General features: G+C 44.8%; 2 protein-coding genes across 3 annotated transcripts in view; both read right to left on the reverse strand.

Annotated features, from left to right (window-relative positions):
- The window catches only part of KIAA1614 (KIAA1614 ortholog), an 8,185-nt gene extending 3,515 nt beyond the window's left edge, over positions 1-4,670 (reverse strand). Inside the window, exons 1-5 of the mRNA XM_053985104.1 lie at positions 4,641-4,670; positions 3,276-3,887; positions 2,660-2,723; positions 1,389-1,538; positions 1-744 (exon numbers count right to left, since the gene is read on the reverse strand). The exon at positions 1-744 is cut by the window's left edge and continues 485 nt beyond it. Of these exons, the coding sequence (XP_053841079.1) occupies positions 1-744; positions 1,389-1,538; positions 2,660-2,723; positions 3,276-3,882 (1,565 nt within the window). The 5' untranslated portion in view covers positions 3,883-3,887; positions 4,641-4,670. The remainder of the gene's footprint in view (positions 745-1,388; positions 1,539-2,659; positions 2,724-3,275; positions 3,888-4,640) is intronic.
- A 6,711-nt stretch (positions 4,671-11,381) lies between these two features.
- Positions 11,382-121,032, reverse strand: XPR1 (xenotropic and polytropic retrovirus receptor 1). 2 transcript variants are annotated; one of them, XM_053984981.1, is made up of 15 exons: positions 120,720-121,025; positions 113,789-113,840; positions 50,404-50,505; positions 43,973-44,196; positions 39,804-39,953; positions 39,194-39,277; positions 38,633-38,714; positions 35,554-35,741; positions 35,132-35,311; positions 30,853-31,018; positions 28,356-28,547; positions 15,123-15,289; positions 14,712-14,851; positions 13,785-14,006; positions 11,382-12,143 (listed from the first exon to the last, which is right to left on the reverse strand). In XM_053984981.1, the coding sequence occupies exons 1-15, from the start codon at positions 120,786-120,788 to the stop codon at positions 12,083-12,085; spliced, it is 2,079 nt and encodes a 692-aa protein (XP_053840956.1). In that variant the 5' UTR covers positions 120,789-121,025; the 3' UTR covers positions 11,382-12,082. The 2 variants fall into 2 exon arrangements, with proteins under 2 accessions (XP_053840956.1, XP_053840957.1); XM_053984982.1 differs by lacking the exons at positions 13,785-14,006; positions 14,712-14,851; positions 15,123-15,289 and having other exon boundaries at positions 120,720-121,032.
- Between the last annotated feature and the right edge of the window lie 864 nt (positions 121,033-121,896).

Raw genomic sequence — 121,896 nt, forward strand, 5'->3', positions numbered from 1 at the left:
CTGGCCACACACGTCCCCTTTCTGGCCCTCGCCTCTGGCTGCGAGGCAGCGCGGGGAGTTCTGTGCCCTCGAGTGCGGGGGTCCCGGTGCCCCCGCAGGTGGGGGCTGCGGGGTCCTGCCTCCTCGCTGTCCGTCCGGCAGCCGTCGGAGGTGTCGGTGCTCTCCAGGGCCGAGTCCACCTCGTCGATGTAGGTGACATCCCCGATGTAAGTCTCCTTGATCTTCTCGGTGTGGATGCGCTGCCGGGAGGGCAGGATCCACAGCGGGGACCCTCCGGGGCCCAGAGGCCTGATTTTAGGCTCTGTCTGGGCAGCGCTCGGCCCTCTGCTATCCCCTGGGACGCTTCTTTGTGCCGCAGGGCTACTTTTGGCCAGGTCGGAGGCAGCTCGCGTGTCCGTGCCCCGGCCGGAGGCAGCACCAAGGAAGGAGCCGCAGGCGCTGCACTTGCCGCCGGCCACGAGGTCGCCACTGCGGGCTTTGGGCTGGCCAGCGCCATCCCCCGGCTGCCTGCTGCCGGCCGGCTCCGGCGAGGTGATCGCCGAGCCCAGCGTCCGCCGGTGCCGCAGCTGCAGCCGCTCCAGGTACCGCACCTCGGCGTCCCGGGCCGACTCGTCCTCGAAGCGGACGCGGGACGGGGACGGTCCCCGCGACCGTCGCGGCCGCCCGCAGCTCGACTCCCCGCTGGACGAGTCGCTCAGGCTCCCGCCGTCCCGCTGGGCGACGCTCGGCCTCCCGCTGGGCTCCCTGCCATGGGGACAGACAGACGGACGCCCTGCAGGCGAGCTGCAGGGGCTGCTCGGCAACCCTGGGAAAGCAGGGCGGGAGGGGGAAAACCCAGTGCAAAAGACGGAGCGAGGAGGAAAGTCCGCCCGGTGCTCCCTGGCTGTGCACAGCCCTGCTTCCCTCCAGCCTGAAGCTGAAATCCGGAGAGGCTGCGGCACCCCCCTGCTGCCACGGCTCGACCTCCATCGCCCCTTCCGTGCCCGAGTGTGTGGTTAATCATTCCAGGAACGCCACATCGCACATATGACCTGGCGAGACGCCGCTGTGGTCCAGCCTCCAGCAGCGAGTCTTGCCCGGGAAAACACTCCCCATCAGCTGGGAAACGCCATCCTCCCACCACTGCTATTTCCGTGTGACCATACACCACAATTAACTAAACGCCCCCAGCCACTTCGAAAGAGGTCGGAATTAACTAAACGCCTCCCAAGCACTGGGAAAGAGGTCAGGCACACCCAGGGTACGAGGCCGCACCGTGCGCGCAGCGGTCGGATCGCGGCTCCGCACGCGTGCTTGCACACGTGTGCCCGCTCCAAACACGGTGTGGATGTGCCCCAAACGCGGCTGCGGGCCTGGGAACACCGTGGGGACACGGAGGTGGCACTGACCTGGGCTGTGGGACGGCGGTGGGGACGAGGAGGATGTCGTGGCTGGCGCGCAGCGGGTTCGTCCGAGCCTTCATGCGGGCGCGCTGCAGCAGCTGCTTGGCCTGCTCGTGCCGCGGGCTCAGCTCGAGCTCCTGCCCGGCGACAAAGGCCCTGCGGCCCCGCAGCGGGCAGGGGGATTAGGAAAAAATAACAGGGATTAGGCGTGCTTTAACAGTGACGACGAGGCTGCTCTGCCCAGGGAAAACGGGGCTTGGCCGCCATTCACGGGCGGGCTGGCGGCCACGCTGGGGGATGGTGGCGCCAGGTGAGACTCTGGGGGCGGGCTCAGCACCCACACAGCTCGGGCACAGGCTCAACCGAGCCAGTGCTTTGTGCCATGGGCATCCCCGAGGTGGACAGGGAAATGGGGGTAGGCACCAACTCCCATCCCTGCCAGCGTAAATCCTGTGGCAGTGGGGAGGCAGGGAGGTTTGGGGTGACCTCCTGACCTGATTGTCTTGCTGCCTTCCCTTCCTTGCAGGGGGTCTTTCCCTGCACCCCCAGCCCGCTCTGACTGCAGGGTGAGGGACCTGACAGCTCTCCCTGCTGCACCACTGCCTTCCTGGTTGGCCATGGCCCTAATCCTCCTGATTAAAATAATCAGCTCAGGCAGTCTCCTCGGGAAGCCTGGCCTTAACCTCTTCAGTGCAGCATGGTGGGCACACACTGCCCCCCCAGCAGCATTATGGGTGGCCTGAGCTTCCCCCAGGCTTTGGCTGCCCTGCTCACAGGAGGTGCTGCATCCCCAGCTCTGCCTTGCACCCCCGTCACTGATCCGGCTGCCAGAGCAGAGCAGAGGCAGTGACCATAAGACTGGGAGGGTCTTTCCCCTCTCACGGTTCTGCCCTTTGCAGCCCCCAGCCTCTCACCTGCCTATGCCACCTCCTTATTTTTAGTCCATACCTCTTAAGGTTTTTCATTAGTCCAACAAGATTACACACTCCTGCTGCCTCGATCCTCTTAAGCACCTGGAGCAAATTTCTTTCCCATCCTCTTCCCCAGTTCCCTTCCTGCTCTGGCATCCTGGCAGGGATGTCCTGAGCTCAGACACCAGGGGGACACCCAGCTCCCGTCCCTTGTCCCACCCAAGCATGCTGGAGCCCAGCCACACTCCTTCACCAGCTGCCCCACAGCCCTTCCTTGGAGCTGCTTCAAAATGTGCATTTAAAATACAAGACTGGGGAGTGGGAAAGAGGGAAATGTCCATTTCTGCCACACTGGAACTGACCTACCTGCAGCTCTCAGCGTCCTGCAGCGAAACCCCCGAGTCCCAGTCCCCATCGCTCGCTGGCATCTCTGAAACGCAGGACAGGACAAGGCATTAGCCTGGCTGGATGGCACCCCCATCCTCTTGATAGCACCCCCCATATATCCCATCCCAACACCCTCCGCAGGGCTCTCCCAGATATTTGGCTCTGGGAGATCCCAAAGGAGTGGAATGTGGGGCAACAGCACCTGGCTGTAGGTGTGGGACTGTGGGGATGGGGACATGGGGTCATCGGGGCAGATGCTATGAAAGGAGAAATGTATTCTCTTTTCTGGTGGCAGCTTGCAAAGGGACAGTGATGCCCACAGACCTGTTGTGTCCCCGAAATTTTCTTGCTCTCACTTCGGCAGTGAAATTCCTCACTAGGACACCAGAGAGGACTGACGGGTATCACCCAGAGCATCTCGTGAGCATCTCCTACATCCCGGTGAAGGGGATGGGGCAGCCCTGGGGCGTGAGGCAGCAGGGAGCTGCACCTGCAGCGTGGGAGGCTGGAAGCTGGTCATAAGGAATACCGCCATCCCAGAGATTTTCCCTCCCACTTCCCCCCGAGCGAGCCACCACCTTCCCAAAACACCCACCGGGAGCAGCAAGGCCCAGCACCTCCTGCAGCAGCCGCCGGTTCCTCTCCACCCGCTCAGCCAGCGAGAGCCTCTCCCAGCTCTCCGCCGCGGGGGCGGGAACAGAGGGACGCCCCCGGTCCCGCAGCGGGGTTCGAGCCTCTTCATCCAGGGAGGGTCTCTCATGGAGGGAGGCACAGTGCCAAGACCTGCTGCCCTTGTCCGGGGGGAGCTCGGCGCCTCCCGGCACATCTCCCCTGGGCCCCGGGACCCTCCAGAGCTCCGGAGTGCCGGCGGGGGGTGCTGGGGCGCTGCCGGGCGCGCCCCCGTCCAGCAGCCTGTCCGTCAGGTAGGTGCGGAGCTGCGCCCGCGGCTCCACCGCCTCTGCCCCCGGCTTCCCCCGCCGGGGCCGCGGCTTCTTTGACGAGGGACGCTCGGGGGCAGCCGCGGGGGTCCCCGGCCGGCCGCCCCGCTTCTCCTTCAGCGCCTTCACCTTGCCCTCCAGGACGGCGTGGGGGCCGCGGGCGGCCTCGGGGCGCTCCAGCGCGGCAGGGCTGCGGCCGCCCTGGGTCTGCTGCTTGGGGGGCCGCGGCAGGCGCCGCGCCTCAGCGGGAGGGCTCCTCTCCATGAGTCCTGCAGGGATAAAACCCAGGGCATGACGCCTGCACTGCCCTCGCCCTCCCCAGCGCCCACCCACCCACAAAGGGCATCACCCCACCTGCCCTGGGGGGTTAAAGCACGCAATGCCACCGGCGTGTGCCTGGAGAGGAAGGGGACGCGGAGGTGACACAGAGGCCACCCATGCACCCAGAGCACCGACACTCTGCCAGCATCACTGGGGAGCAGGAAGAATGGGGCATCAGTGCTGCGGCAGGGGGGAATGGGGCAGCAATAAGGGATCGGTGGTTCCCCAAAAAGGGTGGCCAGGGGCTGGGCAGCAGCGCGAGTGCCCACCCACACTGTTCCAGGTGCCCTGGGGCACCCAGCAAGAAGACCCGGAGGGAACTGACACTTCCTGAGCTAAACCAGGGCCCCAAACCTCCGCAGAACACAAATCCTCCCGGCGACAACTCGCCGAAGGTGCCACCAGACAGACGCCGGCCCCTGCTCCGCCCCTGCCCCCGGGGCCACACGTGGCACTCGTCCTGCGCCCGCCTCGCCGTCCCGGTGGTACCGAGGTGCCGCTGCCCTCCTGCACCCCGCCGGCAGCATCCCGTCCCATCCTGTCCCCGCTGGTAGCCCTGGAGGAGCCGCCCCCGCGGCCGGGGCTCAGGAGCATCCCCGTGGCACCCCCCGGGCCCCATCGCCGCCCGGCTCCCCGCAGCCCCCCACTGCCCCAGGCTGAGCGGGACGGGGCCACGGGCGGGATGCGAGGGCTGTCCTTACCCCCGGAGCAGCATCGGGAGAGGGCTGGGAAGAAGGAGCAGAAAGCGGAAGAAGGGAAGGAAGCAGGGGAGGGAAAAAAAGAAATTAAAAAAAAAAAAAAAAAAAAAAACGGCCAAACCAGCAAATCCCAGCCCCTCCAGCCGAGCCCGAGCTCAGCCGCTTGGCTGGGCTGTGGGGCCGTGGCTGGCCCTGCCTCCCGCCCCGGCCTCCTCCTCCTCCTCCTCCGCTCCGCGCACCCGGCCAAAGCCGACCCGGGACCGCCCGGTCCCTGCAGGGCCAGGCCACCGCGGCCACCGCCACGCTGGGGACAGCGGTGACCCCGCGCTGCACCCAGGGAACTGCACAGGAGGGGAAGCCAGCAGGACGGAGGGGTCCCGGCTGCCCTGGCCCTCCCTCAGGAGTGCCCTTTGTCAGGGCTGCGAGCGAAGCCGGGCCTCGGTGCCGGGGGGCTGTTCCGCATCTGCGGGATGGGGACGGAGCTCCCGGCGCCGGGGGCATTTCTCCAGCAGCAAAGCCCGCCGGCTCTCGGCACCTTCCTGCGAGCATCACACGTTTGCAGTTGTGCTAAATTCTCCTCCTTTCCGGAGGCCAAATCCTGCTTTGGACCCATGGCGAGCCAGGGCTGTGGCATTTCCAGGCAGGAGGGCGGTGGGAGCCGAGCTGGGTGCATCCATACACATCCCTGCCCCCAACCCCTGCATGCCACATGTGCCTGCCCACCACACACCAACACCCCCACCCTGACCCCCCGAGGCCCCACCATGCAGGACGAGGGTCCCAGGTGGGCAGCGCTTACCTGGAGGTGCCAGGGCTGTTGTCCCTGGGGGCACCGGGGATCTGAGGGGGCCCAGGGTGTCCCAGCCCCACTCCGGCTGCTGCTTTAAGCTGTGGCTTTTGATATTCGTGATTGGTTTCATAATCCCGATCAAAAGGAAATCACCAGGATTATGAAATTGTTTTAATCCTCCTGGCTCTGGCCACACTAGGCCCTGCCAGCACGAGCAGCAAGAAATTACTTTTATCTTCTTAAAATACCCCCGGCCACCCTTGGTGGCCCTGGGGCCCTTATCACAGCCAAACCTGAGCCCAAGGGCCTCCTTCTCCACGGGGGCTGACAACAGGGGTGCCTCTATGGGGGACAGAACGAGCATCTTCACTTGGCTGCTTCCAGGCAGGAAGGGCCAGCTGAGAGCTCTGTGTGGAAGAGCCCAGGGCAGAGGAACCACCCTTGTCCTGTCCCCCAGCACTGGGGTCCAACATCCCCTGTGACGCCAGGACACATCCTTACCTGCAGGCCATCCCAGAAAGGGATCCCGGCTCCTTTGCCTGGGCTGCGGAGGTGACACAGCTCCATGGGGAGTCATCCCCATGGAGCTGGGGTGAGGTGCCAAAGCAAGGGCAGCAGGAGGGCTCCTGCCACCAGCCAGGCTCCTGCCACCAGCCAGGAATGCCAGCAGGGAGCTGTGGCTGGGATTAAACCTCTGGGAAGCGGCTGCTGTGAGCAGCAACAGGCTTAGAGTGATTTCAAGGCTCTGGGCTCTCTTCTAGAGGGAGACTGATTGCAAGAGGCAATGAAGAGATTTAAAGAGCAAAATAAAAGCACAGACCCCAAACAACCCAGGGCTGGGCTGTTGAGCCTCTGGTCACGCATTGTGCTGGCAGGATGCCACCTTGGACTGGAGATCAGCTGGAGAGGGGCAACCAAAGGCTCCCAAAAGGACCACGAGCCTTTGGCCAGCACAGCACAGTCTGGGCAGGAGGTTTCCTCCAGCACCAGCCCCTGGCATGTTGGGTGTGAGCTGGGCTGGTGCTGGAGGAAACCCGGGCTGCTTCCTGTGAGCCCCTCCAACCCCTCGTCAGGTATCTCCCTCCTCCAAGCACCTCCACCTCCTCCCAGGACATGGATGTCTTCCACCTCCAGCCACCAGCGACATCCCACAGCTCCCAAAAGAGCAAGAGCAGCAGGAGCCAATGCTCCATGGGTGGATGCAGCACAGGGGTGAGATTTGGGAAGACACACACACAGACCAGGGACAAAAGAGCCATCAGATCATTGGAAAACAAAGAGCTTGTAATAATGAAAAAAGGACAGATTTCGTAACCAATCACTTTTTCCTTTGAAAAAACACAATCACAGTAACTTTGCTGTATACAACCACCTAGAAACTATGAAACAGTATCACATTGTGCAGTATTTTTTTTTTAAACCTACTTATCAAGAAGGGAATTCCACACTTCAAAAATTATATCCATTTGGGGAGGAAGGAGGAGACAGCTAATAGCGCAGTCACAGATACATCATGAGTCCAAGCAAGCAGCAATTCTTTGTCCTCACCTTTTCCACTGAGCCAAAACAGAAGAGTGGAGAAGGGGATAGCAAAAGAGAAAGGAGGGGGGAAGAAAGAAAGCACCCACAGAGGACTAATCACACTCCATAATTACTTTTGACATCTACAGGGCTTCATAGAAAGATCATTTAGACCAACACAGCGGGGAGGGGGAGAGGAAGGCAGCAGCGGGGCCCAGGGGGAATGTCGGCATTTCCACTCTGGGCCCCTTCCGAGCGCCAATCCTTCGCCACGAGGACCTACGGGATGGAGAGGTCATGGCAAGTTCTACCAGGATGCCCAATTTCTCCTCTGGAGTGAAGAGTTTGCAATTTGGTTTACAGAGCTTGAGGGACTGTCAGGCCGGGGCAGTGCCTCTTGCCCATTTTGCAAGGGCTGTGCCTGGGCCAGGGCAGCCTTTGGCTCCCACCGGGAACAGGGCTGGGGTGTCAGCATAGGGGAACTTCCCATGTTGTGTCCCTTCCCTCTCCTTTTCCAGGGTGTTGCAACAGGGATCGAGGTCCCTAGGGATGGTGACATACCAGTTTAGCCCACGGTGGCAGCAGGGGCCACTCGCCCCAAGGTGCAGAGTTTGGGATTGGGGTCATGTAAAGGAGGCAAGGTTTGATGAGGTGACAGCCACTGAGCCCAGCCGTGACTGCTGCAGAGGGATTTCCCACTCTTCCCCCAGGAGCCCCAGCCCCTCTTTTCCAAGGAGACAAAACAATCCGATTGCCTTCTGGAATAAAAACGTAAATTAAAACAAAAAAGAAAGTTTAAGGCAGAAGATCACCTTCCCCCTGCGAGTGCAAAGCAGAAGGGCAGAGGAGAGAACGGAGGACATGGAGCCGGGATGCAGCACGTGAGCGAAGTGGCATTTGTGTCCCCAGCTCGCCAAGCCATGTCCCAGCCCCAGGACACTTCCCAACACGTGGCCTGATGCTGGGGACACTGCCCTGAAGCCCAGCGAGCAGAGCAGGTCAGCATCCCTGGAGGACAAGGCCAAACCCACTCGGCCCTTCAAAACACAGCAAAGGCTTCACACTGTCTCCACTGCTCGTTGGAAGTAAAATCCCCAGGGATTGTTATTTCCTGAACCAGGAACGGGCTTTCCCTCCCTGTCTGCCACACTGGCCTTGCAGCTGAGCACCAGAACAAGCAGCACAAGAGGCAGAACGAGCAGCACAAGAGTTTTTAGGGAAGTAGGAGCAGCAGGATCCAGCTCTGCTGAGATTTCCACCAGAGATCTCGGCCATTCCAAGGTGTTCATGCTGAAGGCTGCTGCCAGTTGACCCCTTTCATTGGAATCAAACAGCAAAGACACTGAGAGAATGAGGAGGGCCAGGAGCAGGGTTGGGAAAGGCGTAGGATGAACACCAGCTGGCTTTGGGAATGCACCTGGATGAGAGAGGTAGGAGCTTACTGGATACATACAGACTGCAGCCAGGAGTGCTGCAAATGCATTTCTTTTAAAATGTGATGGGAGAGCATCAATTTTCATTGGAGAGCCCCCACTCCTGCTTGCAGAGTCCAAAGATCCCAATCCTGCCCTGCCGTCCTGTCAGGAACACAGCCATGGCACATGGCATTGCCCTGCCCATGCACAGGGACCTGGTGTTTCTGGTGACACCGTCCCAAAGCCACATGGGGAACCCCAGCCAGCAAATAAACTCTGGATGCTGCAACAGCTCACCCCCTGCAACCACAAGATCCCCAGAGGAGCAGCAGGATGGCAAGCAGGAGGGAATCAGCACGGAGAAGCAAGTTCACAGGGAATCTCCAAAAGTCACAAATGCCACAGGGTGGCATCTCCTCTCCTTAGACTGCACCATCCTGACAGGTTTCACCAGCCCAAAGCAGCTCCATACCACCCTGAGAGCTGTACAATCCAACCTCCACTGAATCACAAGGCACAGCCCAACACTTGAAATCCACAGCTTAAAGACCTTCCCCAGCTTCCACCTCCCATCCAGCTGCATCCCAACAATTAAAGCAGTGGATAAACCCCTCACCCCCAGCTCCTTTTAATGCTGCTCTGTCCTTCTGGACTGCCACCCTGCTGCTCTCCCTCCAGGAGTGTTCTCAAGCACCCATGAGCAAAGCTCAGCTCAGGAAATGCAGCCACCCTGGGAATGTCCCCACTGCCCTGGCTCCTGCTGCTCCCAAGGAGTGACAGGGCTATTTTCTCACCATCTGTTCTGCTTCATTAGGTCTCCCTTTATTGGCCAGATGTTCTCCTAGACGTGGAGCCATCCTGGCTTTAGTGCTCGCTCTCAGGAGGAATCTGCACACCTGATTTCTCAGAAATCTCTGGGAGGGAGGGAACAGGCAGATGCAGGGCTGGGAGCTAGGAGCCTTTAAAAGCCACACTTCTGGGAATTCAGGCTGCTTTCCCCCGAGACAGCATCTTCACTGCCAAAAGGGACCATGTTTTATTTTAGGAGATAATGTTTGCTCATCATTTGCCACCTCCCTTTTTTTTTTTGTTTTCCTTACTTCTCCTGCCAGCAAAGACAGAAAAAGGGAAGAGAAAGAGCAGAGCAAGGAGCAGAGCAGATGGACACACTGAATTCCTGCTTCCCATAAGGATTTGGGTAAACTACAGAATAAGGATTTAATCACTTGCAACCCGACCCACCCCGTCACGTTAGGAAGCAGAGGGTGGGATGGTGCAGCAGCGGGATGGACAGATGGACATAGCCCACCCAGCCCTGCCCTCCCCAGCCCAGCTGAGGAAGGCAGAGTGCTGTCAGGGGACTGGCATCACTTCCAAATCACAGAACCATGGGATGGTTTGGGTTGGAAGTGACCTTAAGGACCATATAGTTCCAGCCGCCTGCCAAGGGCAGGGACATCCTCCACTAGACCAGGTTGCTCACAATGTCTCTCTGTGTTTTTGATTTCCTTCTGAAAGGAAGATAATTACCAGTAAAGCTCAGATTCTTTGTATAAAAGCCCCCACTTGCTTAAGTAACACCCCGTGGTGCTACTTGATTTGAATGAATCCAAATAATTTTGGATTGCCTCCCTCCCAGTGCAGCTGCCCTCCCCTAAGCTCCCCAGGCAGGGATGGCTCCATTCCCCACTGCTGGAAGTGCCTACACATAGTTTGGACATGGCACCAATGCAAATTAGGAACCTGAAATATTTTAAGGGGCTGAAATATTGTAAGGGGCTTTATCCCAGACTCCACTTCCATGGGAATGGGAATGCTCTGTTTTAAGTATGAGCTGGCCTAAGGGAGGTAAGGACAGGAATCCAGGGGAGATTGACAGCACAGCCATGGCTCATCCAGCTCTGCTCCCACCAGAGCAGCCCCACAGTGAGGGAGATGAGAGGAGCAGCACCACAACAGGGCTTTAATCTATTTAAAGTGTGTTAATCTATTTCCAACTAAATGAAGAGAACCAAGTTTCCTTCTTCACTTCCTCTGGACAAGAGGCGCAGCAAGCAAACCGAGGAAATGCAACATAGCAGCTGTGGGGGATACGGTGCTGATTCAGGGAAACAACCACCAAACAGCAACTGAGGAGAGATTCCTGCCATTCCATTGCCCAAACTGCCACCAACCAGGTGAGGATCCTCCTTCGGGAGTTTCACCCTTCCCCTGCAGACCCAGGGAGAACAAGGCATGCCAAGGGAAGGATGACAGGACTCTGGCTCCATGGCTCCCTCCCAGGAGGAGGGGAGACCAACGAGACCATTGAATTCACATCTCTCTTCCAACATGATTTGCTCAGCTGTCTACTACCCAGGTCTGCTCAAGTATCCCACTTCCCAAACTGGGAGAATGAGATGAGTCAAGGGGCAGATCACCAGGCCAAGTGCCCAACAGAGGCTTTTTGCTAAACCAGATGCCACAGAAGAGCTGTTTTCCATCTCACCTTCCCCATCAGGTGGGCACACCACAGTTCTTTCCATGCTCCCTGAAACGTACCATCACTCCTTAGCCCCAGCCTGATGAACCCCCTCTGTCCCATGAGAACTGTCGCCTCCTTGCCTTGTCCCTCTTTACTGGGCTGCTGGAGAACTGAAAAGCTCCCTGCTCGGACTGAGATGCCCTCATGACACACCTAAGGCTTGGAAAAGTACTTTTTGACCTGGAGAATGAGGTTCCAAAGCCTTTGTTCACCCAGTGTTTTGTGCTGTTGGTGGGAACCAACTCTCCTTTCCTTAGGACCATCTGCACTACTTTCACACATGGAGAAGTTGGCTTTGAACTGGCACGAGAGACATGGCCAGAAGCAGTAGCAGCAACTAAAAAAATATCACAAAGAGAAACTTTGGTTTAAAATAAAATTGAAAAGAAATAAAAGAGAGAGAAAGTACACACAGGTGCAAGTTGTCTCACTAAAGGGGCATTTGCAGGGGCATCACCCCACGACCCTGGAGATGGAGATCTACATTCCCCACTTTGTTTTACCGTTACAACCTTCATTGCACAGGACTCAAAATCACTCTCATATGGTCGTTAAGTTTCATAAATAATGTGAAAACTATACGCAACAGATACATCATATTTCAAAAAAATTATAAGAAAAGTTACATCAAATTAAAAAGTAGCTTCATGAATGAAGATACTGCTCTAAGTGCACTTTCCCTGCAAGTGCAGCCAGTGCCTCAGCGCTGGATATGAAGGAAAAAAACAATCAACTGGAAAAAAAAACCAACAACAACAAAAAAAATCAGATTTAAAAAGTCCGGTTTCAACCAGTCAAAACCGGGCCAAGCAGAAACTGAGTGTGCTCTTGGCACTGTCCCGTGAGGGAGTCCCTATGATGCTTCGTTATCCAGATAAGGTTTGTATGTCCTTGTTGAGACTGTAAACAATCCTTCTTTCCTGAACTGTCCTCTTTATTGGCAAAACAAAGTAAAATATTTTATTTTTTGTTTGTTTGTTTGTTTAAAATAGAACATTAAAATTAACCCAGAAGAAAAGAAACGAAACACAGTGAGCTTGTTGGAGTCCATAGGATCTGGTCTGGAAGAGCTCAGAAAACGTGTTCAGTGTTTTCTCCTGTTTTCAGCTGGATCTGTACCAGAGCTCGGGTTACTTGGGGAAGAGGGAAACAGAACGAGAAAACAAAGGATGTGGAATAAGAGAACGTGGCCATCTCATGTGTTCACTTCGTTTGCTAGGTCCTCTATCAATACCTTTGTGTCAGAAGCCTTGGACCTGTTAAAAAAACAAAACACAAAACACTCACTGGGGAGAAGGAATTCCTGGAATGACAAGCAGACAGCAAACCCACAGTGCACTTGGGGGAATAAAAAAAGGGAAAAATATGTCTTTCTTACACAGAGGGGAAATAAACAATCTACTGTTTCACTGCTTCACACCCTCCCACTCACCCTGGGAATAGCAGAGCCTTGTAAAGATGCCCCAGCTGTCCCTCAGCATCCTCCTCCTGTGCCACTGCCCACTCCACACCTTGCTGGGCACACTCTGCCCATGGCCAGTGTCACCTGCCAGGCTGTGACGTGGCTGGGGACACAGCACTGCTGGATGTGGGCACCTGCCCAGCCCTCCCCACAGAACTCCACCAAACCCTCGCAGGATCCAGAGGAGTGTTCCTGCTCCATCTCCTGCTGGGCTGCAGGAAGGAGCAGGAAGTTCTTTAGGGATGTGCCTGGCACATCTTCACTCACTGCATGTTTGAGGGATAAATGGGCATGGCTGGAGGGAATTCCACAGGCTTTGGCTCACATTCCCTTTGCATAACATTTTTTCAGTCTCTAGCAGCCACCCAAAGGCTGTTGGTATTGGTCCCATCCGTGCAGGGATAAGAGCCCAGCACAGCCCTGAGGCCAGAGCACACCCTCCTCCTTCTCCCACCCCTCCCAGGCAGTGCTGCAGGGATTGCACAACACTCCTGACCCGCTGTGCCTCAGCATCCCTGAGGAGCCTGGGCTTGTTCCCTGGCCAAAGGGCGGGGCTGCACAGCTGTGCTGCCAGAGCAGGAGGGACACAGGACACTGGAACAACACTGCAGAGAAAACACACAGTGGACACGTTCAGGGGCTGGGGTGCAGGGTGGGGAAACGTTTGGGGCACAAGAATGATGGGTGTGAAGAAAAAATGTATGGGTTTGGATTTGAGAGAGGAAGGAGTCTGAGATCTTACATATGAACCTTAAACCAAGGAATAACTGGAATCATACAGAGTCATGGAATGGTTTGGGTTGGAAGGGACCTTAAAGATCGTCTGGTTCCAGCTTTCCTGCCAGGGACAGGGATGTGAGTGACATCCATAGACCATATTGCTCAGGGCCCAATCCAGCCTGGCCTTGGACACTTCCAAGGATGGGGCATCCACAGCTTCTCTGGGCACCCTGTGCCAGGGCCTCACCACCCTCACAGAGAAGAATTTCTTCTTAATATCTAATCTAACCCTGCCCTCTGTCAGTTTAAAACCATTGCTCCTTCTGTCACTATGAGGTATACAGAGTCCCTCTCCCTCTTTTCAGAAATGTCTGGTTGAGGAGAACCTCTCCTCCAGTTTGCATTTATAACCTCTGTCAGACTATTTCTGCAAGGGAGGAGCCTTGTAGAAAGGGAACTCCCTTTCCTGATGGTTTACCAGAACCCCAAATGCGTAAAGGATGGATTAGTTCCCTGGCAGAGAGAGGCACGCTCGTTTAACTAATTGGACCTGCCCTCCCTTTGACGACTTTGAAAATCTTTGCGCGACTTGGAAACCTTCACGCAATTCCCAGTCCAGGACTCCCAGTCCAGGACTCCCGGTGCATAAACACCCAGCAGGCATTAAGAACAGTTCCAGGGCAGGATTTTGTGGCAGTGCAGAGGCCCAACGTACTGTGAGGCGAGGCGAGGCCTGCGCAGGGACACGCTCAGGCTGCGCTTCCACTGCTTGTTCTTGCGGCGGTTCCGGACACCGTCCTCCTGGTCCATCATCTGGTCCAGGAGCGTCAGGTCGTCGGCGTTGAGCGGTGCCACCGAGATGTCCCTCACGGCACGGAACTCGCCACAGTTGTTCAGGTGCTCATTCTCCAGACGGAAGAAGTTCCACACAAACCGCCTGCATGGATGGATGGATGGATGGATGGATGGAGAGAAAAAGGAGAATTACCAACTGAGTTCCCCTTTTACAGGTGTTTACTGCATTTGGCAAAGCACTGGAGAAACATCCAGTGGCTCACAGCAACATCTTTCCTCTGGAGAACAACAGAACCTGTTGGGCTTATTCCCTATCCTAATATGGACAGCATGGAGGTACCAAGCATTACAAGCCAAAGGCCACCTCCAGCATCTACATGAGTGAGGGTCAGCTTTAAGTACTTCCCAAGAAGCTGTAAGGCTGGGTTTCCAGCTACAGTAAAAGGTGTCTAAAAGTCCTGGAAGCTTGCAGGATACAAATTGATGACACAGAATACAAAGAGGTTTGAAAATTGGAAACTTGAGAATCAAGAGAAATTTCAATTAGAAATTTCAAGGAGAAATTTGGTAAAAGCTAACCCCTCAAGATTATGTCACAGTTCAGAAGAAACTGCAAACACAGTGTGAAGGATTCAGCTCTACACTGTGGCAGAGCTCTCTACCCTTTTCTTCACTCAGCACCCTGTTTGGATTAAATATTCCTGTTAATCCTGGTCTCCTTGAAATAAAACCCAGTATACTCCACATCCAAGGATCCAGGTGCTTCCCCCCTGCAGTGCTGACGTTACAGAACAAAAAAGTGAAAATAAAAACAAGAGAAATGAGCTGCTCAGCCCAGCAGCCTTACCGGAACACCTCAAGCGGGGCAAATACAGTAGAAATTATGTCTGCAGCGTAGGGAAAGATTTGCATGGAAGTGAGGGAGATCTGGATGGTCCACGCAAAACGCAGGATGATGTCTTCTACAATGGCACAATAGTAGTATGCCTGAGGAGCAACAAGAACAAAACAGCTCAACAAACACCTTCTGCATCCAAAAGACCTCACCAGGTCTTTGGGAAGCTACAGAATCTGCTGCTCAAACTCAAGCAAAACGAACAGAAATGATCTCTTGGAAACAAATCAGCTCTGCTGCTGGAAAATCCCAGCCTGTAGCATTGAAATGCTTCAGTGGGCAAATGCAACATGCTCTAAACTCAGCAAGTTTGGTTAAAATGTTAAAAGCCAGTCCTAAGGTAAGAGCAGGCTGCATACGCACTTTCTGTGGATAGACGATTCCTTCTCGGAGAAAGGTATTTTCACCAGCATTTTTGTCAAAGAGACCCCAGTCCATCTTCAGGTCCCAAATGAGGGTATAGCAAGAGCTGATGAAACAGAAGATAATCCACAGGTAGAAGAACACTTGGGTGTCACTGTGGTTTTTAGCTGGAAAAGAGAAGAACAACACACTTCTGTAGAACTGAGAGCACATTCCTTAAAACAGCTACAAACTGCCTCGTTTGAGCAGTGGAAATCATCTCTTCTATCCAAGTTTTGGGAAAATACACCAAATACTAATCTGAGCCAAACCAATAGCCTTAGCAGGACCTGCTTTATATTGTTATTCGAATTCCACTTTCATCTCATTTAACTTTCAGCATTGGGATTGAAATTTACATTAATATTTGGAACAGGCTCCCAGGGAAGTGGTCACAGTCCCAAGCCTGCCAGAGTTCAGGAAGCGTTTGGGACACATGGTGGGATTCTTGGGGATGGTCCTATGCAGGGCCAGGAGCTGGACTCGAGGATCCTTGTGGGTTCCAGCTCAGGATATTTATTAATCCATTATTTTTATTTGCCTGGATTCATGGCAGAGCTGCCGTTCTGGCTCTGAACAGCAGGTGGAAGCTGAGGGCCACGCTTCGCAAAGGACACGGGCTCGTACAAAGGATACAGCACTGACGCAGAGCTCAGTTAGGAGGGCTTGGTGAGAAAATATTTGAGTTTGTACTAACATCAACAACTGTGAATTGGTGCACTAAAAGCCTGAAGAGCATGGGCAGTACAGGAATTACCCCCAGCCATTTCAGAGCTTGTGGTGGCAAGGGAAAATGCAGCAGTGCATTAAAATGTACAAATCCTAAGGTAGGCTCTGTATGGAGTTTTAAATACCCATATAGAGCTCCTCTTCAGAAACAGGAGACTGTGGGCCCACCATCTGCTCAGCTGGAGATAGATTTTTCCAGTGTTGTTTCCCACTCCCCCCTGAAAAGGTTACATTGCTCTCAGTTTGGCTACAATTCCCTACATCAGCTAGCTGGGGAAAACCAAAACAGAGCTGGTATTTCTGTTAGCTTTTGGAAAGCTGGCTCAAAAAATTCATGCAAATAAACCCCATTATGATGCTTCAGAAGGCAGAGACATTTTGCACCTGGCTGCTAGCAGGAATCTCTCCTTTCTATGCAGCCTCAGCAATTGCTCATTCACCAATTCCCTCTAACAAAACAAATAACATTTCCAGTACAAAAAAGATGTTTTCAGCGCAAGCCCAATGCCACACTAAACGACAGCACCTTTTTCTATTTATGTGGCTTTAAAACAACAGAATCCCTGCAGCTGATCAGCCAGGGAGCAACAGGACAGTTTTCCCTCTCTTTCCCTCAGTATTTCCAGCAATTACGATTAGATGTAATGCGGTGATCCGATAAAATTAATGGAGGTGAAAATGAGAGCACATTCCTCCCATTACGCCTTTCAGGCTTCCTGGACATGATGTCCAGGATATAGGTCAAACCCACACGCTCCTTCCCCTCTCAAAACAACTCCCCTAAGGCAAACCTCTGAATGGCATTGATGCAGCAAAGCCCGTTTTGCACAGGAAAAGGGCATGGGAGTGCTGCAGCTCCCAGCTCTGAGCAGCTTCCCCGCTCTGGGGCAAGGCTGGGAGCCTTTAAGCACTCCCCACATCCTCAGCCTGGCCAAGGCACGGGTCCAGCATCGCATTCCTGGTCCCTGCTGAGCGGTGACGTCAGCCGGGAGCAGCGCTCACGGATGCCCAGGTACCTCAAACACTGCTGCTGCTGCTGCCTGGAAACAGCCTCTCCCAGGCTATTTTTAACGTGCAGCTGCCCACAGAAAGGGACACAGGTGAGGATTTTGGAGCTTAGCAATGAGGGCTGCACTGCCAGGCTTCATTCCTCCCCACCTCAACTCCTCCAAAGCCTCCACAACATTATTTCAGGAAGAAAAGGCAGATGCTGACATTCGGTGACTCATGAGACACTAAGCCTGTTCTTTCCAGAATTATTTTTAGCTCATTAGATCTCCACGTTTAGTTCCCATTACCAGACCCTAAAGGATAATTCAGAGGCAGTTCATCGGTTGTATGTGCTTTCAAAGCACCTAAATGCTCCAAAACACCCTGTGAAGCTGCAGTGCTTCCTCTCACCTGAGGCTTGAAAGTTACATCACACTGCTTTGGGTTGGATTCTTTTTTTTGGGTTTTGTTTGTTTTTTGGTTTTTTTTTTTTTCCCCTTAAGGACAGAATTCAAATAAACTTGAGTCTTATTCCACTCCTTGATGGAGCAGCCATGGAGAAGGCAGTGCAGCCAGGACCATCCTGAGCCCTGCCCTGCAGGAGCAGGCAGAAGAGCAGGGAAGCATAGCTGGGCAGCTCTTTTGGAGCTCTGTGGTCATGGAGGGGCCACTCTGCCCCCTGATTCCCCCTGATTCTCATCTCCAAGCACACAAGGGGCGAACAAAACTCTATCCTAAGTTGGCAATTACAGAGGAAGGGGATTTCAAAGGTTCTCACTGCTTAAACCTAAATCCCAGAATGGCTCAGGTTGGAGGGGACAGTGGGTCGGTCATCTGGTCCAACCTGTCTGCTCAAGCAGGGTCATCCCAGAGCATGTGGCACAGGCTCTTGTGAGCAATTACAGAGAGGAGAACTGAGAAGGAAAAGGCCCAAGTGAGAAATGTAATCTCACCAATCTCAAAAGGATGTGCTTGCTTTCAGTGAAGTTATCCCGGGCTCAGTTCCCCTCTCCCTGCGTCTTTGCAGCACCCTTTTCAGTGGCACCTGGGGTCACATTGCTTGGCCCCTTGCTCCCTTTTCTCACCAACCAGCTCTGCAATGCATTCAGCTCTTGAAAAAACTCATTAAAAACCCAAATCACTCCCTGGTAAAATGCCCTAATCAGAACTAGCTTATTGTCTTCAATCTTGGCCTCCAAGTCCTTCCTTTAATCACTTATCCTCCTTTTCCTCCTGCTTGCAGTTCTGTTTGATACCTTCCTTCCTTCTGTCCTCATTGGTATTCAGCTGGTGTGCAGAAATATGTTACTGCTCCAGGCAAGCAATTATAGCTGGGTCTCTGCTGGCTGGTCCTAGCAGCCCTCTTCACTGCTGCTCAGGGGGAGAGAAAATCAAGGCATTCATATTCTGCCCAGAGGCTCCATCAACTCCTGGCCTGCCGGTTTTCCAGGAGCAATACAGAGCTCTGCATATTTATGATGATGTCAGGGTCTATTTAAGCAGGAACTGTTTCATCCTGTGTGTTTTTTCTTTGTTTAATGAGGTGCTAGAAAACACCAAGAACCATGAGAGAGAGGCTCTGGTTGAGACAAGTACTCTGGCAGATCTAAGCCTCTCCAGGAAGGCAAAAAGGGGAAGTTTTCAATAGCCCATGGCACCAGTGACATCCCCCCGAGGGAGGCACGAAGGACCTTCCTGCTCCATGCTCCAAAGGGCACCACCATGGAGCAACTTCCTGAGCTGCTGTTTTTCAAAGCAGCATGTGCAGGACAAAATAGCAGCAGCACAAAACCTCTGAAGCTGCAGGTGCAGCTCTAAGCCTGAAGATGGAATGATTTCAGTGCTCACCTTGCCATGTCTGCATCTTGGAGGTGTGCAGTAATATCAGAGGCTGAGTCCACAATGCTCCTCCACTCACCACAAAGCCTGTGGGAAGCAGCGTGCCATGGGAGCTGTTTGCAGCCTTCACCACAGAATTTCCATTAGCATCCTCAGTTTACCCTGTAACATGCAATTCCAGCAGATCCTCTGCACAAATACACCTCAAATTGCTCCAGAAGGTCAACTAGATAAATAATGGATGGCTTCCACCTTTGAACTGAAGCTGTGAATGGCCACAGTCCCAGAAAACAGCCAAAGGCACTTGCAGCAGCAGAATTTACTGCCCACAAAAACTGCTGATAGGCAATATCCTGGATCCCCAGACCAGCCCCAGGGGCCACAGTATCTGACTGGCATTCTGAGGGAGCACTGCTCTGCAGAAATTACAGCCCCTTCGAAGCACAGGCAAGAGAAAAGGTTGCTTTCCATCAAAGAGAGACAGCGAGTGCTCTCCCGAACGCTGTTAATATTGACTTTACCTCCAAAGAATTCAGCTGTTTACCCTGCTGAATTATTCTGGGGAATGTAAACACTATATAGTATTCAACACAGCAAAAATCAATGCCATGTATTATTGAAGGGCTGGATAAGAGCACAATGGCCCTTGATAAGCATTCCTGGCATGTCACCCACCGTGGGTTGTGCTGATGGGGAGCACTCTGATAAAAGCTGGAGGTTATCGGGGAACACAGCCAGGTAAGCCCTGCTACACAGAACACCAGCCCAGCCACAGCAACTCTGCCAACTAAACAACTCTCAGTCCAGGCTCGCCAAAGCCAGCCTCAATCGCAGATTTAAGCAGAAGCAAAGCACAAATGTATTCAGTGTGCAAGGCAAGCGCAGCTCTGAGCAGGCTTAGGGATGGTGTGTGCCCATTAACTCCATCCCAGCACACCACAGAGCAGGGTGACAGCCAGAAGTGACTTATCTACATAAGAACTGCCATCGGAGTGACATCCCCAAGCATTTGTCTAACATCTCGGTGCTCAGAGCACAGCATTACCTCTCCCCTCAGTAATTAGATATCTTAATGAGCGGGTAGCGCTGCCTTTTTGCCCAGCCAGCACGTCCCGCTGTTTAGCACTGATCAATGGCAGAACCAGGACATGACAGGAGAATTGATGCGGTTAAAAGGCAAAAATAACCCACAGGAGCACACGCAGGACTGTGGAGCGCTGACAGGCCCTGCCAAACACCGACTCTTCCCTAAGAACCTTCCCTTGAATTGTGCAAAGCTCTGCAGTCGCCTCCGGGCACCATTTAAACAAAGCAGCAGTGAAGAACTGTCAAGAGGCAACATCTCATATCTTCTTTTAGCCCAGAGTCTACATTTGCAGAGTAGGGAAATCCCAAAATCGTGTTTGGATTAAAAGCCCTCTGCAGGTTTGCGTTGGTTTGTGTCTAATTTCAAGACAAGGCAGCAAACTCCTGGCTTGTACCTCACCAAGTGACAAGTGTGATTTAAGTGCAAACAGGAGGAAGGATATCAGTCGTGGCTGAGATTTGAGCCGGTTCTCTTCTGGTGCCTTCTGTAGCTTTTGAGAAGTGCTCTTAGGGAAATTTTAATCTCTGCCTTGAGAACGATGGGGTTTCCAATCAAAGCATTTGCCAGAAGTCTCACTAATAAGAATATCTGGATTCACGAGCAGAAATTAATAGCATGGGATGGGGACATAATGTCATCTGCTACCTCTATAGTGCTTTGACATCCAACAGCAAATTTCAAATTTTACTTCTTTTAAAAGCAAAAGAGAAAAATTGTTAGATGACTGCATCTCTAACATTTCTGCACCACCACAGACTCCAGACCTGTGTGTATCTGACAGGAAGATTGCTTGTAATGCAGCCACTTGCTTTTCTTAAAATGCTCTATTAAAAAAAGGGTCAGGCTTCCCACCTTAAGTGCCTGTGAAATTAAGTATCAGTAGGTCACCCTTTTTACTTACACCTCATTCATTAGCATTCCCATTTCCCCAGCCACCTTTAACACAAAGGCATAATAAGTGACATTTGCCTTATTCTAAAAAAACACAAAAGCTATCAGAGAGCTATAAAAATTTTAGTAACAACCAGTTGTAAACAGCAAAAAAGTAATAAAGTATTTAAATTATTAAAAAAGAAAGTTTCAATTAATTTAAGAAACCCAACAAAAAACGGAGTGTTTTTTATACTCCAAGACTTTTAAATTAAAGCAAAAAGTCAAAATAAGGTAAAAAAAATAGAGACTAAGAAAACAAAATTTTAGTAGACATGGCAGCAACATACTCAATATTAAATAAAACCTTAATACCTGTAACAAATAATTATGTTATAGTGAGGGCAACTAACCAATCTAAAAAACCATATTTTTCCAAACCATCAAAATATAAACTTAGAAAACAAGTGAAGATTCATAAGTTTTTGTATATACCCAACTCCCCAAAGGCACTGTTGGGTAAGAATTCATTAAAACAACTAAAAGCAAAGATCACATTTAAAAATAAAGAAATTATTTGAAAAGTACAAAACCAACAATATGTAAGACATATTAAACTTAATATTAACCATTAGTAAAACCAAAATGAAAAATATAATGTGGCTGCTTCTGCTGCAGCATTCCAGGGATGCTCCTGCAGCATTCCAGGGATGCTCCTGGCTCCTCCCAGCTCCACCCCAAGCACCATCACTGGGATGGGTGTCAGCAATCAGCTGAGCTAACAGGAAACCAGGAGAAACCAGGGTGCCACAGAGCCCTGAGGATGTCAGAGGCCAGGATAAGAAATGTTTGCCCACGGCAGCGCCTCCCAATTCCTCACTAATGACACTGCCGCTGCTCTGATGGAAAGGATCAGAAAGACTGCCTAATGAACACAACTCATTACTGGAGGCCTCCTGGGCACGGCATGACAGGGTTTCAGACAAAAACTCATCCTAGCTCCCAGCAATGTGACAGACGGTGCATGTTTTGGTTCCAAATAATCATCCTGCTGGAGCTGCCAGTGTGCTGTGCTAAGGGAAGGCGTGTGAAAATGGCAAGTATTAACAAAGAAGCCAGTTAATCCCATTACAAAGTTTGTTTACTTCAAGAGGTCAATCCAAGCACTCTATAAGGCTCTTGTGACACCTAAATCAAATGCTGACAGCTCTGAGGAAGAGATGGAGAGATGGGAGGTCTTGTACCAACACAAGTGAGGGAACAGGATCTCACAAATGCTACTTGCTTCATTCTTTTGTGATTTTTTTTTTTTTAAGTTTTGTGCTTACAAAAATTCTACATGTTCACCTATTTTGCCCTGCCCCACCCCCTAAAAATGAATTTATCTGTCTCAGTTGGGGGACTATACACTGTTGCACTGATGTCATTTCAGTCCCAGTTCTCACATCACCTCACTGTCTCCTGCTGTAAGCATGTAGGATGACAGTGCTTTATTGTCTCACCTACCAGCAGCCTCACTCCACGAGGGCTGCAACCTGCAGCTTCTAACACAGCAATGACAAGGGCTAAGTGACACAACCAACCACCCACAGAGCTCAGGTGCAGCCAGGTACCTCCTGCAGCCCCCAGTGGCACAGCTGGATGTCACCCCAGCCTGTGCCCCTTCCTGCTGTGCATCACCATCAGATGATGGTGATCAGAAACCTCTGCAGTCGCCTCCAGGCACAATTTAGCAAAGCAGCAGTGAAGAACTGTCAAGCTGTTGTCAAGAGGCAACATCTCCTATCTTTTTCTAGCCAAGAGTCTACATTTTTAGAGAAGTCAGAGCCCTCCTCAGGGCCCTGCATGGGAACAGAGCGTGGCAGAAGCAGAGGCCTGTGCCAGCGTGACGCGGTGTCGCTGCTGGGAACGGCCAAAGCCGTCATGATTAATGAAGAGTGGGCAGCAGGGAGAGACCTGGGAACCTTCCACTGCATTTTCCAAAAGCTGCACATTTCCCATTCATCTTCCTCTGGTCAGAGCTGCTTGAAGCTCTCTATTAATAAGGGACGGTCCAATACCTTCCATTAATCTCAGGATAGCTTTCGCCTTGACACTCCGTATCTCTATTCCTTGGCCCTTTTCTCTTAGGGCTGCCTTTAAAAATCATAAATTAGACATCACTGCAGAGAAGCCTCTTTCTGAAGTGTTGGGGAGAGCACAGACAGAAGTGCTGCCCTTCAGAGACAGCCCTATTTAGTTAACTTCCGTATTTTTAATTACTACCCATTTCCTGGGCTGTTTAATGAGAAAGTGCATGGCAGTTCCATTATCTTAGACTGAGCTAGGGCTCTCCAGGGCACCCCAAGCCAATGGCAGCTGGTGCTCAGCAGGCTCATTTGGAGTACCTGGAAAAACCATGGGAGCAGGATGGAAGAAGAGATGCTTACTCAAGTTTCCAGGCCACGTGGATTAACTTTGGAATAATTCAGAGGTTAATAAATAGCAGGATTCTACTTAGACCATAAGGATTTCATTGAATAAGGTGTGTAAATCAAACTGACGATGTCTATAACCCATCCTGCCTTTCAGTTAAAGGATAAAATCCCACACAGCCAATAGCAAGGTAAACAAAAAATGGTCACACTGAACCAGCAAATCCCACAAAACAAGAAAATTATGAAAGAGAGTCACTCAAGAAGCTCAGTTCTTCAAGCACAGAAGCCAAACCTATATTTTGGTATTTCCAATGACACCATGTGAGCAAGCTGCATCAAGGTGAGAAAACTGTCAGCAGAAAAACCACGATGTCTCATTTTAAAAGGAATAAAGCTGAGCAAAAATCATGACTGAAGCTTCATAAGTGACCAGCACTCCTTGAGTAGTACAACACAACTGTTTCTTAGAAGAGCTGAATGCCTAAATATAGCAACCCTATCCTACACAACCTGAGTCAGGTCTGAGTGAGGAGTGAAACCAAAGCTGGCTATTCCAAATACATCAGTGTGCCTTCTTTAATGCAAGCACAATTTATACAAGAAGGGATGTCCATGGATTTCCCTCTCTAGGATCCCCTCAGTATAAGGAGGACCTGCTGGAGTGAGTCCAGAGGTGGCCATGAAGATGCTCAGAGGGATGAAGCACGTCTGATGTGGGGCACATACTGGGAGAGCTGGGAGTGTTCAGCCTGAAGAGGTGACCAGATGGCTCTGGTGAAACCTTAGAACTCCTTCCAGTGCCTAAAGGGGCTCAAAGAGAGCTGGAGAGGGACTTTGGACAAGGGTGTGGAGTGACAGGACAGAGAGGAACAGCTACAAACTGACAGAGGGCAGGGTCAGATTAGATGTTATGAAGAAATTCTTCCCTGTGAGGGTAGTGAGGCCCCGGAACATGTTGTCCACAGAAGCTGTGGAACACATCCCTAGAAGTGTTCAAGGCCAGGTTGGACGGGCCTTGGAGCAACCTCGGAGAGTGTAAAGTATGGGGGTTGAAACTCCATGATCTTTAAGGACCCTTCCAAGCCAAACCTCTCTATGATTCTACAAATGCTGTGATAATGTGGACTGAAGTGGGAGCCTCTTTACTGGTGCACTTGTCAAGCAGAGCACATCTGCTTTTGGCAGAGTGAAAACACAGCAGAAAGCAGTTGAGTGTCAAAACAACTCCGTGCTCGGGGTGAATATTCTGCTGCAGGCTTGGGCTTAATCATCTGCCTCCCCAGCAGCACGTAGGTTTCTGTAGGGATTAAATAAGGCAATGTATACCCTGTTGGCTGGCTCTGGGGAAAGCTACGCAGCACTGGCAGGGAACTTAATGCCAGCCCTGATCTCCTTAGTGCAAAGCAAGTCTGAGGAAGAAGGGGACAGCGTGGGCAGGGACGGCAGCTACCCGGTTGCCAGGTGGCTTCGAGTTACAGCCATGCCTCATTTGCCTGAACAAACACACCCTGCAGTGTTATATTTACAGAACACGGCCTTTGCTTCCCGTTCCTTTGGGAATGTTAAAAATACTGAGAATTCCTCCTCTGGGAACTCAGCAACAGTTGTCCTCGTGTTGTTGCTGTCGTCCCTGAAATGTGGCTGTGCTTGCGAGCCATGCTGGAGTCTGCACTTGTCTACACCACCACTGCTTGCTCCAGTATTATGTTCTGGGGTAGCTCCTCTCCCGTTTGCTTCACTAATCCCAGTGATACCTTAATATCAAGATAATTTGGAGTCATCTTGGAGTTACCCCTGTAAAGCTGGTCTGGTCCCAGACCAACAGCATTGCAAGTTTCGGGGCAAAAACCTAACAGAATTCACTTTGCTCTCTTAGCGGTCTGACATCCAAACTGCAATTAGCAGAGAAAATTGCACCCTGCATCTGAATCCAAGGGAAGGACAGTAAGAAATGGCTTCTCCCAGGGAAGAAAGAATTGGAATTATGCACTGCCTGAGCAATATGAATTATTAAACAGGGATATTCTGGAGAAACAGATACTTGTCAAGAGCCCACAGTACATGGTGCTACTGGGGGGGATCCTTCACCAGAGGAGGTTTGGAGTAGGCAATACAACGCAGGACTAGAACAGAAACATCACTTAATAAGGTGACATTTGTACATTTGTTAAGTTCGAGTTGTTTTCCAGCAGCAAGCCCAGGAAAAGACAGAATGCTGTCAGTGCACTGTGTATGAATTAGCTGCTCTCCACACCAGCAAACCCTCCCAAACACACAGTCCATTTTTCACATGGCTGGCAGGCACTGACCAAAACCCACAGAGCAGCTACAAACTATCCAGTGTTCAAATGAAGGGAGGAAGATGAGACTTCTCAGAGGGCTGTGAGGTCCCCAGGCCTCCAAAGTGGAGAACAGACACTGGTGTCCATTACCTGACCTCCCAAGGAAAGGGCAGGGATTGCCCTCTTCTCCTGGCAGACAAAAGCTGTCATTCCAGAAGTGTAAGTCACAGGCTTGCAAGCAGAAGCACAGAAGACTGTTTAAATAAAACCCTTGATACCACTGCAATTAATAGGTTTGTTACTGAAATTTAGAGCTGGTCTGAGGAGCAAGGATCTTCACCAATTTGACACCTGATTTAGGTAGCACTTTCTTCAGAACACACAGCTCCCCCCAACAGATGTTTAGGAGGTAAGAGAGGGGTGTTTGCCATCCTTGAGCAGACACAGAGAAGGTGTGGGTGAGCAGCACATCTATTTTCAACAGTAGCATCATAACAACTTGATAACAGACCATCTGATTCCAAGTTCCAAACACACTGGCAATCTATGTAAAGCACTTTGATTAAACTGGCTTCTTAACAGGTACAGCACACTAGAAAGTGTGCTTATGGCAGGATGGGAACTGAGGGAACATGCCCAGGGCTTTAGGCAGGCCTCTGAAAAGCCCAGCACAGTGACATTTACAAATCTCTGCTAACGTGTAATTTCGAAAAGCCACGAAGCTTCCAAATTTTTTTTCGTATGACACCAACAACTACGTGCCACTGACAAAACTAGACAGACAAAAGCTGGGAGTCAGGAACATCTCACAGCAACTGGAACAAGGCTCATAAACACCTTATTACAGCCCACTCCCTGCCAGACTGGGAAAGGGGACACCAGTCATGTGTGGCAGCGACCAGAACCGGGGTAGCAGTACGGGCACGGATGAACAACTTCAAGGGTGGCAGAAAGAATTTCTTTAACAGGACCTTTAGACAGAGGCTGATTTTCCTCTTGGTTCTAACCTTTCCTGGGTTGTAGGATATATGTGTATTCAATTCCCATCTGTCAGAGGTGGGGCAGTTCTCTCCTGTTCATTGGGCAGTTTTCTTTATCTCTCCCACAGCCAATCCTCCCTCCAGGAGATCTCTTCTGTTCATGGCCACTGAGTGTCCCTGCATGGCTGAGAAAATTCCATCATCCCATGGGGAGAGGCTCTGCCCAGGGGAGGAGCCAAGCATTCCTACCTGGATACAATCTGAGATCTTGGGAACACCACAGCAGCCTTTGCCCTCTGCATTCCCAGAGGAGCAGCTTTCTTCTCCACTGCATTCCCAGAGGAAGCCCAGGCCCATCTCCAGCAGCCCTGGAGCTTCAGAGGAAAACTCCAGCCTTGTCCAGGATCCCTGCTCCAGCAGAAGCACAGCTGGCACTGCAGGAGGGCTGAGCCACCATGGGATGGGACTGCTGCCACCACCCTGACCCACAGGCTGCAGGGCATGTTCTGACTGTCATGAGTTTTTTTTTGTTTGTTTATTGCATTTGTATTTTCATTTTCCTAGTAAAGAACTGTTATTCCTGCTCCCATACCTTTGCCTGCAAACCTTTTAATTTCAAAATCATAATAATTCGGGGGGGGGGGGTGGTTTACATTTCCCATTTCAAGGAAGGCTCCTGCCTTCCTTAGCAGACACCTGTCTGTTCAAACCAAGACACAACCCTACCTCAGCTGAAGGCTCTGGCAATGTGTACCCCCCAAGGGAGGCAGAAGCATTAGTCAGCCTCCCCAGAGTAGCTCTGGCTACAGAATATGTAAGCAGTGATTCTGGAGCCAGGGAATCTGCCCGTGCCTCATCCCAGGCTCTGGCAGTGGTGACTAACTGGACTGCAGGGCTGCAGGATGTCACTGAGCAAACAAGTTAAAACAGGAACGAGCTTCAGGGACATAGCAGCAGAGAGGAGATGCACAGGGGATGCTCCCAGAGGATGCTCCCACACCAGCTCTCCTGGACACAGAGCCCAACCCCCAGCCTTCAGCCAGCTTGGGCCACTGCCCCTCCCTGCCATTAAAACACACTGACAAACATCATCAGCGTGAGTCTGGGCCCAGCTATGTCAAAACAGACATTTCTTGGCCACGGGAAGGCTTCTAACAACCCCTCCAAAACCACCCCTCAAAAAAACTCAGCATGTTAACTAGAATCATGCCTTCAACACTTCTCTCTGCCTTACCACAGGAATATTCCAGGCTAAGTAATTGCTCACAACTGTGTGTGGTTGCTAATTTCTGGGTATATGGAAGGGAGATATTCTCAAATGGAAGAATATAGCTTTTAGGGCTTCAGAACAATGAAAGGCAGGGCAGGGCGACTGCCTGAAGTGCAGAAACTAAAAGCTTTTTCCTTCAGAACAAGAGTAGAATCGAGTAATTGTCGTTTCCAGGGAGATGAGGAACTTCAGGGATCAGAGCTCAATCTGCAGTTAAATGGATTGGAAAGAACTCCTTACCAGCTGCTGAAAAAACATGGACAGAATCACACAGGAAAATCAGAGAGAGCATTTTTTCCTGGCACCGTGCACATGCCTTCACATTTAGGAATGATGGACCGATTATTTTGATGATCCAGGTTAAATATTCATGAATGTTAAGAGAGAAGTATTTGCTGTGCTATCCCTTTCCTCATATATATCACTCCCATTCACCTCCCTTCAAGCAAAACCTGACAGGTATTTCAGCTTTCAAAAGACAAACCTAAAAATGCCCTTCCCCACTCCCTAAGTGCAATTCTAAGCAAACCAGGGATGTGAAAAACACCTAAAATAAGATCTTAAAACACTCTTTACAAGCTGGGCAGGCCCCTGCCTTTCCCCAGAGATGTTTCACAGGTGCCAAAACACAAAAATCTCACGTTTCAATGGGATGCCAGATTCTGAGCTTCTCTCATGTAAAAAAAGCAAACCCCAAGGGCTGCACAGGATTCTCCAAAATCACCAATACCTTTGTGAGTGCTGTAGAGGGCTGCAAATGTCACCACGAAGAAGGTGGTGGAATATTTTCCAGCGTTAACCAGATGAAAGGCCCGTTTGTTATCGCGGTAACGGCGCAGGCACTGGATGAATCGCAACCAAGCAGGGATGCACTGGACAACTGCTCTCACTCCGTAGGAGTAGCTGTTACAAATCTGATTATCTGCAAGAAAAACAGGAGTTGAAGCTGTTAAAGCAAAGAGTTTGTAAGTTTAAGAGCTGCTATTGTCTTCCTGTCTGCAATATCACTTTATGGCCACAATTCCCCATCAACAGGTGGTACCGAGGCACACAAACAGCAAGAAGCCCAAAGTAGCTCAATGTTCTATCCTGGAGGTTTTCAGATTACATGATATCAATAACACATCCAGACAGATCACCATCTAACTCCCTCAGTCCTGCCAGTATGACCAACATGCTAGATTAGAAATTATCTATTTTTAAATGTGCTCAGCACTGTTGGCGGGACTGTGAATAATCAAATTAAGGATGGAATTACAAAAGGCCTTCGACACTGGATTTTTATGCATAAATGGGAGAGCACTTAGAAACTCTACAGGACAGCTCTAAAAGGCTACTTTGCCCAAGATGTCCTTGACCCATTTTCCTCGTGCATTGTAATAGGAAAAAGCATATTTCAGTATGGGACTGCGTTTGGTGTTCTTCACTTTGTGTTTAAAAAAGCAAAGCCAAGGCATAGTCTGTTTTCAAAAACTGAGATGAGAAGCAACCACACCACAATGCCATTGTGTCCTCTCCTCCATGTTCGAAAGCCTTCTTTTTATTAAGGCAGTGACCAGGAAACCCTCAGCTTTTCCTGGAACTCCTCAAGAACTCCATATTCTTCTGCTGTCTCAGCACATCTAAACCAAACACACTGCTGCCTAACATTCATTTGTTTCTTATTCACACTAAGGGAGACACACTATTAGCTGATATTTATCCCAAAACACCGTGCTGTCATTCCACCGCTCAGATTAGAAGAGGACAAATTGTTATGCACACTGTCGCTTATGTATGTGGAAACCCAGGGCACTGGGAATATTCCTCTGTCTGCTCTGGGGTGCCCTGACCCCCAGGGGAGCACTGACTCTGACCCTCATTCATGGATAAAACTTCCAAAGCCTCAAGGTAAACCAGAAACTACAAAAGTGTGAAATAGATTGTAGAGAGTAGTGTAGTATGTCACATGGGTGAGAAATTTAGATTTTAGGATTTTTAGTATGTTATAGATGGGTTCAAGATGGAGGATACAGGGTGTTGTCTTGAGTTCTTCTTCCTCCTTCTTCTTGGGTTTGGGTGGTATCTTGTAATTGGGTAGAAAAATCCGCATTGTGGGTCTTTAGGGGTCAGTTATTGGGTTAGAAAGGGAAATAATCTAGGTGCCACTTCTTAATTGGGTAGTTTAGTTTTTGATGAGGCTTAAAAGACCTTGCAACATGAGGTTGTGAGCCATTTTTGTGCTGTTTTTCCTGCACGCAGAGTCTGGTGCAGACAGTGTGCTGAAGTTTTGATAAGATAACAATAAACAGAAGCTGAAGACTGAAAAAGTCCAATGCATCTCTCGTTCCCACAGAACTGCTCCAGGAGGGTCTCCCCTGCCAAGGGAGCCCCCAGGGAGTTGCCCAACTTGGAGCCAGCAAACTCATAATGTATTTAAATTTTGTTTTTAATAAGGAAATATTTATCTGCTCACAGCACTATCTTTTAAAATGAAAGGAAAGATCAGACAGATTGGAAGAACAAAGGGAACACTGATGCTTATTGAAGCATACAGCAAATTCTCTCAGCAAGTGTCAAAACCATCAGACAATACCATTTGCCAGCAGTCACTGCTTAAAATGGAAAGTCAACAGTGAGGAGACAGGTACTGTTTTGCCACTGGGAAGGCCAAAGTCAAAATTCACATTCCAGCTCTGTGTTCCTTCTGGCTAGAAAATAAGCGAAGACAGAGCATGGACAACCCTGGCAGAGCAGCATCAACTCAAATCAAGTAAGAGGTGGCACTAAGGAGCTTCTCCATCCTCTCTTGCTTCAGAATGGAGTCCGTAAGAACCAGGCTACAGCACAGAAAGCTGTGCTCAACAAGCTCAGGATTCTCATGATGAGCAACAGGAAGAGGCTAATGGCAAATGCATGGTTAAACTCCTATGAAATAAAACAACAGTGCCAGGAAAATGGATTTCTCTTTCCAATCAGGAGCGCTGTGTCTAAATTCTTTGATGGATATAGACATTGGGCCAAATGACTGGATTAGGAAATGAACACTGATGTGAAATTCCATTTCTTGGGATGGAAGAAGGAAAGGGGAGAATCTCACTAATGCCACATTTACAAGAAATGCCAATTATTTTGGTTTCCTGTACTATTACTAATCCTGTTTAAAACAGACAATTAGGAAGTTGCCTGGCTCAGTGTTTCTCAGGTCATTTTGACCCCATTCCCAGGGCTTATCAGCATTACTCTACCTGTATCTGCCAGAAGTCCAGCGTTGTCCTCCCACTGAACCTCAAAGCTGTAGAAGCAGATCATGTATTCCAAATCCATAAGTATCACGACCAGGCTGTTGAGCTGATCAGCCAGCCAGAAATCTGCAAAGCCTACCTTGTGGAAGGGAGCAGTGAATACTCGAAACTGTCAGGAAAAACAAAGCAGGAATAATTCATGGCTGTGTCAAAGGCATCCAAATGCAGTGGCAGGACATCACAGAACTGAACAAATATGGAAATAACAGAAACGCTTGAAGATTTATTGCTGACCTTTTGCTCCTGCTGACAAAAAAAGGATAATTGTCTCCTCACTTTTAGTACAAAGAACATTCCTGCTTTCCTCCTCCTGTGTGCATCTATTCCTGTGCCCCCCCAGCCTTTTGTTTTTTACTGGCACAATAGCCCAGTCTCCTCTAACCAAGCTCTTTCCCAGAAACTCCCAGTCTCCATTTAAGAGCTCTACACAGCTCCATTTCTCTCATTGCCCCTCACTTTGATCAGCACTTTCATTGTGCCCACTGACATCTTCCACACTTACCTTCCCCCTCACACTTTATGTCAGTTGGATTTAGACCCTCAGCACAGCCATTAGTCTGGTCATGCCTTGGTTTATTTAACTCATGAGTTGTTCTTTGGTGTTAGAAGTTGTGACAGTGAGGATTGTTACTGGGTCTGCCAATGCCTCAGGGAAAGGGTTAAAGAAAAGGCAGAGGAAATCCTATTGCCTGTCAGTTGGACTCCCCCTCAATCCCAGTCCACTTTCCCTTAAGCCTGAAGAGAGTTTTGCTCCTTCCCAAGCAGGCAGTTTTCTGCTCCATTACCTTTGATTACCCCTCTCCCTACCCAGTTAGTTGTAGTTACTAATGGCCAATTTCTCACAGAGATGGCACCAGCACCATCCGGTCATTCTGGGATTTATGAACCTTTAAATTAATGAAAGCACAGGCTAACACTGATCTTTTATACTGCTCTCCTTATTAACCTGAAGGGTGCACAGCTTCAGAAAGCCAGGAAAGGACTGGCACATCCCCATCAGCCTGTAATGCAGATTTAAGGCTCTGCTCCTAAAATTTCAAAGCCAAATAGGGCATTAAGAGTTAGTGGCATAAAGGAGATATGGATCTTGACCCAGAAAGCTCAGTGCTCATGTTGGATGGCACCTATTCCCAAGGGTCAAACATGGCCAGCCTTTAGGGAGGACTGTCTTCAAAGGTGCCCAGCTGCAGAACAGAGGTCAAAAACTCCACCAACCTTCCCTTACAAAAACTCTTTCCTCCCTTTTCCCAACACTCCCTGATACTATCTTTATCTGTTTCATCGTAGACCATTGTTTTGTCTGTGAACAAAGACTAGCTAAGCAAATGAAATGTGAAAATAGCTTTACAGACAGATGTCCCTGAGAAAAAAAAAAACAAACAAGAAAAAAGACATAATAATATTTTTGTTAATTTAGGGAGAAGTACTTCAGCACAGCCAGGTGACAGCATAAAACTTTAAAGAGAGTAGAAGTTTTCCACCTACAGCTTACAGCTGAGGAGGAGTCAACAGATAGATCCACAACATATCTGGCACTGGCATCTGAGTCAACCCTCCTGCAGAACCTGAGCTGCCACCTGAACCCTCCCAATGCCATGTGCCAGGCACTGTGGCTTCTGCCTGCTGACCAGGCACAGCTGGAGCTGCAGCCCCAATTCCAGTGGAGGTACCACAGCCAGCTCCTTGCTTCCCAGCTGAGAAGTGTCTGCAACATCCTCCAGATAAGGATAAAGCCATAAAACACCAGAGCAGCACCTCGGTTTCAATAGTTGCAATTCTCTATCAACAATCCCACAGCCTGAGCAGGGACTTCCTGCTGCCGATCCCTGCACTTTTGATTGGTGCTGAGATGCCAGATACCTGAGCTGAGCTGAACTCCTGCTAGCTTTTCACCTGTCACAGACAGGCTCCCTGCACTGGTGTGGCCACTGAGCTCCTGCAGAGAGCGTGGGCACGGGGACATTCCCTGCGCTCACATCCAATTCCTCCCTGCAAGCTGCTCTCCCCAGCCCACACAAGGGCACTCAGGGGCTTCTCATCTGGCAGCAAAGGCACAAATAATGCTCACCTAAGCACTTGGGCAAGAAAGAAGAGCCTGGCAGGGGAATTAGACTTTACTACAGGCTAAATAACTTTTTTTCACTCAGAGGAAGATCAATTCTGATGTTTTGCCATCCCTCAGGGATTAGCACAAGCAATCCCACCCTCAACCAGCAGTTGATGTTGGTCTCAGGTGGAGACAGGAAGCCTCCTAGATCCATGAGGAAATGCTACAACACACCCAATTATACCCCTCATTTGGTTACAGAAAAATTGAAAGTGCCAGTAATGCTCTGCTACACCTGATATGTCAGATTTTGTTTTGGCTGGAAATGAAACATATGATGCATGTGAAGAAAAATGCTCACCAAACATAATTTTGTGTCAGCAGCACAGTTCTAATACTTGCACTATTTAAACCTCCTTTCACCCAGAGAGCTGCTGGCAGCTGCATGGAGAAATAAAATACACCCAGCTGGTCAAGTACACACAATAAAAGCTGCTCTTTATGTGGTCTGGCCTCTTCTTTCCCCTTCCTCCTTCCACATAATGCACACAAGTACCATGTCATTTCCCACCATTAAGGTCATCTTGCATTTTGATGAAGACTTTTTCCCCTAGGAGACCTTGGGATGAACTGGCCTCTGCACACTCAAGGTACTCAATGAACCTTGTGGATCCCTTCCAACTCCAGATATTCCATGGTTCAGGTTTGCTGTAGAGAGACTGTTTACAAGGGCATTTAGTGACAGGACAAGGGGGAATGGCTTAAAACTGACAGAGTGTTAAGGTTTAGATTAGATACAAGGAAGAAATTCTTCCCTGTGAGGGCGGTGAGGCCCTGGCACAGATTGCCCAAAGAAGCTGCCCTATCCCTGGAAGTGTCCAAGGCCAGGTTGGACAGGGCTCAGAGATCGTGGAAAATGTCCCTGCCTGTGGCAGAGGGGTTGGAACTCAATGATCTTTAAGGCCCCTTCCAACTCAGGCTATTCCATGACCCTACAACTCTATCTCAGACTGCAGCACAGTCTGGAGATCACTGGGACAGGGCAGGAGCTGCAAACAGCCTAAGAGCTCTGTGGAGACTGAGAATCTCACCCTGGTAAGATATTAAGGTAAATTAGCACAGATATTGCTCATGTGGTTCCCCTCACACCAGGGGACAGCAGCCAGGCTAATGAGGCTTGGGACTAAAGGTACCTCTGTGAGGGATGGCTGAGTGCTGGAAGGCACAAAGGAAGAAGCTGCGATAGCAGCAAGCCAGCAAATCAAATAACACAGGTGAGCACACAGAGGTTAATTCACTGTGTGTATACCTGCATGCACGTCCTCAAAGCATGATGCTGTGTCTCATCTTTGCCATGTTCCAGATAAAGTTAATTGTTTTAATTGGCACTGGAATGATTCTATGAAGAAAACCAGCCAGCCAAACCCTCTTCTGCCCAAAGCTCTCAGAGCAGTGCCAGCAAGAAGAAGGTGTCAGGGGAACCAGCTTGATTAAAGCCAATTTAAAAGAGTGCACAGGGTGGGGAAGAGCATATGAAACAGCCATTTAGGAAGAAACTCATGAGTCACCCAGCAAGTCTAAAAACTTCTTACAGAGCTCCCACCTATAACTGGAACAGCACACATATTTACATTGAATTACAGACTTATAGGAAAATAAAGAGCTTGGTCTCAAACAAAGAGTTTGTTTAAGAGCGCAAACAGAAAAAACTCCACTCATGAACATAATTTTATAGGCAGTAACTTTTCCAAAGATTCTCTCTCCATCAGTGAACCCTTTCAATGTTGGCACTATGCCAGTTTGGGCTGAGGAGCATCCATTCAGCCTTGCCTTAGAGCACTGAACGTCTAATCAATCTGTTTCACTAGGTTAAGGAACAAACAAGCAGAGACATCCAAGGGTTTCCATACATGCAAAAGTTTGTAAGCAGCTGTCTATAGGAAAGTTAACAAGTCAACTGGTACAGGAAGCAGAATATGCTTCTGCAAACTCCTCCTCAAAAACTATCTGCAGTCAACACCTGATCAGGTCTGCTCTATAAATCACAGTGGTATAAGCATCCCCCAGCATCCCTCTTTCCTGAGGCTTAGTGACACTTGTATACACTTCACAGCTACTGCTCAGCCACAGCATTTAAACAAAAAGTTACTTATTTCAACCACCTTTGACACTTACCAATAGTTTGAGCAGCCAAAAACGTGACTTGTAATATAAGGTTTTGGTAGGGTTGATGAGAAAAAGCAACATGAAGCCGTACAAGATGAGTGGGTTCACCTGCATGGGGATGTAGGTGAATTTACCATATATACATGCCAGCAGGCTCAGGCACCACAAAACGCCCAGGAAACCAGCAATCTGCAGGAAAAAAAAAAAAAAAAAAAAAAAAAAAGCCAGACACCTCATGAAAACACAGCCCTGAAACCTGCAATGTGTTCTCATTAAGAGAAAAGGGAGAGCAGTGCTCAATCCTGTAATCTAATCAGACTTCAGCAACTTCCTCTTCTAATTGTATTAGGAGTCCTTGCCAGGAAACGGCACAGGATTTATCCTGCTGATCCTCAGCATGGCTCAGTCACTCTAAAATCCCTCCTGTTCACCTCAAAGAGATGTTGATGGGACAAGTTGCTGCGGGGGTTGAGTTCGAAGATGAGCACGTGGTTGACTCCAGCCTGTCTCCAGCCATATGTGTTGATACCCAGGAGAAAGAGGAATTCTATCAGGAGAAAGCCACCTCGATAGATTCTCACCAGTGGCCACACATTTGGTCCATCTATAAAAGCCACACCTGACAAAGACAAAAAAAAAAAAAAAAAAAAAAAAAAAAAAAAAAAAAAAGGATTTTAGGGATAACAAACAGAGTTCGTATCACAAAGCAAGTCTTTATCCTGGATCTCAGATGTTTGGCTTTACCCGGAGAAAACAGGGTACACGTGTACACAATTGCATGTTCCAGCAAGTGAAGGATTTTTGCCTAGCCTGTCAGAGGATTTAGGGGTATTCTGGGGAAAATTCCCTTTCCAGTTGCTGTAATCGAGTCATTAGCAGCGTCCCTGCCTCACACTACAGACACAAGGGATAGCACCAGCATAAATCTGACTAGAGACACTTAAATATTCTGGTTTAATAGAGATGAAATCCCAACAGACATACACAAACACTTCAGCTCCCCACCAAACCAAGAGGAACCATTTACAGCATTTAAAACAATGCTAAACCCGCCTCATCACCGGACTCAGTACAATGGTAATGCGATACATATTCATGGCCAGCCCCATTACAACACCCAGCCCCACCCAAACAGAAATGCCAGCACAAGGCAGCAGTACTGGAAAGCCTGTTGCTTCCTTTGTTCAGTTTTCAGGGGTTTGGAAACAAATGTGCTTCACTTCAAACAATGATCAGCCTTATACAGCAGCAGCTTTCTCCAGCACAGACCTCTTTGCAAAGGACTGGTCACTAGGCACAGGTTTGATGAGAAAAGCATAAATAAAATACAGTTATTCAAAATCCTCAGTTTTAGTTTCACTGAGAGTTACTCACCCACATGCTTTCTAAGAGGGGTAAAAGAAAGAACCTGCACTTTACAGAACTGAGCCTGAGAATTTAGTCCCACAGACCTGGCTCAATTACAGCCCCAAGTTTTTCACACTTTTTCTCAGAGAAAGCAAATCCATAGGAAATTTCATGTGTTCAGCATCTACACTTTATACTTCATAACTTACAGAGAAAAAGCCGTGCAAGAAAAAGTGACTCCAGAACTGCTGCTTTAAATGTAAAACTTTAGACTCTTGGATTCAGGCAAAACAAAGTCAATTTTTGGACAGAAATCACACACCCCCAAAAAAGCTGAAAGAAATTAGTCTTAAATGTGGAATTGTAAAGAAAGGGTTTCAAATTTTTACCTGAAAACCAAGGGAAATTACAAAATGCGTATGGTTGGAAGGAACCACAATGGGTCATCTGGTCAACACTCCAAACAGGACAGAGTAGCCCTAAAAATACTGACTAAGAAGTGAAAATATCCCTGGTGACAAGACTAATGGCAGCCCAATTCTCAAACAAGAGCAGGACCGAAGTAAGGGTGTGAAATTTTGCATGAAACCCTGCAGCTTTCTGGCTAATAAAATGAATGCACATTTCTGTGAAATTCCAACCTCACACACTAGCTTGGCACCTAGGGAAGCCCAAACAGAAACAGTGAAGCCTCAGAATTTGTCCTCTTTAAGGTGACACCCTCCTGGGATCCACTTGTAGCTTTGCAGCCTTTAACCCCAAGTGATGATGAACTCATCTCTGTAAAATGCTGCTGCTGCTGTAGTTTTCAAATCAGGCAGTACAGCACTGGGTTACCGACAGAAGCCATGTTCTGATGCTGTTTCACAAATTCTCCACATAGAACACTAAAATCCTATCTTAGCTGATCGAATCACAGAAACAATTTGGCAAAAGCAGCTGAGAGGTTAGCAAAGTATGAGCCACTTAAAAACACCCACTCTGCACTTGGAATCCAGGTTTTTGCCCAATTTCTGCAGTAATGTTCAGCTATCAGATCATGCCTGCTGATACAACACACCTATTACCCACACTGGGTTAGTAACACCTGCTCTAGAGATATAATCATTTTTATTAATTCCTTCTCACAACTGCCTCACTTTTTCATTCTCAGCACCGAGAGGGAAAACAAACACAACCGGCTTCAATCATTTTGCATCTCACACAGAGATCAAACGTTTAAGTAACAGAAATTATGACTAAAGAACAGTTTCTACACATTAAACAGTGCCTTCATGCAGATGGGTCAACTTCATGCCTCTACCACGAGAAGACCAAACGAGAAGCACTGCAAACAGCTCCTCAAACAGAGGCATTTTTTCCCAAGAGATGGCTGGATCCAATTACAGAAGCATCCGATTAAAAATTCTTTTAAGTCATAAAAACACAGACATGGGCTTTCCCTAATGCAAGAGCTCGTAAGTTGATTTGTTAAGCCTTTTCCTTTGTACTGCTTAAGCAAGTTACAACACTCCAGAAATCACACACACAATTAGTAAAGCCGCTTGTGATTAAGCTCTGTGTCTGGATCTGCAGCACTAACATGGCTCTTACTCTAATCAGGGGCCAAACTCAGAAGGCACAAAGTAGAATAAAGCCAGGGCCTGAGAGATGCACCCATTAATTGTAGCTTTTAAACAATCTAACAGTCTAACAACTGCCAATAAGAAAAAGTCAATTAATTCCATTAGCAGACTCCAGGCATTGAAATCCCAGGAATTTCCACATGAATTCCAGATTTTCATCTCGAGTGGCATCTGGTCACATGGCTCTGTGTCTGGTGGTCTCTTCTTTAGGGAGAGACCATGCAAAGCTCAGGTTCTACAATCATCTGTCTCATGGTGGGCACAGGCTGTGTGCTCCCAGAATGATAACAAAAATCCGTTTTTACATATAGATGTTGCACCCTCAGAATATCCCTCCAAAAATAAGGAGGAAACCAGAAGAAAAGGATTTTTGTCTTCAACATTGACATATACAACATGAGAAAAACCACAACCTACTGCTGAGCAGAACTAGTAGCTCACACCAATGTGATATGGCTCTGATCACCAGAACATCCAGGTCCAGGTGCTCCCTAAGTTAGGAGAATACACCCAAACCCAGTCAGGGCAGGACACCTACCTGAAAGTATGACAGTGACGTTCAGTGCAATGAACAACCCACAGAACAATCCAACCCTGAATGTAGTCCAGGCTGGTACAGGCTGTGAATAAAGCCACAGCAGAATTAAGGTGAGGTGAACTGGTTATCAGCACAGTCAGATTAGTTTGCAGAGCAAACTTAAAATCGCAAACACAAGCTCCCGATCCCTGATTGCACTCCTGCTCTTGAAGTGAGGTTTTTTTAAGCTGAAAATGCTGTGTAATATTCTTGTCACGTTGAAACAGAGCTTGGGAGTCTCAGTGGCCCCTGAAAAATATTCCACACCACACAAACACTAAGCATATGCTTTTATTAGCACAAATTTCCTTTTACCATTTATCTCCTCCCTTCATTACCTTGTCTGCATGCGTTAGGAGCACTAACCTATTTCCAAACCATCCAGAACTAAAGCAGATTATCTGGCCCTGCCCCATGCATGCTCACATCAATTATTTCCACTGTTTCCTTCAGATGTTGAATCTGATTTGGCACCTTGACAAGTTGGAGGAGCAGCTTCGCTCCACAACACCCATCTCTCACCTGAGCTGCTCCTAAGGGTGGAACACGCAGACGTTTCATTGCCTTCTGTCTGTCTCCATCTTCCAACTCGTTGGTCACCACTTCCTAGGTAGACAAAGACACACACCACTGAAGGTCATCTGGATGATGAGCACATGGTCAAACCAAACCTAAAGGTTGGTTTCCATGTTAGAAGTGAGCCCTGGCCAAGTATTCTTTTAATACAAAGACATGAAAAGCTCAGCATGCTGCGCCAAGCTCCTTCACAGCAGAAGTTAAGGCTGCACTAGGCTTTGCCAAGGGGAAAGTTCTCAGCGGAAGGGAACATACCCATACTTATGTAAGCAGTGCCAGAAGTCAGTTCAAAATCAATTATTAGCCATCTTGGTGGTAAATACAAGCTATAAAGAGGACAAAACACTATGGGAATTACAGTGTCATAGAACAGTTTGTGTTGGAAGGGACCTAAAGATCTTGGTCCAATCCACTGCCATGGGCAGGGCAGCTTTCTACTAGAACAAGTTTGCTCAGAGCTCCACCCTACCGACGCCTGAACACTTCCAGAAACCACTAGTGACCAAAAACCCCGTTTTTGGTGGATTTTTGGCAGTGCCCAGAGCAGCCTCTTCACCTCTGTTTCGGAGATAAGCTGGTTGATCTTCTTGCAGGTGTAGAAGGGAGCCACCTCCACCTCGGCCACCCTCCACTCCGCCCCCCGCGCCGTCTCCAGGTTCTTGTCATGCTTCTTCAGGATCTTGCGGAAGCCGGTGAAGTTCAGGTTCTGCAGGCAAGGGAAAGAACATGCTGGCTTTTAAACCCCAGCCATGTCCCAAGAAAAAGAAATGGTTCTCTCCCCAGTGCTAGTGAGAAAGGAATCGTTAATAAGAATCAAAACGATTGCATTCCTTGTCAGGAAGTTTCTGAGTTCTTACTTTATTATAAGGAAGACATAATCCTAGCAAATAAAGTAAAAAATGTGGCGTAAAAAAAGGAGCTACCTGAAGCTTTTTATTTCCTGAAAAGCCAGATCACTTCCACCTTCCTCCTTTATGCAAGAAGTGACCTGATGCTACGTTGAAGACAAATAACCCTTAAGGGGTTTTCCCAGCTGAAAAATCTGAGCTACTGACTTCTTTAAACTTGACACTGGTTTCAAATCAAGTTCTCCAGTTAAATTCATTACAGAAGGGAAATCTTGGTATGAAAGTTGTCAGTGCTGCAGATTAAATCCAGACAAGTGCATCCCCACAGCAGCATGTTTTTCCACAGAGTATGTTGCACAATGACTGCAAAACCAGCTTAGGCTTGCAGATGTGGGAGATGTAACCCTCCAGTCTGTAGAGACAAGCACACAATGCTTAAAACAAGAAGCAACTGTTGATTTCCAAGTTATAGATGATCCCTGATTCAACACCCATGCACAGTACCTAAAACAGGCAGAGCTCATCACACAGCAGCAATTGCTGTGGCACGATGTATTTGCAATCCTGCATTTCATTGTGCAGGAAGTGCTGCCTAAAAAACTCAATGCTTCATTCAAACAACAGCAGAAACACAGAGACCATGGCAAGACTCACTTCTTAAAAAAGCTTAGAGAGCAGGTTGGAAAGAAAACCAGAGAAAAAAGCAAAATCTAATGCCCTGGGGAAAGGCACCAACTACTCAGTGAAATTATTTTCAATTTAATTATGCTTAGAGTGATTTAATGCCAGACCCTCCCATCTAGGTGGGAAATGAGGCTGGGGAGACAGAAGCAGGAAGCCAAAGCATTAATGACCTGCCTTATTGCAGACAAGATACTTTAATTACTTTCTATTGGAAAAACCAGCATTTCACCCCAAGGAGAACAGAAATTTCACATGAAAAACTGCAACAAAAGGATGATTTTGGTCAGGGACCTTTCTGTGGCCTGAAATAACATCCCTTCATCTGCCATGGGTACAAGCCCAGCTTAAATCTGGGGTGCCCTGGTTGGCTGGGATATGTTTATACCAGACACCCTAAAACCTCTGCAGCGGCATTTCATCCTCTGGCTGCAAAAATTCTGCAACCTCAAGGTGCATGATAAAAGCACTGCTGGTCACAGTGATGTTTCTGACAAGGATCACATAGTGATGGTACCGTGGAACAGAACAAACATAATTTATGCGCTCTGATATTTTGCTATTCTCGCTGCTTTTATTTGGCAAGAGGCCTTCTCCAAGCCCAACCTCCATTTCTGCTGCATTTTGTGAAAACAAAAACAAAACCAACAAAAACCAGAAACAAACAAACAAACAAACAAAACCCCTCCACAAACAACAAACAGTGCAACTTAGGCAATATTATAACACAACATCAAGTAGAATCAAACAGAGGACTCAAAAATCTTTGCTCATATACATTAGGAAATGCACCAGCAAGGTAATTTAATAAAACTGGTTCAGCGTCTATTATTCACCCAATAAATGCACTATATTATATAAAGAATAAGTAACTAAATCTTATATGCTTAATTTCTCAGCATTTGTTTGTCCTAAAAAACAGTATTGCAAATAGATAGATTTTTTAAATGTATGTACACACTCCAGAATAATACATTGCTGGTAATGATAAATTAATTTTATCAGAAGTTTAATCATTTAAACATGCAAGGGCTGCCCTGGAGACTGCTTATAATTTCATTTGACGTGTGGTTTGTGTACCTCAGGAATGAATGCATTTGTTCACCCCTAAGAGACTGAGGAATTTGCTTCAGGTGGATTTTCCTTCCTCAGTAACCCAACTCAAGGCATCAGCATTTCATCAAAGCCAGTTTGATATTTATAATGCTGCTGCTGATTTCATTTTTTATCTCCTACATGAAGGCCTCAGGTACATCATCCTCCCACCAGGTTTGTTTTTTTTTTTTTTTGTTCTCTCCAAAACTGCAAGAGCTTGACTATTCCTCATTGTTATATTCTAAGCTCAAGAGTGATTATCAACAGTAGTACTCTGGGATTTAGTTTTATGTCTGTTTTCATGTTTGTATTCCTTGTCCCCAACTTCAATACCAATTTGAAGGAATTCTTCTCATTCTCTCTCTGGAGTTATGTTGGAGAAAGCAGCTCTGCTGCCCCTGCAAAGTGTGAAAGCTTACCAGATGGGGTTTAGATCAATATTTAGTAGACTTACAGTGGGTCTGGACTCATGGTAACAAAAGGCAAAAATATCAGGGTGCAACCTTCCTTTCTTCACTGAGGAATAGTAGGAAAAGATTTCCCAAAAGAATGACCCACATCAGCCCCTATTTAAATTCCTCATCAAGCCTCAGAACGGATTTTTTTGTAATTAAAAGTATAGCTGTCTTCTGTTAAAAGAGAAAATAAATGTAAGGGAAGAAATCGCAGCAGGTGATGCTGCTTCACTCCATTCCTAAAAAGCTACAGATACTCCACCTTTCCAAGGAATTTGCACTAGGAACTACCACTAATAGTTAAAGTGACTTATTAAAAAACTCAGAGCTTCCAGACACATGCTCAAAGGTAACATGACTCTAGGAGACGTACAAATACTCAGAATTTTGGGAGATTAAGTTCTGTCCATACAGCAGAGTGGTATTCAATTCATTCTGACTGAGTTTTGTTTAGTAAAATTCTGCAGTAAAGATCTGTCAAAGATCTAAGTACAGATGTAGTCAATTTAAGCTCCAACATTCTTATTTAACAAGCTAAAACCCCTCACAGTAAAATACTTAGCAGCATTTCAAAGCATTTAAGTCCAGAAGAGGTAGCCCAGCCAAAAATATATGAACAGTTTCAGATTTTTATTTCCAGATTTTTGGAACAAGATCAGCATCTGCAACCAAGCCAAAAATCCAAGTACAACTAAAGATACGTTTGTTTTCATGCCTCAAGGCAAATGAGCCTGTATCCTGCAGAAATCAAAAAATATATATATTTTAAATGGATGTTTTAGCAAGAAATTCTGATACAGCAAGGTCACAGCCACTACCATGGTAACACCAAGAGGAAACAGTACATTGGGATTTCAAGTTCCAGGACAAATATAAGATAAAAGAGCTTCTTCTCCAACCTGCCCTGCATAGAACAACACACTACAGAAGAAAGAAGTCCTGCCTGGACAAAGGTGCTGGGGTCAGTCAGCCCAGAAAAGGAAGAAGGAAAAGTCCTTCAGCAAGTCAGCTTAGCACTTCTAGCTCACTTAAAAGCAACCAGGTGTACACTGCTACCTGCCTTTCCTTTATAAGTATTTAGGGACCCCTTAAAAAGGAAGAAATAAAAGAAAAACTGAGTGAGGCAACTCAAGGTGATGCCTTGTGAAGGCTGAGCTAGAACAGAGCCTAGACACAGTTAAAGAATAAAGTAGGGATTTATTAAAGGCCTCAATGGATCCACCATTTGGCAGCACAAGAGCCCAGCCAGGGCTACACCCAAGATGAACCAAAATGGTCACAAAATGGACAGCCAGTCACGGGGTCTGACACTTTTCATTTGCATATTGGAGCTAATTGTCCAATTCCAGCTTTAGCCCATGCAGTCCCATCCTGCTTGTTTTTCTCTCTCCAGCCCATGTTGTTTGTGCTCTTGGGCCCAAGATTAGGATCATTTGTCCTTGGTCCCCAGCTGGAGAAGGAATTGTTTTGTCTCCCTACTCTGTGCAGAGAGCTCACCATCCCCTCATATGAAGCCCAGACCCACACACTAAAGCAGCACAGAATGTGAAAAATATAAAAGCTCAAACCTGAGGCACCAAAGGACATGCAAAGCACAGAGACGTTCACGGGCAGGGCTCTGCGGCAGCACCGCTCTTGGCGGGTACCTGATAGTTCTGCAGCAGGATGAGGCTGAGGTAGAGCTCGCTGAAGGCCAGTTTCAGGTCTCGGATGTTCCTGTGCTGGACACGCTCCTCGTGGGACAGGTGGAAGACGGGCTTTCGGCGCCGCTGCAGCGTGGAGGCCCCGCTGGCCTCCTTCTGCGCGTCCAAGGTAGACTGCAGCTCGGTGCGGAGCGTGGTGAACCTGCGCTGCGCTTCCGCAAGCTTCTCTGTGGGCAGGGAGAGGGAAATGTCACCTGGGAGGGTCACACACGGCCCAGCCAGCTCTGAAAACACCCCAAAAATCAGGTAACGTGCCTGGGGGTGAAGTGCGCTGTACTGCATGGCCTCCCCGCATTGCACGTTAAACTCAAGCACTCCACGTATTTCTCTTTTCACAGGATGCAATCACAGACTGGCTTGCGTTAAAAACCATCTCATTTCAACTCCCTACCATTGCCAGGGACACCTCCCACTTGTTCCTTGTCCAACCTGCCCTTGAACACCTCGAGGGATGGGGCAGCCATGGCTTCTCTGGGCAGACCTGTGCCAGGGTCTCAGCACCCTCACAGGGAAGAATTTCTTCTTAATGTCTAATTCAAACCTGCCCTCTGTCACTGTGAAGCCATTCCCCCTTGTCCTGGCACACCAAGCCCTTGCCCAAAGTCCCTCTCCAGCTCTCTTGGACCCTTTAGGCACAGGAAGGGGCTGTAGGGGATTCCTGGAGCCTTCTCTTCTCCAGCTGAACACCCCCAGCTCTCCCCGCCTGTCTCTGAGCAGAGGTGCTCCAGTCCTCGGGACCACTCTAATGGGTCTTTGTCCTTCTTGTGCTGTGAGCCCTGGACCTGGATGCAGAACTCCAGATGTAGTCTCACAGGGGCAGAGAAGAAGAGGAAGCTTTCCTCATTAAACTTACATAAAACACGCTAGTTCTTAAGGAAAAAAAAAAAAAATTATATATATATATATATATAATCAAAAGCAAGGGTCTGTCCCTTCAGCACACGCTAAAGCAGCCAGGAACTGAGACCTCTCAGCTTCCATCCCAGCTTTGATTTCTAGAAGATGTTCAGTCCAGCACCACACAAACACCTGTTAGGGATGGAAGAGGCCCAGCCTGTACCTGGGGACTGCAAACCAGCACAAGGACAGTGGGGCAGGCGTCCCCACACTGCCTGGACCCTAAATTAATTCTGCTTAATTTAGGGTCTCATCCAAATACCAAAGCACTGACCACACATCTACTCTGAGTGCAGCAGAAAAGCTGCTCCTCATTCCCACATAAATCAAGTGCACCAGGAGCATTAGAGAAAAATCCTGTTAGACAACATTATGAAACATGACAGTGAGTAAGCAAAGCATTTTTCAGATCTGTGCACCCACTACTGACTATGTGTTTACTATCTTTTCATGTGACAGTAGGGAAATCAAAGAAGACAAACCCCACACTTCAAATGTGACACTGAATTTTGTTGCTCAGAGAGCAGCACAGCCCCTCTGCCAAGCTCCCAGCGACAGACAAGCACAGCTCTGCTTTGATCAGGAGTTACAACACTGCTGGCTGCTGTACATGATCCACTGGAATCATTTATCCCTCTTTTCCTCACTTTAGAAGCACTGCCTCATTATTTACTGGTTAGAGAGGCCATCAGCTTGCACTTAAATGCCATTTTGATGTGTTTTCAGAACGAGCCTCTCTCTCTTCCTCACACCTCAAGTATGAAGAAGGTGTTCCTTTAAACATACTGCTTTATGTACTCTCAGAAAACAATTTTTTTTTTTTGCTAAATAACAACCTTTTAAAGCTAAAACCAGCATAGTTAAGACCGTTATCGTTCTCTTTGTTCTGTATAACTGGTTCCTTCCAGGCTTTTTTATCCCCTGCTAAGCTTCAGTTGCAGCTTTGGCATCTCTGTTGATAAGCAGGGTCACAGACCGTGGGCGCTGGTGCTGGCCAGGAAGATGCTGACCAGGCTCACAGTGTTGAGGCTACCTCCACTCAGCACTGCACAAGAAACCTCAAGGTCCCCCTGCTACACAAAGCTCTGCCCCAACAGTCTCCTGGATGTCAATATAATTCTCCTCATTTGTATCTTACATAACTCAGTGATAATTCTCAATTGCTCCCCGCTCATATTTACTCTGATTTACTCTTCCTTTTCCTTTGTCTAACTCAATTCTGCTTAATTTTAAGAGTAAAACTACTCTATAAATAATTTTACAGTGCATAAGGTATTTGCCAGAAGAATGCCTTTCCAAACAGAAAATGGGGATCAATATAGGAAATCAAGTACAGAGGAGCCTGAAACTCTAAACTTCCTGCTTATAAACTTTAATAAAGGAAGAAGATCTAAAATGCAGGAAAGGGCAACTCCTCTCTGACTGAACTTCCAGAGCTGCAAGGACTCCAGCAAACAGAGGCAATGCAGCCCACAATGAGAATTGTCTGCCCACAGCCTACAACCTAAACATAATATTTATCACAACAAGATCAGACTGCCAAAACAATAATCCCTCCCCACTTTGGGAACTCCCTTGGGAAGAAGGAACAGATATCTGTTCAAATCAAAAGCCTTCATATAAATAAAGCTCACAAGTTCACTCTCTATATTGAAAACATTTATTAAACCATCTGTGATACACTGAGATTTCCTTTAAATCAAATCAGTAGAAATTAATATTTTCAATTGAAAGCCCTGTTCCATTGTCCCTATGTCCAGAAAAATCCTAACATCCATCTGCCTAATAACACAATATTTTAAAAAATACGATGCCTTGAAATATTTATGACTGCAGCGATCCATAAAAAATGCTCTCCTGAGAAAGAGCCATCCTGTCACCACCTTCTCTCTCCTGCACTGACTCCCATCCACAAACCATTTCATCTTATTAAAGTATGATTTTTTTTTACCATCCAGACTCAATGCAGAAGCAAAACAAAACAAAGTGTGCTGCTGTTCTGAAAACCTCTAGGGAATTGCCCAGGGAAACAGCAAAGCAGAATAGAAATTAATTTCTCAGTTTGCAGTGTACTCTAAAATCACTGAAGTGTCATATACTACTATCACTAATTTAGCACTGTCTATCACTAATTTAACATTCTGAAAAGTGACTTTAAAAAATATGTTGCTCAAAAGAGCTAAAAAAAAAAAAAAGCTTAGAAACTGGAACCACTCTTGTGTTGCAGCATTTTGCATGACCTGATGCCCACAAGCCCTCAGCTCAAGTGTAATTTCATGGCAAAGACTAACAAGAAATCCAAAACCAATAGTGGCAGACTTCAACAAAATGCTTGCCATAAAGCAGCAGCTTGGCCCAAAAAATGCTGCTAGATACTGCTGAAAGTGTTATCACCTCAACTATGCAGTTCCAAGTTGGTTTTTGACTTCATTTTCCAAGTTTAAATAAAAGTTCACACATAAAGATGATGGAAAAAATACTCTTGCACCAAAGAACCAGGAAAATTTCCCCCCAAATTTCAATTTACTTATGGGTGTGATCAAAGCCTGTTCCACCAGACAGGAGGTGATCAACAGCCTGAACCTCCTGCCAGCTACACATTTTAGTTTTAGCATTCCTTCCCTTCCCTACTTGTTCAATATTTTGCTTCCCAATTTAAAGCCAGGGTTTCCTACAAATAAGAATTTCCTAAATTAACCAGGAAATGTTGCTGGCTACTGTTTAGCCAAGTCCTGATGATGGTGCTTTAAAACATAACAAACCTGTAATCTAGAAAATCCCAAACACAAACCAAAACTGGCCACAGATAAAACATTAGCACTTGAATAGTGTTCTGTTTTCGGGTAAATTTGGGAGAGAACCTCTGAAGGTGTTTTTTTAAAAAGTAGATTTAATTGGTTTTTTTTCTTAATTGGTTCAGGAAAAATACTTCTCTGGAGAAAAGTGGGAAAAACCTGTTTATTTTATAGGTAAAGTATTTACTAGTCTGAAAAAATAATAATATTAAACAATAAAACCTCTTTTGTTCTAAAAGAGATGATAAACTTAGAAAGTCTTTTTTTGTGGGTTGTAGCTTGGCTTATTTAGTCTCTTATCAGTCTCTTCAGTGCTGGAAATGTTGTGGCTCAGGCCAGCTTTGTAACTTTTTTAACCTGTTGTGTAGGGTTTTATATGGCTGTTTTCTACTTTTGTTTTATTTCTATAACATGGTAAGAACTATTCATAAAAAGAGTGTAGGCATTTACTAGGCATCCCTCTGCTGGAACCATCTGAAAATTTTACTGCAATTCTTCTGTCTTTCAGATGGGGATGGTTCTTCTTGAGCACAGTCCAAAAAATTGCCAACTGTTTATTAAATCTGATTTAGTTAATGGCAGTTTTCCTTCCCACTGGGCTGGGGAATTAAGGGAATGTTTGAGGGGAGCACACAAGGAAGGGCAAAGAAAGGCTTTGGCAGGAGCCACTCCAGCTCTGAGTGCTCCATGGAGGAATTGGGGTTCAGGACCAGGCCACCCCAAGAGGATGAGGTTGTTTGTGCTGTGGCTGATGCTCACTAAGGAGCCTTCAGCCTAGGGAATGACGATGAGGAAATGAAGCAGAGATCAACAGAAAATTTAAGTTTCTTGAAAAATGAGCAATATTTACTGTAGTAAAGACAGGGGGGTAATAAGCTGTGTAACAAACCTATAGTAAATAGGATGTGCCAGGTCAAAATCTAAGGCAACACATGCCTGGAGTTACAATAGGGTCCAACATGACAAATTTCTGACAGGATCAAGGGTAGGAACCACTGATGGAACATTTTTTGCTGCAGCTCAATGCTAATAACTCTAATAACAGGTTTCCATTCTTTCTATGAAAGTCACGTCGCTCTTCTGCAAATAAAAGACTTATTTTAATCTTATCACAGGAGATTTTCAAATTACATGTATTCTCTCCTGGAACTTTTTGAAATGACAGCTAGCTGAGGAAAAAAACCCTACCCTATGCTATTAATGCCATTTTAAACAATGCTGGAATGGGTGCATGTATGTGGCTGCACGTGTGGCAGCAGGTCCTCATTAGGGGAAATTATAATCTGTATTGTGCATCTAAATTGACAGAACTTCCTGCACAGAGTCTAGCTCCCAGTTTACAGGATCTGATACAGCTCAGAAAGGAAGTTTCTGAGCACAAAAACCTCAGATGTGGGATAGAAGCACAAGATGTCCCAGGGAAACAACACAGAGCAGTGCTCTGAGTTAGGTACATGCAGAAAAATACCTATAAAGTGTAAAATCCAGCTGACCCAATAAAAAATACCAGCTTTACCTAAAAAACTGCCTCTTGTCCTGACACCCACACTGCTCCAGGGAGCTGGGAGAGCAGGCACAGCCAGCCCCAAGGAGATTTACTTCCCTAGATGGAAGCTCAACAGAGGGAAGCGACAGTGCTCAGCCACAGCATCCATCATGCTTTCAGCTACCCTTAAGTTCACAACCCAGATCCTGGCTGGCAGTAAAAGAGCCAGCAATAAAGTCATCACCCAATGGTTATGAAAATATTTTTGCATAATTCAGCTGCGCCTTTGTTATCAGATTAAAATCAGAACTAGAAAAGGCTACCATATTGTGGTGCAAATCCTGTTTATAGCACTAAGTTAATAAATCAACATGTTAAGAGGAAGCCAGTGCACTGCTGTATCCACATTTAAATGCTTTTCTGGTTGAAACCCCATTTTAAACCTCACCAAAAGAGGCTGAAAATCATCTGAAGCGTAATGGCAGGAGGAGCCAGAGCACACCAAGCTTTTTGCAGCAATTTTACAGGGTGAATTTCCAATTAACCCGTTCCAAAGTTGTTTTCAAAACACAGGATGGGAAGGCAACTTTTTCAGAAGAAACAACAAAAAACAGCACTTGGTATGTGACACCTAGAAATCCCCACTCTTGCCATCACAACATTTTTACTCAAAATATACAGCCCATGGCAATTGCTGCTGGATTTTGTACTCCAGACAGCTGCAGGGGTTTCAGTGAGAGCTCAGTGTTTAAAAACTTGTTGGACCCATCAAGATGATCAATCTACCAATACACAGGCCAGCCCACGAGAGCTGCTCCTGCAGAAGCTCAGGAAACACCAGCTAGGAGGCTCAGCACACCTAAAACGTGTGCCAGGAGATTGTCAGCATGGATAAACTGAAAGACTGTGCCCTTTAGTTTGAAGAGCATCTCCATAAAGTTCAGCAGGATACCTTGGAAGTTCAAAGAAATGAAATCACCTGCCACTCATTCTCCCTCCAGCCAGGGTTAGCCAAGTTAATGCCAGGGTTTAGCTCCAGATCTGTGATTAAACCAGAGCAGTTTTCCAAACAAACCCGCCCTCTAATTACCTGATGGTAGACCTGCATCACCACTGTGGTTATCCTGAAAGTTTGGGACCTTCAGGCCCTTTCTCTGTTGAGTTTTCCACAAATACACACAAAATAAATGCCTTACCTGAATAGAAAATGTTGATTTTGGCAAGTTCTTTCTCACAGGTTTGGAAGAATTTCTCTTCAAACGTGGCAAAACATCTTTTCACCGTGTCCTCATCTGTGTCTACAAAACAAAATAGATACACAAAGAAGTTGTAACAGAAGGACATAGGGACAATTTTACAAGTGGCTGCCATGGAAATAGCTCTTCAGAGTAAATCCACCATCTTTGTCATGCAGAGGAAGAAGAACAACCAAGTCCAAAGGGCTGGAGGGAACACATATTTGCTTGTAAAAGGAATTGCACCAAGACAGAGAGGGACACACTCGTAACAGCACCCTGACCAAAGTTCCCATCATCTTTTTTGATCCTCCAAGTGCTATTTCAGACCTCACAACTCCATTTTTGCTCTGAAGACCGAAGCTGACCCTAAGTGTTCGCTCCAGCTTAGCAAACATTTGTGTTCAGAAAGAAAATACCCAGTTTTTAACTGAAACCTTCTCCTGATCTTCCAGGAGGACTCACTGGCTTCAGCCACCATTCCCACCTTCTCACCAGGGTAATCCTTCAAATACAAACAGCATCACAGCATCCTAAAAATCCATACAGAAAACTGTGTGGAAGCCTCCCTCTTGGAAAGTAAAAGCTTTTCTCATAAGCAAAGCTGAAAGGAAAAGGCCCAAATTATGGTGACTGTGATCAGATCCACAAGTCTCCTTCACCCCACTGCTCTGGAACAGCTTTAATTTTTTTGCAAGAACTACATACAATTCCATAATTAAAGTCAAAACTTGAAATGAAGGCAGCGATAGTCACCTTGTTGTAAAAAAATATAGTGCAGAATCTCAAAGACAGAATGCATTTTCTGGTAATTAAGAAATTAGTTTAATGAGTAAAAAAAAAAAAAAATCAAGACAGGCTATAATTACCAATTTCAGTACTGTCAAAAACCAAATGTTCCTAATGCTGAAGCAAAGCAGACTCTTCATACCCTCCCATAGATACAACCCCTGAATCTTCATGCACTTTCACAGATTGCAAGGGTTAGTGTTAACACAAACAGGAAAATTAAGATTTTATTATGGTCTCCACAACACTGAGAAGTAGACTAGAGAACCACAGAATTGCTTCAGGTTGGATTAAGATGAGTGAATCCAATCATTGTCAAAGCCCACCACTAAACCATGTCTCCAAGTGACACAGCCACATGTTTTTGGAACACTTCCAGGGATGCTGATTCTACCAGATTCAAACAGATGTTGAAATAAACATTATGAAATTGAGAAGACAAATTACTACACAGAAGTTTCATTCACTATCACATACACACATTGGACTGTCACAACCAAGAAATCTTTTGCTTTTAGCATTAATTTCTAGGTAAAACCAAACTCAAGAGAATATTTAAATACAAAATTTCAACATTTAGATTTTTCTGCTTTGGTAAGATTTTTTTTTTGGTAGATTTTTCTGCTCTGTGCTGATATTAAGCACCACAAACCTACACACGTGCCAGTACCATTTCTACGGGATGGTATGGAAAGAGCAAAGAACACAACACAAAACTGCAGTGCAGGGGCAACCTTGGAAGAAGTCTGTCTTCTTTTGGAGTCTGATGATGCTTTAAAGAGTAAACAGAGAGAAAATAACCAGTTCTGCCTGGTGTTTACAGCTCCACCGCCCAAGGGCTTGTAGAAAAGAATTCTCAAGGGCCCCGAAGCCTGTTCCAAAGTCCAGGCTTTGGCTCCCAGGGTTCCTTTCTTATCCAATCATTTTACTTGCAGCTCAGTGGCTACTCCTGAGAATGAGGACTCCCTCCCTGGAGCAAACCAACCCTGGGATGACAGGGTTCCCCTTGGGCTCCTCTATGCTGAAGGAGAACTGCTGGAGTGTCACTCCAGCCCTGCTCGAGGGCTCTGGACCAAGGATGAGCAATCCCATTCCACATGGATCCCTCCTCGTGGGCAGCCTGAGCACCACAGGGACAGAAAATTAAAAAAATAACTCTGCTTCAGGGCTGCTGACTCATAACAGCAGAGTCACAGCAGTCGCAACACCCCAGCCTGGGGCCCTCCCAGTAAGGCTGATCTGAACTTGCCTCCAAGACTTCCAAATCTTTGACCTGACAGCAAAGCACAAACAGGGGAGGGGGGGTGAAGCAGAAGAAATTACTATGTAATATTAAAAATGCAGAGATTTTATTCACTAGATACCTGAAACTTTGCAAATAATAGTAATCAGGAGGTACCAAACCAGAGCTGACTCTTAAGGATGGACCTGAAAGGCAAATTCTCCAGCAAAAAGAGTTTACCCATGTCTAGCAGAAAAGTTTATCCAGAAGTGCTTTCTGACATGGGGGAACCATCATTTCCTGCACTTAAAAATAAGTCATAAAGAAATAAAAGCACACAGGCTTACTGCTTTCCTTCTGTGGAAACACCAGATCTCTTCTGCCATTGCTTGGTTTTATGTTTCAGTACATTCACTAAATAACAGTAAGACTAAGCAAGTTTTTAAACTTCTTTGCACTGGAACTACCAAAGGATTAAAAAAAAAAAAAAAAGTCTTTAAGCATGGAATGTACTTTTTGCCCATAAAGTCAAGCATGAATATTTCTGTGCAAACAAAACAGCACCTTCTAAGAGACCAAGAAGTTCAGTAAAAGCAACATAGAGGTAAACTACCATAATTAATGCCAAATAACAAAATTTATATCTTGTTTTGTAAATTATTGACCAGTTCAAGAAATTGCAAATAAGCGTGTTGAACAGTTTGACCGTAATCTAAAGTTTAGAATAGAAAAATGGGCTTTGAACACAAATCAACTCCTACTGGAAGCCCTTCCAAAACCCTTGAGATTAGGAATTCAGGTCTCTATCTCAACCTCAAAACACTGCTGACTCAGAGAAAAGCAAGTTCTACATAAACTATTCAAAATCCTTCTCCAAATGTCAAATGCTGCCTTATAAAAGATATTTTGCAGAGCAGGGTAGATGTTAGACTTAAAAAAAAAAAAAAAATTAAAAAATCAGGAATCTCTGTGAAGAAAAGGTTTCCCTTTGGTACTGGTCCCAGTGCAGTTCAGTCACTGAGCTGCACTAACAGAGAAGTGCTGCCAAGGCTACTGCCTTTATTTATTTGTTTGTTTGTTTATTTCCCCCCAAGGCTGTTTTGCCATGAGAAAATCACAGTGCCAGACCCTGGCCTTGGCTTCAGGAGCTCCATGACAACAGGGGCTGTTTCTAAAAGGCATCCAGCTCTAGCTGCCAAGGAGGGCTGGCCTAACCTTCCTTTTGTTCTTTTTCTATAGCCTTCATACTCCATTTACCCTCAGCTCCACTGAGCAGAGCCAAGCAGACTGTCTGATCAATACTGCACCTTCCAGACCTCACCCTCCTATGGATTCCCTGTCCTGAATTAAAAAAGCACCCACAGGAAGGCTGCAAATCTTTTGCTTTTGCTTGCAAAGCCCAAAGCAGCAGCAATCTAGATGTACTCCCCCTGCCACATTTTCAGGATTGCAGAGTGCTCAGATGTTGGCACACCTAAAATAGAACCTCAAGTTGAAAAATTAACATCCAGATTACATCCCTAAGTGTCCCAAGCACTCATTTCTCAGTGTTCGCTCAACTTTTAATTTAATTTCTCATTTTCTGCAGCTGTAGTATATAAACAAATGATCAGCAGCTCTGCTCACTCCCTTGCAAGAACACACCAGTAGAAGTTTTCTCTGTTAGAGCAGTGCCCTTTAAAAGTAATAGGTTTTAATAAGCCCTCTACTCTTTATCATGCTGAATTTTAAAGAGCATTTAATTTAAAAAGATTAATTAGCTTTGTTATGAGATCAGCACAGGTGTACTTCTCTGAATCACCTTCTGTTTGCCAAAAAACAGCTCCATCTGAGTAATATTATTTCAACACTTTAGCTACAGAGGAGGCAATTTGATTTATGAGGAGGGATCTGAAATCTAGTCAGTGAAATAAAAATCAAGCTCAACGTTGGCATTAAACACATAAAAAAATACTGAACAGGTGATCACAAGTTTAACATCAGCACTACTTTGAATACACTAATTTTTTAAAATTTTCCACACCCTGCACCCAGCACTCAACTAGGACTACAGCAGCATATCTGTGTTATGAAAAATTAACAAGATTTAAAAGATAGTTTTCTTGTTTCCATAAAGACAGTATCTGCTTATACTTCTAGGCCCAGTGACACACTAGGGAAAAAAAGAAGAAAAAGCCACTTTTATTGCTACTCAAAACGCTAAGAAGTGGGTCACTATAATGAAAACATGTATCTGTCTCCAAAATCCCATCAGCTTTGTCTGTCTACTCAACCATCACAATTCTCTCATACCCTTGAACAGATCTGCAGCACCAAAATTCTCATTTCCCCAACCTTTTTACACAGCACAGTGAAATTCTGCAGGTAAAAAAATCAGACTGTGAAGTCCCTTAATGCAAGGACAGAGATTATTATCTTTACACTCCTGGTGTTTATTGGGGTATTTTTCCAAAGGAAAAGTTTTTCCACAAGGCAACTCCCTTTCTCACTCGGGTCAGCTGCAAATTGGATTATTTACTGAAACTTTCAGTAAATTAACTACTCACCATGAACTTTTATGTCCCATCTTGGGGCAAATAAAAGTTTGCTTGTACAGACTTTACATTCCTTAAGTAGAGCTACAGAAATTTCTTCCTGGGACTTATTCTTGCTGTAGGAAGAAGGAGGAAGCCAACTCTGCTTGCAAATAAAGGAACATTTGTGTTCACGTTATTCCACCCTAATATCTGAGCTGCAAACTGCATATGTAATGGTGTGCAGCTCTTCTGGAATTTATTCCATCCACCAAAAGTGGACCTCGAATCAAAATACTGTCAAGTCATCAGGGAAGAAGCTTCATGAGCTAGTTGATATTCAAAATAATGTCAAGAAAATTCAAAGCAGGCTATACCTGCTTTTCTGAGCCAGCACAGATGAGCTGGGTCAGCTCTCCACTTAATGAATCTTTAGCCCAAATTATTATGGCTATTGAATTATTGTCTTAAACCTAGCAATAAAAATGACCACTGAGGTAGCAAATGAAGCTGTCATTGCCTGCACATGCAGGGTTTATGTGTGAGATGGGGAAGGAGGGCACAAGAACTGCTGCCAGTCACCAACACAACTTCTCTCAGGTTTTGCTTCACCATTTTGTTGTTTTTACCAATTAACCCAGAGTGAATAAAACCTATTCCAAAATACCTTTAGAAACGGCAATTTTCAGATTGATAAAAAATCCTGCTGCTTTAGTTTTTAGACTCCATCACTGAAATCTTACAAGGAAACCAGTCAGGTTCTTATAGCTGGTTTGTTTATTTGGAAAGAAAAAGCAACCTCCACAACATGCCTACAAGCTAGACATCCAACCAAGTGTCTACTATAAATTATTTATAGCAGTGACTCTGCAAACACAGATTCCAAAGCAATGACAGCATCCTGGTATGAACTTCAGGTGCAGAAAAACCAGGCCACAAAGCAGCCATATGTGAGAAGACAGCTCCAAGTGCCAGGTTTTGCAGTTTGCAGGTGCTCTTCTTCAAACAAGCATCCAGCACTCATAACCACTCCTTCTGCAAGAAAGGAAGGCAGTGCTGGTCTTTGTCAGCTACTCCAGGAGAGTCACTAATGCTTCACTTCTGTACCATTAAGAGATTCACTACTCCCAGGAGAATTATAAAACTGAGGCTATGGGGTAGAGCTCAGATTTGAAGGGCAGCTAGGCAGAAACTTGTGATAGAGAAAAAAAAAATATTACAGAAAAACAGCACAAATGCCCAGCAGTATTTCAAAACCTATCATAAAAATACTGATAATAAAGGATGACAGATCTGGATGCCAGGAGACATCATACAGGGACAGCACTTTCCCTGGCTAACAACCACCCTGAAATTTCTCTCTTTTCAAGAAAGAAAGTGAAGATTTCCATGTGTTTTTGCAGAAGCCTCCCAATAAGCTGGACCAGAAATACTGCAACACACCCCAGGGTGAAGGAAAGACAGTCAACAGGAACTGAGAGTCAAATTTCACACTGACCTTTACTCCAGGACAGAGAATGGAGAACACCAGGGTTGAGTTACTCAGCTGGTACATAGTAGAACCTGCCCAGGCCACGTCTGCTGGGCTGTGCCAAGCAGCCAGCGATGCAAAGAGAGATCCCACAGCTCTGTGGGATTACCAGTATCACCCCGGGACATTCCCAGCTTACATAACACACCTGCACCTTCCTGCAGCTGCTCACCTGCTGCCTGCAGCTCTGGTTTTCATTAAAGCAAGACAAGAGAGCTGCAATTATGGTTGCACACAAACCCCATAGGGCAGTTTGCACACCAGAGGTGAAGGGAAGCAGAGATATTCCAGCCTCTTATGGACGAGATCTGAACTGGCCCCTGCCCCTCTGACTGATGCTACATGAGACAACAGCTCAGTACTGCCATCCATTCCTGCTGGAACCCTGGCTAGTGAGAATTTCAGACTTTCTGTGCTGACAGGCACTGACCCCCAGGAGAACACTGCATTTGACCTGAGGCCGTGGAGAAGGCTTCCAAAATGGAATGATAGAGCTGAGATTATAGATGTATAGTTTAAAAAGAAGTGTGTAATATTACATGATGGAAAACTTCAAGGTTTTGGAATATAGTAATATACACAGCAAGACAGAAGTTTTAGGGCAGAAACTAGTCCTTCTTCTTTACCTTCTACTTCACTTTCTTCTTCATGGGTTCAAGTAGTATTGTATTATTAAATAATAAAGTCCACATTACAAGCCACAAGTAGTTAGTTATTAAGTTAAAATAAAAATGATGCCAGTATAATTTCTTAATTAGACAGTTTATCCTTAAAAAAACTTGTAGAAAGATAAATACGTCTCCATTTTTAGCTTATTAGAATGAAATACTATAAAACTCATGACTTGTGAGACTGTAACACAGATAAGAATTAATAAACAAACCAAAAATACCATCTCATACATTTAATCCCAACTGTAACCAAAAAAAAGATAAAAACATTTAGTGGTACCCCATGTGAGGAAGACACCTATCAGGGTTAGGACCTCCCTGAAGAAACAGAGATAATGAAAGCAACTAGAAGCTAGAAAAATGCCCAGGGAAGAAAGAAAAAAACAAGAAAAAAGGAAAAAATCCATTACATTCCCTCTTAACCAGCCTTTACTCTGAGCAATGTTGAATCCAAGGTGAAATTTTTTCCCTTCTCATGAATGACAGAGCCACCAAATGAAAAACTTTTAAGATCCACTGAATGCACCTCAAGCAAATAAGCACAGCTGTGCTTTATGAAGCTACAAACCTGTCTGGAAAAAACTTCCTTCTGCTAAAACACATGGATGGAAATAAGGACACTTCCCTAAGTTGCCCAGTTTGTTCCTTAAACAAGAAAGATAAATATAAAAGAAAAGCACACCATGGAAAACCAAGACCAGAATTGTTGGTATCAAATCAGGTGCTCAGAGTTCAAACTTAAGCTTTTCTATTCAGTCACCTTCCCCACCTCGCCCTTCAGCCTGGCAAAATTCAGTGCATTCAGCAAACCTTCTGCTGATTACCAGGACAAGTCATTTCCCAACCTTTCAGCCAAGCAACAATTAAACAAAAATAAATGCAGGCTCCAGGAAAGGTAAAGCAAAATCAGCCCGAGTTGTGGGGTTCTGGGCCAGCCCCCAAAGCAGTGATGGAACACTGTGGACTTGCATGAGGAGAAGACCTTGGAACCCACAGAGACAATGGGGACTGGAAATGCAGCAGAGCAAGAGGAAATCAAAGTAAACTCAAACAGTGCTGAATGCAGCACAGATCCATCACCCTAAATCCACAAATATTCTTTCTCTGCCCCACCTCCTGAATGAAGGTGGATGGAAAGAGATAGAAAAGGAAACTTTCTAATCTTCTTTAATGTGCATTCTTATTTATCAAGAAAGATTACTTTGATATTGTGAATATTTTAATCAAGCCAAAAATGTTTCTGTCAGGAAATAAAGCTTCATAATAAAATGAGTGTTTATGCTCCTTTTATTGAGCCTCAGCTTTCATAGTTTTACTTCCAGAATTTTACTGAGCAGCAACAATTACTTTCTCATTAAAATTGCACCAAAAACTGTCAGAGCATCTGGCATAACCAAAAGAAGAAAAGAACTAAAACAAAACTGAGATTACAGTCAGTTAAAGGAACGTTGATACAGTGTACTTTTTATGTATATATGCATTAAGTTTTTCCTAGGAAAACCAGATGGAGAAGGAGGCATGGGGAATTTTAGCAGTAGTTATGGCTGTCCCTTTATGCCCTCTCTCCCACACACACATGATGCCCTTTTCCTTGCTCTGGTGCTGCTGCTTATCCAAGACCACAGTGAACCAGTTCAGGAAGTTAATCTGGTATTTAAAGAACTAGCCAGCATTAAAACTGAAAGGCACTAAAAACTAAACTGATCAATAAAGTAGTTTCCAGTGGTTTAGCCCTCTGAAAGGACTCCTCGCATGCAGGGAGGAGGTGGTGAGAGTGAGATTCCTCCTCTGGCAGTAGCAACCTGTTAGACTGATTTAAATGGAATATCACATCACCTGCTTGGACTCCTGAGATGGGAGATGACTCAAGGCACTACCCCACAGCTCAGCTGGCAAGGAAATGTTGGAGAAGCCAACAAAACTCACTGGAGTTGGATTCACATGCCTATACCCTTGATACAAGCACAGGAAATGTCTGGATTATTGAATTAAAACAGATTGAACTCATCCAGGCTTTGGTCTCTCTCTCTCAGCAGCATCTCCCCTCCTGCCAACACTCCATGTGCCTCCAGCCCTGCCTTCTCCAACTCTCTCATGACACCTTCATGGGGAAAAGCCATCCCTATCTTGGATGCAAACTAGCTGGTTCTGTGTCCTCCAGCACAACTGATGTTCAGAGATTTTTGAGATATTTCAATCTGCTTTAAGCTATTTTGCATAGAAATAAAAATCACAGAATCACTGAATGATTTGGGTTGGAGAGGACTTTTAAAGGCCACCTAGGCCAACCCCCCTGCAATGAACAGGGACATCTTCAACCAAACCAGGTTGCTCAGAGCCCCATCAAATACTTGTGGTGTAAAAATATAAAATTCTGAAAAGAAACAAGCTGTAAAACAAAATAAACTGAGAATTTACTGTGACGTGGCGTTGCACAAGTGATTGCAGCAACATTTTATTATGCAAGCTGGACATTTGAAATGGGCAATGCCTTGATCAAAGTACTCTTGGACAGGATGGCCATTGTCCCCTCCACAGATACCCTTCAGGTATGTCTTCTGCTGGGTCTCAGGACAGACTTGAACTGTCACCCACACATCTGATGAACAAGATAAACGCAGGGCAGAATCATCTTGAAATAAGAGTTTTAGTCTTGTTCTTTCAGTACTTTCTTCCCCACTTTATTTCTCTCCCTCCTTCCACCAAACATACTCTGCAGAGTACATGCACATTTGATTTTTCTTTTTAAATTGCTGGCAAAAATCAGGTTGTGCACAAGCAAATGCAACAAGAAAAGTGTTAATTTATGCTGAAACAAAAGGCCCAGATCCTATCAGCACTTTCCCAGTGATAAAGCCATCCCTGCAAATGCAGCCTGACAAGCAGATCACCTATGCTGCACCACCAGCCACTGGCCCTGGCCACGCTCATCCAAACTGAGACTGCGAATTCCAAGAGCTCTGCTCTTCATCAACACTTGCAGGTGGCCACCAGCAGGATACACACTCTGAGAGCTTTAAGAAATGCCATATTTCAGTATTCAAGCCATGCCCTGTCCAAGCCCTGTGTGATGCTGTAGGACCAAGCCCAGCTCACTTTTCTTGGGGAGTGCTTCAACAGCTGCAGAAACTGGACCCACCCTTCTTCCTTGATGAGTAACACAGAAGTAGAGGCATCAAATTAGGTTTTACAAAACCCTGCTCTGGACGCCAGCAGTGCTTTGAGTCCCTGCACCCAGCAAACACACGACAATGCACTGGAAAAGGTGAGCCCTGACCTCCTCAGTTCCCTGCTGGATTCTGTCAGGCAGGGAGTAATGAATTAGGGGCCAAGATAAGGCCTAAAACAAGCAGCGAGGTCACTTTGAGGTAGAATAGGAAGAAAAGTATACTCCAGCTAGAGAGGGAGTGTTTAGAGGGCTTCAAAATATTTCTTTTAAGAGAAGAAGCTATTTAAACACTGTTACTTCATCCTGTTGCAGACAATTCACTGATTCACTGGCAAGCCAGAGTTAGCTCTGTTTTGAACACAGGAATCTTTTCCATACCAGGCAGAAGGCATGGACCTCCTCTCTGCATTACCCAAGCAAACACCATCCACAAGAACATCCACAACTCTTTTTCTATAAAGCCTCCACACAACAGCTCTTTCTGTCAGGAAACTCCTCTGCTTTCTCCTTGCTGTCCTCTGCTACTGTACATGATGATCATGGAATGGTTAGGGTTGGAAAGGACCTTAAAGACCATCTCATTCCAAGCCCTTTGCCATGGGCAGGGACATCTTCCAGCAGACACGGAGGTGGTGACCTCAGAGCCAGAACCACCTCAAGGCTTACAGGAACATTTTGGTCAGTTCTCAGCAACCGACCTGTACAAAGACACCACAGAAATTGCCCTTCCCCATTTAGCCATCAGTCCATCTACCAAAGCATCCCCCTTTGGTGGGTACCAGAACTGTAAAAAACACTTTACTACCTCCTATGGCTCTGCACAGCAAGGGATAAGCTCAAGGAAAAGCTTCACATTTCAGGGTGTTTCCATTGCTGATGGCAAAATTGTGGGATTATAAAGATGGAGTGAATATCTCCTCCTTTAAAACACTTTCAGGGAAATGGTGTGGTTGAGAGTATTTTAACTTTTGTAAAACAGGAGGAGGAGCACAGTGTGCTTCCTGATCCTAAGGCTGCCAGGACAGGATGGGATGTGGAAGGGGAAAGGCTGCTCCAGAAAAGCAAACTGGTGTCCCTGGAGAGACCCTGCTCAGCTCCCTGTGTTTGAGGGGAGGCAGGGAAGGGAATTACAGCTAATTGAAAACATTTTGCATAATTGGAGCTGATAAGAGACATATACCCATCACTGCAGGAAACTGTTTGCATCCTTATAACAATTACAGCACATACAAAATTCAGATGCTAAGCAAACAATTAGAAACATTCGCATGGTGGGGAAAAAACCAAACAGGTGAATAAATGGACCATCACCTTTAAAAAAGTAACAACAATGCTACTTTTACAGCTCTTTTCAGACACAGGAGAACATGTTCATTGGAGATATTGAGGGCAGGAGTAGGAGGAAAATGACAAAGGAAAGATTAACAGAACTGTCTTGGGAAAGACTTCAATTAGTATTAAGAACGACCAGAAAGACAAAACAAATGATGCAGAAACAACAACAGGCTCCCTGTACGGAGTACAGCGAGCACATGGTACAAAGACAAACCTACTTCCAACGTGCTCTCAGTGGTTTCATTTCCCCCCAGGGAGCCAACACTACTCAAATTCATTTCTCCTTTTTTTGTTTTACTAGCTAGTAAAGGCAAACAGTTGGCAAGAAGATAATAAACGAGCAGTTATCAGATGAAGAAAAATACATTTTTGAGGTATCTCAGAGCAATGACACAGGGCTTGAGAGTGGCTCAGTGCAAGATTTTACCAGAGGGCTTACACTCAGACCATGTTCAGGAACAGAACAGATTGTTAGTTCTCATAAATGTTTACAACAGCATCCCCCTAAACATTTTGCACAATTTAAACCAATATTTTTCTTTTAAAATTATATAATTCTAGCTAAAACACTAGCAAATTAACATTAAGGTAGGTGCTTCTCCACTCAGGGCAGTAATTCTTCTGTTTTAATTCTTACATTATTACAGCAACAGATGTTGTAGAATCCTCTCCATAACACTACAAAGCCTACCCGAGGTTATATTCCTCCTTGTTCATGCAGTGCTCAGCCACCCAGCTGAGCCCTACCCTGCTGTATTAATTAAAACACATGGATTGAAGCATGCCTGGAGACACTGTGGTAAATTCAAGATAAGCAGAAGCTCTCCAGTGCAGGTCCCCACAAGTTTGGAGTTGTTTTCTTCCTATGCTCAGGTAGCAACCCTTGCCTTCCCTTCTTCTCAACCCTGCATTTAAAGGGTTTGTTTAAATCCCATTCTAGCAAAAGCAGCATTCCTCAGATGCCACTTTGCTATGATTTAAGTACATGGAAGGAATAAGCTCCAGTTCAAACGTCCTTCCTTCAATGGGAGAAAAGATAAGTCTTTCAGAGGGATTGATTTGAAATGCCCACTTCAACTCCTCAACAGAGCTACTGTGTTCCAGGGGTAATTTTAGTTTAATATTAAAATGCAGCAGAGATCAGGACTGCACTTGTTTGTTTGTCTGTTTTCCAAGTTAATCTCTTTTATATTGCACAGCACAAGTCCCTAGCCAGAAACCACATGGGCTGGGTATCTTTTCTTAGAGCATCCCTGCCAGACTGGAACTGGACTGAATCTTTCTGAAAAGGATTTTTACACCCCAAATGAGAAGAAAGATTGAGAGGCATGTGATTTTCCCCCCATTTCCCCCAGGCTCAATGCACAGCACTGCTGGCACTCGCTAAATAAAAAGGCAAAAGGAACCATTCAGTAATTTCTATTACTTCCCAAACAAAACCTGGTAGAAGGGAGTACACAAACTGCAGAAGTAACTGCCAACAGAAAGGTTTTGCATCCAAACACAAACTCGAAGTATGCTGAGGGTAAAAAACTCAATGGCCCAACTTCCTAAGTCACTTCTTATTTACATTTCAAAGGACATGTTACAGAGCCACCAAAATTCTATGTTACCTCTATTCCTGACAGTGGCAAAAAGCCTGAATTTAAGCTCCAGTTGCAGCATCAGCTGTGCAAATGGACAGAACAACAGGACTTCCAATAAACTTGAACAAAAAACCATCTATGGATACCTTCCCAAAGAAACCTGTGTGCTGTACACAGCAACTTTGCCAGGCAGCAGTTCAACGAGACACCACCCACTTTGAAGTTCTGGTTGACGTGAAACCTTCTTCTTTGCAAAACCTATAAAATTAAAGGCTGATCCTTATTGGAAGCATGAGTGATACAACTAGAATGGGAGAGACAAGCATCCCAAAGTGCAGCTGCAGGAAGCAAGGAGAAGCTCAGAGTTTTGTCCACCAAAGCTTGGAAAAGTTTTGTCCACCAAAGCTTTTGCTGTGCTCCTGGGAGCCTGGAGCCAGCCATGCACATTCCAGCCAAACTCCCCAGAGCAGCAAGCCCCAAAATGGATATCCTCACTGCCCTAACCGTGCTTTGAGCTTTGTGGTTGTGTCCTCACAGAAGAATTTTATCACAACAGATGACCACAGCATCCAGAAGCACTGCTCATGTAGCCGGCATGCTGCTAATCAACAGCCAGAGCAGATGGAATACAAATCTCCCAGGGAGGGGGGACCAGGAGGCTGTCACCAGCCTGCTCCTACCCTGTAAATGAGCTATTATCAGTTAGGAGCTAAATTCAGACAGGATTTTGGTGAAAGGCAACACTTCAAGGTGTTTTTGGGGGAAATCCATTTGCACCGACTAAAAAAAAGGTTGTTCTGGGCTGTTTGTTCGTGCACCAGCACAAGTCGTTGTTGTCCTGATTTCAAGTCCTGCAAGGATTTTAATTTAAGCTTTAGGCAAATTAATCCACCAAGAACGGCGAGGATGGCCTTAAAAGCAATGTTATTTTTCTTCTCACCAGAATAAATTATTTTTATTCTTGGCAAGTATTTCAGAGGTGGGAATCAGCTCCTTTTCCACAAGGGAGTGGAAAAAGCATCGCGTAAAAGTCACAGAGAAATGAAGTTTTGTTACATCCATACTGGTCTGCACCAGCAAGGCACAAAGAACCAACCTCAATACATTTGGGGGTTAAGCATGTAAGGTTTGAGGGTTGGTCCTTCAGCAAATTCAACACAAGAAGAACTGAAGCTGCCCCAGTTCATTCACTCAATTGATTCACTAACTGTTCCGAAACATGAATAAATATGTAAGTGACTACTCTGCTCTAATTAGTGACATTCAGTGAATCTAACCAGAGAGCCCAGACCTCCAGCCCTTGCATTTAGCTGTCAGTGCCTCTCCCCTGGGAACTGAATAGCAATCAGGTATGTAACACAGGGAAGTTGCTTTTTCCCCTTCACATTTAGGGTGGAAAATAAGGGGTGGGGCACAGGGATGGAAAAATAGAATTAAATCCTTAGGCAAAAGGTCTAAACATGCTTAAAGAACTGTTTTGAGGGGGAAAATAGTTAGAGAAGAAGAAAAAGCAATAAAGGAGAAAATCAAACCGAGTGCAATTGCAGAAAACATGAAGCAGATGATACATTTCCTATGTGATAGCTTAAACAAGTCCCAAGGCACACCTCCTCAGTCCATCAAACACCACATTTACATAAAATCATTAATTCATTACAGTCATGAAAGAACACAGGGATGGGTTAGGAGGGACAGGATGGAATGAATGAAGTGGAAATATAAGCCCGAGACACAAGCAAAATGTCCACAGAGCCTCCTGAAGGACAAAGCTCCCAACTAAGCCCAAAGAAACGTCTCAAACTGAAAAACCTTCGTGTTTGCCAACACTAAACCACCCCAGTTTCCAATATACAGACAAATGTATATTTATATTCCTGATAGTAATGCTACTTGTGTGCCTGCCCTCTGTGGCTCTCTGGAGGGAAGCTGCTGATGCTGCCGCCAAGAGTTACTCGCTTCTGACTTGGTCTCCTTTACCCTGGGTTAGAAACACAGCCTCTGTTCCTGCTAAACAAGGTCTCAGCCACCTCTTTTGACTAGTCAACTCAGCTTCTCATGAAGCTTCTTGCCCTTCCTCTGAAATAATGGTAATTTTTAACCAAAAAGTAGTCCAAAAGATTAAAGGCCCCCCCCCAGCAAACTTACACAGAACATATGAATTAATTTTCAGGTTTCCTGGCTGTTTCATCACTTGATTCACACACACAGAGCCCGAAACTGCAATTCTGTAGCTATCAATCTGCCTCCATAGACAGTGTTAGCACGGCAATCCCCCCACACAACACAAGTGGTCTTACAGACGGCAGCACTATTTTTAAAGCAGAACATGGATGTATTTTCCTCTCCTTTGCCAAACAAGTATATGAAATGTGCCACATGGCAGGTAGCATGCAGATGACAAAAGAGTCAGAATTCAGCAGAAATACAAGATGGGGTTGCCAGAAGGATTCCAACAACTCTTTGTCCAAAAAAAAAAAGAAAGCCCCAAACCATATTGATAGGTGCTCCACCAAAAGCTTTGTCAAATCTTTGCTCTCCAGAGGTGAGAACTTCCACTATTGTCATCTCAAATTCAGCTGGATGAAGAAAAACTGCATTTAACACCAAAGGAGATTCCTGGGACTACGAGGCAAACTTAACCAAGTATCTGTTCTTGTGTCTACGTTAAACCCTGAGACACGGAAAGAAGTCATTCTGAATTTAGAGACCATCCCAAGAGGAACTGCTGGTACAAAGAAAATAACCTGCACCAGAGGCCAGGACAGAGTGTTTTCTGTAAGGGACAGACTCGGGCAGAATGAACACTCAGTTCATTCTGGGGAAAGGGTTTTCAACTTCGGAGCTCACCTGACAAGCACTTGCAGGCTGTCACACACCCAGGTAACACTGGGCACAGCAGAACAAGTCTGGAAAAAACCTCTCTTGTTCTTCATACAGACAGGGAGACTAAATAACATCAGAAATTTATAACCAGGACTGAGCTGAGCATTTGTTATAATCACCCTGACATCTGAAAGGTCTGTTTGGTGTTAATATACCCAACCTACGAGGTTTGTATAGCACATCAACACAAGGTACCAAAGGCAGCAAGGAAAACTGGTACAGAATAAAATGCAAATACATTTGAAGGAACTGTAATCATTTATTGGGGAAAAAAGCAGGTTTCCCTTCCTCAGGGATGTGTGGATACCCTGGACACAGAACACTGGGCTCAGCTATCAGTTACAGGGGATTTTTTTGGAGGGACAGGAGGACGCCCACAAGGCACAGAACACTATGGCACACAGGCAGCCTCCATACAAAGCCACTGAACATTAAATCAGTCTTGCTTCTTAAGAACAAGCTTGAAAAGACCAAGCTGAGTGAGCGGCTGCTGCTGAGCTAACAGGTATCATTTGTGCTTATTGTAAAAGAGCAAATTTAGGGAATTTATAGCAAGTGACATTTTAGGCAAAAGCATTTTTGCAGCTAACAGCAAAGAATTTTATTATTTTGGGTTTGCTTCTGCTGTTTGCAATTAAAGACCCACCAGCACAACCACCTAGCATGCCTTACTGGCATGTTGTTTAATGCTACTTAAGAAATGACCTGTGAATTGGTCTTTGGATACCCACAAACTATGTATCTCTCCTCAGCAGCAGCTTCATTAGCACTGAAAGATGAAAAATAAACTCTTTCCCTGCAAATGTAGTATAAATACATGCCACCTCTACAACTAGCAGCAAAGGCTCAAAAGCAACAGCCTATGTTTAAAAAATTCACAACAAAGTTTTGAGTGGGCAAATCTGACAAGACTTAAACTGTGTTCCATAGAGGTGATGGTGTGCTCAGACACATTCAGGAACGCTGCCAGTACTTAAAATAAGGTTTGCAACATTGTGCAAAAGAGATTTTATAATTTTAAATAATCACTTTTTATTTTGAGTGGTAAAATGTTTGCCAAAGCAAGTGTTTTTATGAACCATAGCCTACTGCCCTAGATTCCTCTCTGAAAATTGTAATTATTTTATTACAGTAAAATAGTTACATAATTTTCAGAGCCTGAAATGATAACGCTGTCAAAAGACATATGCTGATAGATATTCCAGTGCCATTAGCAATGAAACCTGATTTCCTTTAACAAGTCTTTAACGAAGTCTCTATGAACCAACTTGTGACTCGCTGCAGGGTTCATTAATGAGCTGGGGTGAGCTGCCTCCAACGCCACTGAAACACAAAAACCTCTTGTTATGAAGTTTCCAGGTGTTCCTCAGAGACGCGGGCAGGGCTTTCCTAGTTCCCATGGCAACACTAAAAGAAAACTACTAACTCTAGCTAAGTACCGATATTGAAATGCTAATTAGCTAACTGCTCTGTTTGTTTTCTCTAAACTACCTGGGGACAACCGGCCCCCCACCCCTCCACGCTGCCACTCTGAGACTAACATGCTAATAGAAACCCCTTAGGATCATGGGAGTATTTTTAGAAGGAAAAAAAGAATATAAATCAAAAACTGAACACAGTAGAGGAGTCTAGGCAAATGCCCTAGCTGAGGAAGAGGGAAACACATCCCCTGATTGACTTTTAACTGTCGCCATCACCTAAGAAGGAACAGACTATATTAGGCTCTGAGAAGCAGGGCGATGGACAGACAGCGCTGGTGCTGCCACCACGGGAGGAGCGGGGACAGCTGTTGTTCTGGACTTCAGCAACAGACTCTGCACACCACGCCTCCTCGTCCTCGGGCCACCGGTGTGCCACAAGGAAAAGAGAAAGGACAGCTGCTGTTCGGGACTCCAGCGACTGACTCTGCACGCCTCCTTCCTTTCGGCTGCCTGGGACAGCTACGACCGCGGGGGCGAGCTCTGTGTCGAGCCCTCTGCCCAGCTGATCTTTTTAATAAAGAGCTGAACATTAATAAAGGCATTAGCCCTGTTCATTTCACCTCTGAGCAGCTGAGGTGGGAGTGTTTGCATCCTTTTGTGCTGCTACCCACAAACCTATGGGTAACCACAACTCCCACCCCTTATTTCAGCAGAGGTCAGGAAAACAGCCAGAGGAGCAGAGCAGGCACTGAAATGATGTAGAAACTGGAAAAAGGAACCCACTGCTGGCTTCACCTGACAGACAGCTGCCAGATGCCAGCAGCAGATGGGTTCAGATGCACTTGGATCTCTCTACTAGCTGGGAAGCCCTCACTGCTACTATCCACTGACACAAAATCTATGTGAGAGCTAAACCACAGAAAAACCATAAATGAGAACCAAGAAACGTGTTCTGCATGAGACTGAGCATCACAGCCTTACAATGCTGTGTCCTAGTCTGAGAGGAACACCAAACAGGAGACACACAAGCACATCCCCAAATATTTATTGTGACAATAAATATTGTCACAATATTACTGACAATAAATAAATAAAACTACTGTGCAGAGGGATGAGGCAAACCCCATCCACTTCTGTGCTAAGCAGAGGATGGAGACACCTTGGAGACCTTTCTCAAGCAGTGAGAAGGAGAAGTTGTGGAGGTGGATCTTTTATTTAGAGGAGTTAAAAGTAAGCTTCCCAGAGAAATGAGCTTTTAAATAGCCAGAAAGAGCCTCACTTTCCAACAGACAGAAAAAAGGTTCTTGCAAACTCTCCTGTTTTTTTTTTTCCTTCCTTTGGATATGCAGCTCATTAATGGGTTCTCCATCTGCACTCACAACTGCTCTTAACATTTGCACAGCCCAAGACAAAGATGTTCTGGGCAAGCCACAGCCTCTTCTGACAACTGTCACAAATGAAACGCCAAATCCAGTCTGGTGACATCTTTGACCCATGACAACACTGCGGCTTCTTGGAAGGAAATTCCTGGAAGAAATCAATACAGTGCTATAAAACCCTGTCAGTTCTGCTATTGCTCAACAGAAGGACTGCATCAGCAAGACAAAGGCGACAGAAAATGCAGTCCCAGGATATGGGGTAGGATGGAAAAGGCTGGGCTGTTAGGGCTGCATGAGCAATGGTGGCTCCATGCATACAACCCCAGTGGCACTGCCAGGGAATGTATGGCAAGAGGAGACTACAAGGCAAGTTCTGTTCCTGGATCTCCTGAATTCCTACTGCTAGGAAACTGGAAAAGCCTTCCTTTGGGAAAGAAACACCATGCTGTAATCTGTAAACAAATAAACATATCATGTCAAGAACCACTTTCCTCTCTTATTTTATCTGCTCACTGCCCAGCTCCCACATATCCTGCCACTGCTGAAGAATAGTTCCCTTTCATAATCAGGGCACACAAACAGGGATCATGAATGCAGAAGACTTTCTAACAAAGAACACTCTCCCATCCACGTGGGATGGAGATATTTTACTATCATCTCCATCACAACAATACACTCAGTGCTGCAGCACGTCCCCGTGGGCTGCACTGAACTCGCACGAAGACGCTTAGCACGCGTGGCAGCCACGCAAGGAGCAGCACGCAGCCCAAGAGCCCTGGCAGAGCACAATCCCCTCTTTTCCCTTTCCATCTTAATCCACATTAAGTGGCACATCCTGACTTCTGTCAGTTTGGGGAGACTGCTCATAGTTTTTAGGAGATGTTGTTAGGAGGGCTACGGGCACCCTCCCCATGCTACCAGCGGCACAAGTTCGCAATTCTCCAATGCTCGCTATTGTCTCTGCTCCCACTTGTTTAAAATTCCTATGGGATACTGACATATCTCAATAGGGCTTTAATAATAGCCTAATAATTGCTCCAGACAATAACTTACATTGTATTGAGTGCTTGCCTGTCAGAGGGTGGGTAGAAGGGTTGCCTTGGTAACAAGGAAAAAAAATCATTTGGCAAATAGAGACATGAAAGGACACAAGCTGATCCGTTTGCTCCCTGCTCAAAAATCCATGGGAAACGGTGACACTGGCACGAAAGTAAGGCTCTTCTGGTCACAATGTGTAAATAGCACTAAAACCCAACTTATCTGGAGGTTTAATTAAGGCTTAGGTAAAGAAGATATAATGAATTATGCAGTATGGGCCAGAGGTAGCAGACACTACAATTTCAGTGTGCTGTCAAAGCCGATTCTCAGTTGCAGGAAGATTGAATTTTGTCATCTAAACAGCTTAATTTAAAGTGCTGGAGACAAGGTAATGAGGTCAGTAAACTTGAATGCTCTGAGCGTGTGTTTTGTCTTTGCTCTGCTTTCATCAGTTCTCTCTGGCAGCTTTCTTTGAAAGACATCAATATTGTAATACATAGCAACTCAAGAATCAGTTTTTAAAACATGGCAAGAATTGCTGCTGTGTGCCTGAAAATAAACATGCCCAGATTACATATTCCCAGATTTGTCCTACAGAGCAGGGAAAAACACCTCCTGCAAGCACAATACACCTGGCTCACCCATCCCTTCCATCCTCCAAGGCTGTAGAAACAGTAGCTGCACACCAGGAAAAAGCACTCAAAGAGGCCTTTTTGGTTATTAGTGGCATAATGGCTCACAAGTTCATGCTCCACGTCAGGAACTGACAGCAGCAGACAGAGCAGCCAGCAGCTCACCCCATCCAAGAGGAGTCATGTTAATGGATATATTAAGAGCAACCTGCCCAGCAAATGGCAGAGGCACAGTTGCAACAAAGCCACCGCAGGAAAGGCTCCCCTACTACTTTTTCATTAGTTATCTCAAATTAAATTAATTTTCCAAAGCACAAGAACAATGATAACTAATGAAATTCCAGTCCCATGATGCTGTTTTATGCCCATCTGTTTCTGAGGAACTAGACATGCTGGACATGCTCACATGCACCATCAATATCTACTGGGGGAAGCTGAGAATTCACATGGCTCTTTCTCATGGAATCACAGAATTTTTTAGGTTGGAAAAGCCCTGCAAAATCATTGAGCCCAGCTGTTAACCCAGCAGTGCCACGGCCACTGCTAAACCATGTCCCCAAGTGCCACATCTATGTATCTGTTAAATCCCTCCAGGGCTGGTGATTTTTCACTTCTCTGGGCAGTCTCTTCCAATACTTGACAACCCTTCCAGTGGTTTTTTTCCTAATATCCACATAAAACATCATCTTGAGGTAGTTTCCTCCCATCCTGTCACTTACTACCTGGGAGAACAGGCCTTCCTTCATCTGTCTACAACCTTCAGGTGGTTGTAGAGAGCAAAAATATCTCCCCCAGCCTCATTTTCTCAAGGTTGCACCCCTCCAGCTGCTTCTCATCAGTCTTGTGCTCCAGACCTTCCCCAGCTCCGTTCCTTTCTCTGGACACACTCCAGCCCCTCAGTGTCCTACTTGTCACAAGGGTCCCAACCTGGTGATCACACATAAGATCACTGCTGAGAGTCAGGGCTGACAAAAGAAATTCAGGGACGTGGTTTCTATGCCAGTGATGATGGCAAAGATGCCACATCCCTACGGATGAGGAGGCTCTGGACACTGAGCAGTGGGGGATGGAGAGCAGGCAGGAGCAGGGAATGCTGTCCTGTGCCAGGAGGGAGCTCTGTCTCACCCCTCAGAAAGGCCACCTCAGCCCAGCACTAATGAGGCAGCTCAGGGAGGGACACAATAGCCAAGGAACCTCGCTCTGCTCCTAGGAGGCTCTCAGAAAGGCAAAGGACAAAGAGCTCCTCTTCAAAGGAAAAGGGCACAAGCTGATAAGATGGATTCCTTCCAGCACAGCGTTTTCTCCCCAGCAGCCAAGTAAAGGGGTTGGGCTTTCTTACTATTGCCTTTGGAAATGGGATCAGAATACAGATATTTAAAAGCATGTTCTGGCACAGGCCCAGTTTCCTTGCCAGCAAGATTTTCAACCTTTAACACCAAGCAAAATCCTATTAATTGCAGAATTGTTCTTTCTTCAAAGAGTCATTCCAACAAAGCTTTGCAAAATAAACGACAGCAGATGAGGCCAGTACTGCTTGTTTATTCTGCAAAACACTTCATGGCAGAAATTTAAACCTACAGGGATGAGAAAAGAAACAACATTCTGTACTAACTGCAGAGACCCCTTTTCACTTTGAATTTCAGATTTCAAGCTGCCTGCAGAAAGCTGGAAGAGAAGCTGTTCACTTCCACCACGAGCTGGAAACAAAGCAGCGACAGGAGGAAAAATGGGGATTGGAAAAGGGCTGGAAAGGTGAAAATCCCCTGTGACATCCTGATCATGTTTTGCTGCATATCACAGGATACCAGAGCACCTCGAAAATGGAAGTGACAGCCTCCTCTGTTATAAGAAGCATTTATTCCATGCGTTCTCAAACCTGGGAAGAAGGAAGACTGAGGAAACTGCAATTTAGTTCAGCCATCCAAACTGACAAACCAAGTCTACAGCTATGACTAAAAAGCCTGGTTTATCTACAGCAAGTACGTGCAGATATTTTCCTGCCAGAAAACATAAGGAAAACTCTACAACAGTCTTGTTATCCATGTTCCTAGATAAGTACTTAAGCCAGTTGTCTCTATCTTTGGCATTTGTACTCCCAAATTACAGATGCAAGAGCAAGGGTCCCAGAGGAAACAGGCATTTCTTCAGTTAAATGGTTTTCTTTCAAAATAAGCCAAATAATCTTCTCGATACCCTTCAAAATCCTTTTGGTATCCCAAACAAGAAAACTTACGAGGAGTAAAAGACCACTTTGAATAAATCCCTAAAGACAGACAGATACACACACAGAAATAAAACATATTTTTTTCATTAAAAACTCTGAAAACCCTTTAGACCAATCTCAAAGGGAGAGAAGAGATGAGAGGTAACGGCTGTGAAACAGCATTGTGGAGACCAAGCATATACTGACATCACAGTGAGGGGAGAAAAGGTTAAAAACAAAGCAACACAATCTTTTAATAGGTTCAAAGCTAAGTTGACATTACTAAGCACATTAAACAGTAAAGAACCAAGACATTAGACTACAGGATCGTAAGGGCAGGATTAACCAATTATGATGCTTTTGCAACAAGAACAAAGCATGCTGCAAGGCAGTCTGAAGCAAAACCAGGACCTCCTAGGAAGCAACAGCAGTTTCTTGAATATTAAGCAATGCAGAAAAATGGACACAGGGACAGAAAAGCTTGTTTAGGAAGGAATTTATGCTAGAGCAGGTCTTTCCCATGGCAGCGCTATACATGGAAAAATTATTAAGAACCAGCATCCAGTTGATTCAGTTATGAAATTTAATGAGATTTACCCTGGAGGGTTGTTTTTGTTTTCTTAAAACAATATTATTTAAGGTGAGGTGCTCAAAGAAATTAAGATCTAGCTTAAAAATGAAAAAGAAAAAAAAAAAAAAAGATTAAGTGCTCTCAGCTCTTAAACATACCACGAGCAAATATTAGAATTCCCACACCTTGTTTGCAAATAAACTTGTGTCATAAAAAGTCTAGGCAAATATAATTAACAACAGAACTGGCAAGGAGCTCTGGGTTAGTTCTGAGAGTGCAACCATTACAAAGAACCTGTTAAAACCACCTTTTTGACCTTTCTGCCTCTGTGCCTCAGGTCTCTGCCCCTGTTCTACTCCTTCCAGTCCAGCATCTGCTTGTGTTATTTCAGCCCAATTATTTGCAAGGCTGAGCTCTGAATGGGAGAAGTTTTGCCCTGTTCCCTAAGAAATAACTAACTAACTAAATAAATAAGTAAGCGAGCATGCTGCATCTGCCAGGAGAAAACAGAGAAGATATTTTGGGTGTTCAACACCTTTCCTGACTGTGACTCCACTTCTGAAAGACACATTAACGTACATTCAAAACCTACAAGTTCAAAACATTCAAAACATACCAGTCTAAAAGAAAAAGTGTAAGTCTTTAAAAATCTGTCTGAACGTACAAAGAACATCTTCCTTTTAGAGCAGAGCTTTATTTCTAACTGCACAGACTGAATGCAGTGGCAATACTCAACTATTTTGGATATAAACCACCTGTCTGGGTGGTTTATAATAACCACCACTTCTGAATAAGCTCCTCTTGAGTTGGGCTTATTCAGAAATGAAACAAGACAAGGTAACTAATGTCTGCAAAGGAAAGCTGTTGAGATTTGCAGTGTGGAATAAGAAAGGGAAGCCCCAGCAGTCTTTCACAAATTGGTACTTTTCTAGTGAATGTTTCCTTTCATTCAAAAAGTAAGACAGCAGCTGAAAGGCCCAAAGACCTCTAGATCATCTATCTGCACCTCTTACAAAAACATCCAATATAGCCAAGCTGAGACAACCTAAGAAGAACAGGTTTATTCAGCACTGAGATGATCAATGACCAAGCCTTACTGCAGCTTTGTAATCAGAGGGCACAGAGAAGATGGAGCCAGACTCTTCCTGGAGGTGCACAGCAGAAGGACATGAGGCAATGGACAGTGCAACCTAGGAAACCCAGCTAGGGAAGATGTTTTCACCATGATGATGGTGGAGAACCGAGTGACAGTCCAGAGAGGTGGTGGCATCTCCATCCTTGGAGATAATCAAGGCTCTGTTAGATGAGACCCTCACCTACCTCATCTAGCTTGACTTGCTTGGAGCATGATCTTGGACCAAAGACCTCCAGAGCAAGAAGAAAAGGTGTCACTGGAGAGGTCTCAAAGATACTTAAAGCAAAAAGGAAAACCATATACTTCTCTTTTTCCCCAGTCTCCCCTCCATGGTAGATTCTCTACATCCTGTAGAACCTGCAGGAAGAAAAGTAGGAAACCACCTTCCAAATTCCCTTCTGCTTATCCAGAAAAGGATCTGGAGTACTGCTGTAGTCATAAACAATATCTTGTTCTTTTCAAAGTTAAACTCCCTTTCCTTGACTTCTAAAGTGCTTTATGGGAATACTGCAGGGGATGAAAAATCCATTAATTTAGGATCAAAACTTGTAGCTGAGAAATCTAAACTGAAGGTTTAAAATTATAATCAGAATGATGAAGATGTTTACCTATAGATGTAGATGTTTATCTACATCATAAAGAAAAAAGCCAGTGATAGCCAGAGCTGAGGGCAGAGAACTTGCCCCTGCTCCTGGCAAGGCAGAATTCCCACTGGCCACAGATCTCCAGGACAGAAAAGCTTTGCCACGACACTGAAATAACACACGTGGTTGTTGAGATGAGTGTGCATGGAACTGGACAGGCTTCACCAACCTCCTTGCAAGGCTGTGCAGAGAGTCACAATCTAATTGCTTTAATTCACAGAAATAAACTCCCCCTGCATATTTTAAAATAATTACCTAGAGAAATGATCATGAAATGCATTGTTATCCTGAGGGCAGCATTTATAGTACCTCTTAAGACAGTACATGTGGCAGTCCTGGCTAAGTCCATCTCTCAAACCCCAAAATTAGAGCACTGTTTCTGCCCAGGGCTGCAGCACACAGTTCAGAGTGAATGCTTGGACAAATGTGAACCCACTGCTGCAGAGAGAGCTCTGATCCAGCTCAGCACATCACACCCATCTCTATCCCAAACTTCCTTCTCCAAGATAGAAAATGAGGGTGACTAGGAATAATCCGATTTATTAATTGAAATTCTGGATCAAGTCCCATGGAGAGAGGAGAGTATGAGGAATATCTCTCCCTCCCTTTAGCTTGGGGCTACCCAAAGGTGAGGGGTGTCTCCAAAAAAACCCCTCCACTTCCATCTACAATTGAGAGCAGCAGGTGACTCCACATTTTGGAAGCAGGCAAAGCCACCTACCTGGCAGGATTCCAAAGCTGTGCTTTGAAGCTGGGTGTCAGCACTGTTCCAGCTGTATGGGTGGCACAAGCAATAGCCCTGCTGCCAACTCCACACTGCCATTGAGGGCAATGAAGACTCTTTTTTCCAAGCTACAGAGTCATTGCTGAAAGCCAGGAAAAGCAGGAAATCTAGTCTCTGACCTCGCTTTTACTTTTGGAAAAAGCAAGTCTGAGTAGCAACATGTTTGATTAAAAACCTATACATCAACTTCACATTTATTGGTCCCAAACCTGATTAGTCTGCTGCAAGTTCCTTGACATTTCCCATTCCCAAAGTAATCCATATGTTGGGCATTTCAATGCATTTGTTACCCCCTCATGATAAGCTTCTCTGCTGGTGGCATTTCCACACTGCAGACAGCAACAAGGCACCAATCCTGGGGGCTGGAGGCTTTTGGGGGCAGAAGGAAGAGCACCCAAATCATCCACTGCCTACAAAATCACAACCAAAGAGCAGACTGACAATTAAATATATAACACAAGACAGGCACTTTTCATCTCCTGGCCACCATGTGACCTCCACCTGCACCCTACCACAGAAAAACGCTCCACATTTCTACTCAGAAAACTGAGGCATTTCTGGAGTTTATATTTACATCTTCAAACCATGAGGTCTTTACTTTTTAGGGGGAAAAAAATTGCATCCCCTTTACAGAAAGGTGAGGTAGAAGGAAAGAAGCAGAGTTGAGTTGAGGGCCTCCCTCATGGTGAAGACATCTCCAGAGATCGCTGAAGGAGGAAAAAAAACATGACCAGGGAAAGCACAAATGCAAGAACTGCATTTCTTGTGAATTCCTAAAGCAAGAACTGTTTGTGGTTAACAAGGCTACAAAAACAGAATATATCCCTCCCCAAAATTTTAGTGTGAGAAGAGCAGCAGTCAAGGTCTGGACTGCAAGCAGAGGAAATTGTGCCAAAGAATTCATGTGCCATAAGAAGGCTGTAACATCAATAGCCTCTAAAAACCACAAAGGAAGATGGGAAGGAGAGGGCTTAGCCAAAGCAGCACATTTTAAAGCTGTCATCTTATCATCACTATGCCATGAGTTGGAAAAATATATGTGTTTGAGGCATATTGGAAACTATGGGTTTAATTAAATATATTTATGGAGGATGCTTCTGAGGTTTCCAGAGTACTTTTTATAGTCCTAATGCTGTTGACAAGACAGGAAGTGATATTCATATCACAAAAACACCAAATTCAGTGTGTGAGTTGGAACCACAGGATGACCCTGGTTAGGAGTCAAAATAGAAGAAATAATCAGAATTCACATGGAGGGAAGAGGAAGAGCAAAAAGAGAGGAAAAAAAATCCCCACTTAGACACAAAAAGCAAGAGAAGGGCTAGGGTCCTCCTGGGGATGTGAAGGTCACCACCACCTCCTCACCTGCCATTGGTCTGGCCTTTGACTCAAACCTGCAATAGTTTCACTGAGCATTGCTGCTCTTTTAATTACAGAATCACAGAGTGGTTTGGGTTGGGAGGGACCTTAAAGATCATCTCTTTCCAAGCCCCTGCCATGGGCAGGGACACCTGCCACTATCCCAGGTTGCTCCAAGCCCCATCCAGCCTGGCCTTGGACACCTCCAGGGATGGGGCAGACACAGCTTCTCTGGGCACCCTGTTAATCTCCAAATTAGTGCTGGCACCCAAGAATTCTCCCTAATACTGAGAAGAGAGTACAAGACTGGGAGAGCCTTGAAAATTTAAGTTATACAAGCCACCTACCTAAGTCATCACCAAAGTGATAAGAGACAAGTTCATCAGTTAAAATATCTGCTCTCACATCAAAAAGATGCAACCCAAAAAAAGAGCATCAAATGGCTGCGTACAGAGGTTGTTCCAGAATTAATTCTATACTGAGAGTGAGCAGAAACACTTCACACTTTGGACAAATGTGTGAAGTATAGAATGTAAATAAATAAATCTAAATAAATAAAAATAAATAAAAAATAAATATAAAAGTGTAGAATGTAAAAACTGGGTCTGGTTATCAAGGTAGAAATGATTAAACCCTTAATGTCCACAAACTCACATTACAAACACATTGAGCAAATTAACAGAGCACCATAATGGTGTGAACTGGGAAATATACCAAGCTAGTCGAGCATTTTTCTAAAACAAACAAAAATAGTTTAAGAAAGGTATTGGTACAAGATGTGCCCACATCCTTAAATATGCAGCACATGGGAACTTCTACCAGCCCCAGAAATGGATAAGAGCTTTAATAACTAATACTCCTGAAGGAAAAATTCAGATTAGCCTAAAAGAAGATGGGCTTACTTTTGATACTAAGGAGAGGAAACTGAATACATAACAACATTGCTGTTTAAGTGTTTACAATTACATCCTAAAGACTAAAATACTAAAGCTTTGATTTTTTCAGTCCTATTTTCCAAGGCAAGTATCCAGTTCCCACGGTGAGCTGTGCTTATTTTGATTAGAACTGCCACATGGAGTCAATATTACAAAACCACCACCTCAGTTGAGATTCTTAATTGGCAAGCCACAACTTTCTGTTGAGTTGCCACTTCTTCAGAACCAAAGTTAATGCTGAACTTGGGCCAAAAAAAGGAGGAAATCAGTTAGAAAAGGACACTGAATGCTGCTTCTGTAGGAAAAAGACAAATATTTTCCAAGAAGAGGCAAGCTACATGCTTGTTAGGGCACACGTAACAGTCATAGCTTTAAGGTTCAGACAGTAGCTCCCCATCACCTCTTAACCAAATATTTACACATTTTCTTTGTTACTGGATTTGTTTCAAGGTAAGAAAGTTGCAACCAAGAAACAGCTCCAAACAACCCAGCTCCTCTAAAAGCCTATAGCAGCTTGGATCTTGGGTTAATTCTGAGTATACAAGGTCTTTACTCGTGCCATTCATCTTTTAGATGAATTAAATGTCACTTGCTCTGTATCTTTTGTGTGAAAGCACACAATTCAGGAGGAAAAGACAAGCAGAATTTTAACAGCTGCTGGAAATATCACCAGTTTAATACTGACTTGGAAATTTAAGGCTAAACAAACATCTTGAGGGCACCATGTTACCTAAATGCCATTCTACTGAGAACTCTAAAAGGGAAGAAGAGCAAATGCATCAAAGCAAGAAAGCACAAATCATTGGCAGTAGCAAAGAGTTATCTAAGAGCGAGGAAAAAACCATATACATTAACATTTCAAAATGTCCCCTGGGCTTAGCTAATTGCTATGATCAATTCTAGTTTGCTCACAAAAGCCTGGACAGCTAGCCAGAGGGGGCAAGGAGGGAAGTAGGAATGGGAGATGCAACTTTAATGAGCTTTTAAACAGTAAGACAGCATGGCAATGCCCATGGACACGCAGGTGGCACTGCAGCCCTGGGGACCATCCTCACTGAGCACAGCTTCCCACCTGACAAACAGCTGCCAGGGGCAGGGCACGTGAGCATGCATCCATCTCCCTGTGCCAGCCCTGCTGAATTAGAAATACCTCATTTCTATCAGTCAGCATCAGGAGAGGCTCTCCCCAAAGGCAGCAGCACTCCCTGATTGCTGCCAGCCTCTGAACAAGGGGTTGATTAGCCAAGCCAGCAGCACCCAGGCTTATAGCGTTAAAACAAGCATCAGGCTGTTCAAGACACAGTTGAATATTTAAAGCCAGGCATCCCATCTTACCTACATCATACCCAGCACATTAAGAGAGAGCTTTTGTATCATCAGATGTCTGTAATCAGAGCAGCCCTTGGATGTTCAGCATCTCACCAAGAGGAGCTAGTGAGACAAGTTCCCCCTGCTTTGGGGATGGGAAGGAGCTGGAGAGCCCGTGGGGATAACAGTGCTACACCAAGTGATGGACAATGTCTCATTACCAGATGTTGTATAATAATATGATAATTCACCATTCTCCAGAAAGAAAGAACTTCCAACAGCACTTATTAAACAACTCCTAAAATACTGGGATTTGTTTAAGGAAATGGCTCACAATGACTGCCAAATTTCCTGTGTCCACAGGCAGGAAAGCTTGCCATGTCAAGTGACAGAGTTTCTACAGTGTTTAACACACCTTTTTAAAGATGTCATTTCTTGTTTCTGATTGCAGAAGACACGCTAAATGCAAGCCACAGACCAGCCCACAGTAAACCTCACCATGCCTGCAGATAAATCCCATGTCTTTATAGCACTTGGCTGCTTTGCCGTAAGACACAGTAAAATTAATGTACCATTCCCAGACACAGGGACTGACATCTGCCCCACCATATCCCTCTTTAATTTAAAGCAAGCAGAGGGGGTGTAACAGTCCCACCCTTTTCATTAATAACTTCCAGAAGCTCTAACAGAAATCTGCCTACACAATTATTTTTCCTGTTTTGTACAAACAGATGCAGTTTAGCCCCTTTTTGAGATGTGAAAGGAAGACTGCACATAAATTATGATGTGCAAAAAGGGACGCCTTCAGAGGTCTGCATTGCCAGGACACTCTAGTAACAAGCAAATTTTCCAGTTCCTACATGCTCTCATACAGCAACAGGAGCACTAAGGAAGCAACCAAAGCATCAGACTAAATGCTTAAAGATTGCTTCAAGTCATCTCACAATAATTAATAAAGACTTCTTACAACCTTTATGCTTTGACTTGAGAAAGATGCAATGACAAAGACACTGTGTAAATGAAGCTTCCTCTAAATAACCTCTCCAGAAGTAGCTTTTTATGGTCAAGAGCCTTCCAGAGCTTAAATATATTTGTGTCCAATAGAATTTGCTGAATCCCTTTCTGATCTCACAGACTCCTCCTAACATCCTCGACACCTGCAACAGAATTAGTTACTCCTTTTGCTCTGCATCTGGCAGCTGCTCCTTCCCTTTGATGTCCCCTAGTTCTTGTGTCAGAAGAAAGAGCAAACCTCTCATGTTTTTAATCACACAGACCTCTCTCAGTTCTCTTACTCAAGGCTGAATAGTGCTAATGAACACAATCACATTAAAGCCATTATTCATTCATCCTTTCTGTCCTCCTTTGCACCTTTCCCAGCTTTGGCCAAACCTCTTGAAGCAGGATATGCAGGTGGGGAAGAAGAGCAACACTAGAACTACACAAAACTGGCCTGCTAAAAAAATACCACCTTTTCCCAGCAGCCTTGCTTTCACATTTTCACTTTTCCAACCCCTCAACCAGCTGCGTCTCTCCCAGGTACAAAGTAAAGGATCGTGCATCAAGGCCAGCTCCTACTCAAGAGTTCAGGTGCTTTTGCACACACATTCACCCACCACAGTGCATTTACACACTTCACTGCAACCCTGCATGCCCAAGAAGAAACACACAGACATTCAACACAGAATGATGACAGACAAAGAAAAAAATAAGATCAACCACAGATAAAACCAGGAAGGACTTATTTGGTACCCATTCTTGTCATGCTATGAGTCTCTAGTGATCTCAATCAGTCACTTAAGTGTGCTGTCCTTGATAAAACAACAGCCAAAACTGTGAAAATAATATGCAAGAAAGTTGCTGTTGTTTCTTGATCTTAATTTCCACAGTTGGGTAACTATTATAGCGACATTTTGTTCCTTCACGGGGATGCGAGAGACAACTTGCATAAAATTCAGCTCAGTAAGATTAATAATCAAAGTGATAAATCAACACAGAGCAAGAAGACGGAATGCTGAACTCACTTTGGGTCCTCCTGTTCAGTCAATCAAAAGAAAATGAAGCACACAGATTTTGTTAATTATTCACAGACTCCCCATACACATACCTTTAACATTCAGCACAAAGCACTTAGGCATCAGTACAAAGCACTTGGGCATTACAAAGCTGTAGCATCCTCCCAAATCTACCATTAAATTTCCAAGTGGAATTTTTGTCTTTTTTGAAACAATTTAGTCTGGCATATAAAATGAACAACATTCAGAAGTATTAAAGAAAATACGTATTTTCAAGTAACTGGTGCTGCACAACATTAAGTGACTCCACTGAACACATCTCCACATCTCAAGTGCAAAAAGCCTGGATCTTTCCATGAAGTGTTGCTGGTGCATTCAGAAAGCAAGGAGAATTCAAGGACAGAGGCAGGCTCAGGGGTGGGAGGCAATGCAGAAATCTGCAGTAAGCTCATTGTAAAGCTCAAGGAATATTAAATAAATAAATAAATAAATAAACAAACAAACAAATAAATAAATAAAACCACAGTCATCTCAAAGACTAAAAAAATGCAGCAACAACTGCTACATTGAATGCATGGTTAATATAAGTGTATTCTTTTTCAGGTGTTTACTAGCTACATAGTCAGGTAAATCTCCCAGCCCCTAATAAGCTTTTCCTTTTCCTAAAACCTGCTCCTCTGTTACTTCTGTGACTGCCATTCCAATTCCTCAGTTTCCAGGGAGATGAGAGCTGATCTATAACAAAAGACACATCAAAAAGAAAAATAAACTCCAATTTCAGCCCACACAAACGTCATCCTCACCATCTACCTGTGCCTGGAATCCAGCTGCCATGACAAGATTCCCTACCTCCTCTTTCTTAAGGATTGGTAACGAGGAGTGCAGTGAATGCTTTCACGTTTTGCTTGCAAGAACAAAACTGAATGGAGAAAGCCAAGACACGAAGTCAATTCTTTCCTGCAAAACAGGAAATCCAAACACTGAGCACACTTCTTAATGGCAAAGAGACTTTTGCTCCTATGTCAATTCTTACAAGACTGCTGTCCTTGCAGATCATTTTCCTGCAAGTATTCATGTGGAAAGATTCTCTGAACGGCATTTGTGGCTGCAAAGGACAAGACTACTTACACCTCTGCCTAATTCCTGTAATAAAATTATCTCCAGTATCATGACCAGTTCTTGGAATTATGAGAATCATAGAACCAAAGTATCAGCAATTGGAGAGATGGGGAAGACTTTGAGAAGGTCAAAGGATCCGATTTTACTGTGGACTACATATGCTTATATACCATTTTAGGAAGACTAGTAATGTTTTACTACAGTGATTGGGTTAATCATCACATAAACAAACTTACACATTTTAAACATCTCTTGCTTGCAGAAGTCTTGATGTAGTTTTTTTTCCAGTGATCTCATCTGATTTAATCTTCTTGCAATCTTGATTTAATCCTCAAAGTTCTGTTTGCTCTTGCCAAGGCATTTTGTCTATCAGATCTCTTATGCTAGCCAGGTCCATCATCGGTCTTGTGTGTCCCAATACCAAGGAATCCTAGAATGGTTTGGGTTGGAAGGGACCCTAAACACCATTGAGTTTCAGCCTCCTACCATGGGCAGTGACACCTCTGCCAGGGCTCAGCACCCTCACAGGGAAGAATTTCTTCCCAATATCCCATGTAACCCTGCCATGTGTCAGTTTGAAACCATTCCCCCTTGTCCTGGCATTCCAGGCTCTTTTCCAAAGTTCCTCTCCAGCTCTCCTGGAGCCCTTTTAGGCACTGGAAGGGGCTCTGAGGTCTCCCTGGAGCCTTCTCTTCTCCAGCTGAAGATCCTCAGCTCTCCCAGCCTGTCCCCAGAGCAGAGGTGCTCCTGCCCTCAGATGTCCTTCCCCTGTCAATGACACAGGTCTCACATGCCAGTCTGTAACACAACAGATTTATTTATTTCCCTCATTCCCTCTCTTGGGTTATCAGCTGCAAAATTTTACAACATCTGAAGTCAGAGTGGAAGTCTCTTCATTTTACAGCATTAACTGCTTTTGATTGCTGGAGCAGCTAGATGCAGTAACTCTCTTCTACAACCAGTAATAAAACAAATAGGAATCGCTGTGGCCCTGAGCAGTCATCAAATGTGATCTGGCTTCCTACCTCCCAGCTAGGAGAAAGATTCAAAATAAGGCATTCAGAGTTCCTAGCTTCCAAACCGAAAAACAATAAAACTATGAAGTGACAGGAAAGCATCAACAATATTAGATCAATTTTATTTCTTTTAAACACCTCCTTCTCCAGCTATTCTGAACCTTTCAGCCACCTCCCAGCAAGCACACCCACAAAGCATGGAGCAATGCAACATTATTATTATTATTATTATTATTATTATTATTATTATTACATTATTAACAGTATTATTATTATCAACTAAGGGTCTCTAATTCCCATGCCAGGTATCTTACAGTTTTACTGAAAGAAAGGGACTGCTTTCTGACAAATCCATGTCTTCCTGTTACTTGGGTTTATCCTTGGCTACCCTTCTGCCCTCTGACAGTCTCACAGGGTTTATACACCAAGAATAGACCACATCCATATAGACATGAACACACTTTCTTCCACAGAATGCAATGGGTTAAATCTTTAAACATGTATAAACCCACTGCTAAGGTCATCCCTGCTGTGTCTTCACCAACAAAGCCTGAATTTTCTAGGAACGCAGCCAAACAGAAGGATATGTTCTTTCACTGTTTTCCAATAGTTCTTAGAAAGGTGTTTCCCTATTCCTGAAAGCGGCTTCCACAAAATATCTTCCATTCTGACTGGGTTTTTTTTGACAAATATTTGGAAAACACGATCACCCTAAAATGATAATTAATGGTGATGTTTGCTAGCATTGGGCAGACTGGTTTCTTAAGGTATTTCCTCTGTTTCTTTTCCCAGTGAAAGTTAGTCACTCCGTTGGGAATTCCCCATTCCCAGTCCCTTACGGTATTCTGGAGCTAAAAGAATGTGATCCAGAAATAAGCTTTGTTTGCACATGACTTGGAGGCATCATGGAGGTATAGATTTCACATCTGCTCCTACATGAGGTTTGGGTAACAGCTGTATCAACAGTGATGGGATATCCTGGTCGTAGACATATTTACAATTACATGTAACACATTTTTCTGAGAACTTCACTTTTCCTGGTCGAGAGGAGAGCTGAGTTTTAATTAAAGATTCCTTGTGTCAAGTTCAGGCTGCCTGAAAAGAAGTTGTTCCAAAGGCCATCAATCACCAGTAGGATGTTTCAGGAACTCTCCACAACAGACACAGAACCATGCCATGTTTCCCAGAGCATTCTCCTCTCCAGCCCAGAAAACCTGTCCAAGTAGAGTGAAGATGCATTTGTCCAGAAGTGGCAGCGAAACATGTAGGATGCTTCCCACAAATGCTGAACTCACCACTCGTTTTACTGCCCACGTGCACTGATGATACACAGAAGATCTGATGCATCTTGAACAAGCAACGCCTGAAGTTCTGGACATAAGTGTGGATACTCATTTCTGGCTTGAATTACATCAGCCAGAGCAGAGGTAGGAGAAGCTGGAAGAAGCTCTTATCTAAATGAAGTCCTAAAGCAAGTGGGAAAACACACACTTGTTCTCAGGATTAATCAGACAGTATCTCTGATAGATCCCATCTCCAATATCACTCCATCCTGGGTTTCTGGGGACATTTTTAAATGATGGAAGTCTATCATGATACTCCCAAAGGTGATTTCAAAGGAAAAAAAACTAGGAAATTCTGAGGATACTCTTCTATGCCCTGTGGAAGCAGGGAGCTTGGTACTATGACCTGCATCTAAGCCAGCTTACATTTTACTAAAATATATTTATGAAGAAATGCCTGGTGAAGGTCTGCCTCCAAAGGTCACAGTCTAACATTGTTTCTGGATGTCCCCTTAACCTTTCCTCCCCAGTTTGGAGAGTAAAAAGTCTTTTTCTGTCAAGATATTGGTATCTCAGCCTTGAAAAAATCACTTAAAGATCCTGCAAGTCACCTCCTCACTACCCACCCATCAAACCCGGGTGTCAGGCACAATCTGCAAAGGGAACTGGGCCTGGTGTTATTCTGGAAGAATAAACACCAAGTTCTGAAACACTGCACACTCCGAAGGGTCTGCCTACACGTTCCAGTCCTCACACCACCACATGGCTTCATGTAGCCCACAGACATGATGTCAATGAGATGATGTCAATAACAGCTCTGCTGGTCTCAGTAAATTCCACCATGAATAACACCCAGTGACTCAAGGCTGAGCAGCACTCCATTCAATAGTCATGGGGAAATAGAACAAGAAGTGAGACATGGTTTTTCCATCCATACCTAAAAGCCATGCCCCTCATCTGTCCACAAAGGACAGCTGAAGGACAGCAAAATCTGCTGCCAGGGCCTCATTACAGACAAATCCCTTGGACATTCCATGTCCATCCCTCCAGTCTCACAGACATAATAAACTCAAACTCAGGGAGTACCTTTTAGCAACTATATTCTCTTGTTGCTAAAGATTTAAAAGCTTTTAGGGAAATCTTTTTCCATAGCCATAAAGAGTCAAGATGTGCTTCAAGGACACAGCTATTCCTAACTCACCATGGAGGACAAAAATTATAAAAATTTTTAAAAACTGCTGTCTCCCCAAGGAGCTGTACCCATGACCACTGTAACAACGTGCAAAAGAACCAACAGCATTCCCCCTACAGCCACAACCCATCCCCACTCCAGTAGTTAATCACAGATTCCAATAATAGTTTGGGAATGGAAAGGACCTTAAAGATCATCTTGTTCCATGGGCAAAGACACCTTCCACTATCCCAGGCTGCTCCAAGCCCTGTCCAACTTGGCCTTGGACACTTCCAGGGATCCAGGGGCAGCCACAGCTTCTCTGGGCAATCTGTGCCAGGCCCTCACCACTCTCACAGGGAAGAATTTCTTCCTAAGACCCAATGACTAAATATCTTTATTTTCCAAGCCTCCTGCCTCTCTTTTCTTCTAGCACACTACCAAGGACTGACTCAGGTATTCCCAAATCCCAAGATCACAGGATAGGCACCAACAAGCTAGAACAATGACACACCATTACCAGGACATCTCAAATATCAATTTCCAACTGCATTATAAACACAAGCATTGTTAACTTGCGATCCATTTCTGTGCTGAATGCTGTAATTTACCTTCATTTTGGTTATGGAGGTGAGCCAGGCAGCCACAACAGCATTACAGAATTACACAACTAGCCAAAGCCAGTCTCAGTAATAGCTGTGTCAAAACTGAGGGCTACAAGACAAACAGCCTGCCTGGAGCTCTTCATATTTAGTGGATCATAAAAGGCATGCTTATACCTGCCACACGCTCCTGTTGTTGTGTGTGGAACTTGGCAATATTATCCCTCCAGTGACTACATGAAAGAGTAACTCAGGGTAATGGTATTCTGGAGAAGCAGTGCCTTCCTGGCTGGCTGTGCCAGCACTTCTGGAGACCAAAGGCACAAGGATGATAAAAAACACCCTAAAACAAGGCTGCAAATGGTGTTCATTACTGAATCCACCATGAAAAGTACAAGTACAGCAACTAACTCATTGTAGCAGTGAGCAAAGAAACCTTAAACAACAGAAATAAAGGCAGCTACTCCCATCCTCTACCAATGTATTTTTTACATCTCCACCAATGTTTTTACCCATGCCCACAGTGCCTCTACAACACCTGATGGTTAAGGATGGCCTGAACAATTCCTGTGTCATAAACACCAACGGCTCAAGACACAAAGAAGATAAACACAGAGCAGGTAAACTCAGTACAGCACTGCTTGGTTAAAGCGCACAGATCTGGGCTCCAGGTGATTGTGGTTCATAACCAAATCTCACCAACAGCTTTCACACTTGCTCTATGCAGGTTTTCGTGGCTGAAAAACACATTGTGCTGCCAAGTCTCAAGGCAACACCTTGGTTCCTGGTTCCAGCATTAACACAGGTGCAGTTTCCATTTAGCTTCACAGCTGATGGGGAGAACAACTTCCATCCATGGGAGAACACAAAGCTCCTTGAGATGAGCTTTGTAACATATAAAGCACGGTGATATTTTATTTCTGACAAAATTTACTATAATTAAAGTAAATAGGAGTCAAATATAGAGAACTTTTACTCTGTTCCATCAATTAAGAGAAGCCAAATTACTAGGTGGGAGGCTTAGGTGGACAAACTGGGCAGTTGCAGTTTTGAAGCTGGCACCAGAGACAAGACGACAACATTACAGGGCCAGAGATGTTCAGAAGTTAAAGACCACATCAGTCCAGGGAAACAACTTTGCAATAAATACACCAGCAGTGATCTCTGCTCTCTATTCACTCGCTCAGCCTGGAATTTTACCAGCTGCTTCTCAGAAAGATGCACACAGACTTCCTAAAGTAGCTCAGCTCACACTACATCATCATAAGCAAAAGGAAAATTGCCTTTTTCACTTTTATTTCACAACTATTTAAGAAAAATCCTCTAACATTTATAAGGAGACTATCAAGACAAGACAGTTAAATACTGACCAACAAACAGTTCTTGGCTCGAATATTGCATTTAATTTTATTCATGGTAACCTAGATCTTAAGATGCTAGAGGATCTTAAGAAAAAACAGAAGTGTGTGTGTGGATCTTGACACGAGTCTAGAAGGTCTCCAGCCTCTAACAACAATTACAAAACACCATATAAAGTTTTGCAGCACCAGCCAGATGTCCTCAAGCAGTAAAAAAAAAAAATTAAAAAAACCAAACAAGTGCAGTAAGCCAGGAGAGACTGCTCCATATCACCAACTTTGTGACAACATCTGGCCTCACGGTATCAGTTCAGAAATGTTGTGTCAGAAACCCCAGCAAAATTGGGGAAAAAACCTTTAAGTTTTCTTAATACGCTGCACTGTCACACTAATAATTCTACCTTGCGCTGTACTACACACAAAACCATAATTTAATTTTAAAATTCTGAGTTTTCATCATGGATGCCCATCATATGAACCTCACTTTGTTGCTTTAGTGCATGTTGCATTCACTGACCTTTCATTGTATGGGTCCGGGCCATTATCTTGAAAATCCACATCTGATTAAGTGGGAATGTTTTCTCACCATCATCTGAGGCAGATTCACAACTTGCATCAGATACAGGTCTGGCTCACGGAGTTACTGCATAAAGGAGTCATGGCAGAATTAACAGCCAGTGCTTGAAAAGGGGGGAAACGTCTACAAAATGTTTGACTAATCTGCTTAAGCGAAGTCTCTACAAGTTATTTGTTCTTTACTCTTCTCCTGAGTGAATTGTTTTGAAATCCTGACTGCTAGCACTATTTTATGCCTAGATGTGCTTACTTTTTTAAAGTAAGCCACAACCTGGTACCCAAATCCTATTTCATCCTCCAAGTCACACCAGTTTTCTGAAGAATGTTTTGCTGCCTCAGATTCCTCTGTTTAGTGTTTTTAAAAGCACATGTGCCCAGCATTAGTGAGGTCAGGCTCTAGTGACCCATCAGAAAAGCACATTAAAGCAGGAGACAAATCTGGGAGAGGCTCACTCATCCGTATCAGCTCTTTAAAGAAAGAATTCCCCCTGTAAAACACAGGTACATTTATTCTGGGAGAGCATTTGTAAGGTGGAGACAAGAAAAATAAAGAATAAAGAAAAACCCTGAAATAAATGGGGGAGATGGAAAACTTCATATGACCCTAATAGGCCTCCCACAAAATGTCTTGATTCTCTACTTCAGAGACCTCCTCTTAACTACTACAGGAAACCAACTTTGCAGAATAATCCATGCTCCACTTCATTAAGCTTAAAGTTGTTTATTATGTTACTTGTGCTACACCTGAAAAAGAAATACTTGCAAAAATATGTTACAGAATCATCTGCTGTATAAAAAACTAAAATGGAATCTTCCTGAAAAAATCCTCACTGGGCAGATTTCTCCAAATGAGGTCTCTTTTTGACAAAGCCAAACCTAATAGAGTGATTGTCCCTAAGTTACAACACACCAGTGACATCTCCATAGGGAAATGTAGGAATCTACAGGTGGTGACCACATACCAATGCTTAACCCTTCAGCAAGTCTCAATTTCAACAACACATTTCCTTGCTAATGAAGCTGCTTCAGCTATCTGTGTTGCTGGAAATCAATCAGTGCAGCAATTAGCAAGTCAGGTGTAGGTAACAGGAAGGCAGACACATCTGAAGATAAGGCTGTATGTGGATACTGAACAAATCAGCTGTTCAGGAGTCTAAATGAAACTGGGTTTAGTGTGGGAATGCAGCTGGAGAGCAGAGCTGGGAGCACTGCTCAGCTCATGACAGAAGTGGATGTGCTAGCTTGAGGAGGCTGTAAGCCCTGGTAAAGGGAACAGAACCCTGAGGAAGATAACAGGGTACCTGGGTATGCAGGTGTTTGGTATGCAGAAACTCTGCAAGACTGTACCTGCCTGTGCAGGTCTGTACAGAGCTTTGATTAAGAAATGTTACTTAGTTTGATGCTTCAGGTTTTAGCTTTTATATTTTTCTGATTCTGTGTTGCTTTAGTGTGTGGGTCTGAGCTTGACATTAGGGGATGGTGAGCTCTCTGCACAGAGCAGGGAGACAAAACAATTCCTTCTCTAGCTGGGGACCAAGGACAAATGATCCAAATCTCAAGCCCAAGAGCACAAACAACGTGGGCTGAAGAGAGAAAAACAAGCAGGATGGGACTTCATGGGCTAAAGCTGGAATTGGACAATGAACTCCAATATGGAAATGGACCAAAACTTATAAAAGTGAGAGACCCCGTGACTGGCTGTCCATTTTGTGCCATTTTGGTTCATCTTGGGTGTAGCCCTGGCTGGGCTTTTGTGCTGCCTGAGGTGGATCCATTGAGGCCTTTAATAAATCCCTACTTTATTCTTTAACTGTGTCTAGCCTCTGTTCTAGCTCAGCCTTCTCAAGGCATCAAGTTACATAAATGTTATAGTTGTGCTATTTTGAGCTATAGCTGAAAAGGTGTATAAACTCAGCTGTGTGTATCAATAAATAGCTTCATGCATGGAAATCATGGAGACCCCATTTCTTTGTCAATCTCCATCAGTTTAGGCCCAGAATGTGTGACCATTTCAGCCCAGTTTCTGCACATCTGCCTTCCAGGGATACCTCCCTCACCCTGTGCCCCAAATTTTATCAGCACCTTCCTCAAATAAGACAAGGAAGTAGGTAGAGAGGAGAGAATGAAACTTCCTGGAGGCCTGTTCAGACATGTTTATGCCTTAAAGGCACTTGTAAAGAAAAAACCTTGGGTGTGAGCTTGTACTGGTGTCAGACACTCAAATCACCACTTAAGAAAAAATGTGAGGAAAAAAAAAATCTCTGTTCCAGAGCTCAGGAATAAAACAGGGAAATTCTTTTTCCCAAAATAGGGAATTTTTAAAAATTTAAGAGTTATTTAGTAATCCATCAATATTCAGAAGCTGGAGAATAATGGGTATATGGGCCAGATTCTAACACACATATTCCATTGTGTGACAGCTGCACATGAAGGCCACCCAAACCCTATTGAGACAGCAACAGCTGAATCTCAAGTACATCAACAATTCAGCATCATCAGCCTAGGCAGTTACTAGGTTTTGCTAATAAGACACCCAGAGTGACTCGAGTTCAGGAAAGGCAGCATAAGGCACCACATCCAAAGGCACAGGCAAGTGGAAATAATCATTCATGACAAGACAGCAGAGCTGAAAGCCATGAGCCAGGAAGGTTTCCATGATGGATTAAGGCTATCAGATAGCAGGGGTGGTGACCAAGCCAGTACACTAAAATAAGACACCAAGGCTCCAAAACAGATTTCAGCTCCTTACCTCTTAGCACCTGAGAAATATGAAGTGCTGAACCTCCAGCAAAACTATCCAAAGCTTTTTACAATGTCTGATGATTTCAAGAGAGAAATTCATGTCTACTTCTTTTCCAATATGTGGGGTCTTAGTGCTATCAAATAATCTCAAAAATGGCAGAGATGAAACTTAGGGTAGATCTTCATACCACAGCACAGGTTTTCCCCTCTTCTCTTTCCTTCACTCCAGTTAACATCAGTATTTCCTACCTAGAATTGCAATTTTCTCTCCAAGCAGGATAGCTAAGGCAAAGACACTTACTTTAACAGTATTTGGCACAATTGCTTCTTCATTCTCTAAAAGTTACTGAAGAATGTGCTTTGCTGATCACCAGAGAAGACACCTCAAGCACCAGAATTATTCAGACACTGTAGGCTAGAAAAGACCAATTTTCAAATAATCCTTTCTGACAAAAGAACATTTCAAGCTATCTTGCATTACCCACCCTATCCAAATGATCAACCAAGTAGAGAGATTTTGTTTAAAAAGAGTTATGAGATTTCGCTACCTTGTGCAATGTTGTATGGACATTAAAAACCCACCACTTCAAATGCTGTAACAGAGAGGATATATTCTCATTATTTCAGCAGCTCTTAAGTCTCAGATGAGCACAGAGATTAACTGCAGATCATGTCAGCAGCTTTCCTTAACTTGACTACAGATAGATAAAACAGCTGATTGCTCACTGCCGTGGACCTGAAATAAATCACCAGCTATAAATGCAAAATAAATACTGGCTTGATTCCTTCTATTTTTCAATGAATAGCAATCTGTTTTTCTCTCACCATTCTAATTTAAGCTATTCCAGTTTCTGATGTCTCAAAAAACCCCATCAAATAATACATGTTAAAGTTAGAAAAAGCATCCCATTTAATTATGATGTTGTGGCAGTGTGAGCTTCAAAACAGAAAGAGGAGTGACCTCAGGAGATGTTCATCTAAAATAAGATGAAAGTTGTTGTGAGAATACATTCCAGCTTCTAAAGATGTCTAATTTCTATGTAGGAATCAAATTTAGATTTAAAGTTCCTTGTGTTTGAAACTGCACTAAATAATAAGTCCCAAACTCTCATGTGATGAAAAGCCTGTGGATCTGCCTGCACCAGATCTATTACCAAACATTCCTCTTTGAGCAAAGATTTTGGTTATTTTAAACTCATCTTTCAGCAAAAGATGACCCAAATGCTAGTAGAAAATTAATAGTTTTACTGTTTTATCACAGAGAATTCTCACATGATCCAAACTTTCAGAAAGTTAGATTCCAGGGCTCTGTTGCCAATGCAAGTCATGTTTTTGAAGCATGAACCAAGTCCCTTCAGTAATTGTGTAGAGTACAGAAAAAAAATCCCACATTTTTCTGTGCTGGGAAAAGTCTATGCATTCCTCAAATAACATTTTTATGGAAGCCAAACAATTTTTTTTAATGCCACACAAAACCTTCCTCTCATTCTCCATGACAAGCAAGGAGTTCAACTTGTCTGCAAATGCAGAACATAAGTACCTTGGAGGGCTTTTGCCAAAAAACTGCCCACAACTCCAACAGAAACCTCAATTGTTTCATGTCAATCTGAAAGCATCTTAAAAGACCTGACATCCTCTTCTCAAGGGTAACATGAGCTCCAAAAAACTCACTTTGGCTGCAAGACTGGTTGTAAGACAAAAGCCTCGCCATTTTCTGGCCCACCTCACCCATATGAAGCTGGTGGAACCCTGGAGAAATCATTTTCCTTTCCACCAGCCCCAGTTTATAATCAGCTTGCCTAAAAGCCATGGGAAACCAGTGATGTGAGGAAAGGGAACCCTGGAATTAACTATATATATATATATATAACGAACGCGCAGTTCCCTCCTACAACTGAGTAGAGGGTTCTGGGGGTATAAATAGGAATTTATTCTCCTAGGAGTACTCTCTTCTGTGTGCACACATTCTAGGGGTAGAGAAATACCAGCACAGGGTGAAACTGGGACCAAATGAGCTGAGCTATAGTTGCAGAGGTCCAAAGAACAGAACCATCAGACTTGCTCATAGCCTGTGTCACAAAACCACAGACCCACTCTTCAGCTAGATTCAAGTGGTACAGGAATGCCAGCATTTGTGACAGCACAAAATTCAATTCCTCACTATTTAGTCTGTTAAAATGCACAATTTTAAGCAGTTCTATAGTAGTAACAAAGATTAACAGAAGAAATGCAAAAGTAACCAATAATTGACATAACAGTACTTCTAACCCTCAAACCTATCCCCTCCACATCCCAAAACACCAGGTCTGCAAGTGAATCCTCAAGCCTGGATTGCAGAGATAAGAAACTTGGGCAAATGGATGAACATCACAAAATGAACTTGTTTGAAGACAGTAAAGCAAAAAAACACAGGACTGAGGGAAGCATTTTTCTTTCTTTGAATGCTGCTATCTGAAGGCTGCTGAAACAGATAACGGATGGCTTGCATTGGACAAATGATATTTAATATCCATTGAAGTGGAGCTCTGTAAGGAAGTTTCAAAAAGTTTCCTGGAAGTTGAGAGACCAAAAGCACCCCAGAAACATCAGAGAGTTTCAAACAGAGGATTGTAAAGCAGCATCAGGCTTGCTGCCATGGCAAGAGTAGTCCTCTGTCCTCGTGGATGTCCAAGCATTTACAGTACTGACAGCACCAGCAGCACTTTGAGGAGAGATTTATTGAGTCTTGAAGTAAATCAGAGCTTTGACATTACCTTAATGAGAATTCACCACTACTGTACACCCTAAATAGCATCTCCTATAAAACTAAGTCTTCCCGCAGTAAAAGATTTTAAAAAGTTAATCTACAAATCTTTTTGTGTACACCTGATGTGTTATAACAGTGAGGGTTTTATTGTTTGGTCTGGTTTTTTTTTTAGCTGAATCTTGAGTTCATGTGAATTTTTTTCTAAGAGAAGGTCAGTGTCTTGCTCTCAATTGACTCAAATGAAAACATACTGAGACTGAGAGTAAATCTTGCCAGAAGTCTTTCTCCCCTGATTAGCTTCCACAATCAACTGAACAGCATCAAGAACACCCTGCAAACTCAAACCTGACACATCAATTTACAAGAGGTAAACAACCACTTTTGATACAATTAGGAACATGAAGATAACCATATACTTCTCTAACCAAAATGCATGGGATCTTATCCATCATTTTGGAGATCAGCATTGCCTTACATCAATATTTTGGTCACTGCAGTCATCTTAACCTTCAGTATTATTCACTATTAAGTTCAAGCACTGTCTATCCTTTTAAGCCCATAATATTTAATTAATAATATGAATAAGTAGCTATTCATATTACTCCCGTAAAAGAGTGGCAGAAAAGAGGTTCTGCAAAGTTTATCTGTAGCTGTCACTGACATTTTGCCTAGGTTTTGAAAGACTGCCTTCAGTTAGCAAGTCCATTTGGGCACTTACTTCCACTGTACTGGAGTCACTCAAATCACAGTCACATAAAACCCGTGGTTCATCTGAAACATTGACTGTGCTTATTTTTCCCTCATCTCTATTTTCCAAACCCAGTGAACTGTATGTCAAATAGTTTAAACAAAGAAGTTTTAAATGAGTTCTCATATGGATCAGCCTGACATGAGGCCAAGGTTATACCAGATGATGATGCCCCAATTTTCCCCTTTCCATCTCATGTCTTCCTCCCTCCTACTTAATAACTTTAATAGCATTAATGTCACACTCTGCTTAAATCAGTCAACAACCAAAGAGCAAGAGAGCCAGCATTATTACAAGTTTTATCAATAATTCAATATTTCCATAGGTGAGGGAGCCATTCTTACCCCACTGGCATCCACGTGCCTCTACCTCAGCTCTGAGCTGTTCACAGAGCAAGGGTTTAACAATTAGCACAGGGTCACGGCATGTTAATGGATTTTACTGCGGGCTACCCATATTGGTCTTTGGAATGATTAATGGCTGAAAACTCCATTAATTAATCATCTTAACAAGCCTGATTGTTTCTCTAAAGGAAATACAAGAAAACCAGTGTGTGCTGTCTTCCACATACCTCTCTGTATTGTTCAAGTATCCCGTGGTTACTGAGCCACCACAACTCATGGCTGGCTCCAGAATCCTACATCCCCCAACAGCAGCGTTTTTCCTAGGAACACTCTGCCTTTGTGAGAAATGCCACTGGGGACTTGCCATCCCAGCGTGGCAAGAGGAAAGAAAGCAACAGAAATACAAGCCACGAGTGGTGGTGGTGGTTCAGTGTTTGGGTCTCAGATGTCATGTTCTTGTACAGCTCTAATTTCCTACTAATTCCAATGGGACCGATTCTCTTACTCCCTGTGGAGCATTCCAGGCTCCAAATGATCACTTCCAGACGCAGCAGCAGAAAATTACTTTTAGGTTCAATTTTAGGTTTATTTTCAGTTTACAGCTGTATCAACAAGATAACTTCTCCCTCCTCACTCCAGCACAAAAGGCAACCTTCCAATAAGCACTTTCAAGAGATGTGCTTGGTACCACAATTAATTTAGAACTCTGTTTGGGCAAATCTAAACAAACTCTGTGCTGCCAGCCTGCCTTTCTTTCAGCACTCAGTGACAAAGCACAGGTGAAGCCAATTACCAGCCAAGTCTAAGGGAATTTACTCCACTGCTCAGTGAAAACCCACAAGCAGCCAGACTCCTGCAGGATTACAAGACAAACCAGCAGATACAACTTCTCTCAAGAAGCTGGTTTATCTCTGCTCCTGACATTTTATGGTTTTTGTTAAATGAACTGCTTCTCTTCTACCTTGAAAAACTTAAACTTTTGTTATTCTTGTTTCCAGCTACTGATGTTTTACCCCTCCTGAATGCAAAGACTCAGGTTGACGCTCTTTAAAAAACACTTTAACAAATTACCACCTCCTTTTATCATTGCTGAAACTTACCTCTGTTAATAAAATTAACTAATTTTAGCTCACCTTTCTGAAATTAAATGTTGGAAGAGGCCTACACAGCAGTCTTATCTACACATCCACCTCAGAGAAGCCATCTGTAACAGAGATGTCAGAAGCTGCCTGCAGTTTGAATTTCAAATGTCACCCATATCAGCCTACATCAATCACAGGAAAATATAGATCTGTTTGCTTGACTGGGAAAAGATTTTTGCCTTCGTAGGTGTAAAAGAAAAATTTTATTTTTAAAATTGTCTCTATTGATTTTAAAAACAGAACACCGACAAACCAAATCCCCCATTAACACCTGGGAGAAAATCCTGTGCCAAGTCTTTCAGCCCTTCAAATAAATATCTGACAAATAAAAATATCCATGTGCACTGCCCATGTATCACCATCTGATCTACCACTATATTTTGTTCCTTTTTTGTCTTTCCCTAACATTTTTAATAGTCACATCATCTGTCCAGATGCATTTAAGGAGAAGCCTTCATCTCTCTTCTCAGTCAGCCTCTTCTCCCAGGTAACACGTGACAGGACAGAGGAAAAAGGCTCAGCTAGAGGAGGTTTAGATTGAATATTACAAAATACTTCTTCACTGAAAGGCTGGTCAGGCTTTGGAACAGGCTGCTCAAGGAAGTGTTGGAATCACCATCACTGGAAGTGTTCAAAAAAATGTGTGGATGTGGCACCTGGGGACATGGTTTAGTGGTGAACATGATTCACAGTTGGACTCAGGGATCTCAGAGGTCTTTTCCAACCTTAATGACTCCGTGTTTCTGCGATTTATGCCAGGTGTCACGTATTTGTCATTATAGCTGCTTGCCCTGAAGCACACAGGCATGCCTTAGAAGTCACATAATTAGAATAGTTAATGAATGATTGTAACATTGCAAGTCCTTAAGGGTCCTGGAAACTCCATCAGGTTTTATGAATTTCCAACTAGGTGTGAGGAAGTAATGCAAAAAAAAAAAAAAAAAAAAAAAAAAAAAAAAAAAAAAAAAAAATCTAGATTATTAAAGTTCCCTGCACAGGATAAATTTACTCATTATAAGAAACCACACTTCCAAGTTATTCAAATGAAGTACCAGCATCACCAGGGAACGTTCCAACACACTTCCATACACAAACAGCAAGAACAGAGAGAAGTCACAGATTTTTTTTTAAACCCTCAGGCTTCTACTGTGATAAAGTTCTTAATGCTACACTGCTGATTAAAGCTAAACACTGATTCCAAATCAAACAAATACCACTTCTCCCCCAACAGGAAATACTTGAAAGATGTAAAGTGGAACGTTAAACAGGTTAAATATAAAAAGTTAAAATGCACAAGGCCTGAAATTCCATCAGACCCATGGCAGAGCAGAAGATGCAAAACCTGCAGGTCTCACACCTCTGTTGAGGGGCATAAAGCAGCAGAGAACAAATTCCCTCCTGCTTTCTCAATTCAGAACATCAGATCCTTGCTGTCTGCCAGCACCAGCTGCTAGGGGAAATTAAAATGAAGCTCATTGTAAGTAAATTTTGACACCAGAACCAGCCACAGCAGTGGATCATGGGATGAGGTGCAACCTGGCTGTTGTGGAAGAGGTCCTGCTCACAGCCAGAACAGGAATGACTGGCATAAGAGCCCCACAAAACTAAATTAGTCCAATCACTACACTGAAAGGATCACTTCAAGGGAAGAGACACAAAGGGGAAAGCTCAGGAGAGTGCAGCTCATGGAAAACAGAAAACTCCCAGTGGCTTAACTGAGCAAATGCCACAGAAGGTGATTTTGAAGCAAAAATAATTCAGGAACAAGCTCCAAGTTGCTCAGGACCTATCACAAATCTCTTCATGCTTCTCAATCGTGGCAAACATCACAAGCCATTTTCTGCAGCCTTGGTCTACACTGTTCACGGCTTCTAGGAGAATGTTCCTGTACTCTTTCAGTGGCCTCCATTTAGAGGCAATAAGGATGGATGATGTCTAACGAGGCTCACATCAAAGACTGCCTTGATAATTCTACAGACTCATACCCACACTTTTGACAACACTTCCATAAAATTCCACAGAAAATGTTACAAGAAATAGCCCATACACCAAACCAGCTAATTTAACTTCAGAGGCAAGGCAGGACAGACCTTACCGCCAGAACTGAGAGTTTTCCACAGGAGATAAGCAAGATACATTTAAGGTAGTCTGGCAGGCCTTTTTTAACAATAACAAGGAAAAAATGTCCTGTATCAACAATGTAGTGGAGTAAAGGCTCTGAGCTTACTCACATGATCTTTCTCTATAAGAAAGTGAGTCATAGTTCCAACAATTTCACAAGATTTAGCCAACACAAGGAGTGAAACAGCTCAGGACCATCAGTTTTGGTTTTCCCCCTTGCCCAGTGCCATGCCTTCTGCAGGAATTCACTCCTTGCCCAGAAAGAAAACCACACTTTTCTGCTTCTTCCTCCTCCTCCTCCACTCCCCAACAGTAGCACATGATCCAAGTTCAAACGCTCACACTGAAATTTCACAGAATTCACAAGTGTCTTCAGTTACCAGCTACTAAATTAGGTACCCCAAAAATATAAAAGAAATACTGTAATTGATAAAAATAAGACACAGCCAGACTCAAAATGAACTTGTCAAAGAATCAGACACTGAATCCTATTCCAGACGTAAAATTCCTCACTTTGCAGTAAGAAGAAAGCTGTAATAAAAATAAAATGACAAGGAAAAGCTATTATACAAAATCTGCCTTTTAAAATGATCCTGTACCACAAATGCTACTTGTACTTTGTGAATGTAACCAATTTGACAGGAGCAGTAAGTGGAAACAGATTGTAGTAAACACGCTGACGTATTTCTACTCCTGATTTAACAGGGAACTCTGACTTTTTACTGGTTTCTAACCTGAAATAAAACAACAATGAAAGAGAAGAGACAAGAACCTCACTTTGCACCAAAGAGGAGTCCACAGCTGACAGCAGCTGGTTAATTCTTCCACTGACATCTTTCTAGACAGGGACAGTGGCATTTCCACAGACACAATTCCAAAAGCACTAGATCAAAGTTTGTGCTGTTCATTATTTTATTACTTAATGGGTGACCAAAACTATAAGACTTGCATAAGCTTCAATTCAACCTAAGAAAAGTAGGTTTTTGGAAATAATTTTAAATGCTTACGTGTAGAATGTGAAAAAAATTTATTTGTTCTAAAAGCTATTTCTTTTTCCGTTAAGATGATTATATGGGATCATATCAAGTACTTACTATGCATAGAGGTGTACTTTGGATGAATAAAAAGCAGTATTAAAGAGAAAACAAAAGGGCTGCCTTTCAACAGGGCTACCTAAATAAGTGTCATTTAGGTGAGAATATCTGGTGAATTATAAAAGCAGAAATGTGGTGGGGGGAAAGACAACCCGACTCGTCATCTAGAGCCCAAAAGGCAAGTGTAATCCATGACATATTGCTAGTTTCCTGTTCTTCTCCATGTCTGAGATAAATATGCTGCTTTATAAGACAGACATAAGAGTAGCCATGCAGGATTTAATTCAGACTATTAATACATGTGTGTGAACCAAAAACTCTCTTTATAAGAAAAATGTTTGGAAAACCCACACCCACAAGGATGCCCTGCATTTCTTACAGCTTGGTGAAGATAAACTTTGCCCTGCATATGGAACTGTGTGCAGTGCAGTTTTCCATCAGGAGTAACCCAGTTGTTTGGGCTTTGAAGAGCAAATATTCCACTAGACAGAACAGCACCTCTGCTAAAAACTAAACAAAACAAAACACCAAGTGATTCCCATTATCCTGTTGTCAACAAAGCCTGTCAGTTCAGGTAGGTCTGCTATTTATCCCCTCCTCAGCAGTTTAATTCCACAGGAGCAGCCTAATCCTGCTGCTTTGATCAGCTGCAGAGCTGCTTGTTTGGAACAGACGGATGCGTGGAGCCGACACCGCCTGCAGTCACTCATCCCGTGCCGCTCCCAGCCTGGAAGTGAGCACCAGACAGCACAGAGAAGAGCTGCCTTCCTTAATTACAGCCCAGGAATATTTGTAAATAAATAGATCTACAGAATGCTTATTAAATAGGCCATTTCTTGGTAGGATCTGAGCAGATAGTTTTTCTCCCACGCGCTGAAGGGAAGCCCAGGAGATGAATTTAAGGTTGTTGGGCAGAGGTTTCTGCCTCCTCTTTTCCTCTCCTCAGAAACAGCTACAGGCTTTGCAACCCAACTGGGAACTTTCCTCCCCACCAACAAAAAATTCCCCCAAGTGTGGTGTGCAAGAGGAGCACTGGATAAAGCAGAGAGAACTGGCTCTCAGATGGCACACTCCCTGCTCTGTTTAGATTTCAAATAGCTATTTGAACCTTTGTTTTCAGTTCAAATAACCTCTTGTCACCCTCCAAGGGGGGAAACTGAAGATCTAGATAAATCAACTTTCCAAGGAAGTTATGCAGAGCAGAAAGAATCAGTGTTGCACAGCCCAAGTGCGAAGCAGCTGCGATCACTTCCAACACAGCAGCACTGGAGTCAAACTAAAAATCCAGAAGTAGGACTCAGTTTTAAGAAATATCAATAATGCCAGTCTTGAAAGATTAAAAACTAAATGATGACCCAACACAAATCTGTACCCAGACCCTTAAAAAGAGAAGTTGTCAACTCTGACCATACATAACAGTCAAGCGACTAAGCATTGCACATGAAGCACTTCCTTATTTTTGCTGATTTCTGTAAATAAACTTAAAATTGAAAAACAGAGAATGACAAAACACCAGTTCCCAAGCAGTCCAAGACGTATTGCCTTAGCCTAGCCTATAGACTGGAAAATTTAAAGATAAAAATGGGAAGAGAACTCACAGTGGCAATTTTCTCCTTTCTGTTACAGCTAACTATTTTCATCTGACAAAAATAATTAATTAAAATAATACCACCTCTTTCGGTTACAGTTACAAGGAACTCCTAAAAGACAAAAACCTCCACTGACCTCAGCTATTATTATGAGAGGTTTGGCTTTACTTCCTCTATTTGAAAATCTCCCAACAGCAGGATCACATGAGGACTGCAAGGTCTGATAGACATTTGCAAAAGAATTTAAGGAAGTTATGAATTTAGCACTATGTCTAAACTTCTTCCCCTTCCTTTTTTTTAAATTTAGATGATTTCAAGTGGATCTCCTGCAATTAGTATAAAGTGATGATACAGCAATAGAAACTGAACACTTCATTCTCTAGACTCTGCTCTCACAAGAAGACCATTTTCAAACTCCAACACGATCTTGGCTGAAGTAACTGCAAAATACTCTGAGAAAAGAGTGCAAGTAAAAAGTTTCACAGAAATCTCATCTGCAGTGCATGGAATAAATCCCCCTGCAATATTTTTATTTTGCACTTCCAACACAGTTCAGTATAGGACTTAACAATAATAAAGCCCTTTGGGTACCAGAAAGTTAAGGCAAACTTTAAGATAAAATCTGGAAGGTACCATTCACTATTAAAAAAAAAAAAATTGTGAAAGCCCACAGTAACAACCATTATCTTGAAGTTCTTGTGCCACTTCCCCTTGCTACAGCAGAGAATCACTCATTTATCTGATACTGCATGTGGTGCTTGTCCAGCAAAGGTAACAGAAAAATTGAGAGTTTGGCCAAGAGCCATAAGGGCAACTCCCCAAAGGATCAGCATAGCTGGGAGTTATGCTGGGGAAATTCAGAAGGCAGGACAAGAATAATGACAGAAGCCTTTTTAACCACTCTAAAGACAGAAACGGTGCATGTAAGTGAAAATCTCAACAAGACGTTGAGCTAATTATGTACAGAACAGCACACAATTACAGCTGTAATTCCCCTTCCTCACTTGATAAAACTTCCAAACATCTCAGAAAATAATTATCACACATGAGAACAGCCACCGTGAGCCACGTGCTACTGCTGAATGCAAAACAAGAGAGGAAAATTAAACCAAAACAAAACGAGAATTGTGGGCAAGGTGGTACGAGGGTGACAGAGCAGAAACACCTCGTCCCAAACTCACCCCATTGTGACCCATATACCTCAGTAACCATGAAATCACTCCCAAAATGGATGGAGATGGCAAACCCTCTGGCACACCCTGCTGACCACACAAAAAGGATCCAATAAAATTGCCTCCCATGTAGAAGACAGCAGAGTTGCTACAATTAAGGTTTGCAGTTCACTATCTCTGTAGGTTAGCTAAAGAGACTATAGACTCGCCATGAAGGCCTTATGTTACTACTGAAATACCAAATGAAAGGATTTGGCAACTGAGCCTTAATATATTATGTTATCAACAGGAGGGGGAACCTTCTCAGCTGGTGAAGAGCTCCTGCATCAGCAATTCCTGACTGACAGCTGGGCTGTACCAGCCTGCCTCTCCATGTCCCCAGGGAAGTGAATTCTCTGCCTGATGACTAATTCATTACATTACTTGTGCTTTGGCAAGCCCAAGCCCAGATCAGGCTTCTTCCAATGGTGGATTCCTCCTGAGCTGGATGAACATCTGCTCCATCTTGAGTGGTCCCACCACATCAACTCGGAGAGCAACACCTGGAACTCAACCTGGAGGAGCTGCCTGAAAGCAGAAGAAACTGAAAGTGAAACTGGTACAGATTAATTCTAGCTGAGCTGCATTTGGATCTCTAAAACAGGAAGGGAAGATTTGAAAGCTCTTTTGTCAGGACTTTTGGATCCTTTGAGGCTTGAGTTTAAAGTCCTATTTAACACCACTGGTAGCAAACTGATCTTCCCCTCCAAGAAGACACGGGTGCAGATAACACAGAGGCAAAATGATGCACCAGAGTTGGATGATCTGCTCAATAAATCGAGCCTTGCACCGTGGTGGGAAGATTTTAAGATTGATAGCTGTGCCTTACCTGCTCCAATGCACATGAAAGATGATTCACAAAGCCATCAAAGGAACGTTCTTGGTGCAAAAAAAAGGGGGAGACATTGGAATCCAAAATGCAGGGAACTCTCAGAACTTTGGGCCTGTAAGCCAAAGCTTAGAATTAAACACAGGATTTGATTTGAGACCTTGAATGCACCAGAGAGCAGTGCCCTCACACCCGTGGAAATGTGAGCCAGGCAGCAGGACTGGAGCCCTGAGCAGCTCCTGGTGTGCTGGCTGCACACAGATGAACCCCTACTCACCACCTTCCTCACTCGCTCCCTTCCCAAGGCCCCACCACAAAAAGGACATCTGCTGAAGGGAGCAGCAATAAAGCTGTGTCAGCTCCCTGCTGCTGATATATTGCTAAAACTCTCACCTGATGCATGGGGTATTTTTGCAGGATCTGAAGTGCTAACCAGCAGTCACTTTTCAGCAGGATCAGGACAGCAGATGGGGCTCATCAGGTGTGGTGAGCCCTTCAAGCTCAGAATCCTGTCTCTATCCTCTCTGCCTCCAATTGCTCAAAATTCCATTTACAATCTATATTTTACTGGCTTATCCTTTGAAACATGAAGCTTTAATCAACTAGTCTTATTGATGTCATATTAATTAAATCCACACCATAAATGATTGTCAATATCATCAATATCATCACCTCCAGCATCCAAAATGCAAACTCTATATTCACAAATACCACCTGTGAGCACAATTTAATCTAGCTTGATCACAGACAAGCACAAGGTATTTTGATTTTTTTCCTTTCCCTCATCCTCCCTGGGAAGCTTTCTTGTCTTTGGATGATAGTCCAATCTCCCAAAGGCTTCAGAAGCACATGAAACTTCCAAAAGTTGTTTTCCTGCACCTTTGTTCACCAAGGTGCAGCCCCAACCAAGGCTTGAGAAAGTGAACCTTTGCCTTGGACTGCTGCAGAGCTCAAGGACCATGAAATAACATGGAATGCCATGTCAGGCTCTCAGATTATTTCTCTCCTCGCTTCCTGATTGCTACTTCTGATTAAGGAAGACAAAGCCACACCAAAACGCTGAAGTGCAAGCCAAATTCCATTAAGCTATTTATAAAATTCACTTTATAGGTCCATCAGCCAATTCTGCTCATTATTACCCCATTTTACTGCCTCACCTGTGACTCACTCCTGCAGCTGAGCCCATAAAGAACCTGGGTTCACTCTCAGCAACCACACCAATGCCCTGACACAGAGCATTCAAACCAAAGAAATTCATGACAAACTCATACAAATGATCAGTCAGCTGGAACAGGAGAAAATTAAAATTAAAAATGGGGGTTTAGAGCAGCAGTGCCCGTTTTTCCCCTATAGCTGACCCATGAGAGGACTGGCAAGCGGAGAGGCTGACTCTGACTCTCAGAGCTGTGCAAGGACGGGATCCCAGCAAGGAGGTTCCAGAATAGCAGCCTTGGGCACATATCAGAACAAGTCTGCAACTGTGGGACAAGACAGATCCCAAGTTATCAGCTCACCCACACTGATCTTTGCAGCTCCTCTGCACTTTGCCCCACAAAGACATTAGGAGCATTTATAAAAGCATGCAAAAGCAATTACAGTAAAAATAAAACCAAGGTTATAAACACAGTCTGGATGTCAAATTTGCCTCTTTTTCTATTTAGAGCTGGCATTTCAGCATGTAAAAAAATTCTCACTCCCCCTCTAAAACGTGTGCTTGGGGCTATGTAGCACATGCAAAATAAATTGCATTTATATTGGTATTTATATTCCCCTCTTCTTGGCCACACTGCCTTGCCTCTCTTGTTTAGTCAAATAGCCTGCCAGCTTGTCATCAAGAAGCAGAAATTGGTTTTCCATCTCCTAGGAGATAAACAAGGTTTCCCCCTTGCAGAGGGGAAGCCGAGCTGCTGAGTGCACAGTTCAAGAAGAGTCAGTGCCCAGAAAGGCTTTGCACCATTCCAGTGATGTCTCTGCCCTCTGTGATTCCCAGACACCACCCTGGACAGAGAAAAAACACTTTAAAAAGCAAGTGTATGCATTTTAGGCAGTTTTCTTTCTGATTTTTTAGTTAAACATAGACAACTCTGACTCATGGTGCTGCTGCCTTACAACTAAGGGATTTTATGTACTCTCGTCATACCAGAGGTTAGTAAAATATGCTTTATACCTCTCCATGGTTTCCCCTTCTCAGTTCCCAAAAGAACTGAACTATAGGATCAGGCTTTCACACTTAGGCTGTACTAATTCAGGGCAAAAAGGTTACCACACTCAACAAAGGTAGCATAAAACAATCTAAAATACCTTAAATATCTAAAATATCTAAAATATCTAAATATCTAAAATATCTAAAAAGCACATTTCAAAATTAATTCTTTATCTGCTTGATGTCAAGCTGTAAGGATACAGATACAATGTTAAAAAAAACCCCACCAGGTGAAATATGCAACCAGCTTTTGTTTTTACTTCGGAAATTATATGTCACCAGGACTGGGTTGACTTTTTGCCACGTTGTTGCTAGTTGTAAAATTACCTAATCAAAGAGACCTTCTCATGTTGAGAGACTAATTGCGCGTGGTGTGGCCTTGCAGCAGATTAAGAGAACACAAAGGACCACTCTAGGGAGAGGGACAGCCTTTGGTCCTCCACCACCTCACACAGAGATGTCACCACTCCATGGCCACTGGCATGTTGGCCGTTTTTCTGAAGCATCCTGCAAGCAGCTATGATGTAGAAGAATGAGGATCTCCTTCCAGGGACACTCTGCTCATTCCCTTGCCCACAGCATGCATTTTTAAAGAAACGAGAAACCAATCAACCTTAATTCATGTTGCATTATTCACCACGTAGCTACAGTCTCATCCAAAAATCCTAATTGTCTAATAATTCAAGTCACCTATATCAAACACAGTGCCAAAGGAATGACTAGAAACCCAGAGGCTGCCTCACACACACTAAATCTTGCTCTTAAGATGTCTAGAGAAGGCTTTTTTTGAAACAAAGCAATAAATACTGGCTTCCTGCATAAACATGTGCAGTGCTCTCATGTGTACAGCCTGATATCTCACTGCTGTCTCAGGAGTGCTGGCTGTCAATCTTCCAGCATTGCAAATCTACTTTCCAAGCCTTGAGTTCTGACCATTAACATGAAACTTGGCACATTCCAGCTAAATTACAAGCACTGTTAATTCCTCTAAGCACAGACTGGCATCTCAAGTGTATGGGAAAGCAAATGCAGGAAGGAAAAAGGAAAAAAAAAAAAAGAGAGAGAGAAAAAGGCACAGCTGAGCATTTCTGATGTTGCTGTTATCCTACACACATCATTAAGGAATCATCTACACCCCTTCTGCAGCAGAAGGTTTGCAAAACTGGTTCTAGGTCCAGCCCTTTCCTGTGGGTCAGCCTGGACTGCCAGGTCCAGCTTCCACCATCACCTCCTGCTCTTGGATTATCCTGGATTTAACACCTCTTAGCACTCAATACCAAAGGATGCTGAAGTAAAGGAAAAAAGGGCACAGGACAAAATGACAGAGCAAAACGGTGAAGGGTCCAGAGGAGAAACCATCTGAGGAGAGGCTGAGGTCACAGGGTTTGTTCAGCCTGGAGAAAAGGAGACTCAGCACAGTCTTCAGCTTCCCCATGAGGGGAAGGAGAGGGGCAGGCACTGATCTCTGCCCTCTGGTGCCCAGTGACAGGGAGGGAATGGCCTGAAGGTGTGTCAGGGGAGGGTTAGCTTGGGTATTAGGAAAAGGTTCCTCATTCAGAGGGAGGTTGGGCACTGAACAGGCTCCCCAGGGAACTGGTCCCAGCACTAAGCCTGACAGAGCTCAAGGAGCATTTGGACCGTGCTCTCAGGCACGTGGTGTGACTCTTGGGGACAACAGGGGCTGAGACTCCACAACCCTTCCAACTCAGAACCTTCTATGATTCAATTAACTGCCTCTTCCTAAGCCTTGAGCCTGTTCTTTGGTACGCTTAGGACTCAAGTTCTTCACAGAACATGAATGTGTCAGAGCAATCTGAGCTGCTGCTGAAGTTGCACAGAGCACACCACAAAGCAGAGCCAAAGGCTGAAGGCTTGCTCAGCAGCAGCACAAGTTTCCAGGCTTGTCCACACAGATGAAGTGGAAAATCAGCCACGAGCTGGCCATGGGGCAAATGGAAAGGGTGAGGAAGTCCAGCATTTCCACTGACTGCAATCACAAACTTCCTTCATAAAGAAATGGTGATCAACCTGCTAAACCACCCCACCCCCCATGACCTTCTTGGATACCCTGAGTGGTCCCACACCACCCCAAGAGCCCCAGAGAGGCTCCCACTGGCTCCAGGAGACTTTCTGGTTTATAATTAGTGAAAGAGTTCACAGTATCTGCAGGCAGGACAGGACCCTGAGCACACCAGCAGGCCCTGAATGGACTCTCAGACCACAACCTGAGAACCTGTGGTCTGCAGGACAGTAATGACATCAAACCTCCTATTGGCTGGTCGTCTCCACAATCAACAAGTTAGCCTGGGGACAGACTTTCTAGCAGAGCCTGTTGTGTTAGGACAGGGGGTGATGGTTTTAATCTGAGAGAGGGTCAGTTTAGATTACATATAAGGAAGATGGTTTTTTCCACAGTGAGGGTGGGGAGGCCCTGGCACAGGCTGCCCAGAGAAGCTGTGGCTGCCCCATCCCTGGAAGTGTTCAAGGCCAGGTTGGACAGGGCTTGGAGCAGCCTGGTCTAGTGGAAGGTGTCCTGGCCCATGGCAGGAGGGCTGGACTAGATGGCCTTCATAGGTCCCTCCCAACCCAAACCACTCTCTGTTTCCGTTCTGTGACTCCAGCTCTGTGCCTCACCTGACCTTTATTCCATAACCACGTTACACTCATGACTGGTTAAGCACAATTCAGGCTCTTGGTGCTCATCACCTCAGAGAAAGTCACTGTACCAGCGGCGTGGGCTGCTCTGAAGGCACAGAAAGTGGCAGGGCTGGGTACAAAGCAGTCTCTGTGCTGACTTGCTGTGAGCACTGAACCGCTCCTGACAGCAAAATGACTTTTACATGAACACACAGTACTGCACATTTTCACACAGGCATCTGTGCTCCAAATATTTTAGTGAACATCCAGCTGTTCTCTCTGGACCCTACTCCAACCATATGCACTGTTTACCTTTCAAATTTTATTGCTCCAGGGGAAAAGAAACCAGACATCATCTCCTTCTCTAAGTGCTGGTATGCTGCCAAGTTCTCCTCCTGTCCACCGTTTGCACACTCTGGGAGCCAATGTTTTCCACAAGCCCAATAACCTATTTTTTACAGCTAATCCAATACCTGGCATCAGGTCTACAACTGAGAAGAGGATTGTCATGGGATTATATTTTTTTTTGTTAGTTTACATATTAATTATAAATACAGAGACTGAAGTATAGCCTAGACAGAACCAAGGACCTGCCTCTGGGGTGTAGAACACCAACCCCCGTGTCCTCATGGGTGTGCGACAAACGCTGAAATAAAGACAAAGCATTAATCTCTTTGTGACTGCTTCTGATGTGCAGCACTTCTGTTTAAGACTCTTTTAAGCCTTAAGCATTCCCATGTAAACAAAACCTCAAGCTGCTACAAAGTAAGCCTGTGCAATTGGAAACAAATGTTTATTTTGAAATAAAAAGAAGGCATCTGCATATATACAGACAAATCATAAGTCTTTGATCAACCTTACAAAGCATGTCTGCATGTAACAAAAACTGTCAGGCTCATAACTTCCTCTGGAAAGAAAAATAATATGATGTCCTACACCCTACTTATTCACCAAGATTATTTATGCCCCTAAAGAATACCCTTTTGTTTATTCAGCAACAGTATTAAATCCAAACTAAAGATCTGTAGCTGTCAGTTAACAGGGCAAGTGCTTTACAAATGAAAGCAGAAACAAGGGTGGGATAACATGGGACACACTGCCAGTGCTGGCACTCTCAGAATGTCCCAAACTTGCATCTCTTGCTTTCCTAATCCATCACGAGTAAACAGGCAACCACAAAGATTACAGGCACCAGCAGAGGATATCTGTCACCACTAAAGCTTCTCCCCTGCCAATTAATGTTGCTTTAGCACCACTTCTTACCTTTGGGTTTGAATTCTACCCTAGAGCACTCCCCACCCCTATCCCAATACACCATTCCATCCCCACAGAGCCATTGTGATCCTTGTTTGAAAGGTGCCACTGGAATTCAGGATTGGGGTTAAGTAATTTCCATAATAGGAGGATGCAACAGGACACTCTCGTACCATCTGATATTACAACAACGATATTTGTTTACACAAGTATTAAAGGGAGGATAAATTTAAATATCTGAAAGGCACATATTCTAAGAAATAATATTTAGAGTGGCCCCTGTCCATTGGAGCAGATAATGAGGATGAATAATTTACAGCTGCACTTTTGTGTCCACTGCAGCCAAGGAGAGCAGCACCGCAAGGAGCTCGGGGAGATGCCGACACATCTGTTCACCAAGTGGAATAATCAGGAGCACTCCGAGCAAGAGTGGTCCACTAACCTGCTTTACTAGGTGACAAATGGAACAGGAAGCAGTGGGAGAACAAGAAATCAACAAAAAAAACAAAACAAAACAAAAAAAAACAAAAACAAAAACAAAACAAAAAAAAAAAAAAACAAAACAAAAAAAAAACAAAGAAAACAAAAAAAAAAAAAAAAAACAAAAAACAAAAAACAAACAAACAAAAAAAAACAACCAGCATGCTCCCAGTGAGGTCGGAATTTCATGCTTTTGCCGTACTGGACATTCTGCCTCAGACGAAAGCAGGGCTATGCTTGAGTTTAGCCTCTAAATCATCACAGATTCTTGCTAAAGGTATCTTAGGGTCAAAAAAGGGTGCCTGGTCTGGCACACTTGCATTCAGGCCTTCCTGCTGTGCCTCAGGGAGCTGGGCATGGTATGCTGGGAGCAGCATCCATTCATCCCCATTGTTCTGGTAACAGCGAGCAGAACACAACAAACAACGAACGAAGCAAACACGCTCCAAAGAACTCTCCAGAAAGCCAAGCAAGTCTCATCGTACAGCTGGGAATCCAGCATCATTTGATACCTCTCCCAGTGATGTGCATGGGATTGAATTAACAGACTGAACACTAATTTAGTACAGATGTTGCTCAGGTGGAAGGATGGTGCAGGTTTCATCAGGGGATTGCCTTGTAAAAAGAGGAGGAGCATCTGGGGGAATAACACTGGCATATAAAAACTGTCATTACAAAGGAGACAGATGGATGAAAAAAATGTATCTTTGAACAGATTAGAGAAATCTATGTGTACAGCTAGGAACTGCCAGAAAAGACATGCTACAGTCTGGAATAACTCTCATGAAGCACAGGGAGCCACAGCACCTTGCAACTGTGTCAGGAGACAGCTATGAACAACCTCCTCCTACTATACAGCCATGGCAGGTTTTGCTTATCTACCTCTACAAGGCTTTTTATTAAAATCACAGTCTGTTTATTACCCAAAAATAGGAAAAAGCAGGTAGACATAGGTGTGATTCAATGTAGCACAGGGAGAAGGTTCACCATATATCCACAGAATAACCTGCACAATTTAGAGCCAAGACCCTCTTCCCAGCAGCACTTTGTCTACTAAAGTAGCATAAGCAACTATCCATTCCAAAACTTTTAAGAATCATTCTGAAGTTAGGTTTGTTTACCCATCCACAAACAGAAAATGCCTGAATACAAACCCAAAGAAAGCTGTTCATGAAGGATGGCTCACCTATTACCTGCCTTGCCAATTATTTACAACATGCCTTGGTTAAGAGGGTAGCACTTTTTTTTTTTGTTTGTTTTAAAGACTTTCCAAAGTGCTTTCAGCATTCTGCTAAGCAATAGGAAACATTTCTGTCTATACACAAATTTTACTGACTGACATAGTAAGCAGCCTGCAGCAGAAATCTAAGAAATTCATTCACAAATGCCAGATCACACATCCAGCCAAGCAGAATAAGAACCAGGAACAGTCTCAGCTTTGCTGTACAAAACTCCCTTGTCTTCACAATCCAATATATTATCCAAAGATTAGCCTACAATTCATGCAAGGTAAATCAAAGCCAGCTCTGGAGCTCTGCAGCATGTCTGTGATCAACAAGATCAATTAGCAAATGGATTTTAGTTAGACCAGTCTAAAATGAGATTACATTAGGCTCATACTGGGAGGCTGGGTTTCAGTAGCACAGCCCTGTAGTTTCTGTGCTAAGCTCAAAACAACACTGAAGTATCCATTGCAAAATCCATATTAAACTGGAAACATGCAGGCCAACAGCCAGCCCCTGACAACAGCTACTCCATTCCCTCCCAAAATGCAAGGAATTTGCTCCATGTCCTGTGACAGGGACTAGAGCAGTGTTCTGGGCAAGATTTGTGTGCAGTCACGTACTAAACCTGGCCTAAAGTTCCTATGAACAAAGGCAGAAGGGCCTAAAAAAGGGAAAGATGTAAACAACAGGGATGGAAAAAAGCTGTTGATTAATTTCCAGCACAAAAGGTGAAGAAATTAGTGTAACTGCTCTCCACTTAAGGGTAGGTCAGGCAGACAGATTTATATAGGAGTGGTTCAAAAGAGTTTGGATTATATTCTCTACAGTACAGAGGAAAAGACCCAACCCCTCCAAAAATGAACAGAACATTGTTCTACTGATGGAAACTGTCTTAAGTCATTGTTTTCCTTTTGTTGAGACTTTAAAAGCACCAGAGGAAGCAGAAGCACAGCTTAAAATTATAACAGTGTTTAAAAGAGCATAAATATATCATCTTATTCTTCACCTCCTCTTGTTTTGCCAAATATGTTTACACACAAACATCAGAGCACATTACAGAAAGAAATCAAAATGCTGAATTATAACACTTTACAACAAGCAACTCAAGCCCACCCTGAAATCCTAGATAACCCTAGCCAAGCCCAGGAAGTCACATTCCAACATCAGACTACAAAGTTCTATTAGCACAGACACCATTTGCTCGCACTGTCAATAACAAATCAATGGACAGAAAAGAGGGGGGGAAAAAAGAAAAAGTCTTATAATTGCTCCAGTCTCCCAATAACATTAGTAAGTTGATTTTCAATAACATTACTAAGTCATCTTTAAAAGTTACTATAGACAGTTTGGCCTCCACGGAAAACTTCAGTTCCTCTTAGTCTTATGCTGTTGGGGAGAAAGGTTTGTGGGTGAGTTTTATGGAATTTTGCTACTTTAAAATAATAAAGCAAGACTTTGTCTTTGCCAGTGTATGTTGAGTTTTCCAAAGATAACCCATAGATTTTGGATTCTAGGACCATAACCTTTAGAAACCTAGTTCCAGGACCTGTACTTTAGAGAAAATTGTGATTCTTTTAACAAAATTAGCACAATGAGTTGAGTGAGCTACTAAGTGTCAGATTAAATATAAAAATTACACCTGCCTGAGCATTGCTTCCACAAAGTTTTCAGCTTGGAATGCACCTCTGGAGAGTTTAAGGACAGACTGCCCCATCCCACACACACTCTCTTAAACTATTAATTATTGCAGCTGTGGTTTTAAAATTCTAATCAAAGAACAGGTGAAGTTGAGTTGAATTTAAAAAAAAAATCACATTATATTAACCATATCACACCTCATTTCCCAGTTCTAATCAACAAAAGGAAAGTAATTAATGGCCTAACATTTAGAGTGACCAGCATTACATTAGACAACTGACTACACCAGGAGCAGCACTTGTTCTCCTGCTCTGTAAATATACAAGAAGCCCAGAGCCATGTTCAGAAATTAGTAAAATTAACTCTGCAATAGAAGTGAAAATAATAAAGGAAAGGAGGTTATAAAGCAGTTGGAAATCCACATGAAGGGCAAGAAAATAAGGAGTAAGCAACACAGAGGCTTCAGTACTTCAAAGACAGCAAAAGGAAGAAGGATACAGAAAGTAAAAGGCTCTATTAAGAAATTTTGCACAGGTCACCACTTAATTAAACAAGCCATTTAACATTCAGTGAGCTTAAAACCAAACACCTTACTAGAATAATCTAGAGTATTCAGAGGCAATAAACACATGCAAACAAGAAGATATACTCATGTCCCCATGGGAGAGGCAGCACAGCATTCAGGGAGGACACAGAACAAAAGGATGAGACTCTTCCAGCTCAAATCACCAGTAACAAACCAGGAACCAGTGTCTCTCCAGCACAGCTATCTCCCAGAGTGGCAGGCTCTCACAGGAAAACAAAGCTCTATTCTCAAGCAATGAAGAAAATACTTCAACCACTGAATGACCTTATAAGCGAGAGGAATCCAGCTGTTGCTGTCTCAAACTATACAGAGACATTTATTGTCCCAAGGAAAGAGGACAAAGAGTCCTAATAATCAAATATAGCATGCAGGTGTGAAAGGCCAGGCATTTGCCCATCAGGATATTAAGTTTACCAATTTAGGAGGACTGAGGACAGAAAAGCAGCAGGACTATGTGTCCAACACCCAGTGCCAAGAAAAACACAACTGTGGGTTACAATTTGCTTACCTTCTATAGAAGGGGCCTGGTCTACAGCTGCATATAGCATCTCTTTCAAAGCCTGCAAGGGAGAGGCAGAGAACAAGGAACACAGTTAGTATTAAAAGAGGAAAAAAAATTACACTGTTTTGATATGCCTGTTTGAAAACAAAACCAATTAAATCCTGCAGACTGGCACAGAAAACTATAGTACATGATGTCAAGGCTATCACATGTATTTCTGCTCACAAGTGAAACAGGTTCATGTTCACTGACTGCTTTGTCTTAAGCCTGTTATCTTCCTAATCTATAAAATTTATTCCAAGTGTACATTTCAACATCTTCCTTCAGAAAAATGTTTCCCAGTTGGTAGGATGCTAAAGGTTTTATGTTAAAAAAAAAAAAAAAAAAAAAAAAAGAAATAACAAAACCTGAAGTGTTGCGTGACACAGAGAAGTTTGTCAAGGCAAATGGAGGAAAAGCAGCCTCAGGGATTTCTCATCACTGTTATACAGGATCACAAAAATACACATACATTCTAAAAGCTGAAGACAACATGATTAGCTGAAGACAAGGAGATTAGGGAACCAAGGGTGATGGCCTTCTCTAGAGGTGGGAACTGAAGGGCAACATTAACACCAGCCAGAATTAATTAATGAATCAGGTTTCAGGTCCTGGAGGCACCATAAGCTGCCTTGCAACTCCTTTCTGGAAGGCCTCTTCCCAGGCAGTTGTGAAGGTGCTGGTATTACTCCAGGCACAGGTTAAAGATTTGCTCACTCACATCCACATAAATCTAATTTTAGATGGATCTAACTAAAATTCACACCAAAGACTGAAGGAATGAGGTGAGCTCAGGGGAGGGTCACAATGATGATCAGAGGGTGGGAGCACCTCTGCTATGGAGACAGGGTGAGAGAGCTGGGGGTGTTCAGCTGGAGAATAGAAGGCTCCAGGGAGCCCTTAGAGCCCCTTCCAGTGCCTAAAGGGGTTCCAAGAGAACTGGGGAACATTTGGACAATGGCCAAGAATGACAGGACAAGAGGGAATGGATTTAAACCGACAGAGGGCAGGTTGGAGTAAAATATTAGGGGAAAAAAAATCTTTACTGTGAGAGTGGTAAAGCCCTGGCACAGGTTGACCAGAGAAGCTGTGGCTGCCCCATCCCTGGAAGTGTTCAAGGCCAGGTTGGACAGAGCTTGGAGCAGCCTGGTCTAGTGGAAAATGTCCCTGCCCAGGGAAGGGAGTTGGAACAAGAGGATCTTAAATGTCCTTTCCAACCCAAAACATTCTAGGACTTCATGAATAACCTTAGCCATAATTTTGGCACTAAAAGCCACAGGGAAGGACCCATTCCTACTGCAAAGTGATTTGCTTATACACACCTCACATCTTAATGCCCATACTGAACATGAGTACCCTCCTCCACCACTACAAAAAACTGACTTTATTCCCTCATTTTTGAGCCCACAGAAATATGACACAAGAAAAGTAATTCAGGTCTTCTTAGTTCCTATCTATTCTGCCTGATTCTCAACATACCCCACACTTCCATAATCCTGAAAGACAGCAGAGGCAGAGGTATGTGTCACAGGGCCCCAGGATAAAACCTCCCAGGTTAAATGATAAATCCCCCAATACCCTGGAGGTAAAAACCATCAGCTCAGCAGCAGGGAACTGAATGCTGTTGTAACACATTGGGTAAACACAAGGTCTAAAGGACAAGTCTGTTTATCACAAGATACCCAAGGTGGCTGCTTACACCGGCAGCTCTGGCATCTCTCAAAGGTCTGGCTCCTGAGTCCACAGAGGTCTCAGCAAAGGTCACTTGCATAATTGTTTTCCCAACTGAGCCACTGCTGGATGATCCTCATGGCAGCAGCACAGATCTCCTCTGCTCTTGGAGCTTTTCTAAAATTTCTCGGGCGCACTGGCCACTTCAGTCCCTTCCCCCCATGACTCACTGGTCAGCAGCACATGATCTGCCTCTGCACACCAAGTAGCCAAAAAATCTTCCTCCTTTTCCATCCCAGTCATCATCCTCACCTACCTGTAACTTTTTCCATGAACCACAACGTGACACAGGATAAACAAACCAGAAAGAGACAGCACATTGAAAGTCACTGTAGTAACAACTCATCTCATCTCTGATTTTATCAGTCATTTTTTAAAAAAACAAATTACAAAGGACAACATTGACAGTCCTGCACTAAACAGTCTTGAAAGATGAAGGTGTCAGTCGTCCCACAGACCTCTCCCCATGCAGACTGACATAGTACAATCTGGCAGCTGCAGGGCAGCAGATTTTGTTACCTCTTTCCTGACCTATATAAGTAAACCAATAACCTGAAAGTGAAAGACTCCGTGCTCCTTCACACCTAAACTACTTAGTCCTTTAGATTACGGAATTTTAGAACCAATCGTTTACAAAAGTTATCCATCACTGTCAATGTGAAACACTTAAGAATTACGCTTTGTGCCCTCAAACTAAACAAAATGGGTTATTTCCCTGCTTTAGATTGTGCCAGTGCTACACCTTGCACCATCAGTCAACTTCTGTAAATACATATAAGAGAACAAAAAAAAAAAAAAAAAAGGCAAAAAGGAAACACTTGAAAATGCAACCATTAGACCTTAACAGTGAACAAATCAAGGACAAAAACCTCAAAACGCTCAAAAAAACCCCACTGCTTTAAAGGAGTCTTTCAAACCACTTAAAGCTCCTCTGCTAACAGCGCGAAGGACAAATAGTGAAATAGCACAACAGATTTGTGTCAGGAGGTGGCAAGCCGGGGTGTGAACTGCCTATCATGAAGCTGGGTTTGACAGCAGAATTGGCCACCTCCCAAAAACTGAAAGCCTGTTTCTGCAAGAGACACTCTGAAAGCAAGCGGGCAACCTCAGCTATCCTCTCCCCCTCCCACTTCCTGCTGCAGGTGGTGTCTGGAAGAAACGATGCCTAAAACTTAGCACCCTGTTTCTCTTCTGCAACAGCAAAAGGACTTAAAACCTGGGGTTTTAAGGACTTAAAACCTTAAAAAAAAGGGAAGGGAGGTCACCTGCTCACACCTTTACCCAACTCTCCCATGAACTTTGCACCTGTAATAATTGTTCTGCTCCTCCCTCCACAGCTGTTGTGATTTCAAAGGTATTATGTACTTTTCCTATAAAAATGCCTTCAGACTTCTGCAGAGAAAATTTCAGGCCAGATTAACTGCAACCAAACAGCCATCTGGCAACTGGACAAGTGAGTTGTACAGTTCCATCAGCTGGATGTGCAGATACACATTTACATTTAGAAGTCTGAGCAGTGCTCTCCTCCTGAAAGCAATCCAGAGAGGGACACAAAGAAACCCAGGAGGGTTTGTGGGTAAATAGAGGACTAACAACTCCAATATTTCCCTGCATCAAAAATGGGCATTATATGCAGCAGAGCACACTCTCAGCCAAAAAAATAAAATAAAATAAAAATAAAGCATCAGCTGAAATTCATGCAAGAGTTACTTGAATTTGTTCAGTACTATGTGGAAATGAGAATTCAGTCATCTGACACAAAAAGTCGGGATTGTGTTTGTTTTCATGTTTTTCCTGTTTTCCATTTTCATATTTTTCCAAAGGAATTGAGGGGTAAATGAGTGCCCCAAAACTTTCGAGGCAAAATGTACACTGAAGCAGTGCATATCACAGCTGTAGTTTAACAGGCTAGGAAAACTTGCTTTACAGAAGAACATGCACTGCCAGACCCCCTAAACCAAGGTGAGCAAAGCCCTTCACTGCTGCTGCCAGGGTGAGGCACATCCACATCATTTCATGCAATCTTTGGAATGGAAATTTGGAATGGAAAGCCAAATCAAGTCCATCATGGTTTAAAGCTCCACGTTATTGTTGGCTCAGTCGTGGTAAATGTCTTTGGGAAAAGCTGAATGAAACAGAATAGCATTCACTGCCATTTTCCCTCTTTTCTGTAAGCCAAGTGCTCCTTCTCAAAGAGCTTAGATGTACAGTAATGGTCACTGCAGAGCTTTTGCTGAAAGAAAATAAGGATCTAAGTCACACCTTCCAAAATATATCTTACTTTTGCCTGTTTAAAGAAAACGAATGTTTTTTTCTCTCCCTAAAGCTCTCATCCTGACTACCAGCCCTAAGCTCGGGCAACTTCCCTACTTCCTACAAGCACACTTAGAATACTTAAACTGATTCTTTTTGGAGGGAAAGAGCATGTGGATGGTAAGAAGTTTTGAGGACTGTCAATTGGTTAAGACCACCTGAAAGTGAAACTACAATTTTACGTATTGAAAACACAACAATCCCATTCCTCTTCCTGAGGTTATCACCAACAGATTACACCTGGTCTGACAGGCAAAGCTTGCTCCAAATCCCATCGAAGGATCTCACAGGTTACCTGAGCCCTGCCAGACTCCAGGAATCACCTGCTCTCCAGTGGAAATAACTAAAGATGGGGGCGTGTAAGCTTTATATACAGAACGACTCAGAGAAGGCAATTTCTGCATCATCTTTAGTCCTCTCACGGAGAACAGCTTCAAACTGAAAGAGAGCAGGGTTAGATCAGATATTAGGCAAAAAATCTTCCCTGAGGGTAGGGAGGCCCTGGCAAAGGTTGCCCAGAGAAGCTGTGGCTGCCTCATCCCTGGGAGTGTCCAAGGCCAGGCTGGATGGGGCTTGGAACAAGCTGGGATAGTGGAAGCTGTCCCTGCCCATGGCAGGGGATAGGACAAGATCTTTAAGGTCCCTTCCAACCCAAACCATTCCAGAATTCTGTGATCTTGAACGTGACATCCTGGAAACAGGAAGAATCTTTTCAGAGTTAAAAATCTACCCAAGAAGACCTCTGACTCTGAGAGGGTGGTTCCAGAGATAATTAAGAAGGAAACTATATAAACTGTGAGGAGAAGAAACATTATAACACTATTAAATACACAAATAATGTTTTAAAATGTTACTGTGACACCTTCTGTAAGCAGCACTGCACACAAGTAACACAGGCAAAGTTTAACCTCACCTTTTCTAATCAACACCTGGGAATTTTTCTGGACAAAGGAAGGCTGGGTACTCTTTGCCTCAGGTATAATCAACAAGTAAATGGAGGTGGTGCTGGGCTTTTATGCACTGCACCCACACGACCACCAGTCAGTGAATAATAAATGCCAGGCTATTCCATCACTGTAATATGCATGAGCAGGAGGCTGACTCACATCCAGCCAGCTGCAACAAGGCAAACAAAGAGTTTGAAAGTTATTACTGAAAGGGAAGGTGAGGTTTGTGTTTTCCTTCACTCCAAATTAAGCTGTCTATCCAATAAAGAGATTACTTGTGATTAGAAAGAGTAACAACTTGAAGGAAGTTTTTACTGAAATCTACATCTTAAACTGGGCTGGAGGAAGGGAGAATGACATAATCAATCATAGTGCCCTATTTAAAACAGCTGAAAATTAACCTCCCATAATGAAAACAGTGGCCGACGAGCAGCAGAGCTCTTGACACATTAATCAAGGTGTCGTAGTTCACTGGGCCTCCTTCCCCTCTCTACACAGCTGTTTGCTCAGCATGCAGCCAGATCTTTCACCCTTTTATTTCCCCCTTGCCTTTCTCTCCAACACACCTCCAAAGCTGCTCTTAGGAAGATATCCAAGTTTTCTGTTGTCAGGAACAGAAGACAAGTCTCACAGGGATAACCCAGTAGAGACACGATGCAGAACTAAGCTGGCCCTTTATTTTATCAAGACAATGGTTTTCCTCCTCCTCAAAGTCTGATGGCATTATCTGGCCATCTAGCTCTCCACATAATTCAAGGAGATCACAATATTGTTGTAAAGCCAAATCCATTTGCAGTTTTTATTTAAACATCCATTCCTCTGCAGTCAGGTAAAGGAAAACAAAGGAAGAGTGAAAAGGGTAGATATAAACTTCTCAAGCTCAACATTATAACAAAGCAAGCTAAGATAAATGTGGCTTTCCTTGCAAATGCAGACAGATTAATATGGATAGCATAAATAAATTGCTATTATAGTCCTAGGGAGAAAATACAGGCCCTCAAACAATAACAAATGTTGTGTGGTTTTAACCAAGTCAATCAGTCAAGAAGTTTTGCTGATCACAGCTGTCCTACAATCAGCTTTCCATTGTCTAGATTTAATCATTACTTGTGGAAAAGACATCGCTGGCACCTGCCACTTTTACTGCTGACACTGGAATAGGAAATGGTTTTACTACAAATAACCACCTCCAGCTCCGTCCAGTTCCAACCGAGCCCAGAATCGGTGTGATAAATCTGAAACGAAGCAATCAGCATGACCTTTAGCAGGCAGGCGTGATAAAGCCCGAAAAAGCTGTGTTCTACAGATAACTCACGATTAATGCAGCAGAACTTGGTGCAAACGGTGCCCATAAACGCCCCGATTGGAGTGTGAAACAGCGAGCTGCAGAGCCTTACTTAAAAACCATCATAAAACGGGAGTTGATAGGGGTTTGCTGCCTTCCTTATTTTGGGGGGCTCGGGGAGTTGATGGGGGTTCGGAACCCTGCACTGGGGGGCTCGGGGGAGCCCAGAGCGGTGCCGGTGGCCCCCGGCAGGGCAGCGAGGGCGCCGGGAGCTGCCCAGCCCAGCGGGATCGCCCTTGGGAGGCCGGCAGCTCTCAAAGTCACCGCTCCTCCGGGAACCGGCGCTGGTGCTGAGCCCCCACCGGGTCTGGGGATGCCCGGTGCCGAGCGTGTGCCCCGACCTCTGTCCCCCGGCAAGAGCTTACAGGCGGTAATTAATTCCTTAATTAATGAACCGGACAGCCGAGGGGTGCCCAGCGCCGCAGCCGCAGCCCCCCCTCCGCGGCGGACACACACACACACGCTGCCTCTCCATCAGCACCGCCCCGCGGCACGGCGGGCACCGGGAGGCGCGGGGGGCCGGGGCCGGTGCCCGCAGCCCTGCCCGGGGCCGGGGCCGTACCTCATACTGGATGTACTGCTTCCGCCACTCGGGGGTGATGTGCGCCGCGAGGTGCTCGGCGAACTTCATCCTGCCGCCGCCGGTGGGCCGGGGCCGCGCTCGCTCCGCGCCCGCAGAGCCGCCTCGGCGGCGCCTGGCTGCGAACGGGAGTCGGTAGTGGGGGGCGGGGGGGGTCCGCCGCCACCGCACATGGGCCCCCGCCCGCCCGCCCCGCCACTCCTCAGCCCGCCTCGGGCCTCCTCAGCGCCGCCCCGCCGCTGCCACCGCCTCCTCGGCCGCCGCCGCCGCCATGTTCGCCACCGCCTCCCGCCGTCACCGCCCGCAGCCAACCGGCACCGGCACCGCGCGTCCCCGGCACCGCTGCCCGCCCACCGCCGCGGGGCGGGGCCTGCGCCCGGCTCCGCCCCGGGCCCGCCCGCCTTCGCCATCGCCGCTCCACCGCCCCGGGGTGGGGCCCCAGCCCGGCACAGCTCCGGCACAGCCCCGGCACCGCCCTGGCACCGCCCTGGCACCGCCCCGGCGCCATCCGGCACCGCCCCGGCACCGCCCCGGGACAGCCCCGCGGGGAGGCGCTGTTCCCGCGCTCGCCGCCGGGGGGCGCCGAGGCTCGCGCGCGTTTGGGGTCGGGTTTGGGGCGCGGGAGCGTCACCCGCGACCCTCGGGATGGCCCGGTCAGCCCCCGGGAGTGCGGGGCTGTCCGGAGAGAGATGGCGATGGGAACGGGAACGGGGATGGGGATGGGAACGGGAACGGGAATGGGAATGGGAATGGGAATGGGAATGGGGACGGGGACGGGGACGGGAATGGGAATGGGAATGGGAATGGGAATGGGAATGGGAATGGGGATGGGATGGGAATGGGATTGGGAAAGGAGTAGGATGGGATGAGATTGGCATACAATGGGATGTGGATGGGATGTGATGGAAAGGGAATGGGGTGAAGATGAGGTGAAATTGGAAGGGTGTGGGAAGGGGCGAAGTGTAGAGTACTGCTCATGGGGGGAAAGAAGTGGCAGGATGGGGAGGGATCAAGGAGAGGAAACACAGAGAACAGGGGTGAAGATGGGGGAAAGAGTCGGAGAAAGTGCAGGAAAGAGTAAGGTAAGGATTGAGGCAGGAGGGAAGTTGGTCTGACAGGCCACAAAAGACCAGCAGAAAAGGGAAAGAAAGATCGGAAG

This window comes from Vidua macroura, chromosome 9, assembly GCF_024509145.1.
Source record: "Vidua macroura isolate BioBank_ID:100142 chromosome 9, ASM2450914v1, whole genome shotgun sequence".
NCBI classification, from domain to species: domain Eukaryota; kingdom Metazoa; phylum Chordata; class Aves; order Passeriformes; family Viduidae; genus Vidua; species Vidua macroura.

Bases quoted from the DNA above. Each gene is read 5' to 3' on its own strand.
- XPR1 (XM_053984981.1), bottom strand. From the start codon at position 120,788: ATGAAGTTCGCCGAGCACCTCGCGGCGCACATCACCCCCGAGTGGCGG. The intron at 39,954-43,972 runs GTACCCGCCAAG...CCTTGCCTGCAG, and splicing joins TCCTGCTGCAGAACTATCAG to AACCTGAACTTCACCGGCTT. The intron at 12,144-13,784 runs GTACGTTGGGCC...TTTTTTTAACAG, and splicing joins AGGCCTCGCCTCGCCTCACA to GTCCAAGGCTTCTGACACAA.